We start from the raw sequence: 144,179 nt of genomic DNA on the forward strand, positions 1-144,179 counted from the left end.
ACCCCTATCCCATCTCCACACACCCTGCCTCCATGAGGGTGCTCCTCCACCCACCCACACACTCCTTCTTGCCTCCCCGCCCTGGCATTTCCTTACACTGGGGCAACAAACCTTCACAGAACGAAGAGCCTCTCCTCCCATTGATGATAGACAAAGGCATCCTCTGCTACATATGTGGCTAGAGCCATGGGTTGCTCCATGTGTACACTTTGGTTGGTGGTTTAATCCCTGGGAGCTCTGGGGTGTCTGACTGGTTGACACTAAAATGAATAGAAGAGAAAGGGGGAAGAGCCTCAAACACATGGGCATAGAAGCTACTTTTATTTATTTATTACATATAGGTACAGTGTCACTCTCTTCAGACAAACCAGAAGAGAGCATCAGATCCCATTATAGATGGTTGTGAGCCACCCTGTGGTTGCTGGAATTGAACTCAGGACCTCTGGAAGAGTAGCCAGTGCTCTTAACCACTGAGCCATCTCTACAGCCCATAGAAGTTATTTTATTTATTGCTACTCCATAATCTTTTGATTCAGCTTTATCTTACATTTCCGTTATTTCCCCTTTCCAGTAATCATCAACTTTATATTATGGTTCTTTATAAAGAACCATTTGTATCATGAATAATATTAATTAGAACTATAAATTCACTAAAGCACATCTAGGATTTCTGTAAAGCACACAATTGTGTGTATCTATTTTAGATTTCCTTGGAAGAACTTACTTCTAGACTTTAAGGAAGAAACACCTACTTTTATGTGTATATTACTCCAGAAAAGCAGGTAGACACATGCTTCTATTTCTACAGTATCAGAATGTATTGATTCATTGATACCAATGAATAGCAATCTCAAGTAGAATGACAGGTGGCCACAGGCAAACACAAATCTTTTATAACTATTTTAATTACTAATCTGGCTTCCATAGAAGTCTACAAATGAGATACTAATTCCTTCTTTCTCTCTCTTATGTATACTAGTGTTACATATGCAGACTACACAGTGGCCACAAGAGGATTAAAGAGTTCAAGAAGCTCAAAGGCGATTACGCCATTGAGTGTGATATCTTAGACAGATGCCAAAATATATCTTGGTGATATTTAGATAAGGTATTATGTTAATTCACCTACTACACTGAAGAACCAGTCACAACATTAAAGGCTAAATCTGAACCCTTTTTGCATCAACTGAAGGAATATAGCATAGGACCATCCAGCCATACTAAAGGAGGTTAGGCTTTGTGCATATTACGGAATGCTTGAGGAAATAGCAACATAATTACTATTTAATGTTAGTGGTTGTTAACAAACTGAGTAGAAGTCTTCTTATAGTGGTAAGTTATTTGCCTCTTGGTATTCTACTGTATGTACCAGGTATTTAGATGGTAGGTAGGTAGGACCAATGATTTTACCCTGTAATGTGTTCTTCTCTTTAAGCGTATAGTTATTACTTTGGTTGGTCTGTTGTGCTAATGAGTTTTCAGTTTCTTTTTAATCAAAATGCTCATGTAGTCATTCTCTTAACAAATAGTTAAAAAACACTTCAAACTGTGCTTATTATCTTTATCTGTGAGTAAAATGCCACTAAAACTATATAGTTTTATATAGACTAAGTCAGTAAAAATCAGTTGCTTGTGACGTCTCACCTATACCTGGCAAGATGAGGTAAATTAATAGCTTCTGAGGAAAAAGAGTTAGAGTTTACTCAGGGACTCACCCTGAATAGATAGACATGTCCGCATGCCCATACATAAACACAGATGCAGTTAGGTTGAGTACATTTTTCCTGAAACTATATATTGCCAGCTTTATTGAGTAACAATGAATTCATAAATTAACAGTTTCATTGGCCACATTTTGCCAAGTAGTCCCAGTTTCACTTGATAGTTTGCCATTGGTAAACAAAGTTCTTTTATTCCAAATGTCATTCCTAACAAGGTTTGCGGATCACATATTCTCTATATTTACATATGTGTGTGTCTGTATGTGGGTTACGGAATAGGTAAAAGAGAGTTAAAGAGGCTTTACCAGATATCATGGTGTTTGAAGAGGCTAATGTCTGTGAATCTGATTGGTGATATAAATGCCAAAAGAGTGTTCATCTCAGCATTTTATTAAGATATTAAGGTATCTGGTTGAATAGTTGTTCAATTGCAGAGTCAATTCACAATTCTATAAGTCTTGATCCTGGCCTCCTCATGGTTTAGGCAAGCTTCAGAGATAAGATACACATCAGCTGCATTAGAGGTGAGTGGTAGGACTTTTCCGAATAGAGGTATGTTTGTGAAGATATGCTTTAATTCAAGTAATGGGTCTCAATAGATAATGATAACAAACTAAATTGAAAAGCATGGGGGGAATTCAGGAGTTCTTTGCATGTCAGTACTTTGATACACACATATTTTTTGGAGAATTTGAGTTGGGCTCATGTCATTATGCTGTTGGTTCCATTTGTCTTTATGGGATCCACTCTTACATAGCATGAGTTTTTAATCAGTTATAAACCATTCTCTTTCTGATTACAGCCTTGTACTTATATGCTCCAATGCTACTTTTTTTCCTTTTTCCTATTGTCTCTGGAAGGAATCAGAAGCTTTTAAATCCCTGTTGATACTCTCCAATAAGAATCTCTGTGCATTTTTTGTCAGTCATTAGATTTGGCTTATGTCCAAAGCCATATTCATTTTCACTGTATTTGCAACATCTAAGAAAAAGAAACAACCTAAATGTCTTTATGCAGATGAATTGATTGTGAAAATGTCATTTGCATATACAATGGAAAACTGTTCGGCATACTCTTATAAGAAGATATATATTTTTATTGCTTATTGTCTTTATTTATGATCTGCAATTATGTTTAACTAAATGAGAAAAGTTGTATACTGCAGTAAAATAAAATAAATACTAGTGATGAATTTGTTTCTAGTGATCAAACATGGCATTAGAAAATATTTAATTACAATGTGGTATATGACAAATATTGAAAAAATTAACTGTTAAGCACTGTCAATGAATCCACACCAAAGCTGTGAGTTACAATAAAAAGGACTGGATAGCAGCCTTGATTATGAGCATAACTTTGATAAGATAAAAATTCTCTGAGGCCATCGATGTTGATTTCCTAGGTTTTTCAATATTTATATTATTATAACATATAAGAAAGCATTTTCCTCAATTCATACAGGTCTAGTTAAATGCTGAGTGCTGCTGTGCAGCCAGAAAGAGATTATAACTTGACCGGGATTCACAGTGTATAATGTTGTTTCCGATTAGCTTTATGAGGAGCTCAACAAAACTTGTTCATGTGCTAGTAACTGGTAAAAGGGGAGAAGGATTACACGGTTAAAAGCTTCTTCTTCCTTCTTCCTTCCCTCCTCCTCCCTTCCCCCTTCCTCCTCCTCCTCCTCCCTTCCCCCTTCCTCCTCCTCCTCTTCCTCCTCCTCCTCCTCCTTCTCCTCCTCCTCCTCCTCCTCCTCCTCCTTCTTCTTCTTCCCTTCCTTCTTTTCCTCCTTCCTCTTCTTGGATTCAAGCTCTGGTCATCACCAGTCTGTTGATCATGAATACAAAATTTCTTATATCATTTGCTTCTGGTAGGTATTAAATTTACTCTAGAATGTTAAGACAGAAGATAGTTCATCTATACTGGCTAGTTTTTTTTGTCAATTTGGCACAAGCTGGATTTACAGAAAGGAAGGATCTGCTCTTATTAAAATGCCTCCATATGTCTGGGTTGGAAGGAAGCTAGGAAGCATTTCCTATCTATCTATCTATCTATCTATCTATCTATCTATCTATCTATCTATCTATCTATCTATCTATCTATCTATCCCTTTATTTATTTACATCTCAAATGCTGTCCCCTTCCTGTACTCTCCTCATAGAGTCCTTTCTCCATAACCCTCCTCTTAGCATAGGGGAGGGTGGGGGCCACTGGGTATCCCCTCACCTCTGCACATCAAGTCTTTGTAGGATTATATATGTCCTCTCCAGCTAAGACAGCTCTATGTTATATATGTGTAGTGGGCCTTGGTCCAGCCCATATATGCTCTTTATTTGGTGACTCAGTCTTTGAAAGCCCCAGGGACCCAGGTTAGTTGACACTGTTGATCTTCTTGTGGAGTTCCTATCCTCATTAGGGTTTTCAATCCTTCCCCCAACTCTTCCAACATGCTCCCCAACCTCCATCTACTGTTTGTGTATATCTGCATGTATTTCAGTTATCTGCTGGGTAGAGCCTCTCAGAGGAGAGTTATGCTAGGCTCCTATCTGCAAGCATAAGGAGGTATCATTAATAGTGTCGGGAATTGCTGCTTGTCTATGGTATGGGTTTCAGGTTGGGTCCGTTATTGATTGGTCATTCAGTAGACATTTCCTCTTTCTTTCTTCCTTCCTTCCTTTCTTTCTTTCTTTCTTTCTTTCTTTCTTTCTTTCTTTCTTTCTTTCTTTCTTTCTGTTTTATTTTATTTTTATTGGATTTTTAAATTTACATTTCAAATGTTATTCCCCTTCCTGGTTTCCTGGACATAAGCCCCTTATCCCATCCCCCTCCCATTTATCTATAAGAGTGTTCCCCTCTCCAACTACCCCCCATTCCACCCCCGGACATTCCCCTACACTAGGGGGAGGGCAGCCTTGGCAGGACCAAGTGCTTCTCCCAGAAGACATTTTCTTAATTAGTGATTGATGGGAGAGTTTACATTCCATTTTGAGTGGGACTATCACTGGTTCTGGGTTTTATGAGAAAGCAGTCTGGGCAAGCCATGGGAAGGAAAGAGCAAGTGGTACTCCTCTATGGTCTCTGCACCAGCTCCTGCCTTCAGGTTCCAAACATGCTTGAATTCCTTCCCTTACTGATCTTGATAACAAACTGTTATATTGAATTGTGAGCTAAATAAATGACTTCCTTCCCAAGTTGCTTTGGTCATGTTTCATCACACATAATAATGTTGACAAATGCTTCATTTTGTTAGTATTGATCATCCATTCAAACATATTCTGGCTTTGGAGTTATTTTATTTTGTAACATTTAACTCAACAATATTAATAAACATAGTCAATGGTTTTGTTATACTGTAGCATAAAGCACATGTAATATATCACTCAATAACATTAATTTTTCTATTTTTGTTTCTAGTTTTATATTAATTATTCATGTGATTATCGGCTATAGGTATTTTAAAAATATTTATTTATTTAATAATTATGTATATGTCATACACTTTTCTGCCTGGCTGTATGCCTGCAGGCCAGAAGAGGGCCACAGATCTAATTACAGATGCTGATTAGCCACAATGTGGTTGCTGGGAATTGAACTCAGGAACTCTAGAAGAGCAGACAGTGCTCTTAATCTCTGAGCCACCTCTCCAGCAATATGTGTTTTTTATAATTCCTACTGTCAATGTTGAGCCTCTTACAAGCATTCTAAAGTGCAGAGCTGGTTTTGGTGGCTGTATATGGGATGGATCCACAGGTGGGGCAGTCTCTGGATGACCTTTTCTTCAGTCCTTGCTCCACTCTTTGTCCATATATTTTCTCCTGTATTTTGTTCTCCCTTCTGAAGCATCCACATTTTGGTCATCCTTCTTCTTGAGCTTCATATGATCTGTGAATTATTTTTTAGGGATCACAAGCATTTGGGCTAATATCCACTTATCACTGAGTGCATACCATGTGTGGTTTTCTTTTGTGACTTACTCAGGTTGATATTTTCCAGTTCTATCCATTTGTCCATGAATTTCATGTATTCATTGTTTTCAATAGCTGAGTATTACTTCACTGTGTAAATGAATCACATTTACATTCCTCTGTTGAAGGACATCTGGGTTCTTTCTAGCTTCTGGCTGTTGTAAATAAGGCTGCTATGAACATAGTGGAGCATGTGTTCTTGTTATCTGTTGGAGTATATGCCTAGGGGTGGTATATCTGGATACTCAGGTAGTACTATGTCCAATTTTCTGAGGAGCAACCAAAGTGATATTCAGAGTGGTTGTACCAGTCTGCAATCCCACCCACACTGGAGGAGTTTTCCTATTTCTCCACATCCTCACCAGCATCTAGTGTCACCTGAGTTTTGATCTTAGATATTCTGACTGGTGTGAGGTGGAATCTCAGAGTTGTTTTGATTGCATTTCCCTGATGACTAAGGACGTTGAACATTTCTTTAGGTACTTCTCAGGCATTTGGTATTCCTCGGCTGAGAATTCTTTGCTTAGCTCTGTACCCCATTTTTTAATAGGATTATACGATTCTCTGGAATCTGACATTTTGAGGTTTTTGTACATAGTAGATATTAGCCCTCTGTCGGTAAATAGGATTGGTAAAGATCTTTTCCCAATCTGTTGGTTGCCATTTTGTCCTATTGACATTGTCCTTTGCCTTACAGAAGCTTTGCAATTTTATGAGATTCCCATTTGTCCATTTTTTTATTTTAGAGCATAAGCCATTAGTGTTCTGTTGAGGAAAATTTCCCCAGTGCCCTTGTATTCAAAGCTATTCCCCACTTTCTGTTTCATTGAGTATAGGCTTTTGTAGTAGGTTCTGATTTTTTTATTTTTAATTTCTTCAGTTTCTGTTATTTCTCCTTTTTCATTTCTGATTTTGTTAATACGGATACTGACTCTATGCCTTTTGGTTAGTCTGGTTAAGGGTTTATGTATCTTGCTTATTTTCTCAAAGGACCAGCTCCTAGTTTCATTGATTTGTTTCTACTTGGTTGATTTCAGCTCTGAGTTTGATTATTTCCTGCCACCTACTCTTCTTGTGTGAATTTGTTTCTTTTTTTTCTAGAGCTTTCAGGTGTGCTCTCGACCTGCTACTGTACGCTTTCTCCAGTTTCTTTTTGGAGCCTCTCAGAACTATGAATTTTCCTCTTAGCACTGATTTCATTGTGTCCCAGAGGTTTGGGTATGCTGTGCCTTCATTTTCAATAAATTCTAAAATGTCTTTCATTTCTTTATTTCCTTGACCAAGATATCATTTAGTTGAGTGTTGTTCAGCTTCCATGTGTATACGAGTTTTTCTTATTTTTGTTGTTATTGAAGACCAGCCTTAGTAGATGGTGATCTGATAGTATGCATGGGATTATTTCAATCTTCTTGTATCTATTGAGTCCTGTTCTGTGATCAATTATGTGGTAAATTTTGGAGAAGGTATCATGAGGTACTGATAAGAAGGTATATTTTATTTTGGGATGAAATGTTCTATAGATAGCCGTTAAATCCATTTGATTCATAACTTCTGTTAGTTTCATGGTGCCTCTATTTAGTTTTTGTTTCCATGATCTGTATATTGATGAGAATGGTGTACTGAAGTCTCCCAGTATTATTGTGTTAGGTGCAATGTATGCTTTAGTAAAGTTTCTTTTATAAATGTGTGTGCCCTTGCATTTGGAGCATAGATGTTCAGAATTGAGAGTTCATCTTGTAGATTTTTCCTTTGATGAGTATGAAATGTACTTCCTTACCTTTTTAATAACTTTTGGTTGAAAGTCAGTTTTATTTGATATTAGAATCACTACTCTAGCTTCTTTCTTGGGACTATTTTCTTGGAAAGTTATTTTTACTCTTAAGTAGTTTGTCACTGAGGTGTGTTTCCTATATGCAGAAAAATGTTGTGCCCTGTTAATGTATCAAGGCTGTTAGTCTGTACCTTTTTATTTAGGAATTGAGTCCATTGATGTTAAGAGATATTAAGTAATAGTGATTGATTTCTGTTATTTTTGTTGTTAAATGTGGAATTATGTTTGGGTGGCTACCTTCTTTTGAGTCTGTTGCAAGATTTCTTTCTTGCTTTTTCTAGGTTATAATTTCCTTCCTTTGTTGGAGTTATCCTTTGTAGTGCTGGATTTGTTGAAAGATATTATGATAATTTGATTTTGTCATGGAATATAATGTTTTCTCCATCTATGGTAATTGAGAGTTTTGATGAATATGGTAATCTAGGTCTGCACTGTGTTCTCTTTGAGTTTATATGACATCTGTCAAGGGCCCTCTAGCCTTCATAGTCCCGGTTGATAAGTCTGGTGTAATTCTGATAGGTCTACCTTTATAGGTTACTTGATCTTTTTCCTCTACAGATTTTAATATCCTTTCTCTGTTTTTTGTAGTTGGTGTTTTGAGTATTATGTGATGGGAGGGATTTCTTTTCTGGTCCTATCTGTTTGGAGTTCTGTAAACTTCTTGTATGCTTATGGGCATCTCTTTCTTTAGGTTAGGGACATTTTCTTCTATAATTTGGTTGAAGATATTTACTGGTCTTTAAGTTGCAAATCTTTGTTCTCTTCTATATCTATTATCTTTACCTTTGGTCTTCTCAATTGTGTCCTGGATTTCCTGGATGTTTTGGGTTATGAGCTTTTTGCTTTTTACATTTTCTTTGAGTATTGTTTCAATGTGAACTATGGTATCTGAGAATCTCCCTTCTATCTCTTATATTCTGTTGGTGATGCTTCTGTCTATGACTCCTTATCTCTTTCCTTGGTTTTCTATCTCCATGGTTGTCTCCCTTTGTGATTTCTTTCTTTCTTTTTTTAATTTCCATTTTAAATCCTAGATGGTTTTGTTCAATTCCTTCACCTGTTTGGTTCTGTTTTCCTTTAACCCTTTAAGGGATTTTTGTATTTCCTCTTTAAGGGTTCTACTTGCTTACCTGTGTTCTTCTGTGTTTCTTTAAGGGAGTTATTTATGTCCTTGAAATCATCTATCATAACCATGAGACATGATTTTAAATCCAAATCCTGCTTTTTCAACTGTGGTGGATTATCCAGTATTTGGTGTGGTGGGAGAACTACTTCTAATGATGCCAAGTAGTCTTGGACTCTTTTGCTTAGGTTCTTGGACTTGTATTTTGTCATCTTGTTATCTCTGATGTTAATTTATCTTGCTGTCTCTTTCTGGAGCTTTTGCCTATTGTGAGTCTGTGAGCCTGTGAGCCTGTGTTTTTAGGAATGAGAGTGTTCCTGGGTGACCAGCCCTTTCTGGGGCAGGTTGTGGGACAGCCCCAGCTCTTGGTTCAGATGGAGACCTAAAGCGTCCCTTTCTAAGCTATCCTGCAGCTCCCGTGTCTTGTGTACTCCCAGAGGGTTTCTTTTTGGATAGTCATTAGAGAGAATCTGGGGTTCTACCTGTGGGCTCAGAAGGGAGAGTGCTACTGGCAGACCATCTCTCTGAGGGCAGGTTCTGCGTTTGAGGGCTATGGGACATTTCCAGTTCTGGGCACAGATGGAGACTGAAGGGTCCTTGGGGGTAGAACTATTCTTAATTTAGTATCCTACTGAATTCTTATTGAATTGGTAATATATCAGCTATATAACAGGACAAATTTGTGTGCTACAGTGAATGACGGTGTTCTAGAGAGAGTGAAGGATATGTCTCAGTTATATGGAAGTCAGAGGAAAACATCAGCCATTTGATCTTATTTACTACCTTATGTGTGACAGTATCCTTTGTTCACTTCTGTGTAAGTCAGTATATCTGGCCAATGAGCTTCCAAAGTCTACTGTCTCAGACTCTCATCTCCACATCTGAGTGCAGGGATTAAATGTTTCTCATCTGGGGTATGTTTTCTTACATGCTTGGAAGTGGTTTACCTAGTAGGTATGTCCCCTGTATCTTTTGGTACCAAAAGTTACATCTTTTGGTATCTGGTAAGTTTCTCCTTCTTTCATACTTCAATTTTTCGACTGCCTGAACCACCATAGTATCAATGCTCATTTCTATGGCTACACATGGTGCAGAGCATGACCTCAGCCTCTTGTCTCCATGACATTCAGCAATGTCACTTATCAAATACTCCTGTTTCAACTCAATGTAGGCTTCTACTTTATAAAGGGGTTGGGTAACTCTCACATGACCATTCATTTTAAATGTATCAAGCTTTCATTGGGCAAAGATAGTAGCTGCAAAGTGACAAGAAATAGCATCATCAGGAAGGATACCATGTTTGCAGAGAAGGAAAGCAAACTGATATCTACAATAAGGCCAGTAGTACGTCAGACTCAAAGGGAGAACAAGACTGTGACCTAAGTTCAGCAAGAACAGGTGTGACTGAATCATTTATTAGCAATGTAAGAAGGAAAAATGACAATCTAACCACAGTGATGCCCACTTCTAAATTGGAAAGTGCACAAACTGAAGACTTTGCTAAATGCTGCTGAAGCATTTCTCTAGGAACTAATGGAATCCTAGCATCTGTGGTTTAGTTCTGTTATATTATCTAATAATGCGACAAGGGAAAAGTACTCAATCTCAATAAGGAAAGGGGTGTTTATTTTCAGTGTACCTTGCCACTCAATTTTCTATTCTCTCTGAAAAGTGTGTTCATTCTCTCATCTGTACTGGACTTTATTTCTAGATTCCAGGTTTGTGATTTCACAGGAAAAAAAATTCCTTATCCACTTACAGTGTTACTGTGACTACAAAAATCCAAGAATAAAAATGAAGAAATCCTTCAATAAAAATACTTAGAACCTGTGAGTAAATATGGCAGGTTCCAATTGATCAGGTATATTAATTGGTTGGCAATATGGAGTTTTTTTCACAAGTGGCCTATAAGCCATGTATATTTGTTCTTCCATATATAGCAAGCATCCTGATGAAAAGAAGTAAATTGGTATTCTGCTTAGAGATATGTTTAAGTCAAAATATACCAAAATGATTTACCTTCCACTTCCCTACCTCTTTGTGCCTTGGACAAAATGTTTTGCCAATGAAGGTTTGCGTGCCATACCAAAAAGGGCCAATTCCCAATCATGAAAACAAAGATGGCTCCCTAGAATTAGAATGATAGATTATTGTAAACACATGCATTCTTGACACAGGCATTTCTGATAAAGTTCATTGTGACACTCTAATTGTGGTGTTCACTATGCCCTTCTGGGAGATCATTCAAGGGAAACAAAGGGACCAAGATGAGAGTTGAGCCTAAGGATGACTTTCATCAGGCCAAGCTGAATCTGTTCTTCTATCATTTTATATTTTTTAAAAAATCTCCCGGGATAGTTTTGTTTTATGTGACCTCCTCAGCCTGGCAGGCCCGGGAGACTATGACTGTGCCCACAAAAGGCTGAAGCAGACCTCGAGTGCTGGGCCTTATTGGCCTGAGCAGAAACATCTGCCTTGGCTGCAGCTGTGAGCCTTGATATGCTGGAACTAACGAGTTCTGCCTTGTCACGCCAGAGTTAACAAATTGCAGCCTTGATGTATTGGAATTAACAAGCTGCAAAGATATGGAAACTTTTCGGATTTACTACTGTGCTGTTGCTACCCCCATGTTACTGTTCTGGCGATGGGTTATCTGGTTTCTTTCCTTATACACACTGTGCTGAATATTAAACTCTGAGCCTTGGTCAGAACACTGTCTTGGCTCCATGTTTCTCTCACCCCCTGCCCTTTTTCATTTCCAGTCCTCCTTTCAGGTGACCCCTGCTCCATCTTAAGCCCTGGATGGCTGTATGTTTATATGTATTCAGTCTGTTGGAATTTAGAGTTACTTGGATGGTCTATGTTGAGCCTATCCCTGCAATACTGCACATAGTACTAGAGTTGCAAATAGCCAAAGACAAGAGAACAGTTATTCAGATGAAAATATTTTTTTCAGAACCTCCAGAAACAATCTAGGAACCAAGTGTCTCTGCTAATAATTATATTGAACAGAGAGCATAAGTTTGTGTTTCTATAGTGTGACCTGTAAACAACCAAATAATTATCTTGTTAATAGCAGATAAGAGTAAATACAGGAAAATCAACTGAGTAAATTACAACTGACTGAAAAATACAAGTTTAGTAGCAACTTATAAATTAAATCTATTCTATTTGTCATGACAAAACAGTTGCCCTCATATCTTATGGACCAGAGTGGGCCTGGTATAGCAGAGCAAAGCACACATGCTGGAAAAACACATAAGACAATGAAAATAAATTGCAATACACACCAACATTGATATAGATATAAATGTATACTACTGAAAAGGATATAAATTTACCCAGTCACTGGTAGAATCAATGAAGAAGTTCTATTGACCATTAAAATGAAAATAGAATCATTGCATGTCTCAGGATATTTACATGAAGAGGTTCATATCAACATAGTGCAGAAATACTTATACATTAGTGCTTCTAACAGCACTATTAATAATAGGCAAGCTGGAGAATCAGCTTAGATGTCTTTCCAAAGATCAATGGTTAAAAATGCATGCCGTACATGAGCAATGAATTTTTATTCAGCCACAAAGAGAAATGAAATCATTCTTTTTACAGAAAAGTTGATAAAACAAGAGATCACCATGCTAAATAGCTAACACTCAGAGAAATACCACTTGCTTTTACTTGTAGATCCTCGAGTTTTATATAGATACATAGTCATGTAGATAGTGGACATAAAAGCAAAAGCCATGAAAATACCTGGAAGAACGAACTTGATTATAACAGAGGAGAAGAAACAAGTTTGTGGAAAATAAATGTGACTAATGAATATGATATATTTGCATGAGATACCTATATGAAGCCTATCACTGCGAATGGCTAGTGTGCCAACAAATAACAAAATAAATTTAAAAAGTGAAGTAACTCTTTATAGCAATGTAGAACCTGGATGAACACTTTGCATTTGACTGTTTGGGTAGGAGCCAGAAACAATATTTGTTCACAAAGCAAAGAGCATGACAGCTTCACAGGCCTTTAAATTTATGAACACTCCTGGCAGGACATTATGTCAGATGATCAGTGGTTTTTTGCCCCCCAGTGCCTATATTTTCATCTTCAGGAAGCTGTTTTCCTCTCCACCACTGTTTCTTGAGAGTTTCATGTTGATGGAAGTAATGGGTACATCATATCTACATCCAATCCTGGGCTGCATGTCCTATAAAATACATGCTCCAGTCACTCTCAGTCCGGCCAAGCAACTACACATCAGAATAAAAGTCCTTGCAAATTATAGTAGCAGTTGGATTTCTTCGAGGGTTAACTTGAATTAGGCTAATGGGTTTTTCCATGCAGGTTAAAGAAAATTTAACTCACAGACCAGAGAGTAAGTGCAATCTTGAAAGAAGAACCACAATAAGACCTTGTCATGTTAGCTTTATGGTTCCCTGGAAATAAATGTCAGACACAATCTAATAAGGAAAATGGTAAAAGAAGCACAGGAAATTTACCTTTTAAGTGCCATTCATATTTAATTTACATCTTCTTCTGCCCGATGAAAAATATGAAGAATGACTGGACTGCCAGATGTAACATGAATCAAATCCACACTGTGACATATGAGGAAATATCTGACCTGCTCTTGCAACTGACACTTCCTGTGGTTCTTTCAAGATTGCACTTACTCTCTGAACTGTGAGCAAATTTTGTTTAACCTGTATAGAAAAACCCATTAGCCTAATTCAAGTTAGCCCTAGAAGAAATCCAACTTCCTGTCTTTCACTGTGTGCTGAAATGTTAGAGTTCTCTTATTGCATGTGTGGGACAGCTCTATGGATAAATTCATGTGTAAAGAAGTAATAATATATCCAACACTGAGTTTTATCCACATCCAAGTCAGCATATTTTAGTTGTGTCCCATCCTGCATTAGTGATTTTATGGCCAGTCTGCTCATATACCCACAGCTACAGTGCATAGCTTATATCAGATTCAATTTCTGCTTACAAGCCAAAGCATATATCCAGATCTTGAGGCACCCATGTCTTCCTTGATCAGGAATATGAAGTTCTTAGTTGCATACCTGGTTTGTAGCAGCAGTCTCACACTTGAGCCCACATTTGGGATCCCTGTAGATACTTCTTCTGTATATAATATTCTTCCTGGCTCTTCTGGCATCCACAGTGAAAAGACTCCATACACTGTTTAGTTTTTAGTGCAAATATTCTATAGCCATGACTCATGAGTCTTGCTGTTATGGTTCATAGATATAGGCTTTGCTGCTCTGTTTTACCTGTTCCAAACAGGAAGTGTCAGTTGCAATAACAGGTCAGATATTTCCTCACATGTCACAGTGTGGATTTGATTCATCTTCCACCTGGCAGTCCAGTCATTCCTCATACTTTTCATCAAGCATAACAGAATGTAAATTAAATATGAGTGACACTTAAAAGGTAAATTTCCTGTGCTTCTTTTACCATTTTCCTTATTAGATTGTGTCTGACATTTATTTCCAGGGAACCACAAAGCTAACATGACAAGGTCTTATCGTGGTTCTTCTTTCAAGACTGCACTTACTCTCTGGACTGTGAGTCAAATTCCCATATATAGGTCTCCAATGTCTTTCCATATAAGCTACCCATTTCTAGAATATGTGAGAAAATAGAGAGTTAATACAAAATATTAATAGGCATAATCTTTGGATTCTTAATTGCACTAAAAGTTGATGTACTTCAGTGGTCTTACCCTCATAGACATCTGCAAGTATGCAGACCCAGAAAACATTTTTTCTTAGAGTTAACCTATTTTCATGGAAAAGCCTAAAAGTCATTTAAGAGTTAAAGCTTTAATAATTTACAGCTTTGTTATAAAAACTAGCTAAACACTTCATTACTATGTATCATTCTGCCATAACTTTTTCTCTTTTTACTTTACTGGGCACCCTTTCCATTAATACATAAATTAATATATTTTATAATTCTTAAATGAGATTATCAAACTAACTTGAAGACATATATATGTATATATGAATATATATATATATATACATATCCAGACATGTGTTTTATTTTTACATTGCATGTTTATGGTTACAGGTATAATTAAGTGATATAAAGGATGTTTAAAGCAATGCCAAGTGAGGGCAGTATGTGTCTCAAAGGACAAATGCAGATCACAGTTAATGTTGTCTATCTGCTATGTGCTATGGGATATTTGCCCTAGTTATAATAACTATAGTCTTCATTCCATCGAATAAACATCAAGATCACTAAGATCATAAAATCTGCTGATGATAAGAATGTTTCTAGAACTAACTATAGTCCTGTATAAATGTCTATTTCTGGTCTTGCACATTTTTTCTTTGTTTTATCAAGACATGGCCAAGAGGTTGACCTGACCCCAAAGTTAAGTTCAGTTCCAGAGGTGACATATAGAATTAGCTCTGGAAGAGCCTAAGTTGAGTAGATAACTAACAGCTCTACCAGAACTTGTCATCAGTGGGAACTAATGTGAGCAAAATCCGTACGACAATCAGCAATTGTCTACTTGTTGGTCTCTTGACATACACATGGACTGATGGCCACGTAGATTTCAGTTCTGTGTTTTCTCTTTATGGTACCTTGGTGAGGCTGCTTTGCTCCTCTAGATCTGTTCTTTAGCTTTGTTTTCCTGACATGTTTTGAATATTTTCTCCTGCTCAGATGGTTTTCATCTACTTTAGTGAGTTTATAACTAGGTACTAATTTATTTAAGAGTAAGTTATTTATCATTCTCTTCCTTGTGGGTGGTCTAGGTAGAAGTGACTTTCATGTTGACAAGAAGGTAGGGAGTCAGTTGGTCTCTGTATTTATTTCTAAATAAAGATAATTACTACTTATGAAACAGAGGCCCCCCAGGGGAGATTAGAACAACGAAAACTACATCTTTAAAATGAGAGACATCTCTAAGCAGGGACAAGTCCATGACCCTAATGGCAGTTTGAGACACGAATAGACAAAAAAAAGAGGAAGGATTTGATCTCATCTTCCGAGTGTTTTTTCCCTTCAGTACAGGAATCCAGCTCACTATGCCATTCTAAGGCAACTTGTCTGAAACTTCTGAAACCTTGAGCCCAAATAAAGATGTATTGATATCTTCTAAAATGTGTTGGGGTGTTTCTTCTTGAAAAGATGTGACTAGTACTCTTTGATAACCAACTCTAAAAGAAGGAGACATAAAAGGCAAAAAACTCGGCAATGAAGACAAAACCCGATGGTTCAGAATTTTACTGTAGAATGGACTTTAGTGTTAAGCAGCAAAATAAAAGGAGACTGGAAGGGGTTAAGACATATTATCACTTGAGAAAATTCAGATAGCTCATGCTCTCAGAGAAGACAAAAAAAAAACAAAAACCACAGGTTTACCTAATAGTTTGTTCCTGTTGAATTGGAAAGGTTGTAAGGCTGACTTGTATTTAGGTAAATGGTAAAAGATTTCTGCAATATGAAGAGATTGTGAATTATATTTTAGAATGAGAATTATCTCAGGTATAATTTAGTCCTACTGATAAAATTATCATTGTTCCATACTTATTAGAAGAAAAGCAATCTTAACAGTTTTGAAACCTTTCATCTTTACTTTCCTGGTTTATTTCCTGTCATAAATAATAAGTATCTATGTTAAAAAATTTGAAAATGTGTTTGAAACTTTAATTTAAAATACAAAATTAAATCAGATTTCACTGCTTCTACTGTGGAATAATTCTTGCTAGTTGATACTCTGTCCTTCCCAAGTTAAAAAATAAATCACAAGAAATTAAAAAATTAATGAATTATGGTAAAGCACTTTCTCTAAATGCAAATTTAGACAAAATTTGAATATCAAGGGTTCACTATCAAAAGCTCCAAAGAAAGCAGTAGCTGGATATGAACCTTATACCTACTTCTAAAACTTTTTGTGATAAAAATAGCAAGAAGAACCATATTCTGAGGAGGACTCTCATAATTTCAAAGCTAACCTTCAAATGTTTTACCAAGTTAAGCATAGTGAAAATTCCAGGGAAAAATAACCTTCCCAGACCTCCATGAGAAGTTCGTAGTGGTAGAGGAGGAGCAATTTTTAATGGAAGAGTAAAGACTCTTGTATCTACAAAGGTCAGTCTTTAAGAACAAGCATTTTACCAGGCCTTCACCTGAGTTTTTTAAGAATATAACTGATTTGAATGTGGACAACGAGTTCATACTTATTCTTCTTTTCCACATAAAGAAGGGGACTTGTGTTTGCCAGTTCAAGGCCTGAAGTAAGTGGAACTGGTGATATCCAGTCATAGATGGGGAAGTGTCATGGGACCTGGATGTTCTCTATGAAGGCATTGAATCACCTTTCCTCCAAGGATTACTTCATATAAAGGACAATGTGTTGACCCAAGGATAAACCAAGTGAGTCTCAAATAACAAAACAAAACAAAACAACCTCTCCCCAAAACTAAGAGCCCCCAAAGACATACAGTGTACAAGTGACTTATTGGGAAGAGAGATTTTAGTTAATGGGAAGTAATGGGCAATAAGAGTCTGATATGTGTATGTGAGCAAAATTGTCATATAATTGTATGAAATTTTATTTAAAAAAGGATTTAAAGGGAAAAACCACCATAGTTAATATTTTATAACCGCAAAGTTTCAAGTTCTGAAACGTTAAACATTTCTACTCATATTTGAACATACGACAGTGAGGAAGAGCAAGTGGCCCATGATTACTTCCCTGGGAACCTTGCTGTGAAATGTTCATTTTCAAAGAGGAAGATTGGGCCGTTGGTTCTAAAGTGATGCTAGTTACTAGCAGGCAGCTCCTTGCACAGCAGCTCTCTTCGTCTATTAAACTGAAAACAACACGTCTTAGAATTTTGTTGCTGTGACCTTTGGAATACCATGACCACAGCAACTCTTATAAAGGAAAATATTTAATTGGGGCTGGCTTAGAGTTCAGAGGTTTAGCCTATTAATAGCATGACAAGAAGCATGGCAATTTGCAGGCAAACATAGTGCAGGTTAAATAATATCTGGATCAGCAGGCAGAGGGAAGTGAACTTGTTTCAGTTTCTGAGATCTCAAAGCCTGCACCAAGTGATGCACTTCTTCCAACAAAGCCACACCCACTTCAACAGGGTCACAACTCCTACTATTGCCACTCCCTATGGACCAAGTGTTGGGATTTATATCTTGGCTTGCATCCAAACAGACCACACTAAGCCAACGTGGTTCCACATGGAGAGGTTTGATGAGAGAAGAAGAGTAGAAAAGGGGAGGAACAAAAGAGTCCAGCCATGGGCACGTGGAAGAAAGGGGGCAATGGAGAGAGAAGGGACATAGGGGAGAGGAAAGAGAGCACAGAAGAGAGAGGAAAAGCAAAGAGAGCAAGAGAGAATGAAGAGGGGGCAAGCAGCCCTTTATATAGTGTCAGGCACAGTTGGCTGTTGCCAGGCAACTGTGGAGTGGAGCATACCTGTCTGTTGCCAGGTAGCTGTGGGGGTGGAGTGTAGACAGAATACTAACATTCTGTTTTGGTTTCATTAAAAAAGAAAAATTAGAGGTGATGGTGGAGAAGGAATAGGGTTGACATAATCTCTGACTACTTCCTGCTTTCTTTGGGGCGACATTTCTCTAGGGAACCTGGAAGCATGGATATGGGATGTTTGTCCAGTCCTAGAGTTGGCTGTTTCCCTGTTGTCCAGGGTCTGTGGAACCATCTGAGGATAGGTGAGAAAGAACAGGTCCAATAGAAGCATCTGTATCGGTAGGAGGAGATTAAACATCTGGGGGTTGCTTCTCTGGAGCTGTTCTGGTATAGAAAGTGCCAGGACTTGACATGTACTTAGGTGATGTCACTGAACCTTTTTTCCATTCTGATTGATCAAATAAAGGATAGAAACAATGATTGGCAGAGGAAGAAATAGGTGGTACTGGAAGTTGCAGAGACAGAGGAGGAAGGAAGATGGAGAAGAACTGTATACCTTAGAGAAGCTGAGAGTAGCAAGGGGTCTCAAAGTTGGGGAATATATATATGTATATATATATATATACATATATATATATATATATATATAATGTGTGTGTGTATGTGTGTGTATGCCCAATTTATGCATGTAGCATAAACATAAAATAACTGAGTTGTGTGGCTTTTTTCTCCACCTTTATTAAATTGGGTATTTCTTATTTACATTTCAATTTTTATTCAATTTCCCGATTTCCAGGCCAACATCCCCCTAACCCCTCCCCCTCCCCTTCTACATGGATGATACCCTCCCCATCCTCCCCACATTACCACCCTTTCCCCAACAATCCCCTTTACTGGGGGTTCAGTCTTGGCAGGACCAAGGGCTTTCCCTTCTGCTGGTGCTCTTAAAAGGCTATTTATTGCTACCTGGGCAGTTGGAGCCCAGGGTCAGTCCATGTATAGTCTTTGGGTAGTCCCTGAAAGCTCTGGTTGGTTGGCATTGTTGTTCATATGCTGTCTCAAGCCCCTTCAAACTCTTTCAGTCCTTTCTCTGATTCCTTCAATGAGGATTCCATTCTCAGTTCAGTGGTTTGCTGCTGGCATTCGCCTATGTACTTGCTGTATTCTGGCTGTGTCTCTCAGGAGAGATCTACATCCGGTTCCTGTCAGCCTACATTTCTTTGCTTCATCCATCTTATCTAATTGGATGGCTGTATATGTATGGGCCACATGTGGGGCAGGCTCTGAATGGGTGTTTCTTCGTCTCTGTTCTTAACTTTGCCTCCCTATCCCCTCCGAATGGTATTCTTGTTCTCCTTTTTAAAGGAGTGAAGAATTCACATTTTGGTCGTACTTCTTGAGTTTCATGTGTTCTGTACATTTAGGATAATTCGAGCATTTGGGCTAATAGCCACTTATCAATGAGTGCATACCATGTGTGTTTCTCTGTGACTGGGTTACCTCATCAGGATGATATTTTCCAGTTCCATCATTTGCCTATGAATTTCATAAAGTCATTGTTTTTGATAGTGGAGTAGTATTCCATTGTGTAGATGTACCACATTTTCTGTATCCATTCCTCCATTGAAGGGCATCTGGGTCTTCCGCTCTTCCTCTCTTCCACTCTTTCTTCCTCTCTCTCTCTCTCTCTCTCTCTCTCTCTCTCTCTCTCTCTCTCTCTCTTCCTCTCTTCCTCTCCTGGCTTGACACGAAAAAAAAAAAAAAAGAAGGGCATCGGGTTATTTCCAGCTTCTGGCTATTGTAAGTAAAGCTGCTATGAACATAGTGGAGCATGTGTCTTTGTTATGTGTTGGGGCATCTTTTTTGGGTATATGCCCAAAAGTGTTATAGCTGGGTCCTCAGGTAGTTCAATGTCCAATTTTCTGAAGAACCTCCAGACTGATTTGCAGAATGATTGTATCAGTCTGCAATCCCACCAACAATGGAGGAGTGTTCCTCTTTCTCCACATCCTCCCCAGTATCTGCTGTCACCAGAGTATTTGATCTTAGGCATTCTGATTGGTGTGAAGTGGAATCTCAGGGTTGTTTTGATTTGCATTTCCCTATGACTAAATGTGTTGAACATATCCTTAGGTGCTTTTCAGTCATTTGACATTCCTCAGCTGTGAACTCTTTGGTTAGCTCTGAATCCCATTTCTTTAATAAGGTTATTTGCCTTCCTGCAGTCTAACTTTATGAGTTCTTTATATATTTTGGATATAAGTCCTCTATCAGTAGTAGGATCGGTAAAGATCTTTTCCCAATCTGTTGGTTGCTGTTTTATGCTAGCAACATTGTCCTTTGCCTTACAGAAGCTTTGCAGTTTTATGAGATCCCATTTGTTGATTCTCGATCTTAGAGCATAAGCCATTGGTGTTTTGTTCAGGAAATTTTCTCCAGTTCACATGTGTTTGCGATTCTTCCCCGCTTTTTCCTCTATTCGTTTCAGTGTTTCTGGTTTGATGTGGAGGTCCTTGATCCACTTGGACTTAAGCTTTGTACAGGGTGATAAGAATGGTTCGATCTGCATTTTTCTACATGCTGACCTCCAGTTAAACCAGTACCATTTGCTGAAAATGCTATCCATTTCCCACTGGATGGTTTTGGCTCCTTAGTCAAAAATCAAGTGACCATAGGTGTGTGGGTTCTTTTCTGGGTCTTCAATTCTGTTCCAATTGTATATGTGCCTGTCTCTGTACCAATACCATGGAGTTTTCATCACTATTGCTCTGCAATATTGCTTGAGTTCAGGGAGAGTGATTCCCCTGGAAGTCCTTTTATTGTTGATGATAGTTTTAGTTATCCTGGGATTTTTGTTATTCCAGATGAATTTGCAAATTGCTCTGTCTAACTCTCTGAAGAATTGTATTGGAATTTTGATGGGGATTGCATTGAATTTGTAGATCACTTTTGGTCAAATGGCCATTTTTACTATATTAATCCTGCCAATCCATGAGCATGGGAGATATTTCCATCTTCTTAGATCTTCCTTAATTTCTTTCTTCAGAGGCTTGAAGTTCTTATTGTACAGATCTTTCACTTGCTTTATTAAATTCACACCGAGGTATTTTATATTAATTTTGATTCTTATGGAGGGTGTTGTTTCCCTAATTTCTTCCTCAGCTTGTTTCTCTTTTGTGTAGAGGAAGGCCACAGATTTATTTGAGTAAATTTTATCCCCAGCCACTTGCTGAAGGTGTTTATCAGGTTTATTAATTCTCCGGTTGAACTTTTGGGATCACTTAAATAAACTATCATATCATCTGCAAATAGTGATATTTTGCCCTCTTCCTTTCCAATCTGTATACTTTGATCTCCTTTTGTTGTCTGATTGCTCTGGCTAGAACTTTGAGAACTTTATTGAATAAGTAGGGACAGCGTGGGCAGCCTTGTCTAGTAGCTGATTTTAATGGGATGGTTTCCAGTTTCTCTATTTAGTTAAATATTATGTACTTGTTTGCTGAATATGACTTTTACTATGTTTAGGTATGGACCTTGAATTCCTGTTCTTTCCAGGACTTTTATCATGATGGGGTGTTGAATTTTGTCAAATTCTTTCTCAGCATCTAATGACATGATCATGTGGTTTTTATCTTTTCAGTTTGTTTGTATAGTGGATTTTGCTGATGGTTTTCCGTATATTAAACCATCCCTGCATCCCTGGGATGAAGCCTACTTGATCATGGTGGATGATTGTTTTGATGTACTCTTGGATTTGGTTTGAAAAAATTTTATTGAGTATCTCTGCGTCAATATTTATAAAGGAAATTAGTCTGAAGTTCTCTTTCATTGTTGCGTCTTTGAGTGCTTTAGCTATAAGAGTAATTGTGGCTTCATAGAAGGAATTCGGTAGTGCTCCATCTGTTTCAATTTTGTCGAATATTTTGGATAGTATTGGTATGAGGTATTCTATGAAGGTCTGATAGAAGTCTGCACTGAACCCATCTGGACCTGGGCTCTTTTTGGTTGGAAGACTTCTAATGACTGCCTCTATATCTTTAGGAGTTTTGGGGTTGTTTAAATGGTTTATCTGTTACCGATTTAACCTTCGCACCCGGCATCTGTCTAGGAATATGTCCATTTCCTCCTGATTTTCAAGTTTTGTTGAATGTATACTTTTGTGGTAGGATCTGATGATTTTTTTGAATTTCCTCTGATTCTGTAGTTATGTCTTCCTTTTCATTTCTGCTTTTGTTAATTTTTAAACACTCTCTGTGTCCTCTGGTTAGTCTGGCTAAGGATTTATCACCTTGTTGATTTTCTCAAAGAACCAGCTTTTTGTTCTGTTGCTTCTTTGTATAGTCCTCTTTGTTTCTACTTGGTTGGTTTCAGCTATGAGATTGATTATTTCCTGCCTTCTAATCTTCCTGGGTGTATTTGTTTCATTTTGTTCTAGAGCTTTTAGCTGGTTGAACTGGAGGTCCGCATGTAGAAGAATGTAGATCGAACCATTCTTATCACCCTGTACAAAGATTAAGTCCAAGTGGATCAAGGACCTCCACATCAAACCAGATACACTCAAACTAATAGAAGAAAAAGTGGGGAAGCAACTCGAACACATGGGCACTGGAGAAAATTTCCTGAAGAAAACACCAATGGCTTATGCTCTAAGATCAAGAATCAACAAATGGGATTTCATAAAACTGCAAAGCTTCTGTAAGGCAAAGGACACTGTTATTAGGGGAATATGGTATCCAACAGATTAGGAAAAGATCTTCACCATTCCTACAACTGATAGAGGGCTCATATCCAAAATATACAAAGAACTCACAAAGTTAGATGGCAGGGAGACAAATAACCCTATTAAAAATGGGGTCTAGAACTAAACATAGAATTCACAGGTGTGGAATGCCATATGGCTGAGAAGCACCTAAAGAAATGTTCAATATCTTTAGTCATCAGGGAAATGCAAATCAAAATAACCCTGAGATTCCACCTCACACCTGTCAAGAATGGCTAAGATCAAAACCTCCGGCGACAGCAGATGTTGGCAAGGATGTGGAGAAAGAGGAACACTCCTCCATTGTTTGTGGGATTGCATGCTGGTACAACCATTCTGCAAATCAGTCTGGAGGTTTCTCAGAAAAGTGGACATTGAACTACATGAGGACCCAGCTATACCTCTCTTGGGCATATACCCAAAAGATGCTCCAAGATAAAACAAAGATACATGTTCCACTATGTCCATAGAAGCCTTATTTATAATAGCCAGAAGCTGGAAAGAACCCAGATGCCCTTCAACAGAGGAATGGATACAGAAAATGTGGTACATTTACACAATGGAATAGTACTCCACTTTTAAAAACAATGACTTTATGAAATTCATAGGCAAATGGATGGAACTGGAAAATATCATCCTGAGTGAGGTAACCCAATCACAGAGAAGCACACATAGTATGCACTCATTGATAAGTGGATATTAGCCCAAATGCTCGAATTCCCCTAGATGCATAGAACATGTGAAACTTCAAGAAGGATGACCAAAATGCTAATGCTTTACTCCTTTAGAAGGGGAACAAGAATACCCTAGAGAGGGGATAGGGAGGCAAAGTTAAGAACAGAGACGAAGGAACACCCATTCAGAGCCTGCCCTACATGTGGCCCATACATATACAGCCCCCAAAATAGAAAAGATGGATGAAGCAAAGAAATGTAGGCTGACAGGGACCGAACGTAGATCTCTCCTAAGAGCCACAGCCAGAATATGGCTAATACATAGGCGAATATGCCAGCAGTAAACCACTGAACTGAGAACAGGACACACGTTGAAGGAATCAGAGAAAGGACTGAAAGAGCTTGAAGGGGCTTGAGACAGCATATGAACAACAATGCCAACCAACCAGAGCTTTCAGGGAGTAAGCCACTACACAAAGGCAAGGACTGACCCTGGGCTCCAACTGCCTAGGTAGCAATGAAGAGCCTAGTAAGGGCACCAGTGGAAGGGGAAGCCTTGGTCCTGCAAAGACTGAAACCCCAGTAAACAGGAATGTTGGGGGGGAGTTGTAAGAGGGGGAGAATGAGGAGGGAACACCCATATAGAAGGGGAAAGAGAGGGGTTAGGGGGATGTTTGCTTGGAAACCGGGAAAGGTAGTAACAATTGAAATGTAAATAAGAAATATCCAATTTAATTAAGTTGGAGAAAAGGAAAAAAAGAAGAAACTAAGAATCCATCTCTTTGCAAATACACCTCTAAGAGTTCAGCAAATTCCTTTTTTGCGTGCGTCATCTCTGTTGGAGTCAAGTTTGGCACAATGATACTACAGTGATGCTAACTGCTGTTTCTTTGCTTCTTATACTGTTTAACTTGGCACACATACTTGTTTGGGATGGCATAACTTATATCACGATTTTTGTTACTCTTGTATCCCGTAGCTGCTTGCTTCAAATAAAATAACTTCTCTCATTACTTTCAACCATGTCTTCTGTCCCAGTCATGTGGTTTCTTATAATTCAGCTGCTAGCATCAATGCTCACTGAAGGTGGGGTAAGTTTAAAATAGATAATCATCTCCAAAATCTCATCAACTTTGTGAAATTCCACACTACTTGAGAGTAGTAAAATGCAAAGGGTCTAATAGGTGACAGCATTATTCTTCAGGAGTCTTAGAGCTCTTAACAAAGTTATAGTTATAAGAGTGTTAAGTTTACTCTGCTTATACTGGCTTGTTAATACCCACCAGTGACAAGTGGCAACTGGACACTTGAAAATGGAGAAGCGTTGTAGTGGTAAATAATTAATAAAAAGATGGTGAGACAACATGCCACACTAGCACTGGCACCAGTGGACCATATGGCACAAGCAGGGTGGCAGATTCTCTTCTGTGAACCCTGTTCACAATCCCAGCATCCCAGCAAAATCAAAACTCAAGGAGATTGTAATTTATCAATCAGATTTACATCAGTAAATTCTTACTCCGAAAAACATGCACAGAATAAACTCAAAGCCAATTGATATTGATACAAACTGCCCTCCAGGATAATACAGATTGTCCTGTAATATTCCATTCCTTATAAGATATTCATAGCTAGCTATGTCTATTAAAGCAACATGGAGTGGATTTTCCTTCTCCATCTTCTCTTCTTCCCCTTTCTCCTCTCTCTCCTGCATGTCAAAAGCTCTATCCCCAACTTTCCATTTTACTGCCCAATCATAAGCCTTGCCTTATCTTGTGCCTGCCCTCATCTGCACATAGAAATTAATCCACAATTTGCCCTCCCTGTCTAATTACAAAGAAGCTTTTCTCTCAAGTGTTATCTGAGCACCCCTTTTGCCAGTTTATAATTTATAAAGTAGAAAGTACACCTTACACTGAGTCTGTTATCTATTCTAATTTAAGAAAGGCTTAAAATCTACGTGTTATGTCTTGATTACCTTGTGTACTACCTGAAAACTATCCAATTAATTATGTCTTCTTGATCTTAGCCTGGGTAAGCTACAAGACTATAAGTAATTATCAACCCCATCAGATATCTGAGAATGACCAATACTCTCTAAAAATAGAGGCAGCCTAACAAGGCTTTCAGAACTGAGTCAAGTTGTAGAGATTATGGCCTACCTAGACAACCCTCTGTTAGTTACACATAAGAACATCAAATAAGCTAGAATTGATTGTGCATTCATAACCTCATTTGGTAGAAATCCTTATATTTGTTACTAAACTGAAGTTGTAATCTCTTTCATTGATACAGAATTTATTTGATATAAATTTAAGGTTTTCATTAGTATGAATTTCTTATTGGTATAAAATTGGGATTGATATTGTTACTCTCTTATAAACATTGTGCATATACCAAATATTTGAGAATACAAGGCTTAGACCCAGTCCTATAACTACTATTATAAACTGATCTGACATGATTAAGCATATGAGTTAAGAGCCAGATAGCAAATTCATGGCTCTGAGTTTACTGTTCGTGTGTTTTCAAGAAAATTTATTAGAAAAAGCTAAGAGTAGTTAATGGACAACATTCCAAATTACTTTGCATAGATAGATGCTTTTAAAAACATGAGTAATCCACAAAAATGTGACATTTAGTATTAAATCTTTCATTGTTGAGACACATTTGCTTCTAGAAGCTCCCCTTTTGTGGATTCAAAGAATAAATTGAGTGTCTCTACCTCCAGGTGAGGTAATAAATAGTGGTTAGGTATCCACTGAGCAGAAATTGCCTATTTCATCTACAGACAAAATATCGTCTATAAAGGACACACTATCAGGATAGTAGACTGATAGTCTCTGCCAAAACATAATAATAAGTCCTTCAAAATTCTCTGTTACAACAGTCTATCAGATGATCCTGGAACAGAAGGCTGAATACTCATAGGGAATTGTAGAAGTAGGTAGTTAGTTGTCTTAACAACTTGTCTCAATTCTGGAAGCCATATTAGGCCTCCTATGTTTTCAAATTGTATAGGCTGTTCTCAGATTTCTGATGGGGTTGAAAACTAATATAGTCTCTTAGCCAACCCAGGCTACTTAACATTGAGAATACATATTTAATTGAATAGTCTTCAGATATTGCATAAGGTAGCCAAGACATAACATATAGATTCTAAGCCTTTCTTATGCTAAGATAGATAACAATGTACTATTTAATTGACAAAAATGATGGACTGGGTGTTAGGTGTATTTTAACCTTTATAAATTACAAAATGGCAGTAGATTTGCTCAGCTTACATCCGAGAGAAAAGGTGTATTTTTTAAGTTAGACAGAAAAGGTGAAATGTGGATTGATGTGTATATGGAAGTCAGGGCAGAGAGAGAGAGAGAGAGAGAGAGAGAGAGAGAGAGAGAGAGAGAGAGAGAGAGACAGAGACAGAGACAGAGAGAGAGAGAGAGAGGGGGGAAGGGAAAGGAGAAAAGATGGAGGAAAAGAAGATGGCATTTTTTTATTATTATTTAACACTATAAGATGCTAAAAATTGTGCTTATCAGATAATAAATTAATATATTATGGGTATTGAGAGGAATATTACTATAAAAACATGAAGAGTAAAGTTCTGATATGAGGCATGCCTTCTATTGGAAACTTCCCACTGTGGAATGTGATACACTGACAGAAAAATCTATCATTAGATATGAATTCCATTTTCAATAAAGCTGATTACAGACAAAGTATCCTTTAAACTATCTATCATGAGAAATCTTATGCAGTCTCGAGATAAATAAACCCTACCATTATCTGTAGCCTACAGATGGTTGTTTTTTATTTAATTTGATGGCTGATATAATATTCATACCATATGAACTTTGTTAACGGTATATTTTTTATATTATTCTCAGTAATGTTTACAACATTTTTCTGTCATTGAAGATACAACTGATTGTGTTTAACAATACTTAAAATTTTAAAATTACATTGTATTATTTATTTCATTCCAAATCCTGCCCCTGTTACTGATTCCCCTATCCCCCCTACCATTTCCTTTTTAGAGGGGTTTCCACCCCCCACACACATCACTTTGACATTATCCCCTTCCCTGGAAAATCAAGTCTCTATAGGATTAAACACATCTCTCCAATTGAAGACAGGAAGGGTAGTGCTCTGCTATATATGTGCCAGAGGTCACAGATCAGCCCAATACATACTCTCTTCTGGATGCTTAGTGTCTGTCAGCTCTGAAAAGTCTGGATTAGTTAATACTCTTGTTGTTCCTATGTGGTTGCAATCCCGGTCATCTCCTTCAGTCCTTTCAACTCTTCCATATGGGTCCTGATCTCAGTCTAATGGTTGCCTGTAAGTATATGCATCTGTCTCAGTCAACTACTCATAGAGACCCTCAGAGGACAGCTATGCTAGATTCCTGTCTGTAGGTACAGCATGGCATCAATAATAGTGTCAGGGTTTTGTACCTGACCAAACAGACTAAAATATTTCTTCTGTTCTAATATGTAAAACTTGGGTATTGTGAAACATTAGAAAATTTTCTCCAAATATGTCAAATAGTCCAGTTAGAGTATTGAGAAAAAAATCCTCTCTTGGACCCAGATTAACCCTCTCTTAATTTGGGTGATAGGAGATCAGTGCCACTCATATTTGCACTTGTAATGGCCACTTGTAATCATGAGCTCACAGACATTTCTCAAGTTATTGTATCCCATACAAATATTAATAGATAGGTTTTGTGTTTCTTACTAAAAATCCTGTTATAAAAATTATCTCTAACTCGGGTTATCACAGAAATTCAGAAAGAATCTATCACATCTGCTGATCAAAAGAAAAAATGTCAAGAGTGACTCAGAAATGATAGTCTGCCAATGTTTAACATACACCAAAGGAGATGTCCAGATGTTTAAAGGCTCCAGAGAAGACCAAGTACTGTTTGTCCTGCTAAGTAGTTGTTATCTTTCTGAACTTGAGTTTTGCAGTAAAAAAACAAATTTTCCCATTCATGAGAATAATGTTTGACATGATAAACAATTTTTTATTCTTTGATTCTAAACCTCCTCTGTCAAATATTTGAAATTAATGAGCAGTGATTTTTTCCAATAAACTAGAAAGCTACTAGTATACTTACTGTGTCTCTTGTTATTCTGTAAACTCTACATACTATTCACTTATCCACACAAACACAAAAAGAATGGAGAGTCTAAATGAATTCAATAAACTAAGAAAATTAGTCGTTCCACTTAGTCACAGAAAAAAATGAGTTCTGAGCAAGCTGCCGATGTAGCGTTATGGTAGGCTTCAGCATCTCTTCAACATTAATATTCTCCTCTTTGCTTCCTTATATCAGTAGTGCTCCACATTCCTAATGTGACAACTACTACAGTTGCTCATCTTGTGGTGACCCACCCAAAAATATAAAGTTATTCTCATTGCAACTTCATATCTGTAAATCTCTAAATGTAGTATGTTGTAATATATATATCTGATATTCATGATACCTGATACTCAATCCCTGTGAAATGGTAATAAAACCATCCTGCCACAAATTAGCATGTCATTTCCTGGTAGGATTCCCAGTAAACTTATCATGGGCCCTTCTTTCTTCTTTACTGTAGGCTGAGCAGATTAGAATGAAAATGTGCTATACTTCAGATTATGACATTTTGTGGTTATACTATAGTGATTATTAATTATGGGTTTTGTTTCCTTTTATATTATTGCTGGATGATTTCATACAGCTATATGATACAGATTTTTCACTATGCTTCTGTAATATAGAACAAATTCAGGGATGCGGATTCCTCCCAAAGACCTATTACTTATCAGGAATGTTTTGGCTATCCTTGCTTTTGTCTGTCTGGTTGGTTGTTTGTTTGTTTTATTTCCTAATTTTATTTCCAAATTTTATTTCATTTTTCAAGGTCTATCAATAAATGTTTTTTAATTTTGATTGGGAATGTATGAATCTATAGATTGCTTTTGGTAAGATGGTCATTTGCACTATATTAATCCTACCTGTCTATGAACATGATAAATCTTTCCAACTTCTGATATCTTCTAAAATTTCTTTCTTCATGAACTTGAAGTTCTTATCATACATATCTTTCATTTGCTTAGTTAGAGTAGCACAAATATATTTCATATTATTCACGGCTATTTTTTTCTTTTTCTATCTTTATTATATTGGGTATTTATTATTTACATTTCAATTGTTATTACATTTCCTGGTTTCCAGACCTACAACCCCCTGCCCCTCTCCCTCCCTTCTATATGGGTATTCCCATCCCCATCCTTCCCACATTACCAGCTTCCACCCAACAATCCCATTCACTGGTGGTTCATTCTTGGCAGGACAAGGGGTTTCCCCATCCACTGGTGCCCTTACTAGGCTACCTATGCAGTTTGAGCCCAGGGTCAGTTCATGTATACTCTTTGGGTAGTGGCTTAGTCCCTGGAAACTATGGTTGGTTGGCATTGTTGTTCATATGGGGTCTCAAGCCCCTTCAAGCTCTTTCACTCCTTTCTCTGATTCTTTCAACGGGGGACTCGTTCTCGGTTCAGTGGTTTGCTACTGACATTCGCCTATGTATTCGCCATATTCTAGCTGTCTCTCAGGAGAGATCTACATCCAGTTCCTGTCAGCCTGCACTTTGCTTCATCCATCTTATCTAGTTTGGTAGCTGTCTATATATATATATATATATATATATATATATATATATATATATATATATATATATGCCACAAAATGGGCAGGCTCTGAATGGGCGTTCCTTCAGCCTCTGTTCTAAACTTTGCCTTCCTAGTCCCTCTCAAGGGAATTCTTGTTCCCCTTTTAAAGAAGGAGTGAAGGACTCGCATTTTGGTCATCTTTCTTTAATTTCATGTGTTCTGTTCATCTAGGGTAATTTGAGCATTTGGGCTAATATCCACTTATCAGTGAGTGCATACCATGTATGTTTTTCTGTGATTGCGTTACTTCACTCAGGATGATATTTTCCAGTTCCACCAATTTGTCTATGAATTTCATAAAGTCATTTTTTGATAGTGGAGTAGTATTCCATTGTGTAGACATACATCATTTTCTGTATCCATTCCTCTGTTGAAGGGCATCTGGATTCTTTCCAGCCTCTGGCTATTATAAATAAGGCTGCTATGAACATAGTGGAGCATGTGTCTTTGCTAAATGTTGGAGCATCTTTTGGGTTTAAACCTAAGAGAGGTTGTGCTGGGTCCTCAGGTAGTGCAATGTTCAATTTTCTGAGGAACCTCCAGACTGATTTCCACAATGGTTGTACTAGTCGGCAATCCCACCAACAATAGAGCAGTGTTCATCTTTCTACACATCCTCACCAGCATCTGCTGTCACCAGAATTTATAATCTTAGCCATTCTGACAGGTGTGATGTGGAATCTCAGGGTTGTTTTCATTTGCATTTCCCTTATGATTAAAGATGTTGAACATTTCTTTAGGTGCTTCTCAGCCATTCGGTATTCCTCAGCTGTGAATTCTTTGTTTAGCTCTGAACCCCATTTTTATTAGGGTAATTTGTTTCCCTGCAGTCTAACTTTGTGGGTTCTTAAATATTTTGGATATAAGCCCTCTATCAGTTGTAGGATTGGTGAAGATCTTTTCCCAAACTGTTGGTTGCCGTGGTTTCCTAACAACAGTTTCCTTTGCCTTACAGAAGCTTTGCAGTTTTATGAGATCCCATTTGTGGATTCTTGATCTTAGAGCATAAGCCATTAGTGTTTTGTTCAGGAAATTTTCTCCAGTGCCCATGTGTTCGAGATTTTTCCCCACCTTTTCTTTTATTACTTTGAGTGTATCTGGTTTGATGTGGAGGTCCTTGATCCACTTGGGCTTAAGCTTTGTACAGGGTGATAAGATCAATCTGCATTCTTCTACATGCTGACCTCCAGTTGAACCAGCACTGTTTGCTGAAAAGGCTATCTTTTTTTCCACTGGATGGTTTTGGCTCCTTTGTCAAAAATCAAGTCACCATAGGTGTGTGGGTTCATTGCTGGGTCTTTGATTCTATTCCTATGATCTATCTGCCTGTCTCTATACCAATATGATGCAGTATTTATCACTATTGCTCTGTAATACTGCTTGAGTTCAGGCATAGTGGTTCCCCCTGGAAGTCCTTTTATTGTTGAGGATAGTTTTAGCTATCCTGGGTTTTTTGTTATTCAGATGAATTTACAAATTGTTCTGTCTAACTCTATGAAGAATTGGATTGGAATTTTGATGGGGATTGCATTGAATCTATAGATCGCTTTTGGTAAAATGGCCATTTTTACTATATTCTTGTCAATCCATGAGAATGGGAGATCTTTCCACCTTCTGAGATCTTCAATTTCTTTCCCCAGAGGATTGAAGTTTTTATCATGGAGATCTTTCACCTGCCTGGTTAAAGTCACACCGAGGTACTTTATATTATTTGGGACTATTATGAAGGGTGTGGTTTCCCTAATTTCTTTTTTTTTAAAGTAAAACTGGTATTTTTATTCATGTAACTTTAAGTAGAAACACTTCTATGTTATTATGGAACACACAGAGTCCACCCTGAGTACCAGTGCCAGACTACATTAAGGCTAAATATGTTACTTTAGAATTTCTGTTTTTTTAAACATGAGTAATGAAAAAAATCCTCCTATATGTGTCTTGCCAAATAATTACTTTAGAAAGAATCTCCATGTTTTACTCTTGTACTCCTAGGTTGCAGTTTAATCACTTTTTTTTCTTTTCTTTCTTTTTTCTTTTTTTTTCTTTTTTCTTTTTTTTTTTATTAACTTGAGTATTTCTTATATACATTTCGAGTGTTATTCCCTTTCCCGGTTTCCGGGCAAACATCCCCCTCCCCCCTCCCCTTCCTTATGGGTGTTCCCCTCCCAACCCTCCCCCCATTGCCGCCCTCCCCCCATAGACTAGTTCACTGGGGGTTCAGTCTTAGCAGGACCCAGGGCTTCCCCTTCCACTGGTGCTCTTACTAGGATATTCATTGCTACCTATGGGGTCAGAGTCCAGGGTCAGTCCATGTATAGTCTTTAGGTAGTGGCTTAGTCCCTGGAAGCTCTGGTTGCTTGGCATTGTTGTACTTTTGGGGTCTCGAGCCCCTTCAAGCTCTTCCAGTTCTTTCTCTGATTCCTTCAATAGGGGACCTATTCTCAGTTCAGTGGTTTGCTGCTGGCATTCGCCTCTATATTTGCTGTATTCTGGCTGTGTCTCTCAGGAGCGATCTACATCCGGCTCCTGTTGTCTGCACTTCTTTGCTTCATCCATCTTGTCTAATTGGGTGGCTATATATGTATGGGCCACATGTGGGGCAGGCTCTGAATGGGTGTTCCTTAAGTCTCTGTTTTAATCTTTGCCTCTCCCTTCCCTGCCAAGGGTATTCTTTTTCCTCATTTAAAGAAGGAGTGAAGCATTCACATTTTGATCATCCGTCTTGAGTTTCGTTTGTTCTAGGGATCTAGGGTAATTCAAGCATTTGGGCTAATAGCCACTTATCAATGAGTGCATACCATGTATGTCTTTCTGTGATTGGGTTAGCTCACTCAGGATGATATTTTCCAGTTCCAACCATTTGCCTACGAATTTCATAAACTCGTTGTTTTTGATAGCTGAGTAATATTCCAACCCTAATTTCTTTTTAAGCTTGTTTCTCTTTTGTGTAGAGGAAGGCTACTGATTTATTTGAGTTAATTTTATACCCAGCCACTTTGCTGAAGGTGTTTATCAGGTTTAGTAGTTCTCTGGTGGAACTTTTGGGATCACATAAATATACTATCATATGATCTGCAAATAGTGATATTTTGACGTCTTCTTTCCAATCTATATCCCTTTGATCTCCTTTTGTTGTCTGATTGCTCTGGCTAGAACTTCAAGAACTATATTGAATAAGTAGGGAGAGAGTGGGCAGCCTTGTCTAGTCCCTGATTTTAGTGGGATTGCTTCAAGTTTCTCTCCATTTAGTTTAATATTAGCTACTGGTTTGCTGTATATGGCTTTTACTATGTTTAGGTATGGGCCTTGAATTCCTTTTCTTTCCAGTACTTTTATCATGAAGGGGTGTTGAATTATGTCAAATTCTTTCTCAGCATCTAATGAAATGATTATGTGGATTTTATCTTTCAGTTTGTTTACATAGTGGATTATGTTGATGGTTTTCTGTATATTAAACTATCCCTGTGTACCTGGGGTGAAGCCTACTTGATCATGTTCGATGATTGTTTAGATAACTTCTTGGATTTGGTTTGCAAGAATTTTATTGAGTATCTTTGTGTCAATATTCATAAGCAAAATTTGTTTGAAGTTCTCTTTCTTTGTTGGGTCTTTGTGTGGTTTAGGTATAAGAGTAATTGTGGCTTCATAGAAGGAATTTGGTTTCGCTCCGTCTGTTTCAAATTTGTGGAATACTTTGGATAGTATTGGTATAAGGTCTTCTAAGAAGGTCTGATAGAATTCTGCAATAAACCCATTTGGACCTGGGTTCTTTTTGGTTGGGAGTCTTTTAATGATTGCTTCAATTCATTAGGAGTTATGGGGTTGTTTAAATGGTTTATCTGTTCCTGTTTAACTTTGGTACCTGGTATGTGTCTAGAAAATTGTCCATTTCTTCTAGATTTTCAAGTTTTGTTGAATATAGGCTTTTAAGTAGGATCTGATGATTTTTTGATTTTTCTCTGATTATGTTGTTATTTCTCCCTTTTCATTTCTAATATTATTAATTTGGACACACTCTCTGTGTCCTCTGGTTAGACTGGCCAAGGGTTTATCATCTTGTTGATTTTCTCAAAGAACCAGCTTTTGGTTCTGTTGATTCTTTCTCTGGTCCTTTTTGTTTCTACTTGGTTGATTTCACCTCTGAGTTTGATTATTGCTTGACCTCCTGGGTGTATTTGCTTCTTTTTGTTCTAGAGCTTTTAGGTGTGCTGTCAAGCTGCTGATATATGCTCTCTCCTGCTTCTTTCTGCAGGCACTCAGAGCTATGAGTGTTCCTCTTATCACAACTTTCATTGTGTTCCGTAAGTTTGTGTATGTTGTACCTTCATTTTCATTAAATTATAAGAAGTCCTTAATTTCTTTATTTCTTCCTTGACCAGGTTATCATTGAGTAGAGCATTGTTCAACTTCCATGTATATGGGGGCGTTCTTCCCTTATTGTTATTGAAGACCAGTTTTAGCCTGTGGTCATCTGATAGGACGCATGGGATTATTTCTATCTTTCTGTACCTGTTGAGGCCTGTTTTATGACCGATTATATGGTTGATTTTGGAGAAAGTACCATGAGGTGGTGAGAAGGTATATCCTTTTATTTTAGGATAGAATGTTCTATAAATATCTGTTAAGTCCATTTGGTGCATGACTTCTCTTAGTCTGTCTATTGTCTTTGTTTAATTTCTGTTTCCATGATCTGTCCATTGATGGCAGTGTGGGGTTGAAATCTCCTAAAATTATTGTGTGAGGTGCAATGTGTGCTTTGAGCTTTAGTAAAGTTTCTTTTATGTATGTAGGTGCCCTTGTATTTGGAGCATAGATCTTTGGGATTGAGAGTTCACCTTGGTGAAATTTTGCTTTGATGAATATGAAGTGCCCCTCTTTATCTTATTTGATGATTTTTGGTTGAAAATCGATTTTATTTGATATTAGAATGGCTACTCCATCTTGCTTCTCTAGACCATTTGCTTGGAAATTGTTTTCCAGCCTTTTACTCTGAGGTAATGTCTGTCTTTGTCTCTGAGGTATCTTTCTTGTAGGCAGCAAAATGCTGGGTTCTCATTGTGTATCCAGTTTGTTAATCTATGTCTTTTTTGGGGGGAATTGTGTCCATTGATGTTGAGAGATATTAAGGAATAGTGATTATTGCTTCCCGTTATATTCATATTTGGATGTGAGGTTATGTTTGTGTGCTTTCATTCTCTTTGTTTTGTTGCCAAGACGATTAGTTTCTTGCTTCTTCTAGGGTATAGCTTGCCTCCTTATGTTGGGCTTTACCATTTATTATCCTTTGTAGTGCTGGATTTGTAGAAAGATATTGTGTAAATTTGGTTTTGTCATGGAAAAGTCTTGGTTTCTCCATATATGTTAATTGAGAGTTTTGCTGAATACAGTAACTTGAGCTGGCATTTGTTTTCTCTTAGGGTCTGTATGACATTTGTTCAGTATCTTCTGACTTTCATACTCTCTGGTTAGAATTCTGGTGTAGTTCTTATAGTTCTGCCTTTATTATGTTACTTGGCCTTTTTCCCTTCCAGCTTTTAATATTTTTTCTTTGTTTTGTTCATTTGGTGTTTTGACTATTATATGATGGGAGGAGTTTCTTTTCTGGTCCAATCTATTTGGAGTTCTGGAGGCTTCTTGTATGTTTATGGGCATCTCTTTTTTTAGGTTAGGGAAGTTTTCTTCTATAATTTTGTTGAGATATTTACTGGTCCTTTGAGTTGGGAGTCTTCACTATCTCTTTTTTTGTGAACATGCATTCATTTACTTAACATTTATATCACTCTGACATACTTTGCTGTTGTTCTCATATCAGTGGTCAATATTGCAGTTTTTTTTTACAGTGTCACATTGAGATAACTAAGATTGGAGAGCTTTGACTTTATCAGATACCAGAGAGTACTCATATTCTCCAAATTGTAAGAACACTGATTTATTGACTATTTTCTATGTTTTGACCCGTAGAGTAAACAGTACACTGTAAATGTTACCACATACTAATTAACAGTTGCAACTCATGTACTTGCTTTGGAAGTATATTAAACCTGATAAAGCTGATGGTGAGCGTGGTGAGGAACTTAGATACATCATATTATCAGTTGACAATTTCAGGCCTCTATCCCATTGTGACCACATGTCATGTTGAAGATATTCCCAAAAATCTCTATATGCTGAATGACAATTTGCTGCTGGAATGGGAAGTGCCTCCTTCATACATCAGTACTTTCTTTTTTTTTAATCTTTATTAACTTGGGTATTTCTTAATTACATTTTGATTGCTATTCCTTTTCCTGGTTTCTGTGCCAACATCTCCCTAACCCCTCCCCTTCCCCTTCTCTATTCGTGTTCCCCTCCCTATCCTCCCTACATTAGCGCCCTCCCCCCAACAATCAAGGTCACTGGGGATTCAGTCTTGGCAGGTCCAAGGGCTTCCCCTTCCACTGGTGCCCTTACTAGGCTATTCATTGCTACCTTTGCAGTTGGAACCTAGGGTCAGTCCATGTATAGTCTTTGGGTGCTGGCTTAGTCCCTGGAAGCTCTGGTTGGTTGTCATTGTTGTTCGTATGGGGTCTCAAGCCCCTTCAAGTTCTTTCAGTCCTTTCTAAGATTCTTTCAATGGGGGTCCCATACTCAGTTCAGTGGTTTAATGATGGCATTCACCTATGTATTTGCTGTATTCTGGCTGTGTCTCTCAGGAGGGATCTACATCCGGTTCCTGTAGGCCTGCACTTCTTTGTTTCATCCATCTAATCTAGTCTTCACTCTTTTCTATACCTATATATTCTTCAGTTTGATCTCATTATGTCCTGGATTTCCTGTATGTTTTGGGCCAGTAGCTTTTTCCATTTTACATTATCTTTGACAGTTGTGTCGATGATTTCTATGGAATCTTCTGCTCCTGAGATTCTCTCTTCTATCTCTTGTATTCTGTTGGTGATGCTTTTGTCTATGGCTCCTTGTCTCTTCCTTTATTTTTCTATATCCACGGTTGTCTCCCTTTGTCCTTTCTTTTTTGCTTCTATTTCCATTTTTACTTCCTTCACCTGTTTGATTGTGTTTTCCTGTAATTCTTTCAGGGACTTTTGTGTTTCCTCTCTATAGGCTTCTGCTTATTTATTTGTGTTTCCCTACACTTTTCTAAGGGAGTTCTTTATGTCCTCCATCATCATGATCAATTGTGATGCCATGTTGTCTTGGTTTCTGTTGCCTAGGTTCCTGCACTTGCCTCTCCATCAGGTTGTCTCTGGTGTTTCCTTGTTTTGCTATTTCTGACAGTGGCTAGACCATCCTATAAGCCTGTTTGTCAGGAGTGCTGTAGACATGTTTTCCTTTTTTTATCCAGCCAGTTATGGGAACAGAGTGTTTTGCTTTCAGGCATGAAGTCATTCCTATCTACTGATCTTCAGCTGTTTCTCTGGGCATGTGTCCTTAGTTCACCAGACAGGTCACTTGGAGCAGAAAAGTTGGTCTTACCTCTGGTCTCAGGCCTGAATTCGCTCCTCGCGGCTGGGTTTCAGCTCTCTGTGAAGGCAGCAACCAGAAGGGCCTGCCCTGCCTTCTCCCTGGTCCCTGTGCACAGGAGACCCAGATGGTGCTAGGTGTTTTCCTCTAGAGTCAGAAATGTGGGCTAGAGTAGTCTTCTCTTGCTTTCCAGCCATGTCTTCCCCTCTCGAGTTGTGTGTTTTTTAATACAGACTTATTGGGGTAAGACATTAACAAAACAGATGATATCTTTGATATATTCTTGGATTTGATCTGTGAATAGTTTAGTGAGTATTCTTTCATCCATGTTCATTAGGGAAATTGGTTTGAAACTATACTTCTTTGTTTGGACTAGGTATGAGGGTACGTGACTTAAATTGTTGGGCCATGGAAATGTTAGTAATCCCCCCAAGCAGACAGTAGCCAATCTGAGGCAACTCACAGCATGGTCTTTATTCTATTCGAACTAGCTCAGGCCCCTCTCCCATGCACCACTCTCCCTCAGGACTGTTTTGATGGTGAGGAGCCCTGAATGTTTATGGAGCAAGACTTTATAGTAAGCAGTAGATGGGGTAGAGGTGCAAGTGTCTAATTGGAAAGCTACTGTGGCCTTTAACACAATTGTCAACTGGGAGTCATATCACAAACTTAACTTCTGCTCCTTTCTGCACTTGTGGTTGTTAAGCAAGAAGTAGGCTTGTAACCTGGGGTTCAGGTTTGTTGGGGGAATAACCTGGAGACACTGGTCTTCTTGAGGATGTAATCTGGAAACTCTGGTCTTGTTGGGGATTAGCCTAGAGTCTGGAATTAGGCTTAGCTTTTGTTGGGGGGCAACTTGGAAACTAATGGTAGGTATCAGCCTATTAGTTTACCTGAGTTCAAACTTACATCAGGTTATCTAAAATGGGGTCTGAACTTAAAAGATTTGGTATCTCAATATAATAATTTTGGCAATATTTCTTCTTTCCATTTTGTAGAATATTTTGAGGAATATTCGTAATAGCCCTGTTTAGAAAATCTGGTAGAATTCTGTACTAAAATCATCTGACCATTGGCCTTTTCTGGTTGGAAGAGATTTAATGACTGCTTCTATTTACTTATGGATTATAGGACTGTTTAAATAGTTTGCTTTATCTTGATTTAAATTTGGTCTGTTGTATCTGTCTAGAAAACCATTCATGCCATTAAGATTTCCCAATTTTGTGGAATGTAAGTTTTCGAAGTCATGTTTCTTTGAATCCTCAGTGTGTTTTGCTATCTCCCTTTTCATTTGTGAGTTTGTTTTTTCAGATATTGTCTTTTTTTGCTACTTGGGTTAAGGGTTTGGATATCTTGTTGAATTTCTCCAAGAACCAGCTCTTGGTTCTGCTGATTCTTTTTAATGTTTACTTTCTTTCTAACTGATTGATTTCAGCCCTAATTTTGATCATTTCCCACCTTCTACTTCTCTTTGTTGTTCTTGGCTCCCTTTTTCTTGAGCTTTCAGGTGTACTTTTATATTGCTGGTATGAGAAATTTCTAATTTCTTTATGGGGGCACTTAATGCTAATAACTTTTCTTTTATTATTGCTTTTATTGTGTCCAATAAGTTTGGGTACGTTGTTCCTTCATCATCATTGGATTCTAGAAAATGTTTAATTTCTTGATATCTTCCCGGATCAATGAGTAAAGAGTTGTTCAGTTTCCATGAGTTTGTAGGCTTTCTATTGCTAAAATTAAATTTAACCATGGTTGTCTGATGGGACACACTGAATTATTTCAATTTTCTCATATCTGTTATGGTTCTGTCACCAGGAATATGGTCCATTTTGAAGACGGTTATATGAGGTGCTGAAGAAAATAATATTTTTGTGATTATTGAGATGTTCTGTAGATATATGTTGGGTCTATTTGATTCATTACCTCTGTTAGTTTCATTATTTTCCTGTTTAGTTTCTGTCTCAATGACCTGTCTATTGGTCAGAATGGGGTGTTGAAATATCTCACTATTAATGTGAAAGGTTCATTGTGTGCTCTAACAATTAGTAATGTTTCTTTTACAGATGTGGGTGGCATACATGTTCAGAATTGATAGGTCCTTCTGGTGGATTGATGAGTATAAAAGTCCTTCCCCATCTCCTTTGATTACTCTTAGTACAAAATTTATTATATTAGATATTAGAATGGCTCATCCACATTGTTACTTTGGTCCATTTGCTTGGAAAACCTTATTCTAGCATTTTACACAAACATAATTTCTGTATTCGTTGCTGAGGTATGTTTCATGTATGTAGTGCGATGACAAATCCTGTTTGCATATCCACTTTTTTAGCTTGTGTCTTTTTATTGGGGAATTAAGATCACTGACATTGAGAAATATTAATGATCAATGGCTGTTATTTTGATGGTAGTCTTGGTACTGTGTTTCTGTGTGTACCTCAATGTGTATGTTTCTTCTCTTGGTTTTGCTACTGTGTAGTTTTTTATTTCTTGTGTTTTCTTGGGTATGGTTTCTCTGCTTGTGTTGGAGTTGTCCTTCTAGTATTTTCTGTAGGTTTAGGGCTAGATTAATTTAAATTTAGTATTTTTATAGATTAACGTGCTTGTAATATTTTCTTTTTCATAGCCTATTTTCTCAATTTTCATAGAATGAGCACTCAATTTGGTTTAGCACTGAATAACATTCAGTTATTTAGATGAACCACAGCTCATTAAGTCATTTGCCTATTGAGAGACATCTTGACTTCTTCCAAGTTTTGTCAGTTGTAAGCCAAGATATTATAAATATTCATATAGATGCTTTGGTATGGAGATGATTCTAAAATTCCTTGGGTATCTCCTAAGAGGAGGACTTCCTGGTTCATATGTTAAGACTGCATTGATAGGTTTTATTAGCAATTTGTTGTTAAGGATCATGTTTTCTTTTCCTTTGATGCCCTTTTATGATTGTTTTATAAATGTGTATTTAGTTTCCAACATTTTATCAAATTTTAAATTTTGTTCATTTGTGTGTGTGTGTGCACGCGTGTGTGTGTGTGTGTTTGAGTGTGTGTGTGTGTGTGTGTATGTGTTATATAAAATTAAGTATGTGTTCATGTGCATCTTGCTTTGTTTGGGTGCAAATGCCTATATGACATAGAATTTGTATGGAAGTTAGAGAACTTCCTTTCAGTGTCAGTGTCTAGCACTGTTTGACACAGGGTATCCTCTTGCTGATGTAACTAAGCTTGCTAGCCATCTACTTTTCAGAGGTTTCTATGTGTTCTCCTCTCTTCACCCTTGAGGGACACAGTAGAAATACAAATACTCATGTTGCTGAATCTTCTCTGTGGGTTCTGGTCATGTAAATTCAGACTGTCATACTTACGCAGAAACAAACACTTTTCACTACTGGGCAATCTGCCCACTTTTATCTCAGTACGGTGTGAGGATTTATTTCTGTGTTTGCAAGTAGCAATCATTTATCAAAATGTATATTACACAATTTTTAGTGTAATATGTGTCTTCTAGTCCTTTTTGAACTAATCCTTTACACAGAGATTTACTTTGGTGGAGACCTGACAATCACGTACATTTTTCTAAGATGATACTTTTTCTTTGAACCAAAAAAGCTAGATTTTCCCAGCTTCCTGCCAAGTCTTATTAAAGCTCTTTTAATGCTGTTTCAGATTGTATTTGTGATTTGATTTGAATTAACTTCTATAAATGTTATGACTTCTAAGTCTAGAATCATTGTTGTGCACATGTATAACCAATTATTTTTCTACCATTTGTTGAGATGCCGTTATCTATTACAATATATGGTGTAAAAATTACATGTAAGTATTTGTTAGTGAGTCTTTGTCCATGAGCTACTTTGTATGTTTTTGTGTGTTTGTGAGTGTGTGTTTGTGAGTGTGTGTGTGTGTGTGTGTGTGTTCAATAACTTCTTATGGAAATACAGACTGGCAAAGGCTAAACACTAGTCATATGTTTTTCTTTTCTAATGTAGAGAACTAAAAGCGACTGAAGCTGAGTATTTCCTTTTATCACATATTTATGTCTTTTAAACCTCCAATATACCCAGTTTGATTTAAAGAACATGATTTAAACAATACCTTCCCCTGTTGAAAAGAATATTTCAATGTACTGGACATAACACATCTATTAAGAGGAAATAGTGAAGTGCAGAGGCAAGCTTGAGATAATCTTCTTTTTCCCACTTTATAGAGTCCTGAATCCCTTGCTGAAGAAATGGACCTGCCCATAATCAAAATAGGACTCTTTATGCCAAAAAGTGTAGCTAAAATAATCTCACACAGGCATTCTCAGAGACCCATAGTCTGGGTAATTTTAGAGTCTGATAAGTTAACAGTTAACACTATCACAGTATTATTACATCCATTAGTTCTGACATGTTGAAACATACTTGCCAGTATAAGACCTCCACAAGATTCAACCTGGAAAATATTCATTTTGATGGGGGAAGGGCTCATGAGGCTCCTCCTCTATGAGGTATGGTTATCAATTAAGAGATGACAGAGGAAACAGTGTCAGTTTTTTTCAGAAGTGTAACCACTAAAATGTAAGCCATGCTTTAGCAAACTATTTTCCATCCATGCTCATGTACATAATCATAATTTAACTCAGTGTGACACAAACACACTCACACACACACACAAGCTGAAGGTGTATTCTGGGTACAAAGAAGGGATTCAGAAGAAGGGGAGGAATGAGAAAGGAAACGGGGGTGAAAACAAATAAAGTTTACTGTGTAAATAAAAAAGAGGAAAGAATAAAATATATATTTTATTAGCTGTCAATTTTCTTCGTGGAATTTCCATAATAAATTGTATGATAGCAGCATTATGATGACACTAGCTGGCATTGGAGTATAGTTCGGGGTTAGAACATGCACATAACATAGTAATGTGCTGCGATCACCAACATCATGTCAAAAGGAGGAAACAAGGAAGAGTCACTGATACAAACAGCAGTGATACACATTGGGAAATAAAGGAACCCCTATAAAGACTACAGAAGCCACACCTACAATGGGAATGGTAACAATGGAGACAACACAAACTAGAATATTATAAAAAATATGGGTAGAGATAAAAGAACTAATAATGAAAGAATAAAATTGGAAATAGAGATCTTCCATGCTCACTGAATTCCGTGGAGTAACCCATGACCTGCTATCCTGCTATTTCCATTCTCCTGGCACCTCTACACTCACATCATCGGACCTGGAGATCCTAAACTATATAGGTAGATTTTCCTTCCCCAACCCATCTTCCCTGCTTGCTAAGACCTCTAGGGGAAGACAAGATGCCCTGAGGAGACTGCTATAGAAGAGGGACTTCCATTCTCCCATCACCACTCTTCTCACCTTCATCAGACCTGCAGATCCTAGACCATACAGAAAATCTTCACTTCCCCCTACCCAGCTTCCCTGTTCACTGTGTCCTTTGAGGCACCCCAAGCTGCCCTAAGCAGTCTACTATCTGCTCTGCACCCTCATTCTCCTCGCACCTCTTTGCCCATCTTCATCAGATTCGTGGATCTTTAAGTATACAGGTTAACCTCCTATCCTTCACCCATCTTCCCTGCTAAATGAGTCCTCTGGGGCATCCCAAACTTCCATGAGCAGGCTGCTAGACAAGGTGGACATCCATTCTCCTGACACCTCTCTGTCCACCTTCATTTGACCTGCGGCTCCTGAAATACACAGATTGGTGTATTCCGAACTACACAGACCTGCCGATAAAGCCTTAAAGATATATAGGAAAATAGAATTAAACAGGTGAAGAAAATTAAAAAAAAACTGTGTAAGACATGAAAGTAGAAATAAAAGCAATAAAACACAAACTGAGGAAATTCTAGAGATGAAAGGTCTAAGGAAGGGAACAGGAACAGGAGATGCAAGCATCACGAACATGATACAGGAGATGAAAGAGAGAATATCAGGCTTGGAAGATACATTTGAAGAAACTGATATATCAATCAAAGACAATGTTAAATCTAAAAATTCCTGACAAAACATCTAGGAAACCTGGGATACCATGAAAAGACCTAACCTAAGAATAATTGAAGGTAAAGAGTCCCAGCTCCAAGGCCCCAAAAATATTTTCAACAAAATCATAGAAGAAAACTTTTCTAATCTAAAGAAAGAAATGCCTATAAACATACTAGAAGCTTATAGAACACCAATTAGACTGGAGCAGAAAAGAAATCCTCCTACTACATAACAAAAGACAAAATCTATTGAAGAAAGAATATTAAAAGCAACTGGGGGAAAAGGGCAGGTAACATACAAAGGCAGACCTACCAGAATTACACCAGAATTCTCAACAGAGACTATAAAAGCTAGAAGGGCCTGGACAGATATTTTGCAGGCTCTGAAAAGCCCAGATGAAAAACCTAGACTACTATAACCAAGAAATCTCTCAATATGTATAGATTAAGTAAACAAGATATGTCAAGAAAAATCACTATTCAAACAATATCTACCCACAAATCCAGCCCTACAGAAAATACTAGAAGGAAAACTACAACCTAAGGAGGATAACTACAGCCAAAAATCTCAAGACGTAAGTTATTCCATGTCAGCAAAAACAAGCATGCATGCACGTACACACACACACACACATCCTCTTCCTCATCATCACCAACACCACTATCATAAGAACAGGATAAAACAATCACTGATATTTAATATATCTTAATATTAAATGAGTCAATCCCCTAATAAAAGGACAGAAGCTAATAGAATAGATGGGAAAACAGGATCTATCTTTCAGCTGCATAGAAGAAATAAGCCTCAGGAATAAAGAAAGATGCTACCTCAGAGTAAAAGGTTGGAAAAAAGTTTTCCAATTAAATGGGCCCAAGGAACAGGCTGATGTTGTCCTTCTAATATTTATTAAAATAACCTTTCAACCAAAACTAATCAAAAGAGACAGTGAAAGATACTCCATTGTCATCAAAGGAAAAATTTACCAAGATTATATATAATTCTGAACATCTTTGACCCCAAAACTAAGTTCATGTGTATAAATAAATCAGAAAGCAAACAATACAATAAAGGACATTTGGATTTGTAAAGGAACCATTGCTAAAGCTTAAATCACATATCAAACCCTACACACTAATAGTGGGAGATTTCAATACCCTACTCTCATCAGATGACAAGGCATCCTGACAACAACTAATAGAATAATGAAAATAACATACATTATGAACATATGGATCTAACAGCTCTCTATAGAATATTTATAAAAACACAAAAGAACATACCTTCTTCTTAGCACCTTATGGTCTCTCTCCAAAATTGACCATATTATCAGTCCTAAAGCAAGTGTCAACAGATACAGGGAAATTGAAATAAAGCCTTGTATCATGTCAGGCTTCCACAGATTAAAGTGGACTACTACAACAACAGAAACACTGGAAACGTATATATGCATGGATATTGAACAATTGTCTGCACAGTGATCACTGTGTCAGGGGAGAAATAAAGAAAGGAAACACTTTTTAGAAATAAAAAAAATGAAGGCTCAGCATACTCAAAATGATGGGACTCAATGGAAAAAGTGCTAAGTAGAAACTTCATAGAACTATGTTCATGTGTATAGATAAATCAGAAAGTTCTCACCCCAGCAATTTAAAATTACACATGAAAGCTCTAGTTAAAAGAAAGCAAGCAGACCAAAGAGGGGTAAAAGCTAGGAAAAAGTCAAAATCAAGGGTGAAATCAATCAGAAGCAGAACAATAAAATAAATCAATGAAACTAAGAGCTTACTTCAAAAGTTTCTAATACACGAAATTAGAGAAGCTTAATGATATGGGTGATTTTCTACAAAGACACCACTAACAAAATTTAAAACAAGGCCAGGTAAACTATTTAAACAGCCCTATAGTATCTAAAGAAATAGAAATTAAAATTTCCCCAACCAAAAGAAGCCCAAGGCTAGATGGTTTTAGTGCAAAATTCTACCAGAGTTTCAAAGAAGAGTTAATAACAAAAATCCTCAGACTATTCCAGGAAATAGAAGTAGAAGGAACACTGCCAAATTCATTGATGAACCAAAAGTCATCCTGTTACCCACACCACACAAGATTCAACAAAAAAGAGATCGTCAGACAATTTCTCCTACAAAGCCTGATAAAAATACTCAATAAATTTTTTGCAAACAAAACAGAGTAACAGTTAAAAAACATCTTCCATGCATTATCTGTGTCCCAGGTAACCCTGCGGCACAGCTCTCCATAGCAAAATCCCACCCAGAGAAAGGTGGTATCCCAGGGATACTGATAAACATAAGATAACAGGCTCACAGAGGGAACAGGTTCCAGTCAGAGACAGCAAGACCAACTAATACCAGATATAACCAGATGGCAAGAGGCAAAGTGCAAGAACCTAAGCAACAGAAACCAAGGCTATTTGGCATCACCAGAACCCTGTTCTCCCACTAAAGCAAGTCCTGAAAACTCCAACACACCAGAACAGCAAGATTAAAATTTAAAAATCAAATCTCATGATGATGATAGAGGACATTAAGAAGGACATAAATAATTCCATTAAAAAATTTCAGGAGAACACAGGTAAACAGGTAGAAGCCCTTAAGGAGAAAACACAAAAATCCCTTAAAGAATTATAAGAAAATACACATAAAAAGGTAAAGGAATTGAACAAAATCATCCAGAATCTTAAAATGTAAATAGAAACAGAGAAGAAATCAAAAATGGAGGTAACTCTGGAGATAAAAACCTAGGAAAGAGATCAGGAGTCATAGACACAAGCATTACCAACAGAATACAAGAGACTGAGGAGAGAATCTCAGGGGCAGAATATATCATAGAAAACATTAACACAACAGTCAAAGGAAATGCAAAATGTAAAAAGCTCCTAACCCAAAACATCCAGGAAATCCTGGACACAATGAGAAGATCAAACCTAAGGATAATAGGTACAGAAGAGAATGAAGATCCCCAACTTAAAGGGCCAGTAAGTATCTTAACAATTATAGAAGAAAACTTCCCTAACCTAAAGGAAGAGATGCCCATGAATATAAAAGAAGCCTAGAGAACTCAAAATAAACTGGGATCAAAAAAGAAATTCCTCTTGTCACATAATAATGAAAACACCAAATGCACCAAACAAAGAAAGAATATTAAAAGCAGTAAGGGAAAAACATCAATCAACATAGAATGGCAGACCTATCATATTTACACCGGACTTCTCAAAAGAAACAGTGAAAGTCAGGAGATCCTGGAAAGATGTCATACAGATGCTAAGAGAACACAAATACCAGCCCAGGCTACTGTATTAGGCAAAACTGTCAACATAGATGGAGAAACCAAGATATTTCACGACAGAACCAAATTTACACAATATCTTTACAGGCCTACAAAGGATAACAGAAGAAAAACTCCAACACCAGGAGGGAAACTACAGCCTAGAAAAGCAAGAAAGTAATCTTCTTTCAATAAAACCAAATGAAGAGAAACAAATAAGCATAGTTCTACCTCTAACAATAAAAAATAACAGGAAGTAACAATCACTTTTCTTTAATATCTCTTAACATCAATGGAATCAATTCCCCAATAAAAAGACATACAGTAATAGACTGTATATGTAAACAGGACCCAGCATTTTGCTCCAAAAAGGGAAATCACCACAGTGACAAAAATAGACAGTACCTCAGAATAAAAGACTGGAAATAAATTTTCCAAGCAAATATTCACAAGACACAAGCTCAAGTAGTCATTCTAACATTGAATAAAATTGACATTTAAAAAACTTATCAAAACGTTAAGGAAAGACAAACACTTCATACTTATCAAAGGAAAAATCTACCAAGATGAAATCTCAATACTGAACATCCATGCTTCAAATGAAATTGTACCCACATTCAAAATATAAACTACACTAAAGTTCAAAGCACACATTTAATCTCACGAAATAATATTGGGAAACTTCAACAAGCTGTGTCATCAAAATAAACTAAACAAAGAAACAGTCAAACTAACAGAAGTTATGAACCAAATGGATTTAGCAGATATCTATAGAACATTTCATCCTAAAACAATGGATACACCTTCTTCTCAGCACCACAGGTTACCTTCTCCAAAACTGACCGTATAATTGGTCACAAAACAGGCCTTGACACATACAAGGAGATTGAAATAATTCCATGAATCCTATCAGATCGCCATGGACTAAGGCAGATCTTCGATGACAACAAAAACACCAGAAAGTCCACACACACAAAAGCTGAACAATGTTCTACTCAATGATAACTTGGTCAAAGAAACAATAAAGAGAGAAATTAAAGACCTTTTAGAATTTAATGAAAATGAAGGCACAGCATACCTAATCATGGGACAAAATCAAAGCGGTGTTAAGAGAAAAACTCATAGCTTTGAGAGTGCCTCCAAAAAGAAACTGGAGAGAGCATACCCTAGCAGCTTGACAGCACATCTGAAAGCTCTAGAATAAAAAGAAGCAAATATACCCAAGAAGAGTATACAACAGGAAATAATCAAACTCAGGGCTGAAATCAAACAAGTGGAAACAAAAGAACTATTTGAAGAATCAACAAAACCAAGAACTGGTTCTGTGAGGAAAATCAACAAGCTAGATAATCCCTTAGCCAGACTTACCAGAGGACACAGAGACAGTATCAAAATTAACAAAATCAGAAATGAAAAGGGAGACATAACAACAAAAATCAAGGAAGCTCAAAAAATTATCAGATACTACTACACAAGCCTGTACTCAAGAAAACTGGAAAATCTGCATATAATGGACAATTTTCTAGACAGATACCAGGTACCGAAGTTAAATTAGGATCAGCTAAACAGTTTAAACAGAACCATAACCCCCAAGGAAATAGAATCAGTCATTAAAAGTTTCCCTTCCCTCCCCACCAAAAAAAAAACTCAGGACCAAACGTGTTTAGTGCAGAATTCTATCAGACCTTCAAAGAAGACCGAATACCAACACTCTTCAAATTATTTCACATAATAGAAACAAAAGGAACACTATCCAGTTTGTCCTACAAAGCCATAGTTATGCTCATATTTAAACCACACAAATACCCAACAAGGAAAGGGAATTTCAGACCAATTTCCATTATGAGTAGATTCTATGCAAAAATGCTCAATAAATTCCTGTCAAACTGAACCTAAGAACACATCAAAATGATCATCCATCATGATCAAGTAGGCTTCATCCCAGAAATGCACGTATGGTTCAATATACGAAAATTCATTGACATAATCTGCTATAGAAACAAATTCAAAGAAAAAAGCTACATTACCATCTTATTAGATGCTGAAAAAGCATTTGACAAAATTAAACACCACTTCATGATAAAACTCTTGGAAAGATAAAGAATTCAAGGCCCATATTTAAACGTAGTAAAAGCAATATACAGCAAACCAGTAGCCAATATCAAACTAAATGGAGAGAAACTTGAAGCAATCCCACTAAAATCAGGGACTAGAAAAAGCTACCCACTCTCTCATTAACTATTTACTATAGTACTTGGTGTCCTAGCCAGAGCAATGAGACAACAAAAAGAGGCCAAAAGGATATAAATAGGAAAGGAAGAAAACAAAATATCAGTACTTGCAGATAATATGATAGTATACTTAAGTGACACCAAAAATTTCACCACACAACTCCTACCAGCTGATAAACTGCTTCAGCAAAGTGGATGGATATAAAATTAACTCAAACAAATCAGTAGCTGTCCTCTATTCAAAGGATAATACCACTTCTGGGCATATACAGTAAATGCTCAAACATCTATCAAAGACACATGCTCCACTATGTTCATAGCAGCCTTATTTATAATATTCAGAAGCTGGAAAAACCCAGATGTCCTTCAACAGAGGAATGGATAAAAAAAACTGGTATATTTACACAATGGAGTACTACTCATCTACTAAAAACAATGACTTCATAAAATTCACAGGCAAATGGATGGAACTAGAAAATATACTGAGTGAGGTAACCCATGTACAAAATAACACACATGGTATGTACTCACTGATAAGCAGATCTTGGAATACCCAAGATACAACTCCAGAACACATGAACCTTAAGAAGAAGGAAGATCAAAGAGTGGATGCTTTAGTTCTTAGAAGGGTGAACAAAATACCAAAGGGAGGAATACAGAGACAATGTGTGGAACAGAGACTGAGGGAAATGCCATCCAGAGGCTGCCCCACCTGGGGATCCATCTGATAACAGACACTAAACTCAGACATGATTGCTGATGCCAAAAAGTGCAGGCTGACAGGAATCCAATATAGGTGTCCCTTGAGAGGTTCTACCAGATTCTGACAAACATAGACGTGGAAACTTGCAGCCTACATTGGATTGAGCATGGGGTCCCCAGTGGTAGAATTAGAGCTGAAGCTGTTTGCAACCCCATAGGAAGAAAAAAAATATTAGCCAACCAAACTTTCCAGATGTCACAGGTATTAAACTAACAACCAGAGTACCCATGAAGAGACCCATGACGCCAGCTGCTTATGTAGCAGAGGATGGCCTTTTATGACATCAATGAGAGGAAAGGCCCTTGGTCCTGTGAAGATTCAATACTCTAGGGTAGGATGCTATCAGGGAAGGAAGGCACGTGTGGGTAGGTGAGTGGGGCAGACCCCTCACAGGAGCAGGGGGAGGGAGGATATGAGAGGGGTTTTCAGGAAGGGAAGCTGGGGAAGGGGATAACATTTGAAATGTAAATAAAAAAAATCCAATAAAAACTATGAAAAAAATCATCTCTTGTGATCCTTGTAGGCTTTATCCCAGGGATGAAGGGATGATTTACTATATGAAAATCCATCAATGTAAACTACGATATAATCAAACTGAAAGAAAGAAATGACAATATCATTCCATTTGATGCCAAAAACACCTTTAATGACATCCAATACCACTTCATATTAAAAGTATTAGAGACATCATGGATACAAGGCACATTCCTAAACATAAAGCAATATACAGCAAGCCAATAGCTAACATTAAGGTAAATGGAGAGGAACTTAAAGCAATTCCACTAAAATTAGGGACGAGAAAAATCCGTCCACTCTCTCACTTTCTATTCAATATAGTACTTGAATTTCTAGTCAGAGCATTAAGAAAAGTAAAGGACATCAATGGATTCATACTGGAAAGGAAGACATCAAAGTATCACTCTTTCAGGATGATACAATAATATACGTAAGCAGCCACAAAAGTTCAGTCAGAGAATGCAGACAGTTGATAAACACCTTCAGCAAAGTGGCTAGGTACAAAATTAACTCAAAGAACTCAAGAGCCCTTCTTTTTTTTTTCCGGAGCTGGGGACCATAACCCAGGGCCTTGTGCTTGCTAAATCCCTAACTCAGGAACCCTTCTTAATACAAATTATAAAAGGACCATGGAGGATGTTACAAAAGAATAATAAGAAAACAATGATGAAAATATTTAAAAAGGAAATACACATTCCATGGAAAAATCAACTAATTGGCAAATTTCAAAAATAGTTTTTAAGAAAAGATTTATCATTTAGATATTCCACAGAAAATATTCTTCAGTACCTAATAGCTTCATAAGAAGTCACAAATATAATATCCCTGAATTTCTTTCCAGAATGGTTAAGGTGGCATTCTCCAAAATTCTAAAAGGATGCAAGTTTTCTAGTAGGACCAAGCAATGACAGAAGTGGCATGAGCTATGTTTTCTCTATTATAAATTTTAATAAAACATGTAGGGTTGTAGAGACAGTGAAGAAGATATTGCAGTGAGAGTCTCTGGAGCATGGAACCATTACTCTTTTCTCTGTGTCACGAGTCTATTCAACTTTCCCCCCAATTGATATGTGTATTAGAAGCTGACTAAGTATTCCATACTGGACACCAATCTCCTGGTTGGGGGACCTACATCCAAGTGCTTTTTTTAATCTTTATTAACTTGAGTATTTCTTATTTACATTTCGATTGTTATTCCCCTTCCCAGTTTCTCAGACAACATCTCCCTAACCCTCCCGCTTTCCTTTTATGTGGGTGTTCCCCTTCCCACCCTCCCCCCATTAACACCCTCCTCCCAACAATCAAGTTCACTAGGGGTCCAGTCTTGGCAGGACCAAGGGCTTCCCCTTCCACTGGTGCTCTTACTAGGATATTCATTGCTACCTATGAGGTCAGAGTCCAGGGTCAGTCCATGTATAGTCTTTAGGTAGTGGCTTAGTCCCTGGAAGCTCTGGTTGCTTGGCATTGTTGTTCATATGGGGTCTCGAGATCCTTCAAGCTCTTCCACTTCTTTCTCTGATTCCTTCAACGGGGGTCCTATTCTCAGTTCATTGGTTTGTTGCTGGCATTCGCCTCTGTGTTTGCTGCTTTCTGGCTGTGTCTCTCAGGAGCGATCTACATCCGGCTCCTGTCGGTCTGCACGTCTTTGCTTAATCCATCTTGTCTAATTGAGTGGATGTATATGTATGGGTCACATGTGGGACAGGCTCTGAATGGGTGTTCCTTCTGTGTCTGTTTTAAATGTTGCCTCCCTATTCCCTACCAAGGGTATTCTGGTTCCCCTTTTACAGAAGGAGTGAAACATTCACATTTCGGTCATCCTTCATGAGTTTCATGTGCTCTGTGCATCTAGGGTAATTCAAGTATTTGGGCTAATAGTCACTTATCAATGAATGCATACCATGTGTATTTTTCTTTGATTTGGTTACCTCACTCAGGATGATATTTTCCAGTTCCAACCATTTGCCTACGAATTTCATAAAGTCATTGTTTTTGATAGCTGAGTAATATTCCATTGTGTAGATGTACCACATTTTCTGTATCCATTCCTCTGTTGAAGGGCATCTGGGTTCTTTCCAGCTTCTGGCTATTATAAATAAGGGTGCAATGAACATAGTGGAGCACGTGTCTTTTTTATATGTTGGGGCATCTTTTGGGTATATGCCCAAGAGAGGTATAGCTGGGTCCTCAGGTAGTTCAGTGTCCAATTTTCTGAGGAACCGCCAGACTGATTTCCAGAATGGAAAAAAAAATATATATATATACATATATATATGTATATATATATATGTATATGTATATATATATATACACATACATATTTGGATGTGAGATTACGTTTGTGTGCTTTTCTCCTCTTTGTTTTGTTGAAAAGACTATTAGTTTCTTGCTTTTCTAGGGCATAGCTTGCCTCCTTATGTTGGGCTTTACCATTTATTATCCTTTGTAGTGCTGGATTTGTAGAAAGACATTGTGTAAATTTGATTTTGTCATGGAATATCTTGGTTTCTCCATCTATGTTAATTGAGAGTTTTGCAGGATACACTTACCTGGGCTGGCATTTGTGTTCTCTTAGGGTCTGTATAACATCTGTCCAGGATCTTCTGGCTTTCATAGTCTCTGGCGAAAAGTGTGGTGTGATTCTGATAGGTCTGCCTTTATATGTTACTTGACCTTTTTCCCTTACTGCTTTTAATATTCTTTCTTTATTTTGTGCACTTGGTGTTTTGACTATGATGTGACGGGAGGAGTTTCTTTTCTGGTCCAATCTATTTGGAGTTCTGTAGGCTTCTTGTATGCCTATGGGTATCTCTTTTTTTAGGTTAGGGAAGTTTTCTTCTATGATTTTGTTGAAGATATTTACTGGTCCTTTGAGCTGGGAGTCTTCACTCTCTTCTATACCTATTATCCTTAGGTTTGATCTTCTCATTGAGTCCTGGATTTCCTGTATGTTTTGGACCAATACCTTTTTCCGTTTTACATTATCTTTGACAGTTGAGTCGATGATTTCTATGGAATCTTCTGCTCCTGAGATTCTCTCTTCTATCTCTTGTATTCTGTTGGTTATGATTGTATCTACAGCTCCTTGTCTCTTCCTTTGGTTTTCTATATCCAGAGTTGTTTCCCTGTGTCCTTTCTTGATTGCTTCTATTTCCATTTTTAACTCCTTTAACCATTTGATTGTGTTTTCCTGTATTTCTTTGAGGGATTTTTGTGATTCCTCTCTATAGGCTTCTACTTGTTTATTCATGTTTTCCTGCGTTTCTCTAAGGGAGTTCTTCATGTCTTTCTTGAAGTCCTCCAGCATCATCATCAATTATGATTTTAAATCTAGATCTTGCTTTTCTGGTGTGTCTTCAGCTGTTCCTATGGGCCTGTGTCCTGAATCCACCAGGCAAGTCGCTTGGAGCAGAAAAGTTGGTCTTACCTGTGGACCCGCAGCTCAAGTTGCTCATGGGGCGCTCCTTTTGAGCTCTCAGTGAGGGTGGCAACCAGGAGGCCCTGCACCACATTTTCTGGGAGCCCCCATGCACGGGGGTCCTAGATGGCATTGGGTGTTTTCCTATGGAGTCAGAAATGTAGGCAAAGTGTAGTCTCTTCTGGCTTCCCAGGCGTATCTGCCTCTCTGAAATTTTAACTCTTTCCCATGGGATTTGGGTGCAGAGAACTGTTGATCCAGTCCCTTTAGGTCCAGGCGGTGTCTGGAGCGCAGGGGACCTGCCACTTAAGTACAAGTGCATTTTTATATAAGAAAATCCAGTAGCAATATCTATCTTTCAGCAGTGTATAGAAAAAAAAGCAAACGGATTCCCATTAGTACAAATTATAAAGGTATAAATATTGAATCTAATAAATCCAGTTACAATGAATTTCTAGAGTCTGTTGCTAATCGTAAAGGGGCATGGATGCTTGTGTGTATTCACATTGAGACTTTATGGGAAATCCGATGATACATAATGTTCCTTTGGGACTTGACATGTGATTCTACTGAAGCCATCTTATAGTAAGATCTTGTTATTATGTGACTTATAGGCATAGGTAAAATCGTTGTGTAGTCACGGTCCTTTCTTTGTATGAATTCTCATCTAAAGCTAGCTGGATCTCTGAAGAAAATGCCAAAGGTCAATACCACCAGTCACAGGTTCAAAATAGAGGAAATAATGCTACAACAGTGAAATTTATTTCGAAAATTTCAAAAAGAAAAATTCCTGATAATATACATGCATACGTTAATCTAATTCTTCACATATATGCATATGATAAAATTTAGTTGTTTCCACACAATTTCTTTATATTCTCCCCCTCCCTCTTTCGAACTCCTTTTTCTTTCCCTCAAGTACCCTTTCTACCTCTCTCTCTCTCTCTCTCTCTCTGTTGTGTGTGTGTGTGTGTGTGTGTGTGTGTGTGTGTCCCACTGGCTTTAAATATAATTGCTTATGTGAGTGTGAGTGTGAGTTAATTTGTTCAAGTATGGCCTACTTCATAGTAGTTACACTTCTGAAGAAATTCTAGCTTCTTTTAACTGATAATCATAACTCATAGAGGAGTGGGCCTCCTGAGCCCTTTCCTCATCCAAATGAATGTTGTTGGGATCTAATATTTGGTAGTTCTATGTACCATGAGTTCATGAATTTAGTAGCTATGGTATATGCAGAAATACCATTTTGCCAAACACGCAGAGACCTATATTCCAGTAAGTTCATATTCTGTGCTTTAGATTTTGTCAAGAAGTTCAATATTTATGTATAATTATAATAATAATATACAATAATAATGTATAATATGGTATAATCATAATGATAATAACAAAGGCTGGTTGGTTTGGGTTGCAAAGGGGTTCATGTACACTATCTCTGCCTTTGGTTTCTGTCTTTAGAACAGAGGGATGTACACAGCAATGGCATTATTTCTCTGCCAAACACTTTCATGTCTGTAGCCATGAAGACCCACTGCAGTGGTTAGTTTTCTTCAGCTGTTCTTGCAGTGGGTATGAGTTGGTTTCCCAACACCCACATTGTGGCTAACAAACATTTCTAGCTACAGTTTCAGAAGACATGGCATCTGAGGCCTCTGCAGGCACTAGGCACATACATGGCAAACATATATGCCTCCAGGAAAAATAACAATACATATTAAAATAAAAATAATAAATCTTAAAAAAGGAGTCAGTCCTTTTTGCTGGAACATGGGGAGGCCCGGGTGTCTAAGAGGATGACTGTAGCTGAAACTCCTAACAATGGGGGATATGGACCAGGCAGGACTCCCAGTAGAGGGATAAGGACAGCCACCTACCCACAAAAACTTCCACTCTAAATGTATCTAACTCTATGTGATGTGCAGCGACAAAGCAGAGACAGAGAAAATGGTCAATCAATGACTGGTCCATTTTGAGACCCATGAATCAATGGTTAATGCTATCACTGGTACTCTGTTATGCTTGCAGACAGGAGTCTAGTATAACTGTCCTCTGAGAGGCTCTGCACATGCAGAGGCCAACAGTCAAACATTTGATGGAGCTCAGGGTGTCTTGTGGAAGAGTCAGGGGAAAGATTGAGTGCTGAGGTCCAGCATCAGAGTGAGGAGGATCCTGAGAAAGGGTTGAATGGGAGCAGTGCTGATTCAATAAAAACTCAGAGTCAATAGTGGACATAAGGTGTCAGTTCAAGCTCTTTCACTGTCCAACCATTCTCATCATTCTTCCTGACCAGAAAGCCTATACTCAGGTTTTGATTTACTAAAGCTACATCATCGAGGCTTAACCATTGTTAATAATTGTTTTAGAAATCATTTAATTTACATATTTTCTAAGAATATGACTCATTAACCCACCACCCCTGCCTTCTTAACACAAAGCAAAAGCACATTTCCTTATAGTACTTACACTGCCTGTTCTTCATGGGTAGCTGAGCACAGCTCTTGAGTTGTCCTAGTAAAAAACAGAGAACTCTTTAGTAACTATTTTCATGTAAGAACAGAAAGGTCACAGATTACTAAAGTTAAAATAATTTCTTACAAAGTTTGAAAATTTATGCAAGTAAAGCAGCCAGCTTCCTCTGAGCTCTCTCTAGGCATTGTCATGTCCAATCTCTCAAGTAGCTAGTAGAACAAAGTACTAACTTTTTATGTGCTTGTATATCATCTTTTAATTATTTAATCTTTGTTTCCTTATCCTTGCAATTCCTGCGCCTCATGTCCAAAATTGACCTCTTGATAAACATTAATTCACTAGTCCACCATTCTTTTCCATTAAACCTTATTCTCCTAATTTGTTTTAGATCACATACAAGCTTTCCTACTGTAAGGTTAACCCACTTATTATTTGCTTGTCTTTTATGCATTCCTCCTTTTTTTTCCTATCCATACCTTGTCTTCTTGAAACTACTTCAATTCTCTATCCTTTGTGTCCCCAAGTTCACCCTGGATAATTAATACAGCAGACATTGAACTGGAGGGTACATTTGTTTCCTCATATAATTCCAAGTTTGGCCAAGTCATGTAATGAATGATTTCTATAAAGGATCTTGTAGGTTTTTAATGGTCTCTGTGGTTATGTTGTCTAGATCCTAAGCTGAAGGCCTGTTCCTTGTTCTGCACAGCCCCATGATTGCCTCCAATCATCATTCCTGAGAAAAATATCGGTTCAGTTTATTGTGGGAATGATCATCTATGAATAAAAGGGGGAGGATATGTCCCAGAAAGAGAGACTAAAAGTAAAACAGAAGAGAGAGCAGATAAGCTTCAGGGCAATAGCAATCATCAGCCCATGTGAAGGTCAATGACCTAGGGATGCTCCAGGGGCAGGAACTGTGTCACACCACTTCTTATTCAGCCTTGTCAGATTGGCAACTGAAGGAACTGAATTGGGTAGGGACTCCTCAGGAAGACCAGCAGAGTCAACTAACCTGGACCCTTGGTAGCTCCCGGCGACTGAATCATTAAGCAAAGGGTGAGCATTGCCTAGACCTCGTCTCTAGAATAAATGAAGCCGATGTGCAGCTTGATTTTCATGGAGGTCCTCCAATAACTAGAGTGGGGACTCTCCCTGAATCTGCTAACTTGCCTATAGATCTCACTTCTAAAACTGGCCTGCCTTATCTGGCCTCAGTGAGAGAGGCCATGCCTAGTCCTGTAGTGACTTGATGTGCTGGAGGGTGAGGGGGGATTAGGAGACTTCTTCTCAGAGGAAAAGGGGAAGGGGAAATGTGGGGAAGATATATCTACTGGGGTACTGGGAGAAGAGAGGAGCTGACATTGAGATATAAAGCTGATAAATATATTTAAAAACAATTAATTAGTAATTAACTTAAAAGGCTCTTACAAAAAACAAAATCTAAATAGTTTTGGTATTTGAGATGTTAAAATTTGTTGTAAATACACCCCAAATATGGCATAGTAATTGATGTCTCCCCATTGGAAACTAAACATAGATTTGTATAGTATTACCCAGCAAATAATATTTTGATAACAGATGAATATGCAAGCTCATTTTCCTCAACTCTAAATCCAGGAAAGAATGAAATACTCCAACAAGAGTTTTCATTTACCTCATTGGGAGATTACCACTATACTGAATAAAGATGAATTCAGGTATAAATGAGCAGTTAAGATAGGACTTTTTAATGTTGCAACTCAAACTGTGGATTCATTGCACAATTGCTTTCACATATGAAGTGCCTGCACTTTTATGTATGTATTCATATATAGGTAATAATTATAATACACACAAATGACATTATTGTTAATACTATGGGTAACCTATGAAGTGTAATTTTCTTACCCTCAGTGTTGATTCCTTCATTTAGAGTCCAGGCTTCTCTTTGGTCTGAAATCATCTGCACTTGGTGTTCCTTTTCGCTCCCAAGAGACAAATGCATATTGTTTCTTTTTTGATTGTTCAAAGAAGGTTAGATTCTCCCCTCATGTCATAGAAATATACTATCAAAATATGCACAAAGTACAGTACTGGATTGACCTGGATGACAAACAAAAAAGAATTTACAAGCTACGGATACTTAAAAAATATTTTCTAAGTATAATCAATTCATACTTCAAAAACTGCGCGTTATCCCAAAATTAGACTTACTTAATAATTGGAGTGTTCAGTTGGGGTAATCATAATTTTGTAGTTTTATTTTCTTGTAAACAACTGAAACAATAGTTTCACATTCTAAAATTTTTTAAAACATTTAAGATCTATTTTAAATCTGTATTATAATATTGATTCTCATGATAGCACAATTTAAATATATTTTCTCTATATATGAAAGATATGTATATATAGATAGATTTTATATCTTTAAAATCTTTTGACTATTTAATAATTAACCTTTTTATTTTAATTATATTATTTTAAAAATTAACCTTGTGTAAACATGAAAATAAAAGTAATTTGATTTTAAATCATCAGAGTGTATAGATTACTAATGAATGCGATAAAAGCAAATTTGTGGACTATAAATGTTAACCAGAACTTACTTACATATGTGTAATAGTTATCATATAATTTGTTGTGTGACAATATTATATGCTTTTTTTTCTGAACAGTGGTAACTTTCTTGCTATATCCTAATTAACCAAAAGAATGTTCATCAGGAAAAATGGAATAATTAACTAATGGACTATGTAACAGAGTCCATTAACATGAACCCACATGTTTACATCTGGGTTGAAACTTTCTAACAATCATGCATGAAATTATTTTTCTTCACTTTGAAGAACAGAAACACAAATCAGTAAGATATTATTTATGGCAAGAAGTAGTCTGTTAAAATATTGTGATATAAAGTAGAAATTTTCTGTCCAAGGCTGGACCCCCAGTGTAGGGGAATGTTGGGTAGAGGAAGGGGGAGCAGTCGGGGAGGGAACTCCTTTAGAGGACAGGAAGGGGATGGGATAGGGGGCTTCTGTCTGGGAAACTGGGAAAGAGAATATTCGAAATGTAAATAAAAAATATCCAATAAAAAATAAAGTAGAAACATGAAAATATTTTTCATAGTTTCTATAAGTGTAAAATAAAATATAATTGGATTTTTGAGTTAAATTTATGTGTAAGGAATGCTTACCTATGCAGAGTAATCTAACTTTTGGCACTTTTACATGTTTTACAAGACAAAACAGAATAGATCACACAATTTGCAAATAATATTATAGTTCTTATTTTTCTCATAGGAGATTGATACGTATTCCAAGTCTGGAGCATGAATATAGTGACAAGTTTCTCTGAGAAGGAACATTCAAATATATAACATATGTTGACTTAGTTTGCAAGCCATTAGGTACCAAGAAAATTTGCATAGTTCAGATGGTATCTATTTCTAACTCTCATCTCATTCCTATACACTTTCTTAGTGCTGGAGGATTATTCCATTTTCCTCCCACACAAAATGCTTATTGTCACATTTGTCACAGTCATTTGCACTAGAATTCTTTCGTACAAAGAGCTGTGAGAGTTTACCTTATGTCTCAATGTGATTGAGCTAAAGGACATTTAGAAGATTGATAAAGTTCACCACTGTGAATTGCTGTAAGGAGTGTCTAGAGATATAAAAAGGTGTTGCATTCTACCCTAAATGCAAGCAGCAGCATCCTATACTCTAAACCAAAGAAGGAGAAGGAAGAAACCAGTGTCGGGTATGTATGTTTCTTTCTTTTCCTGAATGCCATAAAATGAGCAACTTGTGTCAACATGACAGGAAGGGGAGTGAGTGATTGAAACAGCTTCTTTGGGAAAAAAGAGGGGGGGGGACTGCAATATGACTGAGCAATGTAAAGTGCTACTAGTGAACAGTAGTTCTTCTGTAAAGACGATATGCCACTAAAGAAACATAAAGTAAGCATCCCCCAAATAGACTGAGGCACAAAATGAAGGATAACAGTTCAAGAATTGAAAGCTGAGTTAGAAGTAATTTTAATAGCATTCTCTATTGGGGTAATTCCTTTCAAGAGCCCCCTTAGTCTGAGAATCTTTATGAAAACCATAGAACCATGTGGCAAGCTAGCCAGGAGTATGAAGACACTCAGAAGATTTTGAGGCCAGGAAGAGAGGAAGTGGTCATTAGAGTGCACAGATTTCTATAGTCAAAAGAAGTTTCCTTTCTTCACGAGCAACATTGGCCAAAGACATCAGTTGTGTATATAACATTGTCTGATTTCACCCAAAAGAATAGCATGAAAAAAAAACTATAATCACAGTCTGTGATCTTATGTAAGCAGGTGATCTTTTTTTTTTAAATGGCTACAATAAAATGTTCATTTTCTGTGGGCAGTGGAATAAATAACAAAATTCTAAGGCATGATTCTAAGTGATGTTCTTCTCACCACAACTACAAGTATTTCAGAAATATATTTTGTGTTAATTTATTTCATTCTCAAGCTTGGTACTGACAACCAAGGAGACTTCTTGAAAGTTGGTTAAATATTAATTTCAAAGATAAAAGGACTGGCACTGAATGAGTCAGGTGACATTTGTATATTTGTGAGTTATTAGAGAAACACATTCACATGTCAAACAGATACTTGAGCCAGCTGTAGCAATATTCAGACAAATAAGTTAAAGGTTTCCTTGATGCATGAACAAATGCAGGAAGTAAAGGTTGAAGATAATAAAAGTGAGTGCCAAAGCAGTCACTGGTTGACCTTTATGAGAAGAGGTAGACACAGGCACAAGGAGATTAGTGAAGATTCAGCAGAGATTTATATCTTTTTGTTATCCTGCAATGTTTTGTCATTTGGAACCAAGCCCAGGGAAGAGCAATCTGCCAATTTGTATGAAACTCAGCTTTTGTGTTGGGGATGTTGCCTGCGGTTTAGTGGTTTCCGGTGTGTTGCTCTAAGTTCCTTGTACTGGGATAAAATAATAAACAGTATAAAAATAGTTCTCTTCCTTCTGACTCATCTTCTTACTAACCAAAAACTGTCATTGTAATGTCAGTGGGATCATGTCATTACTTTCGTGTGTTTGAGTTTATCTTTACCCTCCTGTGGATGAGAATTAAGTTTATCTCCAGTCTGTCATGAACACTACAGCGTTCAACATGAAACACATACTTCATTAATTTTATCTAAACATTCTTAACCAAGTATTTTTCATCAATATATCAATCAAAATAATGGACACATATTAAATAGAATGGCTGTCATTCACTTGTAATTCCAGTTCTGGGAGATCTGATGCCCTCCCCTGGCCATTGTGAGATTTTGCATGCTCCCGGTGCACATAAATTTATTGTGGCACACATATATTATAAACAAATTTTTTAAATGTCACTGAGTTAGAAGACGTCTGTAAAATAAAATATAAACATAGGTTAAATATTCATATTTTCCTTTAGGAGTTGGATAAGATCCCAGTGGGGAGAAAGGCTATCAAGTTAGCTTGAGTGAGTGAGAATTTAGGGGAAAGGAAAATGGGGTAAGCACGTTGATTTCTAATTAGCTACAAAAATACAGGGGTTTGACAGAAGAGAATGAAAGGTATGGATGATAGTGTGGGTGAATCCAGAGCCAGGCCACAAAGAACTTTCTTTCTTTAAATGGCAATTTGGAGCCTCAGGACACTAAAGACCATGAGATGCCTAAGCTATAACATTATATCTACAAGGTAAGGCTTTCACAACATGCACAGTAAATATGTCAGAGAAAGGAGAAAGACTTAAAAAGTCAAATGACTATCATGCTGACTGTGAGCTTTTATTGCTACGCAACATGGTGATGAACCCATAATATCTTAACCACGTTCTTGCAGTGGACCTGGGCTTGATTTCTAACACTGACATGAAAGTTCACAAGCATCTCCAAATACAGTCCCAGAAGATCTGAAACCCATGTCCAGTCTCCGAGTTCATTGCATACAGATAATACACAGGCACACATCCAGGCAAACACTCAAATGCCTAGAAATAAATCTTAATTATTGACAGAAGAATTTCAGCATAGTGACACCAACAATCGATGTGCCATTGCGAATGGGGAAATTCCAGACCCACTCCTAGATGAAGAGCTACAGGCGATCAGCGAGGATGAGAGACGGAAAATCAGTCTTCTCTAGGGATGTGCCCTCTGATAGGTTATCAAACCTCAAATGGTCAGTACTAAAAACACATACATATAGTAATATTGAGTAGATCCAGAAGGTTTTGTGTCTGAGTGTATAGAAGTAGTAATTAGAAAGGAAGAGGTTATGAGTTTGACATGGAGTTGTGGAAGAGGAAACTGTCAGAGGCTGGATGGGGAAAGAAGTGTTAGCCTTGCTTTTAATATTTGGAAAATTGAGCTCCTTGAGGTTGAGAGATATTAATGAGCAACGATTGTAATTTCTGTTGATGGTGGTAGTGGTGGTAGTGCTGGTGCTCGTGGTGATTTATGTATGTGTGTGTGTGTGTGTGTGTGTGTGTGTGTGTGTGTGTGCACATCTCTTATATTGTTTTTGTTTGTGTGGAATTATTTATTTCCTATGTTTCCTTGTGTGTAGCAAACCTCATTGGGTTGGAGATTTTCTTCAAGCATTTGTAGGGCTGGATTTGTGGATAGATATTTAAGATTAGATTTTATTGGAATATCTTATTTTATCTGCCTATGGTGATTGAGAGCTTTCACAAAATAGTACACTTGGTTGGCTTCTGTGGTTTCTTAGAGGCTATAAAACATCTGTCCAGGCTCTTGTAGGTTTTAAAGTCTGTTGAAAATTCAGGTGTTATTCAGAAAAATCTATCTTTGTATGTTTCTTGTACTTTTTCCTTGCGGCTTTCAATATTCTGTCTTTGTTTTGGAGATTTAGTGTTTTATTATGTTGTGGATGGATTTTTTTTCTGGTTCAATCTGGTTGGTGTTCTGTGAACTTTTTGTATGTTTATATATATCACTTTCTTTAGGTGAGGGAAAATTTCTTCTATGATTTTGTTAAGAATATTTGTTTGACCTTGGAGCTGGTATTCTTTATCTTCTTCTATTTCTATTCCGAGGATAAGTCTTTTCATAGTTTCACAGACTTCCTGAATGTTTTGTGTAAAGAATTTTTTTTGACTTAACATTTTCTTTGACTGATATTGATGCATCATTTTCTTCTACTGTATCATTTATACCTGAGATTCTCTCTTCTATCTCTTCTATTCTATTGGTGATGCTTGTGACTGTTGTTTCTTTTTTCTTTTCTTTTTTTTTTTTTTTAGGTTTTTCATTTCCAGGATTCTATCAGATTGTTTTTTCTTTATGGGTTCAATTTCCGTTTTCTGATCCTGAACAGTTTTATTATTATTTTTTCACCGGTTTAATTGTATTTGAAGGGTTTATTCATTTTTTTCTTTAAAGGTATCTATCATCTTTATAAGATTGGATTCAAAGTCCCTCTTTTGTGCTTCAATTGTGTTAGAATATGAAAGGCTTGCTGAAGTAAGATAGCTTTGTTCTGAAGATGCCTCGTATTTCCTGGTTCTTGTTGACTGTGTTCTTAACACAGGCCATTAGTCATCTGTTTGTTCCTGGTGTGGCAGATATTGGGAAGGTAAGACTATTCTGGATTTTCCCAGTGCAGCAGCACCTTGGTTGAAAGCTTTGAACTGGATGTTCTCGGTGTAGCAGGCCTAGATGTTCCTTGTGTGGCATGCCTGGTGGAGGATAGCAGAGCTGTAGCCAGAGAATGGAGCTCTGGGGGCAGCTCACAGCTGAAAGGAGAGTCATAAATGAGGTAAATGCAATAATCATGTATAAAATTATCAAAGCTGTTCTATTTAAAATCTTAAGTAAAACATCTGAATACAAAAAGATTTGTTCTCAGTCAATATATTCCGAATATTGCATACCTGGTACATCATAAACCGTAGTGATTAGAATGTTTGGTTCATTCTAATTAAACTCTGTCTGGGAAGACACTACTAAACAAGACTTTGATGTAACTGTGGCTAGCTGAAGAAAATCCATGATGGTCTTGCAAACAGTGCCTAGGCCTTTGCGCAGAAGGAGAAGGCAATGCAAAGAGTTATAGACAGAAAAATTGGTTGACTGCTGGTATCCAAAATATTGATACCACTACTAAGCAATGTAATGATAAATATAAGTGATAAACATCAGAGACAAGACAGGAAACAAGGTTTTACTCATAGCAAACATGAAACAGTTATTTTAGTGTTCTTTGGGCAACATTAGAATGTAGGAACAATGTAAAGAAGGCCACCACAAACTTTCTTGTTGCAGCCCAACAATGGATCCCATCCCAGGATTCTACTTTGTATGACTAGGAATTCATGGAACTTAAGATCGATAAATTAAGTATGAACAGTAAAGATCTTTATGCATAATAGAGAGTATGAACAAAGAACTCATTCAAAATTCTTTATTATTTTAGTATTAGCAATGAGTCACGATATGATACAATATTCTTTAGTAAAATTTTCTTGAAATAATGATGTTACTAATGTAATTAATAGAATAATTGCTGTTTTAAGCATTAAGTATAACCCATTCATAGTACATCTCGGATATCCAAATTATAATAGTTGATCCCCAATGAGGTTATTTTAAAATTTGAATTTTATTAATTCTTTGAGGTTTTCCTATATATTATTTTGGTATTTATCCATCTCTCTAATCTTCTCCCATGTTACATCCGTGTTTTATCCACCCAACTCAGTGTCTACTTAAACCCAAGTCCTATTAATGTTGCTTATGTATTTGTAGTGAATATCTGTACACTGAAGCAATATATACCTACCAGAAGCCATATCTTTTTGAACTGTTTTGCTCTCACATCGAATTTCAAACAGATAATTTCCAGCATTGGGAAATCGATGTGTAATCTATTTTAAGCCCTATTCATGTTTTCTGAATATTGCTGAAATCCCATCACAGAACATGGTTTCAATTATATTAGGCATAGGGAATTCTTAAAGCTTAAGATGCTTGGTAATCATAAGCTCTAAGTGTGTGTTAAGAGAAATACACACTCTGTAACAACAACCGTAGATATGAAAATCACTGATGGAAGATGGGACGCTTTTGTATTATGCTCTTCAGTTATCATTTGCCTTTTCCTGTACAGAAGTAGTTTGTCTTACTGATCATCTTTAGTATCTCCATTTTGCTAATACATTTTTTCACTAAGGTAAGAACTGTTTGGTATAAGGATTTATCTTGATGTTAGCCTTTCTCTATGAAATAAAGTACAATTTCTTATATAGAGGTAGGGAAATTCTGTAATTGTGTGTCCATCACACTAATAGTAACAACTATACAACTGTATCTATATCATTGTATATTCTGATAACAGTAAAATAACAATAAATAAAATAGTATTTGAAAATATAGTGTGTATTAACAGTTTTTATATAGTTATATCATTAAAGATTTTCAGAAAATTCCAGATTCATAGGTTAAAACAGAACTGAAAGGCAAAGTCACTAAGGAGGTCACTAAGAAATTCACTAAGAAATATAGCTCAACAACTGAGTCTGAACTGTAGCCTAAGAAATAATTGTTGGGGGAAAGAATTAAAAGAAAGTAAAGGACAAAGCCAAAACAAAGCAAAAATCTTTAGTGTTGGGTGAGATCTATTTATTCCTTACTTAAGGAATCAACTTCTATTTTCATAATTATTTTCAAGAAACTCCTCATCTTAAGCATCACTTTAATATAAAATAAATTATATAGAGATATTTGCACATGTCATGCATAATATTAAGACATAATTATTTTAAATATGCTTAAAACAGTCAGCAGTTGTTTAACATTTCCTAACTGTCAACATGGATGCAGGAATTCCAGGCGGTCCAACCTATTGATGAAAAGCTATAGGCAATTAATGACTGCTGAGAGGTATAACAAGTCTCCTGTAAGGAAGCTCCCCAGATAATTTCTCAATGCCCAACAACTCATGTGTATGTATGTATGTATGTATGTATGTATGTATGTATGTATATATATATGCGCAACACTAAATGAATTCTCTAGGTTTAATATTATGTTTGTATATAACAATATTAATTAAGGAATAAGAGGACATGAATTTTGGAAGGCATAATAAGGTACGGGAGGGGGCTAAAGAAAGGAGGGAAGAATTGATTAAAATAATAATATATAAAATTCTCAAATAAAAATAAAACTTTAAAATAAAAGATTCAGAAACTTTTCAAATATTAATCCATTTTATTGGATTTTTTAATTTAAATTTCAAATGTTATCACCTTTCCTGCTTTCCTGTCCATAAACACCTATTCCATCCCCCTCCCCCTTCTTGTATGAGGGTGTTCCCCCACCCAGCCACCCACCTCTTCCTGCCATTCTCTTACTCTGGAGAGGGGTGTGTGTGGGGGTTCCGTGTTTTGTCGGAACAAAGGGCTTCTTCTCCCACTGATGCCAAATTGCAAAGCCATCCTCTGCTAAAAATGCAGCTGGAGTCATGGGTCTGTCCATGTGAACTCTATGGATGGTGGTTTAGACACTGGGAGCTCTGGTTGGCTGGTGTTGTTCTTATGGGGTTGCAAATCTCTTCAGCTCCTTCAATCTTTTCTCTAACTCTTCCAATGGGCACCCTGTTCTCAGTTCAATGGTTTGCTGCTAACATTCGCCTCTGTAATTGTCATGCTCTGGCTGAGCCTCTCAAGATACAGCTATATCAGATTCTGTCAGAATGCACTTATGGGTATCAGCAATCTTGTCTAGTTTTGGTGATTGTATATATATGGGCTGGATCCCCATGGGGGCAGGCTCAGACTGTCCACTCCTTCAGTCTCTGTTCCAAACTTTGTCTCTCTATCCCCTCCTGTGAATATTTTTGGTCCCCCTTTTAAGGAGGACTGAAGTATCCATACTTTGGTAGTTCTTCTTCTTGAGCTTCATGTGGTCTGTGAACTGTATCTTGGATAATTCAAGCTTTTGGGCTGATATCCATTTATTAGTGAGTGCATATCATGTGGGTTTTGTTTGTTTGTTTGTTTGTTTGTTTGTTATTGGGTTACCTCACTCAGGATGATATTTTCTAGTTCCATTCATCTGCCTATGAATTTCATGATGTCATTGTTTCTGATAGCTGAGTGGTACTCCATTGTATAGATGTACCACATTTTGGGTGTCCATTCCTCTGTTGAAGGGCATCAATAGAGGTTCTTTCCATGTTGTGGCTATTATAAATAAGGCTGCTATGAACATAGTGGAGCACGTGTCTTTGTTATATGTTGGAGCATCTTTTGGGTATATGCTCAGGAGTGGTATAGCTGGGTCCTCAGGTAGTACTAAGTCCAATTTTCTGAGGAACCTCCAGACTGATTTCCAGAGAGTTTGTACTAGCTTGCATTCCCACCAACGATGGAGGAGTGTTCCTCTTTCTCCACATCCTCGCCAGCATCTGTCATCTGAGTTTTTGATCTTAGCCATTCTGACTAGTGTGAGGTGGAACCTAAGGGTTGTTTTGATTTGCATTTCCCGGATGACTAAGAATGTTAAACATTTCTTTAAGTACTTCTTAGTCATTTGATAGGCTTCAACTAAGAATTCTTTGTTTAGCTCTGTACCCCATTTTTAATAGGGTTATTTGACTCTGTGAATTACAATTTCTTGAGATCTTTGTACTTGTTGGATATTATCCCTCTATCGGATGTAGGATTGGTAAAGATCTTTTTCCAATGTGTTGGTTGCAGTTTTGTCCTAATGGCAGTGCCATTTGCCTTACAAAAGCTGTGCAGTTTTATGAGTTTTATGAGATCCCATTTATCAATTCTTGATCTTAGAGCATAAACAATTGTTTTGTTCAGGAAATTTTCCCCACTGCCCATGTATTTGAGGCTGTTCCCCAATTATTCTTATATTAGTTTGAGTGTATCTGGTTTTATGTGGAAATCCTTGAACCACACAGACTTAAGCTTTGTACAGGGCAATAGAAAAGGGGCGATTTGCATTTTTCTACATGCTGTCCTCCAGTTGAACCAGCACCATTTGTTAAAAATGCTGTCTTTTTTCCACTGGATGGTTTTAGCTCCCATGTCAAAGTTCAAGTGACCATGTGTGTGATTTCCTTTCTGGGTCTTCAATTCTATTCCATTGATCTAACTGCCTCTCTCAGGAGACTTTTTTTTTGTTTTTGTTTTTTTGTTTGTTTGTTTGTTTGTTTTTTAAAATCACTATTGCTCTGTAATACTGCTTGAGGTTAGGGATGGTGATTCTGCCAGAAGTCCTTTTATTATTGAGGATAGTTTTCGCTATCTTTGGTATTTAGTTATTTCAGATGATTTTGCAATTTGCTCTTTCTAACTCTATAAATAATTCAGTTCGAACTTTGATGGGAATTGCATTAAGTCTGTTGATTGCTTTTGGCAAATTGGCCATTTTTACTGTATTAATCCTGCCAATCTATGAGCATGGGAGTTCTTTCGATCTTCTGGGAGCTTCAATTTTTTTCTTCAGAAACTTGAAGTTCTTGTTATACAGATCATTAAGTTGCTTGGTTAGAGTAACACCTTGATATTTTATGTTATTTGGGAGTATTGTGAAGGGTGTCATTTCACTAATTTCTTTCTCACCCTATTTGTCCTTTGAGTAGAGGAAGCTACTGATTTGTTTGAGTTAATTTTATATCCAGCCACTTTGCTGAAGTTTATCAGGCTTAGTAGTTCTCTGGTGGAACTTTTGGCATCACTTAAGTACATCATCATATCATCTTCAAACAGTAATATTTTCAATTCTTCCTATCTAATTTGTATCCCTTTGATCTACTTTGGTCTGATTGCTCTGGCTAGGACTTCGAGTACTGTACTGAACAAGTAGGGAGAGAGTGGTCAGCCTTGTCTATTCCCTGATTTTAGTGAGATTGCTTCAAATTTCTATTTAGTTTGACGTCGAATACTGGGTTCCTGTATATTACTTTTACTATGTTTAGGTATAGGTCTTGAATTCCTTCTCTTTCCAAGAGTTTTAACATGAACTCCAGTGAATTTTATCAAATGCTTTCACAGCATCTAATGAAATGTTCATACTGTTTTTTTTTCTTTGAGTTTATTTACATAGTGGATTATCTTGATGGATTACTGTATATTGAACCATCCCTGCATACCTGGGATGAAACCTATTTGATCATGATGGATGATCATTTTGATGTGTTCTTGGATTCGGTTTGCAAGAATTTTATTGAGTATCTGTGCCTCAATATTCATAAGAGAAATTGGTTTGAAGTTCTCTTTGTTTATTGGGTCTTTGTGTGTTTTAGGTATAAGAGTAATTGTGGCTTCATAGAAGGAACTTGGTAGTGCTCTATTTTGAACAGTACTAGTATGAGGTCTTCTATGAAGGTCTGATAGAATTCTGCACCAAATGCATCTGGTCCTGGGATTTTACTGGTTCGAGACTTTTAATAACTGCTTCTATATCTTTAGAAGGTATGCGACTGTTTAGATGGTTTATCTGATCCTGAGTTAACTTTGGTCCCTGGTATCTGTCTATAAAATTGTGTACTTCATCCAGATTTTCCAGGTTTTGAACATGGGGTTTGTATTAGAATCTGATGATTTTTTTTAATTTCTTCAGATTTTGTTTTAATGTCTCCCTTTTCAGTTCTAATTTTATTAATTTCAATACTCTCTCTGTGCCCTCTTGTTAGTCTGGCTAAGGGTCTATCTATCTTGTTGATTTTTCTCAAAGAACCAGCTCCTGGTTTTTTGTTTCTGTGTATAATTATTTTTGTTTTACTTGGTTGATATCAGCCCTGAGCTTGATTATTTCCTGCCTTCTACTCCTCTTGGGTGCATTTGCTTCTTTTTGTTCTATAGAATTTAGCTGTGCTGTCAAACTTCTAATTTATGCTCTCTCCAATTTCTTTTTTGGAGGCACTCAGTGCTATGTGTTTTCCATTTTTTCCTAATGACAGTGTCCTTTGCCTTACAGAAGCTTTGCAATTTTTTTTTATTAACTTGAATATTTCTTATATACATTTCGAGTGTTATTCCCTTTCCCGGTTTCCGGGCAAACATCCCCCTCCCCCCTCCCCTTCCTTATGGGTGTTCCCCTCCCAACCCTCCCCCCATTGCCGCCCTCCCCCCATAGACTAGTTCACTGGGGGTTCAGTCTTAGCAGGACCCAGGGCTTCCCCTTCCACTGGTGCTCTTACTAGGATATTCATTGCTACCTATGGGGTCAGAGTCCAGGGTCCATTCTGGAAATCAGTCTGGAGGTTCCTCAGAAAATTGGACATTGAACTGCCTGAGGATCCAGCTATACCTCTCTTGGGCATATACCCAAAAGATGCCTCAACATATAAAAGAGACACGAAGCTTTGCAATTTTATGAAGTCCCATTTGCTGATTCTTGATCTTAGAGCATCAGTCATTGGTGTTCTGTTCTGGAAATTTTCCGCAGTGTCCATGTGTTCAAGGCTCTTCCCCTCCTTTTCTTCTATTAGTTGAATGTATCTGGTTTTATGTGGAGGCCCTTTATCCACATGGCATTGAGCTTCGTACAGGGTGTTAAGAATGGGTCGATTTCAGCAGGTGCTGGAGAGGATGTGGAGAAAGTGGAACACTCCTCCATTGTTGGTGGGATTGCAGACTGGTACAACCATTCTGGAAGTCAGTCTGAAGGTTCCTCAGAAAATTGGACATTGGACTACCTGAGGACCCAGCTATACTTCTCTTGGGCATATATCCAAAAGATGCCCTAACATATAACAAAGACACATGCTCCACTATGTTCACAGCTGCCTTATTTATTACAATAGCCATAAGCTGGAAAGAACCCAGATGCCCTTCAACAGAGGAATGGATACAGTAAATGTGGTACATCTACACAATGGAATACTACTCCTCCATCAAAAATAATGACTTTATGAAATTCATAGGCAAATGGATGGAATTGGAAAATATCATCCTGAGTGAGGTAACCCAATAACAGAAAAACACACATGGTATGCACTCATTGATAAGTGGCTATTAGCCCAAATGCTTGAATTACCCTAAAAGCACAGAACACATGAAACTCAAGAAGGATGACCAAAATGTGAATGCTTCACTCTTTCCTTAAAAGGGGAACAAGAATACCCTTGGGAAGGGATAGGGAGGCAAAGTTTAGAACTGAGAGTGAAGGAACGCCCATTCAGAGCCTGCCCCACATGTGGCCCATACATACACAGCCACCAAACTAGATAAGATGGATGAAGCAAAGAAGTGCAGGCTGACAGGAACCAGATGTAGATCTCTCCTGAGAGACACAGCCAGAATACCGCAAATGCATAGGCGAATGCCAGCAGCAAACCACTGAACTGAGAACGGGACCCCCGTTGAAGGAATCAGAGAAAGGACTGGAAGAGCTTGAAGGGGCTTGAGACCCCATATAAACAACAATGCCAACCAACCAGAGCTTCCAGGAACTAAGCCACTACCCAAAGACATGGGCTTACCCTGGGCTCCAACTGCATAGGTAGCAATGAATAGTCTAGTATGGGCACTAGTGGAAGGGGAAGGTCCTGCAAAGACTGAACCCCCAGTGAACGGGATTGTTTGGGGGAGGGCAGTAATGGGGGAGGGTGGGGAGGGGAACACCAATATAGAAGGGGAGGGAGTGAGTGGGTTTAGGGGGATGTTGGCTTGGAAACCAGGAAAGGAAATAACAATTGAAATGGAAATAAGAAATACCCAATTTAATAAAGATGGAGAAAAAAAAGAATGGGTCCATTTGCATTCTTCTACATGTTGACCTCCAGTTGAACTAGCACCATTTGTTGAAAATGCTATCTTTTTCTACTGGATTGTTTCAGCTTCTTTGTCAAAGATCAAATGACCATATGTGTGTGGGTTCATTTCTGGGTCTTCAATTCTATTCCATTGATATACCTGCTTTATTCTGTACCAATATTATACAGTTTTTATCACTATTGCTCTGTAATACACCTTGTGGTCTTGGATGGTGATTCCTCCTGAAGTTCTTTTATTGTTGAGGATAGTTTTCACTATCCTGCATTTATTTTTACTCCAAATTAATTTGCAAATTGCTATTTCTAACTCTATGAAAAATTGAGTTGGAATTTTGATGGGGATTCCATTTAATCTGTAGATTGCTTTTGACTAGATAGGTAATTTTGTAATATTGATCTTCCCAATCCATGAGCAATGGAGATCATTTTCTTTTAACACCAGTATTTTGAGTGTCTGTAGTTATGTGAAATGAAAATATGTGACCAGATATACATAGTATTTTATCAAATTCTTAACTGACAGATTTAACACTCATTACACATGTATGCAATGCTATTGAGAAAGACAATGATTTCAATTTGTAAAAACCAACCACTGAGTTATGCTGATGCTCCCAGTTCCAAAGATAATGGCAAATATAACCAAAGTAGGTTCAACTGTTGAGAAAACCAAGAATATCAACTGAAAACACATGTTATTAATTATTACTAACACTTATTAGTAAATTGAAGGGTTCTTATCTTGTAGTGCTGGTGGCCAGCCCTGATACTTCTTTTGTGGTTCCTTGTGAGGTAGTGTAGGGCAAGAATGGATCTTGTGAGATATCTAGGGTTGATGTTTAATATTTAAACTTTTACCTCTCTTAAGTCTTAGTCAATTTGCTGTTGCAGCTGACCTGCCTGAGTTCCTCTAAGGCCAGAAGCAACAGTGCCTGGAGTTTAGCACTTAAAATAGCAGGGGATTAAATAAAGTACCCTTTTGTGTATTTCCAAAGGAAATGTGAGGTTCTAACTTTGAGCCAGCTAGTTGAAGTCTCAGAAATAAAGCACGGATACTTTGAAAAAGTGATTTTAATCTTTATTTCTAAATTCAGTCTAAAATGTTTTCTATGAAATTTTTATAAGAAAGTTCTTTGAAAAGGTCAAATATTCTGACCTAGAATTGTTTCTGTCTAAATGAACTGCGAGGACAAAAATGGAGAGGAGACTAAGGGACATGCGTTCCAGTGACCGGCCCAACTTGGGATCAATCTGAAGTGGAGGCTCCAAGGTCTGGCACTATTAATGATGCTGTTATGTGCTTACAGATATCAGCCTAGCATGGCTGCCCTCACAGAGGTCTAACAAGCAGCTGACTGAGACAGATACTTACACACAACTATTGGACTATAGTCAGGGTACCTTGTGCTTGAATTAGGAAAATGCTGGAAGGAGAGTAACCCCATAGGAAGACCAGTCTCAACTAACCACAACCCCTGAGATCTCTTAGACACTGAACAACTTACATGAGCTGGTCCAAGGCTCTTTCCACCACTTGGATACATATACAGCAGAGGACAACCTGATCTGTCTTAGTGAGAGAAGACTTGTCTAACCCTGGAGAGATTTGAGGCTCCAGGGAGTGGAGAGGTCTGATGGGGGTGAGGTTGCTGTGAATATTCTTAGAGGGTAAAATAAGATTGCAATGAAGAATTGTGGGAGGGTGACCGTGGAGGGGGGCAATGGCTAGACTGTAAAAAAATAAAAGTAATAATAAAAAGAAAAAAGTAAAAAAAAATCTACATAAAGCATTATCAGAACATAATATCATAGTTTTGTATGACACAAGATTGTAATTTAAAAAAGGACTCCCTCTAAAATGTTTTTCTTTAGTTCTGTTGAAAAAGTTCTCCCTGCTTGCTTCTCCTAATCTTCGTGTTGCCAAGATATAAACTGGAGAACAGTTGAGTTACAAAGGAAGAAACGATGGTTTATTTTGGACCATGATTGAAGAAGCAGAAAAGTCAATATCCTGATGCCTGATGGCATCTTACTGTAGAACCCCAATAAATGTTGAAGAGAGATTCCAAAGGAAATGAGAGCATGCATTGACTTTTTCACCACACTGGCAGTTAATGATCCAGTGTTAAGACAAACAGAAGTTGTTCTCAAAAGGAAATCATTGTTGCTTTTCAAAGGCCCCCATAACTCTTACATAGTTGCACATATCGGTGAAAATGGATGTTATGTATAAGACAAATGTCTGAATTATTCAAAATTACCTTTACAAAATGTTTTTCTATAAACTGAAAATGCCACCGTAGAATAGATTCTATTTCTGCATCTAAAAGAAATGATATTGTAGAAAGAAGGACTCTGAGATGGCTCTGTTCTCTGATGTTGTATGTGTTGGCTAACAGTGTTTACTTATATCTGGCCCTGATCAAGAGATTTCCTTGGATCAATAAGAGCCAACAGTCTCAGCATCCTGAGGAAGATTTATCTACCCACTGACATTTAATGTGACTTATTATAGGTGAAAGTGTTTTTCCTAATCATAGATGATAAAATGTATAACATGATTTAATCATTCAGGCATGTGTTTCTAAGTGAATATATTAGCTATGCTTATATGATTTTATCAAATAGCCAGAAACATTGAGTTTACCTATCCAGAAAATGGCATTTGTTTTCTTCAGTGACCTTAACATTATTCCTGATAGTCTTAAAGCTAGCACAAAAGGGAACTTAAAGCTAAAATAGCTAAAGTCAAAAATTAACAAACAAGTTACAAAATGGTCAAAATTATGTGTTTTGTTTACATGAAATGGTTAAACACAATCATCTGTGTACTGAAAAGTATAAAAGAGAAATATTATGTGCACTATGATTATCTTTACAGAATTCCAAACTTATCACAGAAAATAAGAAGGTGATTTAGTAGTATAGCACATTTAAGCTTATTTTGTATCTTGAAATACAATTAAAATATGTATTAAGTAGGTTCTGTTCTCTCATACATCTTATTCACATAGACAGGTGACTTTAAAGACATGTTATAATGTATATGACAATGTGAGTCTCTAGAAATGCCTCTTAGTACTGTACTATGTACATGCTATTTGAAATGGGTAAATGATTCTCTCAGATTTATTAAAACAATTTTCTTAACATCATTGCTTAGGATATTTGCTCTCAGTATTTTATCCTGCTCCATTTTTGTGATATAAGAAAAATCTTAGAAATCATAAAACCTTGTGCAGATCTACACACTAAATGATATCAACTTGATACATTCATTAATGTTATGTTCAACATCATTCTACCAGAAAATAAAGGCCGATAATGGTGGCTTTAAACATAACTGGAATTCTTTGTTAATATACTCTTGAAGGCATTGTCACATTGAATTAGCAAAGGTACAAGTCACACTTGTTTTCTAAAGCATTCAACAACTTCCTAATTAGGTTTGAACACTTTAATTTCTGGGAGGAAATCTTGAATTCTCAGGAGATCCTGAAAAGTATAAGCTCATACTCATTTGCAGAGAGACAATTTTTTAAAATCATGCATGTGTGTGTATCTATTGGCTTCTGTATTGAGGTATATTCATGTAATATTCATAGAGGCTAGAAAGTATCATATCCCTGTCAGTTACAAGCAATAATAAGGCACCATACATAGCTGGAAGAAATCAGACTCATTATTCTATGTAACAGCATGAACTACTCTTAACCCAAGTCATCTCTGCAGTCTCCTTAAAAGAAAAAGATCCTCACAGCTCTGGTAAGATAAAAATCATTTGATTAAGAGTTTTCAAAGCATCTACTGACAGATATACAGGTACTTTGTATCATTAGATGAGCAGGAATGAGCTAGTAAAATTTGTTTCTAATAGTCATACACAGAGTCATCACATGATGTCAAAATGTTAGATGACCAGCAATAAAATCTGGCATGACAAATTCTGCGTCATACCTGACTAACCAAGAAGTGCTTACACACCCAGATGGTACCAAAACAGGAACTATACTGAGTACATATAGAGAGCTCGAACTCCTGTCTGATGTTACCTTTCTTCTTCCAGCAGGACAATATCTCATTCTGCTCTGAAAATAGAAGTAAGTAGCACTCCTTTATTATGAGATCAAATTCCTAATGCCAATACATTTATAACTCAGCAACATGAAATTTTACACTTAATAATGCATGTGTGGTTGTTAACAAAAATCATATTAATATTTTTATTGAGATCAATTGTTTTTATTTAACCATATAAAGCAAAATACATCATTTATGCAGCTTTTTTATTATCTTGGAAATGCTTTTATACAGAGATAATGGGAATGAAACTTTTTAATTCTAAAACCAGAAATAATGTCTACAATTTTTTCCCAAGTAGTTTTGTTAGAGGTATCTTTTCTAAACCTATGATTTAGAAGTTAGGGATTTTATTTAAAGTATATTCTATACAATGATGTAAATGTTATAGAATATGGAGGAGGTGGTTCCCTTGCTAGTGATTTTAAATTGGTCAAAAGAACATTATAGCAGTGAGCATGAAAGGAATGTGCTATTGATGAACATAAGCAGAATATGTAACTTGTCCATAAAATACATTCAAGGCAAGCACAAAACAAAACATGTAATTTTTGTGGTCATAGGTGAATGTATTCTGGTGGCTTGTAGATTATTTACATGTATAATTGTGTATATATCTTATATGACAAAGCATATAGAACTTTGTGTTTGGGGATGACAAAAATGTTTCTGGAGAATATTGAGATATCACGAACTATTTAATGTCAATCAGAAATAAACTATGTGCTACTGGAGAAGATTATAATTCCACAAAGCATTTATGGACGTTTTCTTTTATGTGTCTAAATCATGAGTTCATCCAGTTTATATCTGAACTTACAGTGCCTGCCAATCTACCTAAACTGAAGTTGGATAAAAAGCAGTTGAAGTTACAATAAGTGTAAATCCCAAAAGGTATTAGATAATGGAATGCTAATTTATGAGAGGAAGGGTGAATTGCAGAAATGAGTGTCAAAAATTTCAAGAATTGCAGATCAGGCACAGTTTAGAACTTCAGTCCTACCGTCTAGCAAATTCCATAATGATTTCTAGCAGTTTAGCAGAACTTTGGTTCTCTGTTAACTGATTTCTACCTCAGCAAAACATGACAAAGCAAGCAATGTGGACATAACAAATTATATTGGAATTTAGGAAATATTACAGAGGATAATTGGAAGCCTGTGACTAGTTATAATCATGCTATTTTTCCTGTAATGCGCTCATCCTATGTACTTCTGCTGGGTTTTATTGACATAGTTCCATGTCTACATAACCTTTAAAGCATTTCAATCTCTGGCTTTCAGAACTGAAGGCTTTGAAGCCACATAGATGCTGCTGCTGCTACTTGAATTCTCGTAACTCCTCATTATTAAATCTCTAATACGGAGATGGCTCATGTGTGGAGTGAAATATTGAGTCACAGTATTTCCCATTAGGTTTTTATGAGATTGAGCTGAAGCCCACAGAGTGTCATATGACAACTGACACGAAGCACATTGTCACTATATCTATGTTATTGTGAGTCCCTAAGGTAGGACAAGGGGTGCCTTGACATATTTCATAAAAATTACTCACTTATGCATTGTATCCATCCCACATAGGACCTCGCTTATTAATTGTAGAATAAGAAAAAACTTTTCTTACTAGTTAGGGAAAATTGTTAAATAGTCATGTAAAAATCAAACTGTGAGTGCTGGCAAGGTGGCTCAGTAGACAATGCATCTGTTATACAAGCATTGGGGCTAGAGTTCAAATCACCACTGCCCAATGTAAAATTCATATGGGTATTGCTGCATGCTATTTATTTCAGTGTAGGCAGAAGGCTGAGATAGACTGGACCTGGAGCAAGTTATACAAATTGAGCAAGTCAGACCAACTAAAATGGTGAGCTCTGACCATTCTGAGCTCCATCATAGGGTGGAGAGCAATTGAGGAAGACACGCTCTGTCTGCCTTTGGTCTCTACATTTGAGCATACATACATACATACATACATACATACATACATACATACATACTTGTATACTTGCATACTAGCATACATTCAAATGTGTGTGTGTGTGCGTGTGTACGTGTGCATGTGTGTGTGTGTGTGTGTGTAGAGGGAGGATGAAGGTGTTTATAGACTACCATTAATAAGAGAATGTGTTGCAAGTTATTTAAATTGTTTCTTTCCTATTTTTGAGCATACAATTAATTTATCCTGCATTTACCATATGTGTAAAATAGGATGATGAAACTCTATGATTTTGGAGTTTTAGTCTTTACCAGACATTGACAGGAAGTGTGTTAATACACTGGACACATAAGCCAAGTTAAGGACATTGGCTGAAAAGTAGAGTAGAGTTGTGTGTGGTAGCATACAGATATGTGTCAACACTTGAAGATTCTGAGGCAAGGTTGTGAAATTGAAGCCAGACTGGGCTACGTAGTGAAATCTTGTTTCAAAAGGAAGTGAAAGAACTTTTAGTAAACAAACAACAAACAAACATTATATATCCTCAGTAGAGAACATTCTGGCTGGTTTTATGTTAACTTGATACAGCTAGGGTTACCTGAGAGGAAGAAATACCACTTGAGAAAACATTTCCAAAAGATTATGTTGTACGCAGGCAAATTCTTAGGAAATTTTCTCAATTACTGATTGAGGAGGAAGGCTCAACCCATTTTGTTTAGTGCCACTCCTGGGCCGGTGGCCCTAAGCTCTATAAGAAAACAAGCTAAGCAAATAATTGGGAGCAAACCAGTAACATTACCCAACCAAGGTGTCTGCATCAAACCTGCCTCTAGCTTCCTTCCGTGTTTGAGATTCTACTTTGGTTTCTCTCGGACTGTGGTTTGGGATATCTAAACCATATAAATCCTTTCCAAGTTGTTTGTGATCATGCTGTTTCATCACTGCAATAATAATAATAATCTAAGATATAAGATTTACCTAGGTTTTTACAAACATCAGACCTGACATGAGAGATATGGCACATTCTCACTTCTAATCAGAAGATGTGTTCAAAAGAATACATTTATGATGGGGTAGGAAACTCTTATCCAGAAAGGCCTTAGCCGTACCATCATAGTACCATGTTATGGTAATAATTAGAAGCTATTGATATTCTTAGAAAGACACAGAAAGAATTGCTAGACATCTAGAACCTGAAAAGAGGACCAACATAGATTTCAGTGTCTAGGAGGAGACTCTAATTGCTCAGAGCATTCACAGATGTGTTACTCAGAACTCCATGTACTAAACATCATAATGCTTATCTTTGTTTTCTTCTTTGTCGTCTAGCCATGGCATTAATGTTAGTGCTGTTGTTCCTGGCTGCTGTATTGCCCCCATCTCTTCTTCAAGATACCACTGATGAATGGGTAAGGCTTAGTATCTTCTCAGAACAATTTAGGCAGCTATGAAGGCTAACCTAGTAAGCCACTAGATCACTCTTCAAAGTTTTAAAAGACCAGAGTGTGTAGTAAGTCAAAGTATTCATTGATATTTCTAAGCAATTGACATTATCTTATGTCTGAGGCGAATAAACCTGTAGGTTTAATTACAGGTGAATATTAACCATGGTCAGTAAGGTTGGTTAAATTAAAATGATTAGGTTCATGTAATATCTAAATGAACAGGCATACATTCTTTACACAAAATATATATCAAAGAAAAGCCTGGAGAATAATAATAATAATAATAATAATAATAATAATAATAATAAATTTTGTATCAAGAACAATAGTATTTTTGCTATATAATTTAAATATATATTAACTTAAAATACCCTTTCCTTTTAATGTGGTCAAGAAATTAAAATTACAACGATATTTGAATTATATTTGTATTTGATTTTTCAGGTCTCTGGATTTATTTCCTGCAGCTTCTGTTCTAAGATTTGCTATTATTTTATTTAATCCATTTCAGTGTGCTCCCCACAGAAAATTCATGTTGAATTCCAAATGGCACAACTTCATCATATATATTTCTCTATCTCATTTTCATTGAGAGCGTTTCATTTCATTTGTCCATTTTCAATTTTGAAAGTTTGCTAGGGTTCATACTAAAAAGTACTTGCCTAGAGTGCATAAATCCTTGGAATTGATCCTCAGCAACACACACACACACACTCACACACACACACACACATGCACACTCTCTCTCTCTCTCTCTCTCTCTCACACACACACACACACACACACACACACACTGAGTTATGCACATCTACCATGCAAACAAATATACATGGGTCAAATATTAATTATTTATAATATCTTCTTATATTTGGATAATCCTAGCGAGACTTAGTTATCTTTTTAAATGGCAGAGTATGTAGGACAACAAAGATATTCCCCATCTGGTCAGAAAGCTACTAAAAGTCAAAAGCATTTCAGATTGCTGTGGTCCTCATGTTCTCTGCCCTGGGCATTGGAGACAACTGGAATTAATCAAGAATAGGGAGTGCCAGTAACTGGATAAACCTGTTTTGGAATAGAAATTATCTGTTATTTTTTTTTGTTACCATAACCAAATTAGTAATCATGACACTATTAACTAGGTGTTCACTCAAGTTGCTTATATATTGAGTTGCTTTCGTAAAATGCTTGTGTTTTACAGCTCCTTTGAAACATCTATTCTTTCTCCCTTCTTCCCTGACTCCTGGCTTCTGTCTCTCTTCTATTGGTATCCTTTTAGAAAGTTTCAAGATACAAATAGCAGAACAATTCAAAGTCATCTTTGATGAATGATGGTTTCTTTGAGAGTTACCATGAAGAACTGATTTCCTGTCACTCATTTCTGTTCCCCTGTCTTAATTTGTGATGTTGCAATTATTCGGTCATATTGCCTATCCAATATAAACCCTTTAACAATTTTTCTCCTCATACTTCCTTGTTTCTACTATCTCTTTAGAAAACATTACCATCGCCTGTTAAGAAAATAACAGCACACTCATTGTCTTGTGGAGTTTTTAGTTACCAAGGAAGGTAGCATAAAAAGCAGAAAATGGCGCCTTTCCCAGAAACCATAAATTTTGTCTTTAGAAAAGTAACAACAACCTTAAGTAGGGTTTTCACGTTAAAATGTAATATCTAAGGAGATATTCCTTAGTGAATAAGCACATTTACTGCTCTTGCAAAGTACTGTCTCTCTGGTTTCTATTATCTACCTCAAGTGGCTTATATCCACATGTAGCTTCAACTCAAAGGGATCTGCTACCCTCTTCTGGCCTCTACTGGCAACGTACACATTTACACAAATATATTCTTAATTGAAAACAAATTATTTTAGAAAATGGGTCCATTTTCTTTTACTTTTATAGGACTTTTAAAATTTACATTTCAAATTTTATTCCCTTTCTCAGTTCATGGACATAAGCCCTCATCCCATCCCCCTTCCACTCTTCTATAAGGGTGTTTCCCCCATCCACCTTCTCCGGCTACCCCTGACATTGCTCTTCACTGGGGGGGGGTTTCCAATCTTGACAGGGTCAAGGGCTTCTCCTTCCATTGGTACACAACAAGGCCATCCTCTGCTACATATGCTGCTGGAGCCCATGTATAGTCTTTGCATAGTGGTTTAGTCCCTGGGAGCTCTGGTTGGTTGGCATTGTTGTTCTTTTGAGGTTGCAAGCACCTTTAGCTCTTTCAATCCTTTCTCTAATTCCTCCAACATGGATCCCTTTCTCAGTTCAATGGTTTACTGATAGCATTCGCCTCTTATTTGTCATGCTCCAACTGTGTCTCTCAGGAGACATCTATATCCAGCTCCTGTCACCATGCAATTCTTAGCTTCATCAATCTTCTCTAGTTTTGGTGGCTATATATATATATATATGTCACATGTGGGGCAGGCTCTGAATGGCCATTTCTTCATACTCTGCTCCAAACTTTGTATCCATATCCCCTCTTGTGAATATTTTTTTCCTCATTTTAAGAAGGAATGAAGCATCTGTACTTTGATCATCCTTCTTCTTAACCTTCATGAGGTGTATGGATTGTACCTTGGGTAATTCGAGTGTTTAGGCTAATATCCACTTATCAGTGAGTGCATACCATGTGTGGTTTTTTTTGTGACTGGGTTACCTCACTCAGAATGATATTTTCTAGTTCCTCCATTTGTCTATGAATGTCATGAAGTTATAGACATTGTTTTTGATAGCTGAGTTGTACTCCATTGTGTTCAAGTACCACATTTTTCTGTATCCATTCCTCTGTTGAAGGGACTCTGGGTTTTTTCCAGCTTCCAGCTATTATAAATAAAGCTGCTATGAACATAGTGGAGCATGCATTTTTGTTGTATGTTGGAGCATCTTTTGGGTATATGCCCAGGAGTGATAAAGCTGGGTCCTCAGGTAGTTCAATGTCTAATTATCTGAGGAACCTCCAGATGGATTTCCAGAGTGGGTGAACCTGTTTGCAATCCCACCAACAATGGAGGAGTTTTCCTCTTTCCCCACATTCTTGACAGCATCTGTTGTCACATGAGTTTTTAATCTTAGCCACTCTGACTGGTGTGAGGTGGAATCTCAGTGTTGTTTTGATTTGCATTTCCCTGATGACTAAGGATGTTGAACATTTCTCTAGGTGCTTCTCAGCCATTCAACATTCCTCAGGTGAGAATTCTTTGTTTAGTTCTGTACCCAATTTTTAATAGGGTTATTTGGCTCTCTGGAGTCTACCTTCTTGAGTTCCTTGTATATTTTAGATATTAGCCCTCTGTCAGATGTAGGATTGGTAAACATCTTTTCCCAATCTGTTGGTTGCCATTTTGCCCTAATGACAGTGTCCTTTGCCTTACAGAAGCTTTGTAGTTTTATGAGGTCCCATTTGTCAATTCTTGATCTTAGAGCATAAAACATTGGTGTTTTGTTCAGGAAATTTTCTGCAGTGCCCATGTCTTCAAGAGTTTTCTCCACTTTTTCTTCTATTAGTTTGAGTGTATCTGGTTTTATGTGGAGGTCCTTGATGTAGTTGGACTTAAGCTTTGTACAGGGTGATATGAATGGGTCGATTTGCATTCTTCTATATCCTGACCTCCAGTTGAACCAGCATCATTTGTTGAAAATGCTCTTTTTTCCATTGGATGGTTTTAACTTCCTTGTCAAAGATCAAGTGACCATAGGTGCATGGGTTCATTTCTAGGTTTTCAATTCTATTCTTCTGATCTACCTGCTTGTCTCTGTACCAATACCATACACTTTTTATGCCTATTGCTTTGTAATACTGCTTGAAGTCAGGGATGGTGATTCCCCCAGAAGTTCTTTTATTTTTGAGTATAGTTTGTTCTATCCTAGGTTTGTTGTTATTCCAAATGAATTTGCAAATTGCTTTAACTCTCTGAAGAATTGAGTTGGAACTTTGATAGGGATTGCATTGAATCTATAGATTGCTTTTGGCAAAATGGCCATTTTTACTATATCAATCCTGCCAATCCCTGAACATGAGAGATCTTTCCATCTTCTGAGATCTTCAATTTCTTTCTTCAGAGACTTAAGTTCTTGGCATCCAGATCTTTCAGTTGCTTGGTTAGAGTCACACTGAGGTATTTTACATTATTTGGGACTATTGTGAACAGTGTCATTTCCTGTTTCTTAATGAATAAGGATTTTCTAGCAATAACTTAAAAACGTTCATTCTTTCTGTCTTAGAAATCACTAGCTATGAGAAATCCCTTGGCTCAAGGCATTCGTTGGTGACTTAAGAACATAAAACAACAGTTAGACATGGACATTTATCAAATAAGGGCAATACAGTGTGATTAAAGCTACACATGCAACACCTGCAGAAACTTGAGGGCACTAAGCACTGCAGGAAAGAGAAACGACTTATCCCAGCAGTAGCATAAAATGTATCTGAGGGTCTGTCCACCTCTATTTAAGTTATAACAACTTGCTCTATACTGTAAAAAAAGAGAGGATTTGAAGTATCCTTCTATCAGCAAGGAATTTTATATCTCTGCCAATTCACACTATCACTCTCCCCACTTGTCCCACACAAACACAAAAATGTAAAATTATTATCAGCTTCTAAATTTTAAAGCCAGCAATCCTCAAGCATTTTTCAAGAACCCTCTGCCTATAAATTGACATGGAGATTATATTTGATAAAACTCTTCACAGTGATTACAAAATCCTATTGCATATAAAATTTTCTTAGTGTAATAGATAATTGAATGCACATATGCAGTGTTTTAGACCTTCATTGTTTTATGAGCTTCCAAACTCCGTCAGAGTTTGACTATTTCAAAGGTTAATAATATATGTATTTCATGCCTTAACACTTCCTTGCTACAGCCTAATTGTATGCGATGACTTAAGTTTCCCTACCATGCATGACTATCATATGCTTTTCTTACATAAAAATTGACATTTGTAGCTGGAATAGAGTTTTTAAGTTTTTTTTTTTTTTACTTTTACTTTGGCATGCCATGAATTCATTCTTTATTCTCAATATTTTGTTTAAAATGTTTCTAATAAAAGGTAATGGATGTTCCTAATGTTTAGTTTCAAGGTCAATGACTAATATTGTCTGAGCACTTTAATAATGATCTTCATTCACCTTAGCCACCATTCTCACCATTTTATGTAACCTTATCACACACTAATGTGACTTTCATTTCATTTCCCTTTAGGATAGAGATCTTGAGAATTTGTCAACCACTAAACTGTCAGTCCAAGAAGAGATCATAAACAAGCACAACCAATTGAGACGAACGGTTTCTCCGTCTGGTAGTGACTTACTAAGAGTGGTGAGAGCTCATGTCAGGACAGTGCATTTGTAGAGCTGTGTTTGGAGCCTGCTGATTGCACATGACTTCTCTTGTGTGGTTTAAAAGGGTCTGGCTCAATTTTAGCCTCTATTTAAGAAAAATATACTTACTGCTTTATGTTCATGAGTATCTGTGTATGTTTGTGTGTCTATATATTCTGACATATATTTCAGAGTTCTTTCTCTCCTTCTATGTTTTCAGCCATGATACGATTAGAATAGAATTTATTAAATTCTCTTTATAACAGTGATTCATTGATGTTATGGAGCTGTACCGACTAAAGTTACAGAACTAAAAATAAATCTTTTGACTTAGTTTAGTGACAAGGCACTGTGTTATTGTCTTTCTCTCTCTTACTATAGGGTCAGGACATCTCTACTTTATGATTTTTCATCTAAACCGTCTTCTGTCTTGGATTCAGATCCAAAGTCTATATTTCTCTCTCTCTCTCTCTTTTTTTTTTTCCGGAGGTGAGGACCGAACCCAGGGCCTTGCGCTTGCTTGGCAAGCTCTCTACCACTAAATCCCCAACCCCCTATATTTCTTTTAAATTCATTCAATGTATAAAATTGAAACTAGCATTAATGAAGCAACTTTTTACAGGTATAAAACTAGTCTTAGTACTTCCCCATAGTAGTGTTACTTGTAGCAGTTCTGTAAAATATTTATGGTTCTTGTTTTGATTTCAGGAAGTCATTAGACCATTAAATATTTTACAGTTTTTACTGTGACATCAAAGGGAGACTGTGGGTGAGAGGGCATGGGAGGATGAGTAGGATCTGGAAGATGGAGAAGAAAAGCATGCAAAAATAATCTTATTATGAATGGCACAATGAAAGTTGATAATATATATGCTAACATACAATTTAGATATATACTCTATTGTATATAAATTATGATGAAAGAAGTCAAATGGTGCCTACAGAAATCTCGCAATGATCTAAGCCAGTCCTACCAGCCTGCCTGAAAAGACAATGTGCCTTTGAGGTTTGCATTATTTTACAGCTATCTTCTTTCCTTTTTCTCTTTAGGAATGGGACCATGATGCTTATGTGAACGCTCAGAAATGGGCAAACAGGTGCATTTACAATCACAGTCCTCTACAACACAGGACAACCAGTATGTAAACTCAAATTCACTTACATATGAATGGATAGTAAAACAGGAGGGTCCAGTTTCTGGTATTGTGCTAACAAAAAGTTTCAAAGGAAACACCTATTCTGATACTGACTTTTAAAAACGTTGAAGATCTCAGGACCAGGATGGTTCAGAAAGGCTCTGTCTTGTGCTTATTGGGTGTTTTATATTTTACACAAACTGTCTCCCACAATTCCAGCTTTGTGTCTTATAACTAGATTACAAGTAAAACAAGGTAGGGAATCATCTTGTTCTCTCCTTTAAAGATTAAAATCGCTGTCTGGATAAAACTAGTTACTAATTAAATTAATATGACAGGGATTTGAAATTAGAATCTCCTTTTAATTTTATCCTATTATTTTTATTTATATGCATATGTGTCTTGTGTATATATGCACATGTACAAGTACAGAAGAGTGCCTCGAGAGAGCAGAAGGCAGCACTGGATTTTTAGTAGCTGAAGGTAGAGCAGTTATAACCCATCCTATATGGATGCCACAAGTTGAATTACAGTCTGTTACAGTAGCAGGATCTGCTCTTATCTGATGAGCTGTTTTTCCAGCCCTCTGAAATTAGAATTTCTAAATTACCGTCATTTAAGCTAGCCTCTTATCTGGTTTTAGTTTGTTTTCTTCTTTTTGTTTTTATATTGTTTATTTTGAGTCTGGGGTTCTCTCTGTATACCTGGCTGTTCTGGAACAAACTCTGTAGACTAGGCTAGCCTTGAACTCATAGAGATCTGCCTGCCTCTGCTTCTAGATTTCTGGGATTAAAGGCATATACCACCATACTTGGCTCACGTACATTACCTTATGATGTGGCTTGTTTACTTGTACAACATATAATTTAGATTATAAAGAGCACCAGTGGAAGGGGAAGCCCTCGGTCCTGCTAAGACTGAACCCCCAGTGAACTAGACTGTTGGGGGGAGGGGGACAATGGGGGGAGGGTGGGGAGGGGAACACCGATAAGAAAGGGGAGGGGGGAGGGGGATGTTTGCCCGGAAACTGGGAAAGGGAATAACACTCGAAATGTATATAAGAAATACTCAAGTTAATAATAAAAAAAATGTATTTAATCTGAGCAGTCAATTCTTCATTTTTCTCAAGAAATATCAAATATTCTCATTACCTTTCATTACTTCCTTTACTGTTTTTGGTTGAGTGTGATACAAGTCTCATTGTATCATCCAGGATGTCCTCAAACACATAATCTTCCAATGTCGGCTTCCTAAATGCTGGAATTGTGTATGTGTGTATGTGTGTGTGTATGTGTGTGTGTGTTTAAGAGAGCAGCGTGTATGTGTCAAACTCTGTCTTCAATTTTGGTGACAGCCACTTATGTACACTCTCTGTGGTTGAAAATTATATTAAGTTAAAAATAAATTATAAGACAATCTTTACATCAGGAAATATAAATATTATGAGAAAATAAGGAAATGGACTATGAGATGTAATAGTTATTGAAACATTAGAAATGGTAATCTCTGGATGAATTTGAACATAATTTAATCATCCATTTTTAAGGTTGTACTTCTTAGCTATTAATATTTTAATAATATAATGGTTGCAAAGTTTAAATAAAATGCTTTAATATTCAGTTAAAGTATAAAAATAATTTTGAATTTGCAGAGATTATGAAAGATACTAAACTATTATTGGGTGTTAAAAGTTGGTTTCCCCCCATTCTTGGAAGAATATTTAGCTCATGAAATTTCAATTTTCTAATTAAGGCATTACCTATGAACTTCAAAACTATTGTTCCTTCTGTTTTGATTGCTCTGTACTTGTAGTTTTTAAGTAATGAGTATAAAGAAGTCTTGCACAAAGCAATAATGCTAAATATGCAACATTTCACATAAAAATCTCTAGTTAGAAGAGGAGAAAAATTAAAAATCTTTTCTAAGAGTACAAATCAACATTTGTTACATATGAGACACACACACATACACACACACACACACACACACACACACACACACACAGAGAAATATACTCCTCCAAACATATTCACATAGGTATGAAGAATTTAATGTGTTAATGAGTCAATCCAAGTAGAGAAGCTACTGAAAAAAAAAAAGACTTCCTTATCTATTCAGTTTATATGGTGTTCAGCCCACACATTGTATATCTGTGGCTACTGTTCAGATGAATGATCAAGTCTGAAGCATGCCTCTTCTGAAATAACCAAAAGTAATATGAGCAAGGTCTTTAAAGAACAGGAATTCTGTTTTGTATAGACTCCAACTCTTCCCCTCTCTCTCTCTCTCTCTCTCTCTCTCTCTCTCTCTCTCTCTCTCTCTCTCTCTCTCTCTCTGTGTGTGTGTGTGTGTGTGTGTGAGTGTGTGTGTGTGTTTTCCTGCTGACTTAATGAATGTTCTATTTTTTCCTACAGCATTAAAATGTGGTGAGAATTTGTTCATGGCAAATTACCCTGCATCGTGGTCTTCTGTAATCCAAGATTGGTATGATGAATCCCTTGATTTTGTCTTTGGTTTCGGCCCAAAAAAAGTTGGTGTTAAAGTCGGACACTATACTCAGGTAAGACAACATATTTCCTCCGTGAGTGAGAGGCAAGAAAATGTTTTGAAGTACTTGACCAGGGCTGTACCTCAGCTTTGTGTGGCTCTTGAAAATGGGAACAGTCTTCCTGAAGTTTTCTCTCCAGACCCCTTGACAGCGGATTTGCAGACAAATCAGGTGACTGCTTTAGCAAGGATTATACAACTATGCCTCAATCCTGGTTGCTGTCCAATAGGGCCTACCAAAGAAAGCTAAGAGAGAAAGTGTTATGGGGATCCTGAATGGCTGATTGGAGAGAAGATCCAGATATTATATAGGCAGATATCTTAGTCAAGGGTGTTGTTGTTGTTGTTGTTGTTGTTGTTGTTTATTTGTTTAGGGTTTTGTTTTGTTTTTTTCTTTTTTGCTCTGATAAAATATCATGAGAAAAAAACAAACACGGGAGGAAAGGATTTATTTGGCTTATACTTTCACATTGCTGTTCATCCCTTAATGAATTGAGGACAAGAATTCAGACCTGGCAAGAGGAGCTGATACAGATGCCATGGGGGGTGCTACTTACTTCTATGCCTTCTATACCTTGCTTAACCCACTTTCTTATAGAATTCAGGACCACCAACCCTGGGATGTCCCCACCTACAATAGTCTGGGCAGTCCCTCATTGATCAGTAACTATATGCCTCCATGTCTTTCTCAGGGAGGCTTTTTCTCACCTGAAGATCCTTCTTGTCCAATGACCTGGTCAAGTTGCTACACAAAACTCACCAGTACCACTGTCCCTTGTTAAGCTGACACAAAAACACATAACTCACTTTTAAGCCACAAACTTTCTATTCTTATTCATCCCCTGAATCTTACATTAAAACATAAGTAACTTAAAAGGTCCCACAGTTTTTACAAATTCAAAAGCATTAAAATTTCAATCACTTTAAAATATCCATCTTGCTGAAAAATCAAAAATCTCTTCAAAATATTTAAAGACTTTCAGTTGTGCATGGCAATAAAAATCAAAATTAAATAAAATACATGTTTCAAGAGGGAAGAAGCAGCGCATGGACATAATATGAACCATAAAACAACTACACCCAAGAGTATAAATTACTCAATGTCTAGTGTCTAGGATCCAGATATGATCTTGGGCTCCTCCAAATGGCTTATGTCACCTCTTCCCTGTGGCACACACAGCTTGTCTTCAAGGCTCCAGATAGCTCCAATTTATTGATTCTGCTATCACTGGTGGTAGTTACATGGTACCTTCAAAATGCTGAGGTCTTCTGCTGGTACTAAGCCTCAAATTCATTTCATGATCTCTTCAGTCCTGGGCCTTAAACTGCCACTGTGACTGCAGCTTCCTCAGTGGTCTCTCCTGATCGCTTACAGTGGCAACCTTTAGTTACTCTCCATGACCCTTTCATGCCTTCAAACTAGTACCATTTGTGTGACTCTTTTACATTACCAACTACAGCTGCTAGTAAAAGGTACAACGTTGGCCATATCTGGAACACAGCTTCTCTGTGCACTCAGGAAACACTTCCCAGTAGGTTCACCTCAGTGATGCTAGTCTCTTCTTAATCACCCCTATTCACATCTCCAGATAACCCATATCAGTGGATGCTGAAACACAAAGGCTTACTTTAGTAGTTGTGGTGTCTTGTTCATGACTGCTGATTTTTCAGTTCCAGCTAACGACAACCACAGTATCTTAAAGCAAAATAGAAGATGGCCCTAATAGAATCTTTTTTTTTTTATTAACTTGAGAATCTTTAATCTTCCATTTGAAATTTAACACACCAGGCCTCCCTCTTCTGTACTGTTCAACATTCCAAGCTCCAAAATCTTCCCACAGATCTCTTAATATACAATGGATCTTCTAACTCAAAGTTTCAAAGTCCTTCTACAGTTCTTTCAAAAACATGGTCAAGGATGTCACAGCAATACCCCACTATGATGGTACCAAAATTTGCAATAATCAGGGTTCTATAGAATCATGTAACTTGTGGACAAATTCTCTCTCTCACTCTCTCTCTCTCTCTCTCTCTCTCTCTCTCTCTCTCTCTCTCTCTTTCTCTCTTCCTTGCATTTACATGAGATATTAAAACGACATGGTTAAAAGGACACTGCTACCTCTTCTAAATTTACAATGCATTTGTGGTTGTATGAGTGTATGAGAAATAGTTATATCTTAATCGACATTATTATGACCTGATTATTTTTCATGCATTTGTAGTTGTGTGAGGGACAGTCTTATCTTATTAGGCATTATTGTCACCTAGTTATTTTCATTTGGACATGAAATATGATTTTTGTCAAAATAACAAGGGGTGGATTATGATGGATATTCTTGGTTGCCAACTTGACTATATCTGGAATGAACTACAGCCCAAAATGGACAAAGACCTCTTGTCTTGATCTGGAGGCCAGAAGACAATATGTCTTTTATCAGGAGCTTGAAGCTGGAAGACACAAGCTTTTGATGCAGATCTTGAGGTGGGATGACAGACACTTTTGATCTGTTTCAACACATACCTTTAATGCAGATATCGAGGCACATCTTTAATCTGGGACATACCTTCTGCTGGAGACCTATATAAGACAAAGGAAGAAGGAAGAGTTCATTCATTCCTCACCTGATTGTACTTCCTTGTCCAGCACATCTACTGAAGCCTACTTCTTTAGGATTCTGGCTTATACAGAAGGCTTGCTGAACTATGCAGCCTTGTAGAACTGAGCAACTACTAGATTTTTGGACTTTCCATTTACAGATGGTTATTGTTTTATTAGTTGAATTGCAGCCTATAAGGCTTTCCAATGCAAATGAACATTCATTTCATAATATAGCAGGAAGCAACTCCAAGTCCTTGATCCGATCAAATTCTCCAGGCTAAGATACTTGAGCTTAAACCTGGTTTCAGGAAGGAACCAGGAAATTCAAAGTCACCTCTCCACATACAAGCACTCACCACTTACGACTTTCAGGAAATAGACATAATTACTGGTTTCACCAGTAGGATTTGCAAGTCGGTCATGATCCCTGTCCACATGGGAAGGAAGAAGCTCATGGCCATGAACTAGAGTCCAACTGAAAACCTCTTTTGTGATTCTGGGAAAAATTCATGGTCACTTTGATGGCTGACTAAGAATTGACCTGACATCCACCAGGTTAAGCTCTTGTAGTTTAATGTCACATGCCTGGAAGGTCGGAAACAGAGAAATTGTACATCTCACCAGGGTCCTCCAGGTATCCATGGACTCCTTGATGTCTTTCGTTATGACCTGAAGATCATTGGCCTCAGCACAGCGTTCTGCATTCTCATCATCTTGGAAACTGTCAAAAATGTATTTAAAGAACACCAGAGTCTCTGAGATTGGCTTGAAGCAGTTGTTAGCCTCCCTAATCTCCCGAGGTGCTTCCTGTAAGCTTTGCTGAAGTAGCTGACTAAGATCAGGCTCTGAAGGCTCTTTTAACATTTGTAATCTGATTGATACATAATTTAAGTATGTCTAGAAGGCATATAGAAACAAAGTAAACAAAAGGTGTTTAATTTTACATTTATAATTTTTTCTTCACATTATTTTCCTCTCTGACACATGCTTCATATTCATCTCTGGGTGTATAGGTTGTTTGGAATTCAACTTTCCTGGTTGCATGTGGAGTTGCTGAATGCCCTGACCAACCATTGAAATACTTTTATGTTTGTCACTATTGTCCTGGGTAAGTACGCACATTAGAGTTCATTTTGACCAACATCAAATGCAGTTTACCATTTTTAATTATGGTGGTGTAAAAACAGATTAAAGATATATATTATACAAGGAAAGTGAAATACAAACTTTTAAATATACAAAGAAAGAAGCTACTGGAATCTATCCAGCTGTCTAGCCAAATAAGAAGCATCTGAAAAGTAGGAGATTCAGATATTTAATGAAAAGAAACAAGTGACAGCTCGTGTAAAACTTTGTCTTTTCTATTTTTAGATTGCTCATAGACTCTATATGCTGTGTTCTACATATAAAGAAACAGTTCTGCTGTAAACACTTGGACTGTGTGTGTGAGCACATGCACGCGCGCGCGCACGCACACACACACCCACACACACACACATACACACACATACACACACACACACACACACACACACACACACACTCACACCCACCCGCCATCCCCCATACATATGCCACCTTTGGTAGCATGAAGAATCTGACTTCTTTGCATTTTCACATGAAAATCAGTGAAGTGATAATTTTACTTAGGCACAGTCCAGCCACTATCAGAGTATTGCTACCTTCAGATTACATATTTTTTTATAAAACTTAATAATTACTAACATCATTTTTATAAGAATAAAATCTCATACCTTCCTGGTACCTTCAGACAAGACCAAACCTTCATAAGCATAGGGTTTTTCACAACTAAGTTCTTGATATTCAACCTGTCATCTTGGTGACATGTTCTATATTACAGGATTTATGGCTTTTTTCTGTATCTACCTCACTTATAAAAGTAGCTTTTACATATAACCAGTACCCTGTATTGCACTGCCTTACAAATTTTCCAGGTTTATCAACAAAAGGAGAGCGTGTTTCAACATTATAATGTCTGTAGAAATTTAAACTCTTATTTTTCATATTTCAGCTAAATGAATGGATTACTTATCTCCTTATATCTTTTTCATCTGTATCTGAATACTCTTAGGAAATTTTGTTTTTTTGTTATGGTATAGCTACAGCTTTTAACAACAGTACAAATATATATATATATAATATACATATATACATATGAATTATTCATATATGGCTATATCTCTAAATCTATCTATCTATCAATCTATAATAATTTTGTGATATATGAAAGCATTAGTGTGTAAAAAGAATAATTAAATTCATCTGATGATTTTGTATATCAAATTTCAGTGGCAATTACGTAGGAAGACTATACTCACCTTACACAGAAGGAGAACCTTGTGACAGTTGTCCTGGTAATTGTGAAGATGGGCTGTGCAGTAAGTTTATTAACATACTAATAAAATAACATAACATGACAATCTGCTTTAAGTTTTAATAGCATTACCTTACCTGCAAGAGACAAAAATGTACTTAACTCCATTTACATTTTTTCCATTTATTCATTTATTTCCTTTACATCCCAATTGCAGCCCCCCTCCTCCTGCCTCACATAGTCCCTTCCCACCCCTCTCCTTCACCTCTGAGAAGGGGGGAGGTGACCACCTGGGTAGCAGCCCACCATGGCACCTTAAGTCACCAAATCACAGCAGGACTAGGCACATCATCTCGTACTGAGAACAGACAAGGCAGTCTAATTAGGGAAGCTGAATCAACAGAAAACAGAATAAGGGTAAGATATCACCAGGTGTTGTGGAACCTGTATGAAGACCAAGCTCTGTATCCGGTACATACAGTAACATTATTTTTTAAACTACAGATTTTCTTTTGTTTAGGACATGTGTACTTTTGACATTGAAAAACATAATATTGTAGGTGGTTTAAAGAAACATTAAAAATCAGCGCACACTTTTAACTATATTGGAATTATTGCTGTTGGAGTCTACAAAAGTATTTCTGAGGATGTAATTTAATAAAATTTAAAGTGAAGTTTCTTATCCTCAAGGTTAATAAGATCCTAAGGTTGGCATTTTAAAAGAGAAAGCAATATGAATTCAAGGAGTTAAAATAATAGAACATGATTCAGCCCAATGAAAGAAGACAGATACTAAAATTCTTTGCACACAACGGAGCTCAGCACAATAAACTTTTAGGCTCCTCCAGAGACTCAATTGAAATGTCTATTAAATTACATTTTTATTTATTTGTGAATGTATTTATGTTTCTCTAAAAATCCAGGCATACACATGTGCATAATGGCATGTGATTATATGTGTGAATATATGTTGACGTTAGAGGACATTCTTTCCTTCCACGATATGGGTGTGGGAGACAGACCACAAATCACTAGACTTAGTTGCAAGTACTTTACCCTGAGTCATTTCCCTGGCCCCAATGTGTGCTTTGAATCAATCCATTTAATCGATTATCATTTAAATGTTTTTGTTTAAATAATTTTTCTGTGCAATTTTAGAGTCTAAATAAAATCTATGCATATTATTTGTTCATTACAAATTAGAGTATTTCATCACCGAAAGGGAGTAAAATGTCATAATATTGCATCTTTAGTATATTTTATTAACATGCACATACATACAAAGAATAAATGTAATCTTACCATTTTGGTGGCAGAGGAAAGAGAATAGGGAGTTCAAACCCGGGTGGAAATACGGATCAAATTTCAGGACAGCCCAGGTTATATAAAAAGCTTAAACAGCAACTAGGTGTTTATAAAATTAATATGATACAATCTGGTGACAAGTTTCTGGGATTTTTTTGCATTCCTAAATGAACTTTGGAATTCTTCATGATTGATTTGTATAGATATTATCTATGTATTAATGTTATCAATATTATCAACTAAAGAAAAAGAGACAAATATCTTTACTTTGTGTTTGTAAAACAGCCCATCCTATTAGTAACAGCTAATTGAAGGACTTTAAACAAGAATAGAAAAGTAAAAATCCATATTGTTTTGTTTTAGCAGTTTATAAATTTACTTAACTGTGGTTTTGAATGTTTTTTTTTAAGTAGGGTCTCACAACATAATCAAACTCAGCTAGAACTCAATACTCCTGGTCTTCCTGTACCTATATCCTGAATGGTGTAGAAATTGTATTTTATAGAACTTTTTGAAAAAGCATAATGAAAGAGCCAACTGTGAGGTGTCATTCAAATCATACAGTCCTCTTTGCATTATTAGTGCAAAAGTTACAAACATTGATTACAGAGAAAGGAAGTATAATAATAATACATCTTTGTTAGCTCTGTTCAGTGCTGATGACTGAAAACGGATTGAGCAGTGCCTGTAGTAGTGCTCCTTGAGAGATGAAATTAGCAGTTATCTGATTGTATGGGCTTGATTCTCGTCTGGGTAAAACGATGAGACATTATCTTCATAAATGCAAAGGTGTAGGTCTTATAAAGATCTTATTTTGAATTCTTTGGTAATTAGGAGTTTCCAACTCTCAGAGAGTGTATGAGCTGAATGTAGGTTTGTGAGCTTAGACATATATCAAAGACATGACAACGATTATAGGGTAATAGATTTAGAATCAGTTTTCTTGAGTTTGTGGTCATTGATAAACATCTGCATATAAGTGTCTAATAATCAGAACAGTCTTCTTCACTACATACTTTTCCAAGTCTGTATTAATAAGTTTGCCTTCTCTGAGTTGAGAGAATCCAACTGTAAGGGCAGTCATGGACAAGAGAACATCCTAGAATTAAGTTAATGTCTATAGTGTGTAATTTTAAATGAACCCACAATAAATCCATCTAAGGGATGGCCTCAGCTCTTCAGCTTATGCCCCATGGCTAACCCTATACCACTGTCTTGCCTTAGGTCCTGAGGCTAGCTTGCTAAGCTAACCAAACCAATTTAACCTGAAATGCCTGAAGCTACTACTCACATTTCTTAGACCATCCACTAGTGAAAACACTAAAGACTTATTATATTGTACTACTCAGATTCATAACAGTAAATCTCCAATCTCAAATACACACGTGCAAAGAACACACAACTCAACTAATATAAATACAAGCTGTATGCCTAGATTGGGCAAATATGTTTCACACCACTCTATTGGGCAGCTACAAGATCCCTAGCTACTTGCGGCTACTCCAGGCCACGTGGGTCTGCTCCATCTGCCATCCCTTTTTCTTCCTCCGTCCTCAGTCTTCTCTTTTCTTCTTCTTCCTTCTCTCCCCTCTCTAAAACTTTCAGTTCTACCTTTTCCTCCCACTGCCCAATCACAGGCTCTACCCTTTATTTGACCAGTTAAGATTTTTCCTGACATCACCTGAGTACAGGATCTACTCCTCATCGGGGCACCCCTCTTGAGGGATCAGAAAATATCAACAGCGATTCACCACAAATGTCTGGTATTTACATAGAAATAAGCCACTAGACACAGTTGATATATAACATTTTAATGAAACTTGTTTTGCTGAGAATATAAAGTTTAAATATTAGCCATATTAAATTTTCAAAGTACTTGCATAATTATCACCATTTTAGTCAGGTTATTCCTAATGCTTATTTTTCTATATATGAATATTTGGTTGTATTTATGGGCATGTGTTTATGTGTACCACATTTGTGCTTGTTTACCCTGGAGCCCAGAAACAGGCATTGGAACTGAAGTCGCAGTTGGTCATAAGCCCCCATGTGGATGGGTGCAAACAAAACCCAGGTTCTCCATAAGAATATCAAAGCCTCCTAACCCATAAGCCATATTTATAGCAGCTAGATAGCCCAGTTCTTCATAGAATCACTAGATTTTTCTCTTAAGTTTTTTCGAGTTAAGAAATCAATTTCACAAAGTGGCAGTTTAAAAGGTATCCATTCATTTGCTCAATTTCCGTGTCCTAATTCATATAAGTTTTATCTTGTTACTGTTAACACAGGAAAATAATAATGAAGTAAGGGATGTTTTTATTCTCTATTTCAGCCAATAGTTGTGAATATGAAGATAATTATTCTAACTGTGGCGATCTGAAGAAGATGGTGAGCTGCGACGATCCACTTCTTAAAGAAGGTTGCAGAGCTTCATGCTTCTGTGAAGACAAAATTCATTAAATTTCCAGTCCACATAATCAGGTCCATGTAGAAAAGGAAAATACCCTCTACTTAGTCTTACCATGTCCCACCAAAAATATGTAGGTTTAGTACACTGAAATAATTCCAAATGGTAAAGATTCTGTTTCTTCTCCTATTTCTCTCTATTTTGCATTAGTCATTTACCCCAAAATATTTTAAAATAACAAAATCAATACCACCTTTGGAACTGGCCATATGAAATCTGTGACACATTTATGGAATCAAATCTAGCCCACGATTATATATTATTTGTCTGTATGACTTAAGTCACTAAATCTCTGGCTTGAAAATATGAATCATGTTCCCAGAGCACAATGAAGTAAGAGAACAGATAGCATATAGTCCCTCTGTATTGGCCAATCACCTTTTATTTAGTTCTACCTCCATTTTTAGCTAATTATCTCCAGAGAAACATTTACATTAATTGTCTTCTATTTCTTCTCACCATTCATTATTCTTCACATTCATCAGAATTAGTGGTTTAAATTCTAAACTACCATTTATGTTTTGTTGTTGGGTCTTTAAGAATGATATTAAAATGTAACTTAATAAACAGAATTTGCTTGTTCAGGGGTAATGACCTTGGTTGCTTCAGAAAAAAAATAAATCTTAATCTCAGCATATTAATCATTCCGTAGTATTTGTTCAAACTGGTTATTTGGGGTTTGTTTACTCCAATATGATATTTTAATATCTATGATACATTTTATTTAATTTTTATTTACATTAATGTTGTCAGCATTCAGAAGAGTTCATTTTAATCAATGTATTCATCAATTAATAATCAATAGTGGACCTGTTTGGCAAGTACTCCTGACCTTACCATGCCATGCTATATCCACTGTACAGACCTATCCTAGCTCACACATCTTCTGTGTAGTCTGGTGAGTCCTGTGGAGCTTAGCTCACTCATAAAATCTCCAAATTCAGACTCAGCTATCCTAGTTGCACATCCTGTGTCCTGGGCTAACTCTGAAGCACCCTAGAATATAACATAAGAAATAAAACTAATGAAAGTAATCAGAATTCCCTAATCACAATGCGAAAACAAAATATGTGTTGCTGAAGTACCATTACCCTATCCTCACTACCAGTCATACAGAAATATTTCCCAAAGAGAATTTATGTGAAAAAAATCAAGGAATTTGAGAATTTTTAGGAAAACATGAACAAAAATCTCAAAACCAAGCAAGCAAGTAAGCAAGCAAGCAAGCAAGCAAGGAAAACCATGAATATACTGACAAATGAAATTATGAAGATAATTCAGGATTTAAAAATTCTGTTCAGTAATAGAAAGAAACTCCATCTGAATTTATAATGGGACTAAGAAACTAACAAAAACTCGGGGAGGGCGTGGCTAGAATGGATTAAGCAGGTGATAGAATATCAGGACTTAAAGAAAAAAAACTGAAGAATTAGGTCAGTCATGCAAAGAATATGAAAAATTAAACACACACACACACACCTAGGAAAGAAACAGGCAAAAAAAATTGTGTACTATGTAAACACCAAATCTTGGACTTATAGGCATAGAAAAAGATGAAAATCCCTGTGTCAATGCCGTAGATTATCATCTCAACTCTTGTTGAATATTTTCCCAAATTAAGGAAAAACATATTCACACAGACACAGCAAGCACATAGAACTCCAAGTAGAAAAGACCAGAAAGACACTCAGTAAATAGTGTATTTAAGGCGCTCATTATGTCAAACATTGAGCAAATCCTGAAAGCTGAAATATAAAGAACACAGGTCAAATCTAAAAGACAACCCATCAGATTGACAGGTGATTTCTCAACAGAAATCATAACATCCAGAGGAGCATGGAACCATGTATTTTATATTCTAAAGGACCACGAATGCCAACCTAGACTCCTGTTCTCAGCAAGTGTATCTCAATTTCTAAAGGAAAAATTAAAAAAAATTATCATAAAGCAAAAAGAATTCATGCCCGCCTAATTAGACCTAGAGACTATGCTTGAAATTTCAGACTGAGAGGAACAAGAATAAAGGCAATAGAAAGAGAACAAATGAAATTATAACTACTGAAAACCAATAAAAACTAAGACCACAAACACTAGCAATAACAAACACCAGCAAGAGGAACACCGACAGCAAGAACAGTGTGTCTACTTTGTGTTTCCTAAGTACTCCTGGGCATGTGTCCTGTGCCAGACTGTAGTTGGTAAACCCAATAACAGTCCATTGGAGAAAACTGTTTTTCCCTATGATCTTTCTTTGTCTGTGTTTTGGGGGACAGGGAGAGAAACAATATGCGTTTGGGTGGATAGGGAATCAGGGAGAATTGGAAGAAGCTTAGGGAGGAGAAAAATAATAAAATCCAAACAGTATATATTTAAAATAAAATTTTAAAGAATGGGCTGGAGAGGTTACTCAGTGGTTAGGAGCACTAGCTTCTCTTCCAGAGGACCTGGGTTCAATTCTCAGCAATCAGATGGCACCTCACAACTATTTGTGACGTCAGTTCTATGGGATCTGACATTCTTCCAAACACATACGTACACGCACAATACTAATGCACATAAAATAAATAAATCGGGGAGAGGGAGAGGGAGAGGGAGAGGGAGAGGGAGAGGGAGAGGGAGAGAGAGAGAGAGAGAGAGAGAGAGAGAGAGAGAGAGAGAGAGAGAGGAATGGTGGTGCATGCCTTTATTCCTAGCACTGGAGAGGCAGAGGTCGTTGATTTCTTTGTATTCAATGCCAGTACTATAAAGCCAGTTCAGGACAACCAGGGCTGTTACACAGATAAATCCTGTCAAAGCAAAGAGAAGAAAAAGGAAAGAATAAAAGAAAATAAAGACCGAAAGAAAAGGAAAAAGAAACAAACAAATGAAAAAAATCAAAGGGACAGTTATCAATACACATCTTTGAAAAAGTATCTGAAGAGTTATGGCCTCTACCCCACAATCAAAAGCATAGGGTAGTTGAATTGATTAAGAAACAAAATGTATCCTTTTTTTTTTACTATGAAACCTTTCTTTTCCTTAAAGAAAGGAACTACTTGCTGGTGAAATCATGGGGGAATAAAAGTACTCTGTGGACCAGGAAGGAATAAGATGCCTCTGTCCTAGTTCCTGACAAATTAGACTTCAAAATGAAACAAATCAATTTAAAGAAGGATGTTCTATTCTAATAAAGGGAACATTTAAGCAAAAGATATTGTATTCCTAGAGTGTCATTAAAAGCATATTACTGTCTCTTAAATCATTTTCTTTCTTCCTTCTCTTCCCTTCTTCAGTCCTTCCCTTGTGCTCTCCACTTGTTCACTTGCAACAGTCAGTCAATCAATCAATCAATCAATCAAATGTCTTCAGAACAGGCTCTTTGAAATATAGATTATTGTACACTTAAGCCCTAGGAAACTGCATACTCAATGTACCTTTATGACATTCTGGTGAAAACCTAAACTCCTGTTTTTCTGTCACTAGAGTCAATGTCTTAAAAGCACTGTCTACTAGAAAAATATCAAGCCCCCTATTTTTTCTATATTTTAAAATAATATTTTTATTAAAGTATCAATAATAACCATTGGATAATGATAAAATTAATAAAGAGTTATTTTATTATATATTATATTATATTTTACTATATTATTTTATTTTATTATTTTTATAATACAACTTTTAAAAGTATACTCCTAGAAACAGCATAAACAAATTAACACCAATACAATAATAGTAAGTTGTCTTAACATTCCATTTTTTCCTATAAAAACAGTCATGTAAAAATAGAAGGTAAATGACACCTTTCACAATAGTCACAAATAACATAAAATTAGAGTCAGTATGACTCTAAGTAAGCAAATGAAATATCTGTATGACAAGAATTTCAGGTATCTGAAAAAAGAAATTGAAGATCTCAGAAGACGGAAAGATTTCTCATGCTCACGGATTGGCAGAATTAATATAGTAAAAATGGCCATTATGCCAAAAGCAATCTACAGATTCAATGCAATCCCTATCAAAGTTCCAACTCAATTCTTCATAGAGTTAGAAGAGCAATTTGCAAATTCATTTGGAATAAAAAAAAACCCCAGGATAGAAAAAACTATATTAAAAAATTAAAGAACTTCTGGGGGAATCACTATTCGTGATGTCAAGCAGTATTGCAGAGCAATAGTCATAAAAACTGTATGGTATTGGTATAGAGACAGGCAGGTAGATCATAGGAATAGAATTGAAGACTCAGAAATGAACCCACACACCTATGGTCACTTGATCTTTGACAAAGGAGCTAAAACCATCCAGTAGAAGAAAGATAGCATTTTCAACAAATGGTATTAGTTCAACTGGAGGTCATCCTGGGTGAATTAAACAAATATATGTGGGGAAAAAAAACAGAGATGGTATGCATTCACTGAGAATGGATATTAGCTCAAAAGCTCAAATGACCCAAGATACATTCCACAGACCACATGAAGTTCAAGAAGAATGACTGAAATGCAGATGCTTCATTCCTTCTTAAAAAGGGGAACAGAGGAGGGAATATGGAGACAAAGTTTGGAGCAGAGACTAAAGGAATGACCACTCGGAGCCTACTCCACCTGGGGATCCAGCATATATATATATATATCAAACGTAGATAATATTGATGAAGCCAAAATGTGCTTGCTGACAGGAGCCTGATATAGCTGTCTCCTGAGAGCCTCAGCTAGAGCTTGACAAATATGGAGGCGAATGCTAACAGCAAACCATTGAACTGAGAACGTAGGAGTTAGAGAAAGGATAGAAAGAGCTGAAGGGCCTTGCAACCCCAAAAGAACAACAATGCCAACCAACCAGAGCTCCCAGGGACTAAACATCTACCCAAAGACTACACATGGACTGATCTATGACTCCAGCTGCATATGGAGCAGAACAGGGCTTTGTTGGGCACCAATGGGAGGAGAAGCCCTTTGTTTTGCTGAGGTTGGACCACCCTGCTCCCCACCAGTGTAATGGAATGTCAGGTTGGGAAAGGGGGGTGGTCGTTGAGAAGGGGGAACACCCTCATAGAAAAGGGGGGATGCAATAGGGGGCTTATGTACCGGAAGCCAGGAAAGGGAATAACATTCGAAATGTAAATAAAAAATATCCAATTAAAAAAAAAGGTCACATCAGAACTAAATAGCATCATATATGCTAGTGAACCTAACAAATTTCTACAGAATATTTTCTGAAACATGGAAATATGCACATTTTACTTAGTCTGTTTATAATGGGTCACATCTTGAGACACAATGTAAATCTTAAGAGATTCTGATAAACTGGCATAACTTTGTGAATTTTATGGAAACATATGCATTGCAAGTTTAAATTCAACCGCAAACGAAGCTCTGGTAATGATATAAATTCATGAATATTAAGTAACACAATATTGAATGATGAATACATTTTTAAAAATGAGGCCACAAAAATGGTAAACTTTTTTTTTCTAGTTCAAAATACAAATAAAAAGCAAAACACAGAGAAAAAATCTTTCTGTAAATTAAAAGCAGTCCTAGCAGGGAATTCATAGTTCTAAGTGCCTCTAAAGATTCCATAGAGTTAATCAAATTAATTCCTGATACAACTAAAAAAAACATTCAGAAAAGAAAGAAAAAGCCAAAACCAAATCCAGTAGACAGCAAGAAATAATAAGTATCAGAGCATAAATTATTGAAATAAAAAATAAAAAAAAATCATTGAAACTAAGGGCTAGTTTTTTAAGCAATAAAGTTTTGTGGTCTTTAAAATAAAAAAAAAAAGATGGAAAGACACTTGGTTCAGCTAACAAGAAAAAATAAAAGTTGATCCACAGTAACAAAATCAGACACTTGCCAGGAGACATTGCAATGAACACTAAAGAAACACAAATAAATAGTGTAAATTATTCCTTTAAAAATGTGTATTTTACTATGTTAGAATATCTAGATTCAACCAAATGCCAAAGTTAAATTATGTGGAAACAACAAACATAGCTATAAGAATTAGAACTGGGGACACATTAATAAGCCTATGACAAAGCAAACAAACAAATAAACAAACAACACAGAAAGAGAGAAAAAGAAAGAAAGAAAGGAAAGAAAGAAAAAAGAAACACTAACAGGAAAAAGAGGAGGAAAAGAAGGAAAAGAAGAAGATGGAAAGGGAAAGGAATGAGGTAGGTAGGGAAAAAGAAACAGAGAGTAAAATAATTCTTCTAATTATATATATTATATTATATATGAGTTATAATATACTATATATAAAATTATATCATATAATATATAGTATTATGTAAAGTATGCAATATATTATATACCATATATAAAATATATTATATACCATATATAAACACATAAATATTATATATTATATAATATGAATAATATATAATAAAATATTATATATCATAATATGTAATGCATGATGCATGATATATGACACATGATATAACATAGTAGATAAAATAGTAATTATTAAAATTATTAAGAATACAAAATACTACTACTACTTATTATTATTGTTATTATTGTTATTATTGTTATTATTGTTATTAAGGCCAATATCCCTGATGATTATAGGAAATACCCTCACTATAAACAGAATATGGGCGTTTGTCAAATAGGTCATTGAAATGGATCAATTTGGCTTTATTCTGGAGATGTAAATTGAATAAATACACATAAACCAATAAATGTAATAAATCATATAAATTACTAAAAGACAAATGATCATTTTATCTTCTTAATATATATGCAGAAAAGACCTTTGACAACATCCAACAAGGCTTCATGATAAAAGTCCTAGACAGAATAGCATAGGATGGAATATAAAATCTAATAAAAGCTTTATATGACAAACCCAAATCCAACTTTATGGTACATGGAGAAATACCCAGTTATTTGATTACATCAGGAAAGTACCGGGCTGTCCACTAGCCTCATACCTTGACAACATAGTACGTAAAACTGCAGCGACAGCAATAAGACTAGAAGAAAACCAAATGCATACAGATAGGAAAGGAGGTCAAATTATCACTGTTTTTCAATGATATATTATATATAGATGTCATAAATTCCAATAGAAAAATTTTACAGATTATCAACATTTTAGCAAAACAGGACAAAAATTTACCTTACAAATATTAGTACCCATTCCATACAGCAATAGCAACATACTGAGAGCTATGGGAACGTTGGTGTTCACAATAGTCTCAAAATAAATAAGTAAACTAACAAATAAAATCTAGCATAAAAGTAAAGAAATAAAATACCTCAACAATGAAAACTAAAAGAGTTAGGTATGATATTATAGTGTGAAAATACTCTCCACATTCACAAATTTTATAATTAATATTGTGATAATCCTATAGATCCTATGCCATTGCAGTCAGTCTCCAAGAAATCATAGAAACAGAACAATGAAAGTTCAAAAATTCAATCTAAGCAATCCTGAACAAACATGCAGAGCTAGAAAGACATTGTACCAGTTTCACTATTCAGCCACCCTTAGCAGGGTTTTGAAATTTTTTTTATTTATTTAATTTCTTGTAGAACCCTTCAACCCAAGGATCACATATTTTATTCATTATTTCTAAATTATACAATAATACAAGGAGTAAGAAAACAAGAAATAAGAAACACAATGACATACCTTCTGAATCTGAAAGAACCGTGATGTTTGTTTCCTTTGGTAGGAAGGCTGGCTCTTCTGCAGAAGCGAGCTTTCTCTCACTAAAGCCTAAAAATAAATAGACAGATTGATCGATCGGTCGATCGATCGATGAACAAAATAAAAAAAAAATAAAAGGTAAGGTAACAAAATATGATTCCCGCATAAAACTAGAATATATCACAAAGTCTAAGGGCAGTCCATGACCTCAACAGAAATATTTATTAAGGATAAAAAACATGTATGCTGTCTTGGACTACAAACAAAACAAAAACAGTACTTTTTTCAAATATTCATCATTTTTACTGCAGAGAATTTTACAGTTTAACTAGAGATTGGATGTGGGGACGCATTTTGTGATTTTTTCCTTTTTGTAATCTTACGGTTGGCTATTCTTTTTCTTTTCTAATCAATTTGAAAAAGGATATGGAAACAAAAACCAGGAGAAAAACAATCTGACCTTCTAGTACTTTTTATCTGATTTCCCAACGCTAACCCCAAGTGCTCTCTTTTACTGTTTAGTATTCTTGGATGGCAGTTTGAGTCTGTACCACGTGAAACTTTCCAAATCAAGATCGACAGGATGGAGGACCAATCACGGAACCGAATTTCCTTTCAAAGTCTACCAATGGCTATTGTACAGGAGACTTTGAACTCACAAAGGAAGGGCGGGGCCAAGACTTAAGCGTTAAAAATCATCACCGAGACAGCCTCCCGGCAGAGGTTGTCACTCAGCATACCATCAAAATGGCTCTTTCTAGTAAGTTGACTCTGGACAAAGTGGATGTTAAGGAAAAAAGAGTCATCATGAGAGTAGATTTCAACGTTCCCATGAAGAATAACCAAATTACAAACAACCAGAGAATCAAGGCTGCCATCCCAAGCATCAAATACTGTCTGGACAATGGAGCCACGTCCGTAGTTCTCATGAGTCACCTCGGCCGGCCTGATGGTATCCCCATGCCGGACAAATACTCATTACAGCCTGTTGCTGCTGAGCTCAAGTCCCTACTGAACAAGGACGTTATATTCTTAAAGGACTGTGTGGGCTCTGAAATAGAGAAAGCCTGTGCCAACCCAGGTAAAGGCTCTGTAATCCTTCTGGAGAACCTGCGCTTTCATGTGGAGGAAGAAGGGAAGGGTAAAGATGCTTCTGGACAAAAGATTACCGCTGAGCCTGATAAAGTGGAAGCCTTCCGAGCTTCACTGTCCAAACTCGGTGATGTCTACGTCAACGATGCTTTTGGCACTGCACATCGGGCTCACAGTTCCATGGTGGGAATAAATTTGCCCCAGAAGGCATCTGGGTTCCTCATGAAGAAGGAGCTAGATTATTTTTCCAAGGTCTTAGAAAAGCCAGAGAGGCCCTTCCTGGCTATTCTTGGTGGAGCCAAAGTGACAGACAAGATCCAACTTATCAAAAATATGTTAGACAAAGTCAATTTCATGATTATTGGTGGTGCGATGGCTTTCACCTTCCTGAAAGAACTCAAGAACATGAAGATTGGTGCTTCCTTGTTTGATGAAGACGGAGCCAAGATCGTCAAAGAGATCATGGACAAGGCAGAAAAGAATGGCGTAAAGATAACCTTTCCTGTTGACTTTGTTACCGGTGACAAGTTTGATGAGCATGCTAAAGTTGGACAAGCCACTGTAGAATCTGGTATACCATCTGGCTGGATGGGTTTGGATTGCGGCCCTGAGAGCATTAAAAACAATGCTCAAATTGTGGCCCAAGCAAAGCTGATTGTTTGGAATGGACCTCTGGGGGTATTTGAATGGGATGGCTTTGCTAAGGGAACCAAAGCCCTCATGGATGAAGTTGTAAAGGCCACCTCCAATGGCTGTATCACCATCATAGGAGGCGGGGACACTGCTACTTGCTGTGCCAAATGGAACACTGAAGACAAGGTCAGCCATGTGAGCACAGGAGGCGGGGCAAGTCTTGAGCTTCTGGAAGGCAAAACCCTTCCAGGGGTAGAGGCCCTCAGCAACATGTAATTGTCATAATGCATTTGCTTCCTGTTTCCTGCGATCAGTGCCAGAACCAATTCAGTGCTTTTACATCTCAACCTAACCTTGTCTCAATGTTGGTTAACATCTACTCGGTATCAAGACCCAGGTAAAGGGCTAGCAGTGAGCCGTATCAGCCCATCTTAATTCTGTCACGCCTTTGTTAGCCTCTTCAAGATCTCATCAGGATTCCCCACAGTCCTTCCTAGGGAGAAACCATTCTCGTGTCAACTATTAAAGAACTGAGCTGAGTAAGTTGAATGTGATGTCTTTACTTCAACCTCATTTCGCTCTGAATGTGGGAGACAACAGTCTGCGATTGGAGAAGATGGAGTACAGGCTGTCAGAAGGTTAAATGGTAAAAATGACCCAAATTAACAGAACATCATTATTTAAATATAACTCAGTTATAATTAGATCGTGGTAATATTTTTCCCCTAAATAAGGAAAGGAAGTACTTGGTTAACACAATTTTCTTTTTAAAAAGAAAAAAATAAAATTCACTGATACGTCTACTAATGTGCAAGCTAAAATCAGTATCAGGGTACGAATAAAGAATTGCTTGAAAGCGATAATTAGTAAGGGATAACATTTGAAATCTTAGCTTATGAAATAAATAGAAATGTCATTATCTCAGTATTGAGAAAATAAATCAGTGAAAACTCATTTTAAAAGTAAGAAAGCATGTAAGAAACAGAAATACTCATTGGTTAGTTTTTTTTTTTTAAATATTCTAAATCCAGCTGCAAAGAATAGGATGTTTCCCTTAATTTTAATTGTGCATACCTAATAGAGCCCTCGGGGGCAGAACAGAAAAGCAATGAACTTTACCTTAAAAGCTATGCTTCCATGAACCTCCTGCAGGATTTTATCTCAGAAATTAATTTTCTAGTTACAGATCCAGAACCTCTAATCTGGCACTCCTTCCCGAGATGCTTTCAGTGCTGGACTTTTAGAAATTTTTACTGCCTCTTTCTGCTTGCCCATTTCTACAGTTTTGAGAAGATGAATCCCTTTTATTTCACTTGCCCCTCGCTTCTAAGATGTTTCGATTCTTTTATTTGCAAGGTACCTCTTTGTAGAGCAGGCATTCACTTCTGTGTTTTTCATCCTCTACCAAATATTAACGTATGCTTTTGTTTTTTTTTTTTATTATACATGTTAGAATCAATACATTTTAATTACCTAAGCTGGGAAGCCATGTACTATATTATGGGAGGAGAGAAAGAGTTACAGAATATAATCAAAGATTTAAAATTTGCGAAGTATGTTTCCTTTTCAAATGTTACTCATAGTTTCATGATTACTTCACACAAAAGATAAGCATGGTTATTAGTCCAGAATGTGGCTCAGCTTTAGAACCTTCTATTTCTGTATTGTCTGTTAAACTGTGTTTCCTATCATGTCCCTTAATGGACGAGCTAAGTCAGGTTTCTCATTTAGAAACATCATTGATACACACAGAGATTTATATTTTTTTCTTGCTTAAGATCTAAGCCTCCTAACCTACCACTTTCCCCTCCCCACGCTTTTTTTTTCAGTAGCAGTCTAAACCCGTTTGCTTTATGAGCATTGGGTCATCTTTTTGGTTTGCTTGTTTTCCTTATAAATTATTTTAGTTTGACACTAATTATGCTACTCAGACATCACTATCACTTCGCCACCACACAGATTAGAAACAGTTTAAAAGGAAGCAGGGTTCATTTAGGTATAGGATTCAGACAATTCAATCTAGGGATCAAAGTGGTTCACCTTGTTGAAGGCATGGGCTCTTGTCCAATTCCGATCTGTTAGATTTTTTGTTTGTTTTGTGTGGTGTGGTGTGGTGTGGTGTGGTGTGGTGTGGTGTGGTATGTGTATGTGTGTGTGTGTGTGTGTGTGTGTGTGTCTGCGTGTACGCATGTGTACGCACATGTGAAATTTTCTCTCTTTCTTACCAGCTACAAGGAGTTAAAAGAATGCATAGTTTTTCACCTGGCTACAAAGAGTGTCATCCCCCAGTAATTTTAGCTTTATTCCTTTAGAAAAAAGTCTGCTGAGTAACTTCTCCAATTGCTGCCTGCCTTTGACAGTGCCCCTGTATGTATCTAGATCCACTGGCCCTTAAAGGCTGCCTGGCTCGGTTTACCTACCACATGGGTGACAAAGCCAGTCTTTGGCATGCTTGTGACTGCTGCTGCCCTGGAACTGATCTGCTGTTTCTACTTTACTTTCAATCTCTTTTCTGGGAAATGTACTTTCCTCATTATTCAGAACTAATCACTCCATAATACATGTATTAGATGAGGACTGGAGGTGGTCATGAAGTTATGGAGAACAGCAATAACAACAACAACAACGATAACAACAACAACAACAGCAACAAAGCCAAAACCTACCAAACAAAATAAAACCAGGCCTTCCTCCTGGCCTTTAGGGTCATGGGAAAGGATCTAGGCAACCACAGAGGCCATAAAGGCCTTCATGGTCCTTTGTTGAAATAGTTCATTGCGTGACTTAGCCTTGAGTTTGGATTTATGAGGATTTAAATGTACTCTCTGGTTGAATGACTGCTGCACTAATTAGCCAGGGTGAACTTGGGGACATCAAGAATGCAGAGTTAAAGTAGTCTCAAGAAGAAAACACGTGGATAGGAAAAGAATCTATAAAAAAGAATGAGAAAATGATGGATAAGTTTATCTTATAGGAAAAATGCTTGCATATGCTTGAGAATAAATAGTATAAGGAGAGTACGTGTGGCCATGGAATTGCTAGGATAAGGAATCAAAGATTAGAGGATTAAAAGATGACATAAAAATTAGTACTTCAGTTTCCCTGGCTGCTTGAATGATTGGAGATAACAATGTCTAGAGAGATATGGAAGAGAACTTAACTGCTTTACTTGCATAAATTTTAAAATTTTGTAGCAAATTACTTTAGCTTTAGTAATCTGTCACCTTTCTGTTCTTACATGAAAATAGTTACTAAGAACTGCTATCTGCTGTACCAGAAAACTGCAAGAGCTGTGCCCAGGTACCTGTAAAGAACAGGCTCTTGTTAAACCTTTAAGGAAATGTGTTCTTGATTTGTGTATAGATTCTGTTTTAAGGAGGGGGGTTGGGATTATTGGGATTATGTAAGAATTCCTAAAATTTTAACAATGGTTAAAGCTTTGATGATGTAATTTTAATAAACAAAAGACTGGATTCAGGCTCTTTGGTCAGAAAGCAGAAAGAAGAATGATGAGAATTTAGGGTAAAGAGAGAACACTTGAACTGACAGCTCACATCCACTACTGACTCTGAGTCATTATTGAATCGGCACCTTCCTCACAGTGAGGTTGGACCTTGGCAGGGAAAGAAAAACCGAAACCAACAATGCCTGCATCGATAGCCTCCTTCTTCCTCTTTTGCTTCAGCCTGATGTCTATGCTGCTGCCCACATCCAGGGCAGGTGTCGCGGTTGGACTCTTCCCTAAATAATTTCATATTCTTTAAAATTGCTTTTCAGGATGTACCTTGTTCTTGCTGAAGCCTTTGGAGAAGCATCCTTGTTTAGCACCACACTCGGAACACAGATTTTAATAACGTTTTCCTCAGAGTAAGAAAAAGTATCATCTCATTAGGTCACCAAAAATGGATTAGGAATGTGTGAGTTTGTGATTTAAATCCTCTCAGGAGAACCAAGTCCAACAATCTAACAGAGCTGACCCAGGAAAAGTGGACGTACCCTCACATAGACATCAAAAAAGATAAAACCCAGTGCTACAGTATGGATGACTCTTAACCTGTATGTGCATTAAGAGGCTCAGCTGCAGAAAATTACTGACTCTACTATGGACTACAGCTCAGTACCCAGTTATGACATGACTCTATTTGATTACTGATGTTTTTCCTGAAGACCCAGTTCTATACTTAGACTATTCCACATAACTCAAGGTTGAGGGCAGGTTCAACCCTATGACCCTGTATTTTGACAATACCAATGCCCATAAAAGTATGCAGCAAAAATGGTGGATATGTACATGGTACTAGGACTAGTTACTTCTAAAAGCAGCAAATCCCACAGCCACTTTACAACCAAGGTATCCCATGCTGTGAAAAGTAACCTATAGACCTTTAGGATAAAAGAAAATGACAATGTCCCCTACTTCACCTTACAGGGAGTGTGACTTTCCATTCCATTTACCTTGTATTGCTTCTGCAACAGGACAGGTAGTTAAATCACTAGAGGGAGCCAAAGCTCCTTGATTGAGTGAGCCACTCCACTTAATGAATTTGCAAGCTCATGTTTTCCAATTTTAATGGAATGTAAAGCAATTGGCTATGTGAAAACACAGTGTTCATATCTTCAGGCTTACCCCTTTGCTATATCCCTCCTATATAAAAAGGATCTGTTATTATATAATTAGCAAATATGTTTAAAATGCAAGTGCTATGTAGTCTTAATACTGCTACTACTATTTAAAAAAAAAGAAGAAAGAAACAAAATGAAGATGCCCTACTCCAGTTTTGAACCCATATTCAAAGATTTTATGTCTTCCACTTCTACACCAGGGCTGGCAGAACACATACCATTACATATACCTCACTCACCAACTAGTGTATTCAAATATTATAGCAGATCCCCAAGGAAATCATTCACTATTTTGTTCTAGGACAGATACAAAACAGTGCTTGGGGCTGCTCTTGTAAACAATTTAGTCAGCTGAGGTCTGGATGGAATTTGCTCTGTCTCTCACACACATACAACAACTTATTTGAACACATAGAGCTTGTTGACAAATGTTGGTAAATGTTGACAAAGTAAAAGAATTCAGTCCAATTGGTAAGTGTTTAAATAACATAGAACAGTTACAGTTTTCTCAGAGAAATGTGTGACAGGGTTGGCCACCAAAGTATCAAATGAAACTGTAGGTCCTGGAGAAGATACTCCAGTGGCCTCTTCCAAAGGTAGAAAGTGTTGGAATTGATGAGCAAATATAATAGGGGTTTAAAGACAACTTTACTGCCTTGATTGCTCAGAGTAAGCCTTTCGCCAATCGTGGTCAGGTCAAATGAAGTGAGTAAACAACCTCTAGTTTATGGCCTTCTACCACTCAATGATCACCAGGAAGCAAAGTGCTTATTGTTACTAAATCAAATTTATTATGTCAATAAATCTAGAAATCTTCTGACTGAAGTGAAGGACTCTCACCTCCTCTAGCTGGCATCAAATTATAAGACAATATTTTTTCCATTTGTCTCTCCCAGTAATTGAAAACATACAGTCATTCTCCAACCATCATCTTTAGTATTTTCCCTGTGATTTTCTTTAATTTTTGGGTAATTAATAACATGAAAAAAATCTCATCTCCATTTTAGGATATTTGTCATTTCACAAGAGTTCACCTTCAAAAATATATCACTTTAAAAAAAATCACATTGACCTTCTTTAACCAATTATTTTTCATAGATACATTTTAAAGTACTTGTTCTTTTTCTAAATTCACATTTTTTTTGTTTATTTATAGTTCAAAATTTGTTAAGTGCCATAGGGGAATTTACTGCTAAGCCACACTTTAGATTTATTTTATTCTTCTGAGATTAAGTCATTCACTTGCCCCTTCGATAAAAAATTGAAAGCTGAATGAGAGTCCAGACTGCCAAGGGTGAATGACATAGCCAGTATATGTAGCACTGACCCTTTCACTTTAGAGATGGCTAGTGTATTTTTTTGTATCCCTAAGAATCAATTTTTTGGTCCCAGTAGCATAAAATCCACATGTTTGTGGCTAGAGAGATTGATCGGTAGTTAAGAGCACTGGACAATAATGTAAAGGATCTAGATTCAGTTTCCAGCATCCAAATGACAGCTTATAACCACCTGTAACACCAGTCCCAGAGGATCAAAACTGTATCTGGTCTCCATGAACAAGAAACATTCACATGTTACATAGATAAATGCAGCAAAGCACCTAGAAGTGTAAGATAATTTTCAGTGAACATGAGATGTTACATATTTCATTGAGAGTATACTCCACAGTCTGGGACTCTGACCATAGGGAAGTGAGAATGTAAGCACTCAGTGTCCACTTGCAATCCATAAACAACATTATCATTAAACAATGAGACAATGGTGGCTGTGTTGCTAATGAAGTTCATCCTATCACTACTATAAACTGATTCTATATTTAAAATGTTGGGTGGGGGAACACCCTCACAGAAGAAGGGGCAGGGGGGTGGGATAGGGGGTTTACAGATGGGAAACTGGGAAAGGTGATAGATAACATTTGAAACATAAATAAAAAATATCAAATGAAAATATTTTAAAAAATTATCAGATATTTTCTGCAGCATATGATGGCTATGAGTTAATTCATTTAGGATATAAAACAGCGACTGGGAAGTTGTGAAATGAATGAGAATTGACATGTTACTAATGATCAAATACATGTAAGGATTAATTTCAGTTGTGTACAACACCGTAATGACACTACAGTTGACAGTAAACTTTTGGAAATGAATTTTCATCTGAAGAATGAAAGTTGATCATCCTGAATATGATATAATGACAAATATATGAAAATATCAGCTGTGTCCCTTGACCAACAAATAATGGATAAATGTCTTAAAGTTTACATTAAACCCAATGAATGCTTATAATTGTTTATAATTGCTTATCAAGTGTTTCGCTTTAACTGTTAGAGAGGGAAATGTTAATAATGTCTTTTATTTTATACACTTTATATGTAAATAATTATATTGAAACACATAAAGACTTTTTCTTTTTTCTTTACTGGATTTTTTTATTTACATTTCAAATGTCATTCCCTTTTCCGGTTTCCCATCTCCCTTCTTTTCTTTTATAAGGGTGTTTCCCCTCTCCCACTACCCCCCTGACCCACCAACCCCAACATTCCCCTACACTAGAGGGTCCAGCCTTGGCAGGATCAAAGACTTTTCCTCCATTAGTGACCAACAAGGCCATCACCTGCTACATATGCAGCTGGAGCCTTTGGTCTGTCCATGTATACTCTTTGGATGGTGGTTTAGTCCCTGGGAGCTATTCTTATGGGGTTGGAAGCCCCTTACCTCCTTCAATCCTTTCTTTAATTCCTCCATCTGGGACCTTGTTCTCAATTTAATAGTTTGTTGTTTTTATTCGCCTCTGTATTTGACATGCTCTAACTGAGCCTCTCAGGAGACAGCTATACCCAACTCCTGTCAGCATGTATTCTTAGCTTCATCTATATTATTTAGTATTGATGGCTGTATATGTATATATAGTCTGTATACCCATGTGGGGCAGGCTCTAAAAAGCCATTCCTTCAGTCTCTGCTCCAAACTTTGTCTTCATATCCCTCCTATGAATATTTTTGTTGCCCTTTTTAAGAAGGACTGAAGCATCTGCACTTTGGTCGTCCTTCTTCTTGCGCTTCATGTGCTCTGTAGATTCATAATTGCTATTTTACTTGTTCATACGTTTGGTGAAATACATTATGCAATAACGTGTAGGCTATGCTAATGTCTTACAGAGCTGCATTTTGCATATATACCTAGATATAGGTGGAGTAAAAGATTAGGAAATCTTAGCCATGGGGCCTGAGGAAATAAGAAAACAATTCAACTAAATCAATAGGCAAGATGAATTTAACCAGAGTCATTTTGATAGAACTCAGTTCTGGACACTTCTCTAGTTAGAGTGTTCTTCATGACTTCTCAAAGACTGTGACTAATGAAGAATATGTAAGTTGTTGGTGGCCTGAAACTAGAAATAAGAGAAACATTGACCCTGAAACTAACAATAATAACAGAGTAACAGTTACCTTTGCAGATTAGGCTGAGTGGGTAGCATAGACATGCTAAAAAGGCAGTGTAGATGCAATTGTGTCTTCCAACACATGTTTTAGTGTCTTCTGTTATAGACTTTTCAGTTAGACTGTACCAGTCAAAGCCCATGAGTATAAGAATAATTTTAAGTAATGGAAGGATATTCTTCTAGCAATGTACTGTGATTATAATATGGTCCTAAATAGAGATTATTTTGATTATCAGCACAAGTGGATTTAGAATCATCCAGGAGATACAATGTGTATGCCTGTGAGTGTATTACTAGTTAGGATTATTTGAGGAAGGACGAGTCTTTCTGTGACCACCCCATATAATGGATACAATGGAAAATGGAGGATATATAGAGAATACTAATATTTTTCTTTCTGTTTCCTAACTGTGGCATAATGTGACCAGTCCATTTCTGTCCCTCTATGTACATGAACTCACAAACATGCACACATATGTACAGATGTACACATCCACAAACAAAACACATCTTACTATGATGAAATTCTGCCTTTCTCCATAAGCTCAGTCAACATTCTTTCTTTTAAGTTGCTTTGTAATACAACATTCAATCCCAAGTTAAAACTAAATGGAAATTGATAGTAGAGAAACAGAACCAGAAAACAAACAAAATTTTACACTTCTCATGGAGTTACAGTGTCCCCAATAAGAATGGGCTGTAATGTCTTCTTTCTACAGTGAGAAACCAGTATTCATGAAAGGTTACCAATGACTACAGAGTGCATCGATGAAGAACAGATACTCATTTGTACAAAGTCTGATAACAAAGGTGTCTAGAAACAGACATCTGAGAAGATTAAAGTAAACTTGTCACTTTAAATCGACATTTTGTGACTAAAATAGGATATGTGTTTAATCAGATTGATAATAATGGTGATACGTCTTAGAAAAAAAATCCTTCAATTGTTATAAAACAATTACTAACCACAGAGTGCAGAGGAGATAAAATTTGTATGGATTTCAAGGTATTTGATTTCCCTTATGCATCGTTCATGTTACATTGGAACTATAGACCTATCTTCAGTAAGTTGAATCATTTTGCATGAAAGCTGAGTGCAATCTCATAATTCTAAGTGTTAGGTACTGGTTCTTCAGAAGCTGAAGAAAAGCATGCAGAATATGGAAGTACTGACAACGGAAAAATTCTTAACACATAAGAGCAGTCTAGTTCTATTATTTTACTATAATTTACTGCAAGTAGAGTGTCCCAGTTAGGGTCACCATTGTTGTGATGAAGCATCATAAACAAAAACATGTTGGGAACAAAGGTGTATTTGACTTATACTTCCGTATCATAGCTTAGCACTGAAGGAAATTGGGACAGAAACTCTAACAGGACTGGAACCTGGAAGTAGGGGCTGATGAAGAGACCACGGAGATGCTGCTTACTGACTTGCTCCTCATGACTTACTCAGCTTGCTTTGTTATGAAAACCGGCACCACCAGACCAGGTATTGTATTACACACAATCGGGTAGGCCCCCCACCATCAATCACCAATTTAAAAACTGTTCTAAAGGCATGCCTAGAGTCCAATTTTATGGAGGCATTCATAAGGCCACCAGTTCAGACTCTCTTCTCTTGATCACTTTTGTTATGTACATTGACATAAAACTTGGCAGCGGAATACTCTTACTTCAAATTTAGATATAAAAATAATTGTCTGATATATAGGTATAGACATCAAACTCTAGGCCTTAAATCTCTATACAATAGAAGATTATAGTAGTCTACAAAATAATTAGATATTACAATAGGCTTGAGGGATTAAGATTGTGAATCTGCATGGGAAGATGAAAGAACAGAAGGTGCTACCAAATGTTAGTTTAGTTTGCTTGCTGAATGATCCCACATTACCCATACTTGTTATAGTGGCTGGCATGGCAAAAACGTACCATTTACTGCTATGAAAAGTGCCCCTTGGAGTCTATTTCCTCTTGAAAAGAACATCTGGAGGCTCCCAAAACCCTTGGGAGAGATCTCACTGCCCGGAAAGGTGGGCACTCCTGAGACTGCAGAGCGGGGGAGACCACCAATACTGCCCACCTCTGTCCACTTCTGTGGCCCAAGGGGAAACTGTATATGGTCTCTGGGAACCGGAAGATAGGGCCACTGGAGCTGCAGGTTTCCCACAGTCCAGACACTGCCCAGACCTGAAGGTACACAGTCAACAGTTCTCTGCACCCAAATCCCGTGGGAGGGAGAGCAAAACCTTCAGAGGGGCAGACAAGCCTGGGAAGCATGAAGAGATGACACTTTGCACACATTTCTGACTCCAGAGGAAAACCGCTATTGCCATCTGGGACCCCAGTGCAGTGGGGCTCCCGGAAAAGGCAGCACAGGCCCTCCTGGTTGCTGCCCTCACCGAGAGCTCAAAAACAGCCCCCCATGAGCAAGTTGAACTGCAGGACCAGAGGTAAGACCAACTTTTCTGCTCCAAGCGACCTGCCTGGTGGACTCAAGACACCGGCCCACAGGAACAGCTGAAGACCAGAAGACAGGAAAGACTACACGCCCAAAAGCAGAAAACTCTTTTCCCATAACTGGCTGATAGAAAACAGGAAAGCAGGTCTACAGCACTCCTGACACACAGGCCTAGAGGATGGTCTAACCACTATCAGAAATAGCAGAACAAAGTAACACTAGAGACATGCTGATGGCAAGAGGCAAGCACAGGAACCCACGCAACAGAAAGAAAGAATACATGGCATCATTGTAGCCCAATTCTCCCACCAAAGCAAACCTGAATATCCAAACACACCAGAAAAGCAAGATCAAATATAAAATCATATTTGATCATGATGCTGGAGGACTTCAAGAAAGACATGAAGAACTCCCTTAGAGAAATGCAGGAAAACATAAATAAACAAGTAGAAGCATATAGAGAGGAATCCCAAAAATCCCTGTAAGAATTCCAGGAAAACACAAACAGGTGAAGGAATAAAAAATGGAAATAGAACCAATAAAGAAAGCACACAGGGAAACAACCCTGGATATAGAAAACCAAGTGAAGAGACAAGGAGCCGTAGATACAAGCATCACCGACAGAATACAAGAGATAGAAGAGAGAATTTCAGGAGCAGAAGATTCCATAGAAATCATCAACACACCCATCAAAGATAATGTAAAGCGGAAAAAAATACTGGTCCAAAACATACAGGAAATCCAGGACTCAATGAGAAGATCAAACCTAAGGATAATAGGTATAGAAGAGAGTGAAGACTCCCAGCTCAAAGGACCTGTAAATATCTTCAACAAAATCATAGAAGAAAACTTCCCTAACATAGAGAAAGTGATGCCCATAAACATACAAGAAGACTACAGAACTCCAAATAGATTGGACCAGAAAAGAAATACCTCCCGTCACATAATAGTCAAAACACCAAATGCACAAAACAAAGAAAAATATTAAAAGCACTAAGGGAAAAAGGTCAAGTAACATATAAAGGCAGACCTATTAAAATCACACCAGCCTTCTCGCCAGAGACTATGAAAACCAGAAGATCCTGGACAGATGTCATACAGACCCTAAGAGAACACAAATGCCAACCCAGATTACTGTATCCAGCAAAACTCTCAATTAACATAGATGAAGAAACCAAGACCACCTATGACAAAACCAAATTTACACAATATCTTTCTACAAATCCAGCCCTACAAAGGATAATAAATGGTAAAGTCCAACATAAGGTGGCAAGCTACACCCTAGAAAAAACAAGAAACTAATTGTCTTGGCCACAAAATTGAAACAGATGGAGCACTAGCAAATTCCTTCTATGTAGCCACAATTTCTCATATACCTAAATCAGGCAGAGTCCCAACAAAGAAAGAGAAGTTCAGACCAATTTCTCTATGAATATCGACGCAAAAATACTCAATAAAATTCTGGCAAACTGAATCCAAGAGCACATCAAAACAAGCATCCATCATGATCAAGTAGTCTTCATCCCAGGGTGCAGGGATGGTTTAATATATGGAAAATCATCAACGTAATCCACTATATAAACAAACCTAAAGATAAAAACCACATAATCATTTCATTAGATGCTAGAAAGCATCTGACAAAAGTCAAAAACCCTTCATGATAAAAGTCCTGGAAAGAATAGGAATTCAAGGCCCATACCTAAATATAGTAAAAGCCATATACAGCAAACCAGTAGCTAACATTAAACAAAATGGAGAGAAACTTTACCAATCAATTGTTATTGAAGACCAGCTTTAGCCCCTGGTGGTCTTATAGGACACATGGGATTATTTCTATCTTTCTGTATCTGTTGAGGCCTGTTTTATGACCAATTATATGGTAATTTTTGGAGAAAGTACCATGAGTTGGTGAGAAGAAATATATCCTTTCGTTTTAGTATAGAATGTTCTATAAATATCTGTTAAGTCCATGTGGTTCATGACTTCTCTTAGTCTAAGTCTATGTTTAATTTCTGTTTCCATGACCTGTTCATTGATGAGAGTGGGGTATTGAAATCTCCTACTATTGTTTTGTGAGGTGCAATGTGTGCTTCGAGCTTTAGTAAGGTTTCTTTTATGTATGTAGGTGCCCTTGTATTTGGAGCATAGATATTTAGGATTGAGAGTTCATCTTGGTGGATTTTTCCTTTAATGAAGTGTCCTTCCTTATCTTTTTTGATGACTTTTAGTTGAAAATCAATTTTATTCGATATTAGAATCGCTACTCAAGCTTGCTTCTTCAGACTACTTGCTTGGAAAGTTGTTTTCCAGCCTTTCACTCAGAGGTAGTGTCTGTCTTTGTTTCTGAGGTGTGTTTCCTGTAGGCAGCAGCATGAAGGGTCCTCATTGGGTATCCAGTATGTTAATCTATGTCTTTTTATTGGGGAGATGAGTCCACTGGTGTTGAGAGATATTAAGGAATTGTGATTGTTGCTTCCTATTATATTCATATTTGGATGTGAGATTGTTTGTGTGCTTTTCTTCTCTTTATTTTGTTGCCAAGATGATTAGTTTCTTGCTTTTTCTAGACTGTAGCTTGCCTCCTTATGTTGGGCTTTACCATTTATTATCCTTTGTAGGGCTGGATTTGTAGAAAGATACTGTGTAAATTTCGTTTTGTCATGGAATGTCTTGGTTTCTCCATCTATGTTAATGGAGAGTTTTGCAGAATACAGTAACCTGGGCTGGCATTTTTGTTCTCTTAGGGTCTGTATGACATCTTTCCAGGATCTTCTGGCTTTCATATTCTCTGGTGAGAAGTCTGGTGCAATTCTGATATGTCTGCCTTATATGTTACTTGACCTTTTTCCCTTAGTGCTTTTAATATTCTTTCTTTGTTTTGTGCATTTGGTGTTTTGACTATTATGTGACGTGAGGAGTTTCTTGTCTGGTCCAATCTATTTGGAGTTCTGTAGTCTTCTTCTATGTTTGTGGGCATCTCTTTCTTTAGGTTAGGGAAGTTTTCTTCTATGATTTTTTTGAAGATAATTTCTGGTCCTTTGAGCTGGGAGTCTTCACTCTCTTCTATACCTATTATCCTTTGGTTTGATCTTCTCATTGAGTCCTGGATTTCCTGTGTGTTTTGGACCAGTAGATTTTTCTGTTTTACAGTATCTTTGACAGTTGTGTCGCTGATTTCTATAGAATCTTCTGCTTCTGAAATTCTCTCTTCTATCTCTTATATTCTGTTGGTGATGCTTTTAGCTATGGCTCCTTGTCTCTTCCTTTGGTTTTCTATATCCAGGGTTGTTTCCCTTTGTGCTTTCTTTATTGCTTCTATTTAAATTTTTAATTCCTCCACCTGTTTAATTGTGTTTTCCTGCAATTCTTTCAGGGATTTTTGTGATTCCTCTCTCTAGGCTTCTACTTGTTTATTTATATTTCCCTGTGTTTCTCTAAGGGAGTTCTTCATGTCTTTCTTGAAGTCCTCCATCATCACGATCAAAAGTGATTTAAAATCAAGATTTTGCTTTTCTGGTGTGTTTTGATATTCATTGTTTGCTTTGGTGGGAGAATTGGGTTCCGATGATGCCACGTAGTCTTGGCTTCTGTTTCTTGGGTTCCTGCTCTTGCCTCTTGCCATCAAGTTGTCTCTGGTGTTACCTTGTTCGGCTACTTCTGACAGTGGCTATACCATCCTTTAGGCCTGTGTGTCAGGAGTGCTGTAGACCTTTTTTCCTGTTCTCTTTCAGCCAGTTTTGGGAACAGAGTGTTCTGCTTTTAGGCTTGTAGTCTTCCAGCTGGTCTTCAGCTGTTTCTGTGGGCGTGTGTCTTGAGTCCAACCAACAGGTCACTTGGAGAAGAAAAGTTGGTCTTACCTCTGTTCCTGGGGCTAAAGTTGCTCCTGGGGGCTACTTTTGAGCTCTCCATGAGGGCAGTAGCCAGAAGGACCTGCCCCGCCTTTTCCCGGGACCCTGAGCACCAGGGTCCCAGATGGCGTTAGGTGTTTTCCTCTGGTGTCAGAAATGTGGGCAGAGTGTAGTTTTCTCTGACTTCTCAGTCGTGTCTTTCCTTCTGAAGATTTAGCTCTCCCTCCCACAGGATTTGGGTGCAGGGAGCTGTTGACCAGGTCCCTTCAGGTCTGGGAGGTGTCTGGATGGCAGGGGCCCTGCTGCTTGAGTGTCCCTATCTTCCTGTTCTCAGAGGTCCTATACAGTTCCCTCTTGGGCCAGGGATGTGGGCAGTGTGGGCAGTATTGGTGTTCACTCCTGCTCTGCAGTCTCAGGAGTGCCCACCTGTTTGGGCGCTGAGCTCTCTCTGCCACAGGGTTTGGGAGCAGGGAGCTTTGGGCTGGGATTAGCAAGGTTCGGGCTCCAGCTCCATATCCCTACTTTTATTGGCCATTAAGTCCATTTATTTTTAGTCTTAATCTTTTGGGACTGAGTCTCGTTTAGAATATCCATGCGTCTTCTTCCTAAGCATTGAGACTACAATCCCATAGTACCATTCCAAACTAGTTTTTCTCTCTGTTTAAAATAGAAAATAAAATTGCCTAATGACAAATACTTGTAGCCTGACTCAGTATTTCTGTGAAATACTTTTATTCATTTTATATCACTCCACTATAAAAGGTAAACAGGAGCAGAGTAGGAAGAAATAACCAGAGTAGGGATGAATATCAGAACACACCCTTCATTTTGGATGCCTCTGGTCCCAATTACTTATTTAGTACAATAATAACAAAAATAAATAACATTATAAATCAATTCTTGTGTGTTTCATAACTTTTGCTTCCTGTGGAGTGTGACAGTGATACTTTCTGCATATTTTGAGAAGTCATTGATTTGAACACTATGAAATCCATAAATACATTTATGAAAATACTGAGGAAGATGAGCTAGAAATCTGGAGAAACTTACACTGGACATAAATATAGTTTATATTTGAAAAGATGAGTTTTTGTTTTATGTGTAAGAGAATGTACCTAATTGCATGTATGTGTATCATGTTAATGACTGGTAACCATAGTGGCCAGAAAAGAATCTCAGACACCCTGGAACTGGAGTTACAAATGGAAGCATTGTAGGTGTTGGAAATCAAACTTAGGTCCTTTAGAGACCAATAAATGCTGTTAACCAAAGATCTCTCTCTCAGCCCTGACTCTGAGATTACTTTTTGTATTATTTTATTTCATTTTTCTTGGATATTTTACGTATTTATATTTCAAACGTTATCCCCATTTTCCCCTCTCCCATAACCCCTCAACCTCAACCTCCCTCCACAAGGAGGCTCACACTCCCACCCACACACTCCCACCATAAATTCTGTGCATTCCCTCACATTAGAGAAGCAAACCTTCACAGGACAAGGGTCTTCCATACCATTGGCTCTGGACAGTGCCATCCTCTACTACATAGGTGGGTAGAGTCATGGGTCTCTCCACGTGCACTCATTGGTTGGTTTAGTCCCTGGGAACTCTGGTGGTGTCTGGTTGTTTGATACCCTTGTTCTTCCTATGGTGTTACAAACCCCTTCAGCTCCTTCAGACTTTTCTCCACTGGGGTCCAATGATTAGTTGCAAGCGTCCTCATCTGTATCAGTAGTGCTCTGGCAAAGCCTCTCAGAGGATACACATATCTGATTCCTGTCAGCAAGCACTCCCTGGCATCAGCAATAGTGGCTGGGCTTGGTGGCTGAATATCAGACAGATCCCCAGGTGAGGTAGTGTCTGGATGACCTTTTCTTCAGTCCCTGCTCCACTCTTTGTCCTTGTACATCCCCCTGTGTGTATTTTGTTCTCCCTTCTAAGAACGAAGCTCTGAATGGGCATTCTGTCACCCTGTGCTCTAAAACTTTGTCTCCATATCTCCTATGAATATTTTTGTACCTCCTTTTAAGAAGGACTGAAGCATCTACGTTTAGTCATCCTTTTTCTTAAGCTTCATATAGTCTGTGGAATGTATCTAATGTATGTAATCTAAGCTTTGGGGATAATATACACTTATCAGTGAGTACAGACCATGTGGAATTTCTTTGTGTGTGTTTGGATTACCTCACTCAGGATGATGTTTTCTTGATCCAGTCATTTGCCTATGAATTTCATGAAGTCATTGTTTTAAATAGCTGATTAGTACTCCATTGAGTAGATTACATTTTCTATATCTATTCCTCTGTTGAAGGATATATGGGTCCTTTACAGCTTCTGGGTATTATAAATAAGGCTGGAATGAACATAGTGGAACATGTGTCCATGTTATATGTTGGAGCATCTTATGGGTATAGGCCCAGGAGTGGTATAGCTGGGTCCTCAGGTAGTGCTATATACATTTTTTTTTCTGAAAAACCTCCAGACTGAATTCCAGAGTGGTTGTACCAGCTTGCAATCCCACCAACAATGGAGGAGTGTTCCTATTTTTCCATATCCTTGCCAGCATCTACTCTCACCTAAGTTTTTTGATCTTAGCCATTCTGACAGTTATGAGGTGGTATATCAAGGTTGTTTTAATTTGCATTTTCCTGACGACTAAGGATGTTGAACATTTATTTAGAAGCTTTTCTGCCATTCAGTATTCCTCAGTTGAGAATTCTTTTCTTTGTAGATCTGTACCCCATTTTTAATAGGATTATTTAATTCTCTGGAGACCAACTTCTTGAATTCTTTGTATATATTAGATATTAGTCCTCCATCAGATGTAGAATTCATACACATCTTTTCCCAATATGTTGATTGAGGATTTGTCTAAAGGACAGTGTCCTTTGCCTTACAGAAGCTTTAGAATTTTATGAGGTCCCATTTGTGAATTCTTGATCATAGAGCATTAGACGTTGGTATTTTATTCAGGAAAATTTTTCCAAGTGCCAATGTGTTTGAGTCTCTTCCTCACTTTTTCTTGTATTAGTTGCAGTGTATTTGGTTTTATGTGGAGATCTTTGAACCATTTGGACTTAAGCTGTGTACAAGGAGAAAGAAATGGCTCAATTTGTATTCTTCTACATGCTGACCTACAGTTGTGCCCCGGTCAGTCGTCCTGTCCTGCAGGACAGTCAATGAGGGTGCAGAGGGTACCTGGAAGAGAATGGGGGACAAGAGATGCGAAAAAGGATGCCAAGATAAGAGTGTGATCAAGGCGACAATTTTATTTTTTCCCAAGGCTGAATTTATACCATAGCAGGGGTAACAGAGAGAGGGGGGAACTGGGAAACATTTATTCAGCCCTAGGACATAGTACTCATGTGTTTAGCTGGTGTCAACAGGATGTCGTTTTTTCAAAAAGGCTACAGGTTTGTCATATCACTAGTCAGCAAGATGTTGGTTTCTCACAAAGGTTACAAGTCATATAATTGGGCATCCTGATGTCAGATGTATTTCTCAACAAGGTCACAACTTTGTCATATCATTATTCATCCTGATTTGTATTAGTCTTCTGCAGCTGGCTGGGAATTTTCCATGAACCCAGTCATACTCAACTCTAACCATAATATTAACATCAATAATGGAGGGTTTTAAGGACATCACTCCCAACAACTCCCCCTTCCTTATAGTCAAATGTAAAAGTGACCAATGGCTGTGCTGTCCTGGAATGAGCCCCTCGGGAACTGTCTGTCTTAAGTTGGAGTGATATTTGTCACATGGCCAAGAGAATCTTGTGGCCAAGGTTCATCATGGGATAAGGAAGCAGCTAATGTTGACCCTCCTGTTTCAGGTCCTTTCTTCATGAATATATTGCTCTCTTATCTGTCATTGACTGTCCAGCTCAGCCTGTAGGGGTGACAATTAGTTGATGTTTCAATAAAGGCATCAGGACAGCAGGCAGAAAATAATGTTGGCCTCATTTGACTGAAGGACAAAAATGTCCTTGCCTGAGCTGGGAGGAAATGTGTAGGTAAGCTTAGCCCTCATCAAAGGCATCCTCTATAGCTAGCCTATGATAATATACCTGATTGGTTTTGCTGCTATATTATCTACCTGTTATTTAATAAAGCTTGCTAAACTATTAAACACCCAAGGGCTGAAAGATATAAGCAAAACCTACTAATGGGCCCAACAGAGAGGGAAGCAAGGTGGACAACCAAGGGGAGGTGGAGAACCAATTTTGATAGCAGTTCTCAGCCTTTTCTTTTTCTCATTTTCTCTTTTCTAAGCCTTCTCTGATGTTTTTCATTCTCTCTTTAACCATATTCTAAGACACAGGAAGTATCAAAGCCTTTCTTTCACAAACCAGAATTCACTGTGATTGCTCAAAGTTGGGAAATTAAAGGTAGAAAGCCAATTAGATATAAGTGTACTTGTTAGCATGTATTGTTTATGTAAAGGGGGGGCAGACCATTGCTCTTTCTGATTAACCGCTTACTCTTAAGGACAGTGTGGGTCAAATTTAAAATAGATATACTTAAAACATTGCTCCATTCTGGATAGATGTGGAAGTTTAAAAATTGAATGAATTTATATGATTGTAATGGTTTACCAAGAAATATCACAGAAGGGATGCCACCAGTTGGAAAATTACAATTTCAACTGATATTAAACATCTTAAATCATTTGGAGAAACCTCAGTATTGAATTATAACCATCAGGAAAAAAAATAAAGACATACACAGGTATCCCATGCATTAACATGGGAAATAAGCAAACCCCAACTCAGTACAGTACAGTATCAATGACTGAAAGTTAAATAATATGTTGATACATAGAAGGAAATGATCACATGTTGACTGCCATTGTTAAAATTCCCAAAATAATTCTAACAAACAATTCAATTTGGGTTCCTGCAACAATCATAATTGTGTTATCCAAAAATCCATACCCTAAGAAAGGTATCGCATTATGGAAGAAGGCATGTCTCAGCTGTCCTGGAGTTGTGATAGAGCTTCCAGTTCTTCCTGTGCAATGGCAATGAACTTGAAGCAGTACAGCTCTTTAAGCAAGCAGCTCCTCTCAGTGGAGTGCTTAAGTAGATTAAGTCAAATCCTCCCTACACCATGTTCAGCTCCTCCAAGGACCCCTTCTTGAGGTGGGTGCCCAGAAGCTGAGGAGTAGGAATGTACAGTCTCTTTTAACACTTTTATGGTAAATATAATCCCTGTATTGGCACCCGATTGGAACATTCTAAGATCCCAAATATATCCATATGTCCAATCCTGGTTTTGACCCATAGAGGTAAATTTAATATTTATGAGTATGCACCATTCCCTTGTTTTCAAATTAGAACCTTCATAATGGGAATCTGGGACATGCATATTAGTAGGATGGGAGGTATTATAAGTCAAACAATGCAGTGTATTTGGTGATAAAATTCTTAAGAACAGGGGAAAGGGGCCAGGCAAGAAAGCTAGGGGGTGGCCTGGAAAGAGGTGGTGGCACAACCAGATCAGGTGACAATTAGCATTCAATCACACAGCTAAACTGGGAAACTTTCTTGGGATGAAAAGGCCAGTGCAAAAACAAGCGCAAGTTTTGTGCCTGTGAAACAGAAAGTCGAGCAGAGGAACAGCTGGAGTCTGTTACTGTCTGACTTTCTGGACTTAGATTCTCCCTTAAGGAGTACCTCCCTTCAGTGTCAGCTCAGTGGCTCTGCCTCTCAAGAGACCCAGCCTCTAAATGTCACTAGGCTTCCAGTAAGAACTAATAGCAAAAGGATAGAGATGGTTAGGACCTGGGTGCTGGATGCCAAGCTGCTGACAAAAGAATTGTATGGCTCCTCTGCTTTAGTGGGGAAGTTTCTTCCAAGCTGTCAGACATGCCTGGTGACCTTGAGTCAAGAGACCAGGATAAAATAGCTTCTGACTATTGAAGGGTAGCTCGCTGAGGGTGGCTCGCCTGGGGCAGGGGGGTGATCTGATTGAAGCCTCCTGTATCAGAGAGTAAACTATAGTCAGAGATAACTGGTTCACCTGGGGCTATAAGGACTCTCTGCTGCCATTCCTGATGCAGGAGTTACAGTTGAGCTGGGCTTCCCGCCTCTTACATTCAAAAAGAGATTGTTGACACTGGAGTACTGACCTTTAATAGAACTACAGCCCTCCCCACACCTCTGAATTCCAGGACTGCAGTAGCAGTCCCCAACCCTTCACCAAGCTGTCTCACTGGGTTACAGGGCCATGGAGAAGAAAACTTTTCCGAATTCTGTCTGGCAAAACAAAGTTCCTCTCAGTCTGCTGCAGACTCTTTCTGAAACTACTTTAGGGACTCCCCTGTCGCCAAACCTGGGGTATTTTGACCACAGGGGCAGGAACTGGCTGCTGAAGAGATAGTCCTAAGGATATCGTTAATAAGAGACCAGTAACTGAAGGCAGCGACTGGAATTTTTTCAGGGCCCAAAGTCTTATAATCATCTCTAAAACAACCACTAACTCTGAGCTATACTTTTGTATCAATTGTTCCCTCCTGGGGGAACTATGGACAAATATTTCCTACAAAGTCTAAGAATTTCTTTAAATCTTTTTTCTTAACGCTATTCCTCACATCCTGAGTGACTCCCTGAGCCTGTCACAAATGGTGACTGTAGAATGCTTGTCCCATCACTCACCACTGAGATCTGCATCGTCTGGGGAGAAACACACCAAGTGGCTGAACCATGGTCGGGTGGTCCACCGTAGGGAAGAAAAGGCTCTGAGGGGGAGCAAAGGCTTTGAAGGGGGAGCAAAGGCTCTGAGTGGGGAGCAAAGGCTCTGAGGAAGAAGGAAGACAGAACTGTCTGTTCATGGGGAATGATGTTCTCCACAAGGAGACCCCCAAACAGCTGCACTTTGGGCTCCAGTTGCCCCAGACCCAGTTGTTCCATCCAGTAGGACAGTCAACGAGGGTGCACAGGGTAGCTGGAAGAGAATGGGGGACAAGAGATGCAAAGAAGGATGCCAAGACAAGCGTCTGATCAAGGAGACAATTTTATTTTTTCCCAAGGCTGAATTTATATCATAATAGGGGTAACAGAGAGAGGGGGGAACTGGGAAAGATTTATGCAGCCCAAGGACACAGTACTCGTATGTTTAGCTGTCAACAGGATGTTGGTTTCTCAGAAAAGTTACAGGTCATATCATTGGGCATATTGATGTCAGATTTATTTCTCAGCAAGTTCACAACTTTGTCATATCATTATTCATCCTGACCACCAGATTTGTATTAGTCTTCTCCAGCTGGCTGGGGATTTTTTATGAACCCAGTCATACTTAACTCTAGCCATAATATTAACATCAATAATGGAGGGTTTTAAGGGCATTGCTCCCAACACAGTTGAAGCAGCACCATTTGTTGAAAATGCTGTAATTTTTTTTCCATTGGAGAGTTTTAGATTCTTTGTCAAAGGTCAAGTGACCATAGGTGTGTGGGATCATATCTAGGTCTTCACTTCTATTCCTTTCATCTACCTGCCTGACACTGTACCAATACCACATAGGTTTTATTTATTTATTTATTTATTTATTTATTTATTTATTTATTTATTTATTTAAATAACAATTTTTCTTTAATTTAGCTTGATGTCAAGGATGGTGAATGGTGAATCCTTCCATCAAAGGTGTTCTTTTATTGTTTTTTGTTTTTGTTTTTTTTTGTTGTTGTTTTTGTTTTTGTTTTTTTGGTTCCACGTGGAGAAGTTTAATGGGAGAAGAAGAGGAGAGGAGAGAAAAGGCCAGCCATGAGCACATGAAAAGAAGTGGGGTGGGGGTGGGGAGAGAAGGGACAGGGACACAGGGGAAGAGAGCAGAGAAGTGAAGAACAAAGAGCAAGAGCTCTTTTATTGTTGAGAATAGATTTGCTATCCTTTCTTTTGCTTTTCCTAATGAATTTGCAATTTTTTCTTTCGAATTCTATGAAGAATTACTGAGCTGTAATTTTGAGCAGTATTGCATCAATTCTGTAGATTTCTATTGGCAAGATGGCCATTTTTAATATTAATCCTGCCAATTCATGAGCATGGAAGACCTTTCCATCTTCTGAAATCATCTTTGATTTCTTTCTTCAGAGACGAAGTTCTTGGCATACAGATTTTTCACTTGCTTGATTGGAGTCACACCAAGGTATTTTATTTATTATTTGTGGCTATTGTGAAGGGTGTTGTTCCCCTAATTTCTTTCTTAGCCTGTTTATCCTTTGAGTAGAGGAAGGCTCTTTTTTAGAGTTAATTTTATATCTAGCCAATTTTCTGAAGTTGTTTATCAGGGTTAATAGTTTTCTGGTGGATTTTTTTTTTTTGGTCATTGAAGTACACTATCATATCATCTGCAAATAGTCATATTTTGACTTCTTTCCAATTTATATTTTTTAACCTCTTTTTGTTATCTAAGTGCTCTGCCTAGGACTTCACGTACTATATTGTATAGGAGGGGAGAGAATGGGCAGCCTTGACTAGGCCCTAAATTTAGTGGGATAGCCTCAAGTTTCTCGCCTTTAGTTTGATGTTGGCTACTGGTTTGATAAATATTGTTTTTGCTATGTTTAGCTATGATCCTTGAATTCCTGATCTCTCCAAGACTTTTTATCATGAAGAAGTGTTGAATTTTGTCAAATGCTTTCTCAACATCTAATGAAATGATAATGTGTTATTTTCTTTGATTTTGTTTATATAGTGGATTACGTTGATTGATTTCCCTATATTGAACCATACCTGCATTCCTGGGATGAAGCCCAGGATACATTATCATGATGGATGACCATTTTGATGTGTTCTTACATTCAGTTTCTGAGAATTTTATTGGTCCGAAGTTCTCTTTTTTTGTTGGATCTTTGTGCGGTTTAGCTATAAGCATAATTGTGGCTTCATAGAGCAAATTGGGTAGTGTTTCCTCTGTTTCTATTTTGTGGAATAGTTTGAAGAGCATTGGTATCAGGTCTTCTATGAAGATTTGAGAGAATGAAGGTTTGACAGAATTGTGCACACAAACCCATCTGGTCGTGGTCTTTTTTCTTTTCTTTTCTTTTCTTTTTTTTCTTTTTTGGTTGTGAGGGAGAGTTTTAATGTCTGTTTCTATTTCTTTAGGAGTTATGGGACTATTTACATGGTATACCTGAATCTGACTTACTTTGGTGCCTGGTATCTGTCTAGAAAAATTCCCCCTTTCCTCCAGATTTTCCAGTTTTGTTGAATATAGGCTTTTATAATTGGATCTGATAATTTTTCAATTTCCTCAGTTTCTGTTGTTAAGTTTCCCTTTTCATTTCTTATTTTGCTAATTTGGATACTGTCTTTCTGTCCTCTGCTTAGGCAGGATAAAGGTTTATCTATCATGTTGATTTTCTCAAAGAATGACCTCCTGTTTTTTTAAATTCTTTGTATAGTGTTTTTTGTTTCTACTTGGTTGATTTCAGCTCTCAGTTTTAATATTTCCTGCCATCTACTCCTCTTGGGCGAATTTGCTTCTTTTTGTTCTAGAGCTTTTAGGTGTAGAATCAAGTTGCTAATATAGACTCTCCAGTTTCTTTTTGGAGGCACTCAGAGCTATGAGTTTTCCTCTTAGCACTGCTTTCATTGTGTCCCATAATTTTGGGCATCTTATGCCTTCATTTTTACTGAATTCCATAAAGTGTTTAATTTCTTTCTTATTTCTTCCTTGACAAAGTTGTCACTGTGTAGAGTGTTGTTTGGCTTCCTTGTGTGTGTGGGCTTCCTGTTGTTTTTGTTGTTATTGAAGACAATTCTTAGTCTATGGTGACCTCATAGGATAGGTTGGATTATTTCAATCGCTTTGTGTCTATTGAAGCCTGTTTTATGATCAGTTATATGATCAACTTTTGACAATGTACCATAAGGTTTTGAGAAGAGGTTAAATCATTTCTTTTGGATGAAATGTTCTAAAGATGTCTGTTAAATCCATTTTGTTCATGACTTTTGTTGGTTTCTCTATGTCTCTACTTATTTTCTGTTTCTATGATCTGTCCATTGTTGAGAGTGGTATGTTGATGTCTCCTACTATTATTGTGTGTGTAGCAATCTATACTTTGAGCTGTAGTAAAGGATCTTTTATGTAAGTGGGTTCCCTTGATTTTGGAGCATAATTGTTCAGGATTGAGAGTTCCTCTTGTTAGATATTTCCTTTGATGAGTATGAGTATCCTTCTTTATCTTTTTTGATAACTTTTGGTTGAAAGACAATTTTATTCTATATTAGCATGGCAACTTCAGCTTGCTTCTTGGGACCATTTGCTTCCAAATTTGTTTTCCAGTCTTTTGCTCTGAGGTATTGTCTGTCTTTGTCACTGAGGTGTTTTCCGGTATGCTGCAAAATGCTGGGTCTTCTTGAAATATCCAATCTGTTAGTCTATGTTTATTTTTTCCCTTTTTGGTTGTTGTTGTTATTGTTTTGTTTTTGTTTCTGTTTTTTTTTTTCAATTGGGAATTGAGTCTATCAATGTTAGAGGTCAAATTATGTTTGTGTAGCTATTCTCTTTTGGCTTTCTTGCATAAAGTTTACTTTCTTACTTGTTGGGTATAGTTTCCCTCGTTGTATTGGAGTTTTCCACTTATTATCTTTTGCAGGGCTGGATTTGTAGAAAGATAATGTGTAAATTTTGTTTTGTCATGTAATATCTTGGTTTTTCCCTATCTGGTAATTGACAGTTTTGCTGGATAGAGTAGCCTGGGCTGGCATTCTGTTCTTTTGAATCTGCACGACATCTCTCCAAGTTCATCTTGCTTTCATAGTCTCTGTTGAGAAATCTGGTGTAATTTTCATAGATATGCTTTTATATTTCCCTTGAGCTTTTCCTCTTACTGCTTTTAATATTCTTTCTTTGTTTTGTCCATTTGGTGTTTTGATTGTTATGTGACAGAAAGAGTGTCATTTCTGGTCCAGACTTTTGGAACTCTGTTGGATTCTTGTATGTTCATGGGCACCACTTTCTTTAGGTTAGGGAAGTTTTCCTCTATATGTTTGTTGAAGATATTTACTGACCCTTTAAGTTGGAAATCTTCACTCTCTTCTGTAACTATTACTCTTAGGTTTGCTTTTCTCATTGTGTCCTGGACTTCCTAGATGTTTTGGGATAGGAGCCTTTTGCTTTTTGCATTTTCTTTGACTATTGTATCAGTGCTTTCTATTGTACTTTCTGCCCCTGAGATTCTCTCTTCTATCTCTTGTATTCTGCTGGTGGTGCTTGAGTCTACTTTGATTCCTGATCTCTTTCCTAGGCTTTCTACCTCCAGAGTTGCCTTTTTTTTGTGTTTTTTGATTTCTTTATTGTTTCTCTTTCCATTTTTAGTTCCTGGATCATTTTGTTCAATTCCTTCACCTGTTTGCTTTTGTTTTCTTGTAATTCTTTAAGGGATTTTTATATTTCCTCTTTAAGGGCTTGTATTTGTTTATCTGTGTTGTGATATGCAGTATTTCCTGTGGAGGAATGTAATGGGTTCTGATAATGGTAGGTAGTCTTAGTTTCTCTTGCTTATGTTCTTACACGTGTCTCTTGCCACCTGGTTATCTAAGGTGTTAGTTGGTCTTGGTGTCTGTCTGTGATTGGCGATTGTCCCTCCTCTAGGTCTATAAGCCTGTGATATTATGAGTGAGAGGGCTCTTGATAGATTACCTCTGTCATGGACAGTTGTGGATCCTAGTGCACCATTTGGTTCCTGTTCCCCATGTGCTCTGTTGTGTCTCTATTTGGACAGTCAATGGAGAGAAAGTGGTGTCCCCAACTGTGGGCTGTGGGCTTAGGAGAAAGAGAGCTCCTGGCAGACCAGCTCCCTGTGGGCATGATTTGTGTCCAAGAACTGTGGGATAGCCCCTGCTCTGGGTACAGATGGAGACTGGAAGGGTCCTGTCCCCAGCCCAAATAAGCCAATATTTCAGTATTCATCAGCTTTTGCAGTTTAGCAACCCAAGTCAATATTCTGCCAATAAGCTACAGGGTTAGATCTGTCACAGCAATATACTACTTGTTGGCTCATCCCACTTCTATTTTAATCAGTGTACTCACTGCCATTTGTGTCTACTGGATATTTGGTAGTCATCAGAGAGGAAGGAACCAAAGTTGAAGAAATGCCTCCCTAATATTCAGCTATGAGGCATTTTCTCAATCAGCAATTGATGTGGGAGGGCCCAGTCCAAGGTGGGAAGTGTCATTTCTGGGAAGGTGTAACTGGGTTGAATAAGAAAACAGCTGGAGCAAGACATGTGAATGAAGCCAGTAAACAGCACCACTCCACAGCCTCTGTATCAACTCCTACTTCAAAGTTTCTGCCATGTTTTGGTTCCTGTTCTGACTTCCTTAGATGATGAGCAGTAATAGGGAATTTGTAAACCATATAAACCCTTTTTCCCTTTATTTACTATTTTTGGTCATAGTTTTTCATTCCAGCACACTTAAAAAAATCATCCTGGATAAATTAGCACAGACCCTACACAGAAATAAAATTAGAAACATGTTATGTATTTGCCTATATGTTGATGGGTAGATAATAATTTTTCTTTTTTAAAAGATTTATTTATTTTATGTACACAAGTACACTGTAGCTGTCTTCAGACACACTACAAGAGGCATTGGGATCCATTACAGATGGTTGTGAGCCACCATGTGGTTACTGGGAATTGAACTCAGGACCTTTGGAAGAGCAGTCAGTGCTCCCAACCGCTAAGCCATCTGTCCAGCTTGATAATAATTTTTCAATAACAAGAATTTTTCAATTCTTTAGGGAAAGAATAAGAAAATACAATAGATGAAGGGATCTTCTTAGGAAGGGAAAATAGATAATCATTGATGGGCACTGATGTCTTCCGGTGTGGAATGGAATAGATAAGAGGATCAAAGTGGAAAGGGAAGATTCAACTGGAACGTTTGAGGTTTCCATAGCATGTTCATCCATCCTGTATTTTATTGGTCCTTTTGCCCCAGCCTGTGGGGAAGTCAGCGGAGGTTGGGAAACACCTAGGAGAGAATGGGGAACAAAAGACAGGAAGAAGGACGCCAAGACAAGAGTCAGGTCAAGGAGACAAATTTTATTTTTTCCCAAGGCTGAATTTATGCCATAGCAGGAGTAACAAAGGGAGGGGGAAGTGCAAAGTATGTATACAAGCCAAGGACACAGTGCTTTTGTGGTCAGGCAATTGGCTGACATTAACAGGATATTGGTTTCTCAGAAAGGTCAGACGTTTGTTATATCATTAGGGAACCTGACCACCAGATTTGTATTAGCCTTTTCAGGTGGCTGGGGATTTTCCATTGTTCTGACCTTCTAATGAATCCAGTCATACTTCACTCAACTATAATATTAACATCAATAATGGAGGGTTTTAGGGGCATAGCTCCGAACACTCTTTGCCTTCCTTCTTCTTTCCCTACAGTTTTCTTGACTGTACCTTTCTGCAGTGAGATATGCCCTCTCTAGCCCTCTCCAAATTCTCTTTATACAGGTTATACTCTTTCACCCTCATTAATGAATCACCTACCAATATACCACTTGCATTGAATTGGCTTCCCGTCTATTAACACTAATTTAAACATAGATTATACATCAACCTATTAACATACATGAGAGAGGAACCTTTGCATTTATCTTTCTATGCATAGAAAGGCTGATTCCAGATAATTTATTCAATTTCTTTCCATTTGTGTGCAAATTAACTTAAGTTTTCTTTAAATTTTAATAATATTTCAATGTGTACAGTAGCACACTTTATTAAGTATAACTCATTTGATGGACATGTAAATGGACTCTATTTCCTCACTATGTGAACAAGGCAGAAACAAACACGGATATGTGAATATTGTTATAGATGAATACAAGTTTCTTTGCATATTTGGTCAAGGATGGTTACACTAAAATACCATGGATCACATGGTATTTCTAATTAATATTTTTGACAACTCAAGGACTGATTTCAAAAGTGGCTGTCTTTTTACAATCTATCAACAGTGTTTAAGAATTCTGCTTCTAACATATCTACTATCGATGTTGGCCTTTTATATCATTTGTGTTACTGAAGACAGTGATTTTGGATAACTAAGCTGAACCTTTTTCCTATTTTTCTTAGTGTAAAATTTCACACACACACACACACACAGACACACATGCGCGCGCACACACACACACAGACACACACACACAGACACACACACACACACCCACACACACACAACTTAGTTTTTTCAAACCTACAAACATCTATTCCTACTTCTCCCATGGCTATCCTATTCCCTCATCCCTCTTTCTTGTAAGTTTATGTATTTCTAATCTTTCCTTTTTCAGAAATCTGAATCCTATTAGTACCACTTTTATGTGCATGTAGACTTTATGCTCTCCTTCCGAGAGAATCATATCAGCAAATTGAAATCCTCTAAGTTAATTTCTTTTGTATTCCATTCATTCCCATTTCACTTAATTGTTCTAAGCTTCTATCCTTGTAATGAAGATTAGTCAAGAATATAGAGAAACTTGTCTTGTTGCTGAACTTATTATGGATAATTAACCTCATCTTTAGTTCAAATTTAAAGCAAATGTGATAATCTTCTTTGCCTTATACATAAGCATCACAGATTTACAGATATGCTTTCCTGAAGGTGAAAATATAGCATAATTATACTGGATAAAATAACTAATCTAAATATTACCGTGTCACCTTTGGCATTATATTAGAGAAGACTGAGAGTATACATGTGTACATGAGAATACTGAGTAAAACTGAAACTGAGAATAGTTTGACATACCAGACTAAAATCACCAAGTAAAAGTTTAATACGTAGCCTACATGTGTCACAGCAGCATATCTCAACATGTGTGTTAACATCACTTTCAACATTATACATTAAATATCCTGCATATAAAATATACACATTATAATTCATAAATTGGCAAAATTATAGTTATAAAGTAGGAACAAAACAAAGGGGGGTCACCAAAACAGGAGAAATTGTATTTAAGTGTTGCAGTATAATGAATGTTCACACCTACTCCCTTAAAGGGAAGACTATTTTACAGTATAAAGGCTTTAGCCCCACCAACCTATCGTTACCTACCTAATGTATTCTAAAGCACTCCAAGAAGCAAATCCCTTCAACTATCCTATGGTTTTCACTTAGTTGGTTGCTAGCACTGTTCTTTTTGCTTGATTGCACAGCTATTTTTCCTCCAACTACTATTCTATATGTGTGCTTCCCATATCTAGTTACAATGGCTGCAAGAATATTTGCCTTCCCCTCAATGGGATACAATGTTGAGACAAGATATATATTTTGTCCTTATGACTTGGCTTTTCAGTGGAAGAGCTGGATCAATTAACTAGTCAAAATGTTACAGTGACACTTTTGTCTGTATACTCAGGCATATCAGATTATTTGAGTTTCCTGACTTGCTTTACCCCTTTATAGCCATTGTATAACCTAGAAATGAAGTATAAATTTATATAGGAAAAAAATGATGCATGATTTGCAATGTCTTGACTGGAAGCTAGGTTAATAACTAAACTCATCTTAGTTCCTGTCCTAACTTCCTTAGATAATGAGCAGCAATATGCAGTTGTAACTAAACAATTTCCTTTTCTATTTGCACTGTTTGCCCATAGTGTTTTATTGCAGTGAGAGAAACCCTAATTGAAATATATTGGTAGCAGGATTTTGGTTGTTTTTGAGAAATAATAGATGATGTTTTAGGGATGATTATAAATGAATTTTGGAAATGTGGGCTTGAAAACAATTGAATGTTAATAGATCAGTGGGAGTTCAAATGGTATTTGTAAGATAAGTATGTTAACAGCAGTCCTCAGCATGGAGTATTCATTACATTAAATGCTTTTAATTAAAGAACTGTATTACATTCTTAATGCTGTCATCAAAATGGGAAAATAATAGAAACAAAAGATTATGCAGAGTCAAATGGGTAATGGTGAATGAAAATAATCTTGTAGACTTCTAAGTAGATTAAAATAATGAGTACTATGACCCTTCAATGATTCCTTTAGGATTTCTTTGAATGCAAATTGAGAAACGATGTATTCAACTCATTTCCTACAATTTCAAAATCAATACAAATGTATTCCTTTATTTTAAACATTACAGTGCCCGTAAGATTCATAGAAAATATCATATTGGTGATCAGTATATGGATGTGTTTCATATATTCCTTTAATCTATATAACTCAAATTAATGGTATTGGCTGGCATTGTGGTGTTTCCAACCACTCAAAAGTAGATTAAATTCATAACTAGAAATGTGTGTTTATAGATATGATCATGTACTTCCTTGTTTTTACAGCTGCACTCTTCTCTGTAACAAGTGAAACAGAATATTTTTGACCTAAATAATAGAACCATCTGTGAATTGAATTAACAATGTCCTAAGAGGGTTTCACATATTTTCTTATGGGTCAATTATCTTCTTACTGAAACTTCCAAGTTTCGCAAAGGCTATTCTGTTATTGACATTAGAAGATAGAGCAAGATATATGCTATTATCCCAAGTTGCCACATGAGTAAAACATAAACATTAATAGAGTTTCCCCTTTCTTTATGAAAAATACAATTGCCCTGTGGTATGTGAAACAAATTAGAGTTAAAAACTTTTCTATCCCTCTAGGCCATGATGTTCTATTAGCTGTATATGGAAGGTATATGTATATGGAGGGTATAGCTGTATATGTAGATGTATTTGCTGGGGCTAGGATACTGAAAATATCTTGATCCCTGTATTGAACCTACTTGTGGTGATCCATGATGATCTCATTAGCTGCAAATAGAAGCATCTCTGATGAGGGACAATATACACACTTATTGGTGGATGAAAGGAAAAGGCTATGAACTCAGTAAAGAATAATGCTATTTTAACATGGTAAAGGTAGTAGACTCTTTTCTAAGTAAAAAACATACTAGTCCTGGGATGTTGTTAAGTTTCTAGTACCAGACATGACTGCCCTATTGTTGTGATGACAGGGCTAAAGTCTACAGCCAACATGTGAGTGTGAACAGTTTTATAGTTAGAAACATTAAGTCCTGCTGATAGTTTTTTGTTTTCTGCCATTGTAGCTGGGTATTAAACACTATTGAGTGTTTAATATCTCTTAGAAGTTTGTATAGTATTTTTAGTACTGTGGTAGCTAGCTTGCACGAAGGAGGCTTTCATATTTGAACCAAATCAAATTCTCTCAATCCTGTGTATGATGTCTGTAACAACACTATTTGACATTAACCACAGAAACACAAACTAGAGACACAGGTATAGTTTGTATTTTCCTTTTTTTATAAATTGGATATATTTCTTTATTTACATTTCAAGTGTTATTCCCTCTCACAGGTTCCTGACCATAAGCTCCCTATTCCCTACCCTCTCCCTCCAACATGAGGTTATCACCACCCAAAACACCTCCCCTTACCACCCCCCATGATATTCACCCGCACTGGGGATCCAACCTTGGCAAGACCAAGGGCTTCCTCTTCCACTGGTGTCCAACAGGCACTCCTCTGCTACATATGCATTTGGAGCCATGGCCAGACCATGTATAGTCTTTGGACAGTGATTGACTCCCTGGAAGCTCTGATTGGTTGGCATTGTTGTTCCTGTGAGATTTCAAGCCCCTTCAGCTCTTTCAATTCTTTCTCTAATTCCTCCAAAGGGGTCCCATTCTCAGTTCAGTGGTTTGCTGCTAGCATTAGCATGTGTATTTGGCATGCTCTGGTTGTGTCTCTCAGGAGAGATCTTTATCCGGTTCCTGTCAGCATGAACTTCTTAGCTATATCAATCTTATCTAGTTCTGATGGTTGCATATATACGGGCCACATGTAGGGAAGGTTTTGAATGACCATTCCTTCAGTCTCTGCTCTAAACTTTGCCTCCATCATCAACTCCAGTTGATATTTTTGTTCCCTGTTTTCAGAAGGAGTGAAGCTATGCATTTTGGTTGTCCTTCTTCTTGAGCTTCATGTGGTCTGTGTACATCTTGGGTAATTCGAGCTTTTGGGCTAGTATCCACTTATCAGTGAGTGCATACCATGTGTGTTTTTCTGTGATTGGGTTACCTCACTCAGGATGATATTTTCTAGTTCCATCCATTTGCCTATGAATTTCATGAAGTCATTGTTTTTGATAGCTGAGTAATAGTCCATTGTGTAGATATACCACTTTTTCTGAAATCATTCCTCTGTTGAAGGGCATCTGGGTACTTTTCCAGCTTCTGCTTATCAAAAATAAGATTGCTATGAACATAGTGGACCATGTGTCTTTGTTGTATGTTGGAGCATCTTTTGGTCCTCAGGTAGTGGAGTGCCCAATTTTCTGAGGAACCTCCATACTGATTTCCAGAGAGGTTGTACCAGCTTGCAATTCCACCAATAATGGAGGAGTGTTCCTATTTCTCCACATCCTTGCCACCATCTGCTGTACCCTGGGTTTTTTTACTTTAGCCATTCTGACTGGTGTGAGATAGAGTCTCAGGGTTGTTTTGATTTTCATTTTCCTAATGACAAAGGATGTTGAACCTTTCTTTATGTGCTTCTCAGCCATTTGATATTCCTCAGCTGGGAATTCTTTGTTTAGCTCTGTACCCCATTTTTTAATGCGGTTATTTGACTCTCTGATGTCTACCTTCTTAAGTTCTCTGTATATTTTGGATATTAGACCTTTATCAGATGTAGAATTGGTAAAGATCTTTTCCCAATCTGTTGGTTGTTGTTTTGTCCTAATGACAGTGTCCTTTGCCTTACAGAAGCTTTGCAGTTCTGTGCAGTACCATTTGTCTATTCTTGATCTTAGAGCATAAGCCATTTTCTTTTGTTGAGGAAATTTTCCCCAGTGCCAATGTGTTTGAGATTCTTTGCCACTTTTTATTCTATTATTCTATTAGTTTGAACACTCAACCTGTTTTGATGGGGAGATCCTTGATCCACTTGAACTTAAGCTTCATACAGGGCAATAAGAATGGGTCGATTTGCATTCTTCTACATGCTGACCTCCAGTCGAACACGCACCATTTGTTGAAAATGAGATCTTTTCTTCTGTTGGATCATTTTGGCTCCTTTGTCAAATATCAAATGATCATAGGTGTGTGGGTTCATTTCTGTGTCTTCAATTCTATTCTACTGACCTACCTGCCTGTCCCTGTACCAATGCCACAAAATTTTTATCTCTAGTGCTCTGCAATACTGATTTGAAATCAGGGATGTTGATTCTCCAAGAAGTTCTTTTATTGTTGATTATAGTTTTATCTATCCTGGGTTTTTTGTCATTCCAAATGTATTTGCAAATTGCTCTATGAAAAATCGAGTTGGAATTTTGATGGGGATTGCATTGAATTGGTAGATTGCTTTTGGCAAAATGGCTATTTTTACTATATTAAGTCTGCCAATCCATGAGCATGGGAGGCCTTTAGATCTTCTGAGATCTTTTTGAATTTCTTTCTTCAGAGACTTGAAGTTCTTGTCATACAGATCTTTCTCTTGCTTGATTAAAGCCACACAGATTTATTTTATATTATTTGGGGTTATTATGTCCCTATTTTCTTTCTCAGCTTTATTATCCTTTGAGTAGCAGAAGGTTACTGATTTGTTTGAGTTAATTTTATACCCAGCTACTTTGTTGAAGTTATTTATCGGGTTTAGTTGTTCTCTGGTTGAATGTAAGTATAGTATCATGTCATTTGCAAATCATGAAATTTTGTCTTCTTTCCAATTTCACCTCCTTTGGTTGTCTGATTGCTCTGGCTAGAACTTCATGTACTATGTTGAATAAATAGGGAGAGAGTGGGCAGCCTTGTCTAGTCTGATTTTACTGGGGTTGCTTTAAATTTCTCTCCATTTAGTTTGATGTTAGCTACTGGTTTGCTGTATATTGCTTTTGCTGTGTTTTGGTATAGGCCTTGAATTCCTGATCTTTCGAGGACTTTTATCATGAAGGGGTGTTGAATTTTGTCAAATGCTTTCTCAGCATCTAATGAAATGATCATGTGGTTTTTAACTTTGAGTTTGTTTATATAGTGGATTACATTGTAGTTTGTATTTTCTAGGGAGTCTTCAGGTCCTACTTGATGAAGCCTCCCTTCAAAAGTTTTTTCATTCCTGTACTAAGATGTCCTTCGTTTCTATTATTCTTTGCAAGTGCTAATAAAATAAGTAATATAAAGTCATTAAAGATGAAGACGCACCAATAAACACACACTCAATATTTGTGTGTGTGTGTATATATATATATACATATATATATATACACAAACCATATGTGATTTGATCATAATTCTAGTCATTAGAAAATATGATACCTTCATGCTGTTGTGTAGACCGTTGTGTACTTCTTTCTTGACCTTTATTCTGTTTTTTATTTTCTTTACCCAGCTCTAATAAGACCCTGTCTGCCTGTGTTTATTTTTGTTTCTGTCTTGGTTTCAAACTTATTATCTTATTTATCCTGATAATCCCTTAAATCCAGTCCTTATACTGACCTATGAAATCCTAGCGACCTTATAAACAGAGGTAGTGTTAGTCTAAATATAAGCTAATAATGTTTCATCCCCAAATTGTGTAATTTTCCTCAAAATAGTACTGAAACATGAGGATCAGAAAAAAAAAAAACAAAAACAAACAACCTCAGAGAAATAAAGAAATCTGAATAACATCTGCAGGCAATTGAAGAATAAGATTGAATGGATACTGTAAGTTATTTTGGAAGGTAAACTATGTCATGTAGAAACATTGATGAAATCCCAATGAAATCCTTTAAGCTCTAATGTTGGCTGTATTTTCATTGCTTTTTTTTTTTTGCTTTTTTTGAATTGTTTTTGTGTTTTCAAGACATGATTTCTTACTGTATCCTTAGTGATCCTGGAACTTACTTTGTAGGTTGTCAAACATTCCAACAGACAGGTATCCACATATTTTTGTCTCTCAAGAACTGACCTTGAAGTCATGCACCACCACTGTCATGCTTGGATCTTTATTTTTAACAGACATACTAAGGTAAAATGACACAATATAACCAAACAAGCTAAAGTGAAAGAGAAGTATTTGGAATTTTGATGTTACATATTCCCAAATAATACTCAAAAATGAAAATGTTACTTTGAAATGAACCAAAGATAAGAATATTTCCTGTTTATTTATTAAATATTTTGTTATTTTTATGAGATTTACCCCATGCTTCAACTGCTCAATTAAATTATTTTATTTCTCACAGATCTTTCATATTATGAAAAATAACTGTAAATAATGAATTGTAAGTTTCAGGACCCTTTAGAATATCAAGTTTAATTTTCTTTTTCAACTAGTATATTTTGGTGTAAAGAAATAGTGGAGGCAAGTCACACTATACTAAATGCTTACAAACCTGAAACTTTTTATATAAACATATATTTGAATATTGTTCTATTTTATAAAGCTGTAAGACCAACACAAAAGCAAGTGTACACTGCAGTAAATATAAAAGACTGGGTAAAATATAGAATGCTTCTTAATACAGTTAGAAATGGCACAAAAAATTGCAAATTAAACTGCTAGACCCAAAATGTTAAAAATGGGCAGGAGTCTCTAATCCACATCTCTTGCTTGAGACAGAAGCAAAGGTAAATATTAGATTGTTGACAAAATAGTAGAATATTGACTCAACAGTCACATGTATGAAAGTTACTCTAGGCTGCTATTCAACGTCACTATTTTAAGTATTTAGATGTACAAGAAGCAAAACACAAGGGAAACTCTTCAACCAAACAACTTTGCTGTGAAAAACAGTCAATGCAGCATAGCCATGTCTGGCTCGACCCAAGGAAAACAGAAGACACAGATAACCCCAGAGAAACACAGGAGCCTGCAACAGGAGCTGACCTGAATTGCAACCCTGTGAAACAAGAAATTCAAGCTAAGAGTCTAGAGTGTGAATATAAGATCGAATGTAAGAAGCTAAGCTAACATATGCTAGTAACTTGGAACCTCAGACTTTAAAATAAACATGGAATTTATGGGACTTTCCTGCAATCTCCCCAAACAAATCTGGCTAAGTAGGAAGCAATATAAAGCAACACAACATATTGATAACTACAGAACTCACAATCCTGGTACTCTGATTCATACCCAATATAGGCAAAAGCTATAAACATAGACTAGCAAAATAAATAATGGTGAAAGGAAAAAAGCAACTGTCAAATAGTTGAAATTGTTGTTTTTTCTTTTGTTAAGTTCCACTTTAAAGACAAAGTATGAGACGTGTGCAGAAAGAAAGCAGGTATCCTTCCCCACCCTGTGCAAATACACAATTGATAGTTCAATGCAATACTTTAGCTTTTGTATCATTTCTATTAGAGGCACAATGAAATTACAGTGACCATAGATGCTTTCTCTTTCCTTGTTATACTGTTAAAGGAGTCATCATACATAGTTTCCTGGGCAGGCAACACTTGTATCAATATTTTGGTTACTTTTTCTGTCCCATGAACTACTTTCTGCAATTAAGACCTTTGTTTTGTTTTACTTCAGCCATGGCTTCTTTCTCAGTGATGTTTCTCATAATTCTGCTGCTACCATCCATGCTCACTGAAGGAAGGGTGAGTTTAAAGTGAATAATAATCATCTCAGATCTGCCTAACAACTTTGTGAACTTTCATACTACTTGAAAGTAGTAAAATCTAAATAGTCTTATAGGTACCAGCAAACTGAGGGAATCTCTGAGCACTTACTAGGACCATGGTGACAAGAGAGTAAATCTGAACTCTCCACTACTGGCATTTATATTAGCCTTTAGTAACTTATGGCAAGTGGGTAATTCAAAATAGAGATGTTCTACAAATACAGGGTACGACTAGACCTCAAAATGGACATTAAGAGAATTGAGAAGTTTATTAGTTGCAATGCATGAAGAGTTGAGTTGTGAAATGAAGCATGTTTTCTGTGGGATTGTTCCCACTGTAAAATGTGAGACAGAGGCAGAAAAATCTACCAGTGGACAAAGAATTTCATTTTAAATGAAGCTAATTATGAAGAGCAACAACCCACAATATCCTTTAGACTCTTTAGCATGTGAAGTCTTTATCAATCTTAAGAGACAAATAAACCATACCTTTTTCTATTATATGCAGATTTTTTATAAGA

The 144,179-nt window shown here is 37.1% G+C and overlaps 2 protein-coding genes and 3 long non-coding RNA genes across 6 annotated transcripts in view; 2 read left to right on the forward strand and 3 right to left on the reverse strand.

The window, feature by feature from the left end:
- The window catches only part of LOC134480278 (uncharacterized), a 14,359-nt gene extending 3,593 nt beyond the window's left edge, over positions 1-10,766 (reverse strand). Inside the window, exons 1-2 of the long non-coding RNA XR_010054652.1 lie at positions 10,672-10,766; positions 112-260 (exon numbers count right to left, since the gene is read on the reverse strand). This is a non-coding gene — a long non-coding RNA (uncharacterized LOC134480278). The remainder of the gene's footprint in view (positions 1-111; positions 261-10,671) is intronic.
- Positions 10,767-27,287: 16,521 nt separating this feature from the next.
- On the reverse strand, positions 27,288-58,616 carry LOC134480349 (uncharacterized). Its single transcript, XR_010054732.1, has 3 exons — positions 58,249-58,616; positions 56,353-56,397; positions 27,288-27,839 (listed from the first exon to the last, which is right to left on the reverse strand). It is a non-coding gene; the product is annotated as an uncharacterized LOC134480349 (long non-coding RNA).
- Positions 57,342-97,956, forward strand: Crisp3 (cysteine-rich secretory protein 3). Of its 2 annotated transcripts, NM_022859.2 has the most exons (9): positions 57,342-57,417; positions 76,202-76,232; positions 79,477-79,556; positions 84,808-84,924; positions 85,977-86,064; positions 88,477-88,622; positions 92,222-92,316; positions 93,519-93,607; positions 97,181-97,954. In NM_022859.2, the coding sequence occupies exons 3-9, from the start codon at positions 79,479-79,481 to the stop codon at positions 97,306-97,308; spliced, it is 741 nt and encodes a 246-aa protein (NP_074050.1). In that variant the 5' UTR covers positions 57,342-57,417; positions 76,202-76,232; positions 79,477-79,478; the 3' UTR covers positions 97,309-97,954. The 2 variants fall into 2 exon arrangements, with proteins under 2 accessions (NP_074050.1, XP_063123764.1); XM_063267694.1 differs by lacking the exon at positions 57,342-57,417 and having other exon boundaries at positions 76,164-76,232; positions 97,181-97,956.
- LOC120094644 (uncharacterized) lies at positions 88,329-93,327 on the reverse strand. The gene is made up of 2 exons (XR_010054733.1): positions 91,830-93,327; positions 88,329-91,187 (listed from the first exon to the last, which is right to left on the reverse strand). It is a non-coding gene; the product is annotated as an uncharacterized LOC120094644 (long non-coding RNA).
- Positions 97,957-105,663: 7,707 nt separating the features above from the next.
- On the forward strand, positions 105,664-107,230 carry Pgk2 (phosphoglycerate kinase 2). Its single transcript, NM_001012130.1, has one exon. The coding sequence runs from the start codon at positions 105,710-105,712 to the stop codon at positions 106,961-106,963; it is 1,254 nt and encodes a 417-aa protein (NP_001012130.1). The 5' UTR covers positions 105,664-105,709; the 3' UTR covers positions 106,964-107,230.
- The last annotated feature ends 36,949 nt before the right edge of the window (positions 107,231-144,179 follow it).

Source organism: Rattus norvegicus, chromosome 9, assembly GCF_036323735.1.
Source record: "Rattus norvegicus strain BN/NHsdMcwi chromosome 9, GRCr8, whole genome shotgun sequence".
In the NCBI taxonomy this organism is placed as follows: domain Eukaryota; kingdom Metazoa; phylum Chordata; class Mammalia; order Rodentia; family Muridae; genus Rattus; species Rattus norvegicus.

Excerpts from the sequence above, each read along its gene's own strand:
- Crisp3 (XM_063267694.1), top strand. The coding sequence starts at position 76,178 with ATGTTACCTTTCTTCTTCCAGCAGGACAATATCTCATTCTGCTCTGAA. Across the intron at positions 92,317-93,518 it reads GTTTGTCACTATTGTCCTGG|TGGCAATTACGTAGGAAGAC; the intron begins GTAAGTACGCAC and ends ATCAAATTTCAG. Across the intron at positions 93,608-97,180 it reads TTGTGAAGATGGGCTGTGCA|CCAATAGTTGTGAATATGAA; the intron begins GTAAGTTTATTA and ends TCTCTATTTCAG.
- Pgk2 (NM_001012130.1), top strand. The coding sequence starts at position 105,710 with ATGGCTCTTTCTAGTAAGTTGACTCTGGACAAAGTGGATGTTAAGGAA.